At 45.0% G+C, this 124,783-nt stretch overlaps 2 protein-coding genes across 4 annotated transcripts; both read left to right on the top strand.

Annotated features, from left to right (window-relative positions):
- The first annotated feature begins 1,805 nt into the window (after nucleotides 1–1,805).
- On the top strand, nucleotides 1,806–21,478 carry LOC121567444 (tissue factor pathway inhibitor). Its single transcript, XM_041877491.2, has 9 exons — nucleotides 1,806–2,425; nucleotides 3,793–3,963; nucleotides 9,061–9,126; nucleotides 15,307–15,375; nucleotides 15,584–15,745; nucleotides 15,880–15,960; nucleotides 16,170–16,340; nucleotides 18,249–18,290; nucleotides 20,418–21,478. Exons 1-9 carry the CDS (start codon nucleotides 2,002–2,004, stop codon nucleotides 20,612–20,614), a joined length of 1,383 nt encoding a protein of 460 aa, XP_041733425.1. The 5' UTR covers nucleotides 1,806–2,001; the 3' UTR covers nucleotides 20,615–21,478.
- A 17,036-nt stretch (nucleotides 21,479–38,514) lies between these two features.
- Nucleotides 38,515–103,634, top strand: LOC121567442 (serine/arginine repetitive matrix protein 2-like). Of its 3 annotated transcripts, XM_045220839.1 has the most exons (20): nucleotides 38,515–38,997; nucleotides 54,725–54,802; nucleotides 66,902–67,293; nucleotides 71,888–71,988; nucleotides 78,324–78,390; nucleotides 80,729–80,775; nucleotides 88,246–88,396; nucleotides 89,952–90,083; nucleotides 90,394–90,576; nucleotides 90,807–90,899; nucleotides 91,006–91,092; nucleotides 91,287–91,320; nucleotides 91,459–91,536; nucleotides 91,808–91,906; nucleotides 92,346–92,378; nucleotides 92,540–92,550; nucleotides 92,752–93,000; nucleotides 93,217–94,882; nucleotides 95,171–96,329; nucleotides 100,653–103,634. In XM_045220839.1, the coding sequence occupies exons 2-20, from the start codon at nucleotides 54,754–54,756 to the stop codon at nucleotides 102,685–102,687; spliced, it is 6,666 nt and encodes a 2,221-aa protein (XP_045076774.1). In that variant the 5' UTR covers nucleotides 38,515–38,997; nucleotides 54,725–54,753; the 3' UTR covers nucleotides 102,688–103,634. The 3 variants fall into 3 exon arrangements, with proteins under 3 accessions (XP_045076774.1, XP_041733423.2, XP_041733422.2); XM_041877489.2 differs by lacking the exons at nucleotides 38,515–38,997; nucleotides 54,725–54,802 and adding an exon at nucleotides 63,312–63,427; XM_041877488.2 differs by lacking the exons at nucleotides 38,515–38,997; nucleotides 54,725–54,802 and adding an exon at nucleotides 63,312–63,729.
- The last annotated feature ends 21,149 nt before the right edge of the window (nucleotides 103,635–124,783 follow it).

Genomic DNA, 124,783 nt, shown 5'->3' with positions numbered 1-124,783 from the left:
TGTAAGTCGCTCTGGATAAGAGCGTCTGCTAAATGACGTAAATGTAAATCAGTCCCTGATTGGAGGGAATAATGAAAAAAAAGCGTAGATTTGAATTTGAGGGCATTGTGCTTCACCCTGGATTTACTTTATATTTTCATTGGTTATTTATATCCAGAAAGCATAAGTCATGAACACAGCAGAGGATCATAGTTGGTCATTTTAAGGTTATTCATAAAACATACAGAACTGTTATACTGTCATGTAATGACAATGATTTAGATGAATGTAACACACGGCCTAGAAGTTAATAGAGAGGTGGGCCAGCAACTAGAGCATGGGTCTCCAACCCTGTTCCTGGAGCGCTACCCTCCTGTAGGTTTTCGCTCCAACCACAGGTGTTAACCAGCTAATTATTTAAATCAGGTGCACTAGATTAGGTTGGAGCAAAAACCTACAGGACTGTAGCTCTCCAGGAACAGGGTTGGAGAACCCAGAGATTTTCAGATTCAAAACCAATGTCCGACAGGAAGAAATATGGTCGAGAGTGGACCAACAAAGGGAGGGTTACTGGCATCAGTGTCCTAAATGCCATCTCCTGCAGTTGTGCCCTTGAGCAAGGCACCTAAAACTGTGCAGGCACTCCACTGTGGCTGTCCTCTGCTCCAACCTTTGAGTGTGTCTGTCTTTCATTTCCGTAGACTAAGGCAAATGGATCAATAAAGTTGTTGTCTTCATCTTTTTCTTCTACTCCACCCCCCTGGTGTCAAAAGCCCTGCCTTCATTCTAAACACTGCTGCCTGTAGTAGATACAGTGGTTAAGTGCGTTGTGCAAGTAACCGAAAGGTCGCTGGTTCTAATCCCCGAGCCGACTAGGTGAAAAATCTGTCGATGTGCCCTTGAGCAAGGCACTTAACCCTAATTGCTCCTGTAAGTCGCTCTGGATAAGAGCGTCTGCTAAATTACTAAAATGTATTACTGATGCACTAAGCCATTTGGTTATAGGTTATACCCAGGGTTGCAGAACGCAATAAGTCCTGTTTGCAGCCTACTGACTTCTTTACACATGTCGGTTAGTTTGTCCTCGCTGTAAACACTAGACTTTGACTCATATCTGCACACTCCTAAACTGGATATATTTTTAACATAACTGTAATACGGCACTGAACCAACTAGATGATGCTTGGAGCTGGCATTGTCCGCTCACCTTTCCAATCACCAAACACTGGAAAGCATGAACAATGTTATTTCACATACTTCTGACAGCTGAAGCAAACACACACCGTTTTATAGTAGACTTGTGACATGCTTTTATTCTAAATAAGAATTCAAATCAACTTGCCCAAATCAACCGGTATTTCTCGTACTTTTCTTGCTCTTGCCTGCGTTCTAGTGGGGTGACTTACCATGTACCACTGGATATCAAGTTTATGGCAGAAGGGTAATGGTGCCATCTTGTGGTATCAAAATAAAATGGATTCACTATTCGGCGAATGTTATGTAGACTACCTGTACTCATGTACAACATCTGTGTTAGTCTACGACAACAACAAAATAACTAAATGAGTGATTAGATTGAACAAATCCGTAGGCCTAACAATCGCTAAGTAAATATCTAATACATCTGAATGTCATGCAAAAGAACACAGAAGAGGGAACTTTTGAAAAAAGTTGAACCTAACGTCACACGCTCATAAGGACGCTTGGGGCGCCTCAGCAGGACCGAACGGTTTGGAAAGTTCAGATAGAAATATGATATGTAGAACACGTTGGCTCTATTTACGACATTTCTATCTGCAACGTTCAAACACGTTTGGCAACTGAACATTGCCTCACATTATTCCGTGGTCGAGGAAAATAGCACACGGTGTATTCAAGACTACAAAAGGAGGTCGCTTCAACAAGAAAGGAGTTTCGCTTACAGCTTCTAATAGTCTAAGACGAATTGCTACCTCGATCAAGAACATATTATTTGGTAGACGATTATTTACTTTGACGAAGGCTTTCACGGAAAAAAAAACGATGAAACAGGTGTGGAGTGGTGGTGTATTGTTCCTACTGCTCGTGGTACTGGCCCGCGGTCAGTTGGACGAAGAGAAACAAGGATGCGCTTGGGATGTGGACACCGACCCCGACCAAGGTCTTGACCCAAAATCCCTTGAAGCTGGAGCCAGACATTTGGCTCACCTGCCGGAGATGGACTGCAAGGGGTGTCAGGATGCTTGCTGCGGCGACCAGGACTGCCAGCTCGCTTTGATTGGAACCCCAGCTGATGGAACTTCGGAGTGTTTTCTCGTCAGCTGCATGAAAGATGGAAAGGACGTCTGCGTTTTACAGTCCGATTCACAGTTCAAAGTCTACCGCAAAAAGACGCAGCCCAAGACTAAAAAAGTCGAAGTTGACTCTCTTAGTGAAGCTGGTGTCCCCAGGGAAGTCAACGTGACAGGTAGGCATATTGGTCTTTAGGACAATGACAATTCAGGTGCGTCATTGGCACTTATAGGGACTGCTTTAGCCAAGTAGGCTAGACTAGGCTATATCAGTACTTTGTCAATGAATATGCCAATTACCTAGTTTTTGGTGGGGTCAATATGGCTTACAAATTAGGGCAATGTGGCAGAGGACCATTCCCCAGCTCTGTCCTGGTTTTGCAATCCTTTTTATTGAGCTAAGGAATCATAGTGCAAGTTATGCACTCTAGAAATTCAATTTGACCTGGACTTTAGCCTTTCAGTCAGTTTAAAGTGTGAAAATGAATTATGGACCACCACTCAAGTTTATACAGTGTTGTCTCTTTTATTTGCTTCTTCCAATACACATTAACCCAGTGGCGACCAGTGCTCATTGTTCTGTATTTCATGGTGCTGCGTTTTAGTCTCACATACGCCATCCACTGCTTTGCATACCGTCATACATTCGTAGCCAGGTAAGGTGCGTTTTACAAAGTGGAACAATTAGGAAAGCGTGGTTTTTCTGTGCCAGGGGTATTGAATCCTATTGGAGTTCACAGGACGTTTTTTGTGTGGCAACTTCACCCATTTCTCTGGCACACACACTTACTTCCTGATAGGTGAACTTTCATGGGGAGAGATGGTGCTTTCAAGACAACTGCGAACTCGGAAAAAACCGAGGTCAAATTATGACGTCAGTGATCTTCAGGTTGGAAAGTCGGAGATCGAGAAAGAGGCCAGAGTTCCCAACTTGGAATTCCGAGTGAATGACCGTTAAACGTTTTTTTCTCCCATCGGAGCTCGTTTTTTTCCGAGTTCCCAGTTGTCTTGAACGCACTGAAGTCGGAAGTCGGAGATGTCTGAGTTCCCACTGCCCAATTGTTTTGAACACGGCAAGAGACTGGGCCAACCAGTCAGCCAGGTTTGCATGTGCAAGATAAGATTGATTTGTATAATAGGATGGAACGTCTTCTGAGGTGGAGTGGAGAGACTCAGGTCGGCGCTCCTTTGTCATGTTTTGTTTGTCCATTCCAGCTCCCATGGTTTCACTCAGTTTGTAAATCATAGGGAAATAAAGGCAGGAGAGAGCCACAGTAGGCCTACTAACTCTCCTCCTAGAAAAGTGCTTTTCTTTGACAACTAGGCCCTCATCATACATTTATTTATTACTTATATTATTTTGTTTTGGTGTTAATCATATTTTCATCTTGACTGATGTAGTTCCCGATTTGCTACTCTTTGACTATAGAACGTGCCCCTTTTTAAGCATGTAATCCGACAACGGATAGGTTTCCATGTGAATTGAGCTTTTTGTGACCCGCTTCAGTGTTAACCTCTCGTCTGCCCTTTCCTCTTCCCACAGATAAGTGCCGCATGCCCATGGTAGTGGGCTCCTGCCGCGCTGCCTTCCCCAAATACTACTATGACGTAACCAACCAGACCTGCAAGCTGTTCATCTATGGCGGCTGCGACGGCAACGGAAACAACTTTCACACTCAGGAGGAGTGTGAGGGGGCTTGTAGTGGGGTGACAGGTGAGATATCGTTCTACCGAGGTGATTTTCCATATTGGGGAAATATTTGTGGGTGTGTGGTTTCTCTGTTGGCCCAGCCATGGCGTCACTGCCGGGGCGTTGTCAGTGGAACGCAGCTGTGGTCTTAAGTCAACACATAGACAGTCTGAGGTGGTGGGAGCCAGCGGTAACAGAGGAGGAAGTGACCTTGTGGAAACTAAGTAACAGAGAGGGAAGTCTCACGTTACTAACAGCCTTCAGCAGGGACTGCTGGGGGGCAATTCCAATGTAATAGAATTAGGCAAAGACTCAGATTTTTTAACTTTAAAATGTATGCATTTTACAAAAGCACATTTACAGGAAGAACTGTGCAGATGCAAAGTTTGGTTACGGAAAAAAACAGAGTGAGATTTTACTGTAATTCTGTTACTAAACTTTGCATCTGCACAGTTTTTCCAGTAAATGTTAAGAAAATAATAATTGACTGTGTAATTTGTTCCAGGTGGTCATGGTGCATAGAGTTGTATGGTTTGTTTTAAAACTTTTATATAAATTGTTTTACATTTTTAAAGCGAAAAATCTGAGTCTCAGCATAATTCTGTTACTGTGGAAATGCCACGGGTTAAAAGACATGCCATGTTGGGGTTAAGTCTTTGTTTTCTCGGTAATTAGGCCTACCTATTTTTTTTTTCCTCGACGTCTTACATTTCCCCCTGCCCCGGCTTGTGTATGGTTGATCATTATTTAATGTGCATTTTATTCATCTCCCAAAGTCATAATTCTAAACTGGATTGGGCAGTGAGCGTTTTGTTTCAACTCAAATTGCCAAAACACAGAATGATTGTGTCAACACCTTTTCAGCAGGTTTAACTAACTCCCTTGTGTGTCTTAGTCCACACCCCAATGTTATTTAGGGTTTTCACAGCAATCAGTACTGGTTCTTTTGTTGTTGCTTTGCTGTAGGGCAGGGATGGGCAACTTTGATGTGGGGTGGGGGCCACAAAAAATCGGAACTCATCATGGGCTAATTGAGTGACTGACATAATGATAGAAAAACTGATGCACAACCAAATTTCGAAATTGCAACTTGTGTATTCTACACTGAACAAAAATATAAACGCAACATGTAAATTGTTGGTCCCATGTTTCATGAGCTCAAATAAAAGATCCCCGAAAATTTTTCCATACGCACAAAAAACACATTTCTCAAATTTTGTGCACAAATTTGTTTACATCCCTGTTAGTGAGCATTTCTCATTTGCCAAGATAATCCATCCACCGGACAGGTGTGGCATATCAAGAAGCTGATCATTACACAGGTGCACTTTGTGCTGTGGACAATAAAAAGCCACTTTAAAATGTGCAGTTTTGTCACACAACACAATGCCACAGATGTCTCAAGTTTTAAGGGAGTGTGCAATTGGCATGCTGACTGCAGGAATGTCCACCAGTCTTGTTGCCAGAGAATTGAATGTTGATTTCTCTACCATAAGCCGCCTCAATGTCGTTTTAGAGAATTTGGCAGTACGTCCAACCGGCCTCACAACCGCAAACCATGTGTAACCACACCAGCCCAGGACCGCCACATCCGGCTTCTTCACCAGAAGGATCATTTGAGACCAACCACGCGGACAGCAGATTAAACTGTGGGTTTGCACAACCGAAGGATTTCTGCACAAACTGTCAGAAACCGTCTCAGGGAAGCTTATCTGCGGGCTCGTCGTCCTCACCAGGGTCTTGACCTGACAGCAGTTCGGGTCGTAAACGACCTCAGTGGGCAAATTGCTCACCTTCGATGGCCACTTGCACGCTGTAGAAGTGTGCTCTTCAAGGATAAATCCCGGTTTCAACTGTACTGGGCAGATGGCAGACGTGTGGGCGAGTGGTTTGCTAATGTCAATGCTGTGAACTGAGTGCTCCGTGGTGGTGGGGTTATGGTATGGGCAGGCATAAGCTACAGACAATGAACACAATTGCATTTTAACTATGGCAATTTTGATTGCGCAGAGATACCTTGACGAGATACTGAGGCACTTTGTCGTGCCATTCATCCACCGCCATCACCTCATGTTTCAGCATGATAATGCACGGCCCCATGTCACAAGGATCTGTACACAAACTGAAAATGTCCCAGTTCTTCCATGACCTGCGTACTCATCAGACATGTCACCCGTTGAGCATGTTTGGGATGCTCTGGATTGACGTGTAAGACCGTGTGTTCCAGTTCCCGCCAATATCCAGCAACTTCACACAGCCATTGAAGAGGAGTGGGACAACATTCCACAGGCCACAATCAACAGCCTGATCAACTCTATGCGAGGTGTCGCACTGCATGAGGCAAATGGTGGTCACACCAGATACTGACTGGTTTTCTGATCCATGCCCCTACCTTTTTATTTAAGGTATCTGTGACCAACAGATGCATATCTGTATTCTCAGTCAGGTGAAATCCATAGATAAGGGCCTAATGAATTTATTTAAATTGACTGATTTCCTTATGTGAACTGTAACTCAGTGAAATCTTTGAAATTGTTGCATTTTGTGTTTATTTTTGTTGAGTATATTATTCTAACTCTCAACAGTAAGTTGAGACCCTGACTGAGTTCCCCCCCAAAATAAGTATTTATATATTTGTTTAATTGAGCCACAGGTGTGCCACCAGTTGCCCATCCCTGCTGTAGGGTAATTCCATGGTAACAGAATTATGCTGAGACTCTGATTTTTCACTTTAAAATGTATGCCAAGCAAAAAACATTGATTTCATAGTGTTTCATTCATTTCAAGTTCTAGCATGCATCACTATGGTAGTTTACTGCACATACTATTGTCCTTTTAGAAATAGTCAAAATAGCATCTCCTCCTTGTGGTCACTCCACTAGGGTCCTGGCAGCATCCTTAAGTCCTTCACATCAGTCCAGCAGGCTACTAGTCCAACTCCTGTCTCGGTTTCCTACTTTGAGTAAGCTACAGAAAATTGAATTATACCTATAGAAAGTAAATTAACTAAAATAGGTCATTTTTAAAGGCTTAGTTGGAACAATAAAACAGGACCAGGACCATTCATGTGAGTCTCAACTACTAAGCTAGTTAGTGTTACGTCATCCCTTTGAGGTGTAGAGTGTTTGTCATGGGTGTGTGTCGTGTGCATAGATGGTGTTATGCTTGTTTCAGCTTACCCAATGCCAAACCGGTTAAGCGACCTCTGTACGATGAGATGAACTGCATTTTTCACAAGGGTTGGCCTGAGCCGTGCACTACAGTCTCAACCATTCCGTAATAATAAACTCTTCATAGTCAGGCTCTTGCAGTTGGAGCTAATGTACAGTGCTGTGAAAAAGTATTTGCCCCCTTTCTAATTTTCTCTACTTTTGCATATTTGTGATACTGAATGTTATCAGATCTTCAACCAAAACCTAATATTAGATAAAGGGAACATAAGTGAACAAAGAACACAACAATTACATATTTATTTCATAAACAAAGTTATGCAACACCCAATTCCCCTGTGTGAAAAAGTAATTGCCCCCTTACACTCAATAACTGGTTGTGCCACCTTTAGCTGCAATGACTCCAACCAAATGCTTCCTGTAGTTGTTGATCAGTCTCATGTCGCTGTGGAGGAATTTTGGCCCACTCTTCCATGCAGAACTGCTTTAACTCAGTGACGTGTGGGTTTTCAAGCATGAACTGCTCGTTTCAAGTCCTACCACAACATCTCAATTGGGATTAAGTCTGGACATTGACTAGGCCTTCCCAAAACATCCAATTTGTTGCTTTTTAGCCATTTTCATGTAGACTTGATTGTGTGTTTTGGATCATTGTCTTGCTGCATGACCCACCTGCGCTTCAGCTTCAGCTCACAGACGGATGGTCTGACATTCTCCTGTAGAATTCTCTGATACAGAGCAGAATTCATGGTTCCTTCTATTAAGGCAAGTCGTCCAGGTCCTGAGCCAGCAAAGCATCCCCAAACCATCACACCACCACCACCATGCTTGACCTTTGGTATGATGTTCTTACTGTGGAATGCAGTGTTTGGTTTTCGCCAGGCATAATGGGACCCATCTCATCCAAAAAGTTGACTCAAGTTTGCCAAAAAGCACTTGGATGATCATCAAGACTCTTGGAAGAACGTTCTATGGACAGATGATTCAAAAGTATAGCTTTTTGGACAACATGGTTCCAGTAATGCCTGGCGAAAACCAAACACTGCATTCCACAGTAAGAACATCATACCAAAGGTCAAGCATGGTGGTGGTGTGATGGTTTGGGGATGCTTTGCTGCATGGGGTGTCTCCTTTTTGGTTATTGAACTATAGTAAGTAAATTGGATTTACACCCGGTAATGAAATGTCATCATGGGTCCCTGAAATGTACTACATAGAAATGCATAATTATGGATATGAATATAAGACATGTCTATGTCCTGGTAAGTTTGCTGTTACTTACAGCAGTCATGCTAATCACATTAGCGCACGTGAGCTCAACCATCCCATATACGGGACACCGATCCCGCAGAGGTTAAACAATCTCTCTCTTTAATTTCCCAACTTTTTCGAGCATTCAATAAAGCTCAGTATTTGAATTATTTATTTTATACAGTCATTTATGCTCATCTTTATCAATGGTGTCAATTTCAGACCCCACGGTATATGCCTTAATAAAAAATGTTTTAGACTCTTAGCTTTCATTTGACAGTTGGTTCTCATGGGTCCGTTTTACATGGATGTTGCCCAACAAAGTCCACATTCTACCATGTGAAGAGTCAGTACATCTGAATTATTGCTGGCCGCTTGTTTAGACAGGAAATAGCTGTAATTCGGGATTTGTTTTTTTTTAAAGCATACAAATTGCACTCTAGTCCACTATCGTTTTTTTTTTTTTAATGGGTTGTAATCCGTTTCATGAATAGCTGTTTGTGTTGCTAATATTAACAAGAAGAAGCCATATCTGTTGAAAGGAAATGCTTGCTTTTTCAATGTATTATTTTCAAAGAGAAGCTTCCCTTTTAATCACTTCATTATAAATCGATACACTGTTTTTACAGTAAGGCTAAACCGTGAGTCAATGTGCTTTTGTTCCCTTAATGGGTTTCATGGACCATCACTTTCTCAACAGGTACTGTGCTGTTGTCCAAGGCTTCCCCCATGCAGAGAAGAATGGCTATGACTGCCGACGATCAAGGTAACATATACGTAGCACTATTTACACCACCTATTTTAAACACTTTCTTTAGAAGTAGTAAAACTGGAAATATCATACTGCATCTCTTGGATTGTGTGTCTCCGATTTTAAAAGGCAAAATGTCATGATCCTCAACATTAAAACACAACTTGACTGATGTGTAAAATGGCAGCTACTTATGTGTGAGACCTGAGGCGGTTCTAGATAAATCAGTCAACAGTTCCACATTCCTCAGTCCTTCCATAATGTGTACAGCGCCGCTTATCTGTGTTTGTCCAACACACTTCAAATCATAGGTCATGTTATGGTGCCTCATATACAGTGCATTCGGAAAGTATTCAGACCCTTGACTTTTTCCACATTTTGTTACGTTACAGCCTTATTCTAAAATTGATTAAATAAAAACGCTTCCTCATCAATCTACACACAATACCCCATAATGACAAACCGAAAAAAGGTTTTTAGACATTTCTGCAAGTTTATTAAAAATAAAAAACAGAAATTCCTTATTTACATTAGTATTTGCTATGAGACTCGAAATGGAGCTCCGGTGCATCCTGTTTCCACTGATCATCCTTGATGTTTCTACAACTTGAGTGGAGTCCACCTGTGTCAACGGGTCTGAATACTTTCCGAAGGCACTGTGTGTATATACTGAACAAAAATATAAACACAACAATTTCTAAGATTTTACTGAGTTACAGTTCATATGAGGAAATTGGTCAATTGAAATAAATTCATTAGGCCCTAATCTATGGATTTCACATGAGTGGGCAGGGGTGCAGCCATGGGTGGGCGCATAGGCCCACCCACTGGGGAGCCAGGCCCACCCACTGGGGAGCCAGGCCCAACCAATCAAAATGAGTTTATCCCCACAAAAAGGCTTTATTACAGACCGAAATACTCCTTAGCGTGGGCCTCCTGAGAGGCGCAGCGGTCTAAGGCACTGCATCGCAGTGCTTTAAGCGTCACTACAGACCCATAGGGCGGCGCACAATTGGCCCAGCGTCGTCCGGATTAGGTGAGGGTTTGGCTGGGGGGGCTTTACTTGGCTTATCGCGCTCTAGCGACTCCTTGTGGCGGGCTGGGCGCCTGCAGGCTGACTTCGGTCGTCAGTTGAATGGTGTTTCCTCCGACACATTGGTGCGGCTGGCTTCCGGGTTAAGTGGGCGGGTGTTAAGAAACGCAGTTTGGCGGGTCATGTTTTGGAGGACGCATGACTCAACCTTCGCATCTCCCGAGCCCGTTGGAGAGTTGCAGCGATGAGACAAGATCGCAATTGGATATCACGAAATTGGGGAGAAAAGGTGATTCCTGCAGTCAGTATGCAAATTGCACGCTCCCTCAACTTGCGACATCTGTGGCATTGTGTTGTGACAAAACTACACATTTTAAAGTAGCCTTTTATTGTCCCCAGCACAAGGTGCACCTGTGTAATGATCATGCTGTTTAATCAGCTTCTTTATATGTCACACCTGTCAGGTGGATGGATTATCTTGGCAAATGAGAAATGCTCACTAACAGGGATGCTTCTGTTTGCCACAGTAAGTGTTGTGCAGTAGGCTTGATTCCGGACCCAGTCAGTTCTATTGGTGCCTTGATCTCTGAGTATTTTTTTATATGTTTTATTTATTTCACCTTTATTTAACCAGGTAAGCCAGTTGAGAACAAGTTCTCATTTACAACTGCGACCTGGCCAAGATAAAGCAAAGCACCACCTATTGAGGTCAAAGGGGGGTGAAATGTAACTGAGGTCGTTCGATGAACTACGCTCTTTTGATGCGTAACTTTGCTGGAGACTTGAAGACTTTTGTTAGCTTCCTGAACTCATCCCTATGGGCTTTAGCTAAGTGGGATATCAGTCTTGTGACATGCAGGAGACCTGGTTCGAACCCAGTCAGTCACAAGAGCAAGATTAATAGGTGGAAAAAGGTGAAAGGCTATCCTTAGAAGGGCTATGACAGGGCTATTCAACTGTGTTCTTATGGGGGTCAAATTGTTTTTTCTCCCTTCTATCACGGCCTGTGATCATCATAGAGGGCACATCCATTTTCCAGAGAGCCTTTCAGGAATGGATCATAATAGTTTATAGATGAAATGGTTTGAACTCTATAGGGCCTCCTGTAGCTCAGTTGGTAGAGCATGGCGGCGCTTGCAACGCAAGGGTTGTGGGTTCGATTCCCACGGGGGCCAGTATGAAAAATGTATGCACTCACTAACTGTAAGTCGCTCTGGATAAGAGCGTCTGCTAAATGATTAAAATGTATAGGGAGAAAATAAATTCTACATGCCACATTGGCTTCAGAAGCCGCCAGAAGCTTCTGTTAACCACAGTTGGCGTTTTAAATTCTATCTGTTCTCCTCTACTTTTCGTGGCTTGCAAAGTACCAGAATGTTGTCTCTGGTTTTGAATCTGAATTTAGAGAACTGAATCTGAATGCATCTGAGAGGTTGAATATATGAAACTTTGATAAACTTGAAATTATAGTTTGTAAACTTGATACACAGACAATGAATGCAATATCTACCATATTGAAACTATATATATATATATATATACTGCTCAAAAAAATAAAGGGAACACTAAAATAACACATCCTAGTTCTGAATGAATGAAATAATCTTATTAAATACTTTTTTCTTTACATAGTTGAATGTGCTGACAACAAAATCACAAAAAAAATATCAATGAGGTCTAGCATTGTCTTGCATTAGGAGGAACCCAGGGCCAACCGCACCAGCATATGGTCTCACAAGGGGTCTGAGGATCTCATCTCGGTACCTAATGGCAGTCAGGCTACCACTGGCGAGCACATGGAGGGCTGTGCGGCCCCCCAAAGAAATGCCACCCCACACCATGACTGACCCACCGCCAAACCGGTCATGCTGGATGATGTTGCAGGCAGCAGAACGTTCTCCACGGCGTCTCCAGACTCTGTCACGTCTGTCACGTGCTCAGTGTGAACCTGCTTTCATCTGTGAAGAGCACAGGGCGCCAGTGGCGAATTTGCCAATCTTGGTGTTCTTTGGCAAATGCCAAACGTCCTGCACGGTGTTGGGCTGTAAGCACAACCCCCACCTGTGGACGTCGGGCCCTCATACCACCCTCATGGAGTCTGTTTCTGACCGTTTGAGCAGACACATGCACATTTGTGGCCTGCTGGAGGTCATTTTGCAGGGCTCTGGCAGTGTTCCTCCTTGCACAAATGCGGAGGTAGCAGTCCTTCTGCTGGGTTGTTGCCCTCCTACGGCCTCCTCCATGTCTCCTGATGTACTGGCCTGTCTCCTGGTAGCACCTCCATGCTCTGGACACTACGCTGACAGACACAGCAAACCTTCTTGCCACAGCTCGCATTGATGTGCCATCCTGGATGAGCTGCACTACCTGAGCCACTTGTGTGGGTTGTAGACTCCGTCTCATGCTACCACTAGAGTGAAAGCACCACCAGCATTCAAAAGTGACCAAAACATCAGCCAGGAAGCATAGGAACTGAGAAGTGGTCTGTGGTCACCACCTGCAAAACCAGTCCTTTATTGGCGGTGTCTTGCTAATTGCCTATAATTTCCACCTGTTGTCTATTCCATTTGCACAACAGCATGTGAAATGTATTGTCAATCAGTGTTGCTTCCTAAGTGGACAGTTTGATTTCACAGAAGTGTGATTGACTTGGAGTTACATTGTGTTTAAGTGTTCCCTTTATTTTTTTTAGCTGTGTGTGTGTGTGTGTGTGTGTGTGTGTGTGTGTGTGTGTGTGTGTGTGTGTGTGTGTGTGTGTGTGTGTGTGTGTGTGTGTGTATATACATACATACATACATACATACATACATACATACATACATATCGTGAGGGGGAAAAAAGTATTTGATCCCCTGCTGATTTTGTACGTTTGCCCACTGACAAAGACATGATCAGTCTATAATTTTAATGGTAGGTTTATTTGAACAGTGAGAGACAGAATAACAACAAAAAAATCCAGAGAAACGCATGTCAAAAATGTTATGTATTGATTTGCATTTTAATGAGGGAAATAAGTATTTGACCCCTCTGCAAAACATGACTTAGTACTTGGTGGCAAAACCCTTGTTGGCAATCAGAGAGGTCAGACATTTCTTGTAGTTGGCCACCAGGTTTGCACACATCTCAAGAGGGATTTTGTCCCACTCCTCTTTGCAGATCTTCTCCAAGTCATTAAGGTTTCGAGGCTGACGTTTGGCAACTCAAACCTTCAGCTCCCTCCACAGATTTTCTATGGGATTAAGGTCTGGAGACTGGCTAGGCCACTCCAGGACCTTAATGTGCTTCTTCTTGAGCCACTCCTTTGTTGCCTTGGCCGTGTGTTTTGGGTCATTGTCATGCTGGAATACCCATCCACGACCCATTTTCAATGCCCTGGCTGAGGGAAGGAGGTTCTCACCCAAGATTTGACGGTACATGGCCCCGTCCATTGTCCCTTTGATGCGGTGAAGTTGTCCTGTCCCCTTAGCCGAAACCCCCCAAAGCATAATGTTTCCACCTCCATGTTTGACGGTGGGGATGGTGTTCTTGGGGTCATAGGCAGCATTCCTCCTCCTCCAAACACGGCGAGTTGAGTTGATGCCAAAGAGCTTGATTTTGGTCTCATCTGACCACAACACTTTCACCCAGTTCTCCTCTGAATCATTCAGATGTTCATTGGCAAACTTAAGACGGGCCTGTATATGTGCTTTCTTGAGCAGGGGGACCTTGCGGGCGCTGCAGGATTTCAGTCCTTCACGGCGTAGTGTGTTACCAATTGTTTTCTTGGTGACTATGGTCCCAGCTGACATCATTGACAAGATCCTCCCGTGTAGTTCTGGGCTGATTCCTCACCGTTCTCATGATCATTGCAACTCCACGAGGTGAGATCTTGCATGGAGCCCCAGGCCGAGGGAGATTGACAGGTCTTTTGTGTTTCTTCCATTTGCAAATAATCGCACCAACTGTTGTTACCTTCTCACCAAGCTGCTTGGCGATGGTCTTGTAGCCCATTCCAGCCTTGTGTAGGTCTACAATATTGTCCCTGACATCCTTGGAGAGCTCTTTGGTCTTGGCCATGGTGGAGAGTTTGGAATCTGATTGATTGCTTCTGTGGACAGGTGTCTTTTATACAGGTAACAAGCTGAGATTAGGAGCACTCCCTTTACGAGTGTGCTCCTAATCTCAGCTCGTTACCTGTATAAAAGACACCTGGGAGCCAGAAATCTTTCTGATTGAGAGGGGGTCAAATACTTATTTCCCTCATTTAAAATGCAAATCAATTTATAACATTTTTGACATGTGTTTTTCTGGATTTTTTTGTTGTTATTCTGTCTCTCACTGTTCAAATAAACCTACCATTTAAAATTATAGACTGATCATTTCTTTGTCAGTGGGCAAACGTACAAAATCAGCAGGGGATCAAATACTTTTTTCCCTCACTGTGTGTGTGTGTATATGTATGTATATATATGTATGTATGTATGTGTATATATATATATATATGAGAGATAATTTTAATCTATTAGATTGAAATGTAATTACAGAAATTACAGTAACATTTCTCAATGCGTTTAGGCGTCCATATGACTTTTTTTTCTTTTTCTGTTGGACCAAATGAAAATAGCAAGTTGAAACCGCTTGTCAAAGAGGAAGAATGTCGTCTACCTTCCCGCCTTTGGGACAATGACTCCCATTGTTAGGGCGGAGACATGAGCATCTTGTCATTATATACAGATCTCTGGTGTAAATGGGAGGTGGACAGAAGGAGTGAAGGCAACATGAGAACAAGTGGATATAAACTAAAAGTAAAAAGAAACTGGATTCTTGTGGCATTTTGGAATATTGTGCAAAAACAAACATTCAAATTAATTTGATATTGTTCAGCCCTAACTCCAAGGCATGCTTTGAATACTGAATATGTACATTTTGTTACTATGACGATTAGCTAAATAAATGTGTCTTGACACATCGCATTATTGGTTAATAACAGGGAAGCTGATCTCTGATTTGCTGAGATAATTTTCCTATGCCAAAAGTAGCGGTGCGGGCCTGTTCAAGTACACTGGCTGGGAAGCATGTGATTTTTACAGCACAAAGGTCAACATACTGTACCCATGGTGACAGTGTATTGTGTGATCACTGTAATTCCAACAATTTTGACTGACTTTAAAATGGGTCACTAGCTGCCAGTCCTGAGGATCCTGCCAGTTCTAACGATCTCCTTCCCAAGATGACATCAGATGACTTTATCGGCAAGTTGTCTATTTCTCTCACTCCTCTTTGTTTCTTTCTATTCCTGTTGTCTTCCCTTCCCTGTAAATTCAATTGATAACACTCCTCTTCCTGTCCTAACTGTGTTTAGTGAATTATATGCTCTCTCCTCTTCCTATTCTCTCTTAATTGCTGTCATTTCCTGTTTGAGTGGTGCTGACCTCTGACCCTTTTCTCCTGTCCAATTAGAGATGTGCCAGGCCAGTCCAGAAACAGGGCCATGCCGCGCCTCCCATCGCCACTACTACTTCGACAGCTCCACCGGCACCTGCCTGCCCTTCATCTACGGAGGCTGCCTTGGCAACAAGAACAACTACGATACTGCCGAGAGGTGCCTCGCCACCTGCACAGGTGCTCTTCACCCTCCCCCTCTATCACCTCCTCCCATTATTACCTGACACTTCTCACCTCCCACCAACCCCAACAGGCCTCCCCACCCAGCAACCCCTCTCTCTCTTACATTGACTTATTTTATATCTCTCCAGTGACCGTCATCCCTGGCTCTAAGGGAAGGAAAGGATCTGATATAGACAAACCTACAGATGACAAGAGCATTGAACATAAAGGTAACTGGATAGAGGACATATTTCTGCAGTATGGCTTTTGGCTAGCTCCTTTAGGTTGATGTTCAGTGTAAACCATTCCCCCTGCATGGTGTAGTTACCTGTTCAGGGATCAGTCTCAAACATGTCCTTCCTGATGTGATAGCCTTTTTCACAGGTCTGCAGGTTTGAGATCAGTTCTGATTGTCCCCTGGTCCTCCTTTCCTCCACAGATGCTTGCATGGTGCCCTCAGACGCAGGCCCTTGCCGCGCTGCCTTCAGTATGTACTACTTTGACCGTAGCACTAGCTCCTGCAAGTCTTTCATCTACGGTGGCTGCCAGGGAAATGATAACCGCTACGGCACACTGGACGAATGCATGGCCCGGTGCACTGGAGTGGACGGTAAGGATGGACTGCATTTCAGTGATCTGACAAATAGGATGAGATTATAAATTGTCTGGTTATGGGAGTGATTAAGTTAGCCTCAGGCTTCTCATGGAGTTCAAAAGCCTGGGGGAAGTTAAATATAGTGGGTATCGGAAGTATTCACCCACATTGGATTTAAAAAATGTTTTTGTTGCGTTACAAAGTGGGATTGAAATGGATTTAGTTATTGATCTACACAAAATGCTCCAGAATGTCAAAGTGAAAAGAACAAATGAATACAAATAAAATAACTAAAATATAGTTGTTTGCGGCCTCCCGAATGGCGCAGCGGTCTAAGGCACTGCACCGCAGTGCTAGAGGTGTCATGACAGATCCGGGTTCGATCCCAGGCTGTTTCGCAGCCGTCCGCGACCGGAAGACCCATGAGGTGGCACACAATTGGCCCAGCGTCGTCCGGGTTAGGGGAGGGTTGGGCCGGCTGGGATGTCCTTGTCCCATCGCGCACTAGCGACTCTTTGTGGCGGCCGGGCGCATTCATGCTGACTTCGGCCACCAGGCTTCCGGGTTAAGCATGCAGTGTGTCAAGAAGCAGTGTGACTTGGCAGGGTCGTATTTTGGAGGACGCATGGCTCTCGACCTTCGCCTCTCCCGAGTCCGTACGGGAGTTCCAGTGATGGGACAAGACTGTAACTACCAATTTGATATCACGAAATTGGGGACAAAAAGGGGTAAAAAATTGTATAAAATATTCACCCCTTTTGTTTAGGCAAGCCTAAGTTAGTTAAGGAGTGCAATTTGGCTTAACAAATCACATAGTAAGTTATATTGACTCACTCTGTGTGAAATAATAGGGGTTGACATGATTTTTTAATGACTACCCCTTCCTCTGTCTGCCATACATACATCTGTAAGGTCCCTCAGTCAAGTATTGATTTTCAAGCACAGATTCAACTACAAAAACCATGGAGCTTTTCGATAGCTTCATAAAGAAGGGCAGTGATTTGTTAGTTGGGTAACAATAAGAAATCAGACATCGAATAGCTATTTTAAGCATGGTCAAGTTAATCATTATGGTGTGGATTATGTATTAAATCACCCAGACACAACAAAGATGGTCGTACTTCTTAACTGAGCTGCCAGACAGGAAGGAAATGTCACCATGAGGCCAATTTTAAAACCGCTACAGAGTTCAATGGCTGTGAAGGGAGAACTGACAACATTGTTGTTACGCCACAATAATGACAGAATGAAAAGAAGAATACAAATTATTCCAAGATAAGGCACTACAATAATACTGCAAAACAATGTTGCTAAGGAATACACTTTTTGGCCTAAATGCAAAGCCTTCTGTTTGGATCAAATCCAACACATCACAAAGTAACTGCCGCCTTATTTTGAAGCATGGTGGTGGCTGCATCATGGTAAGGGTATCCTTGACGTCGGCAAAGACTGGGGAGTTTTTCAGGATGAAAAGAAACGGGATAGAGCTAAGCACATGCAAAATCCTAGAGGAAACCTGCTTCAGTCTGCTTTACACCAGACACTGGGAGAGGAATTCACCTTTCAGCAGAACAATAACCTACAACACAAGACCAAATTTACACAAGTTATTTACCAAGAAGACCGTGAATGTTGCTGAGTGGCGAAGTTAGTTTTTGATTTAACTCTGCTTAAAAATCTATGGCAAGACTTAAAAATTGCTGTCTAGCGATGATCCCCAACACCTTGACAGAGCTTGAAGAATTTTGAAAATAATAATGGGCAAATATTCAACAATACAGATGTGCAAAGCTCTTTATGAGACTTGCCCAAGAAGACTCACAGCTGTAATCGTTGCTGCCAAAGGTGTTTCTAACATGTATTGACTTTCTTTTGAAGTGGATATAGTGATATGTTTATTTTCTGATTCCATTATTTTCACAGGCGAACAAGGGCAACACAATGGCCATAACCGCATGACACCAGGTAAGCTAACCTTCCTTAGGTTCTAGGCTGGCTGAGAGGTTTAAAGGGTCATGTTCCAGTGGGTGTGATATGGCAACACTTAACAGTTCTGAATACAGCTTCAGGAGAGTCTATAGGTTTTTATTTAAAGTTTGTTTTGGGTAGTATATGAACTTGGCTTGTGCGAGCCGGAATGGCTCATAGGAACAGGAGCCTATCTCCTGTTTCTGCAGTGTGAGGCATCTTGAGGTACAAGTACACCCCCTGGACAATGCGTTATTTATTTATTTATTTATTTATATATATATATATTTATATATATATCGAACCCACAACCCTGGCATTGCAATCGCCATGCTCTACCAACTGAGCTACACGGAACTAGATTGGCGGTCAAGCCCTCCGATCTCCTTAATCCTGAGTGCCAAGCAGAGACTCATCAGGTCCCATTTTTACAGTCTTTGGTATGTCTCGGCCGGGCATCGAACACCTAACCTTCCAATCTCAGGGCGGACACTAATCACAAGCCACTGAGTTGGTCTCATTGATAAATGAGACTGTTAGAAATAACACCATGTGATGTGAACCAAAGAGTGATCATGAACAACTGAAAGATTCACTGAGAATATACACAGTGTACAAAACATTAGGAACACCAACGCCTTCCTAATTGAGTTGCACCCCCCTTTGCCCTCAGAACAGCCTCAATTCGTCAGGGCATGCACCCTACAAGGTGTCGAAAGCGTTCCACAGGGATGCTGGCCAATGTTGACTCCAATGCTTCCCACAGTTGTGTCAAGTTGGCTGGATGTCATTTGGGTCGTGGACCATTCTTGATACACACGAGAAACTGTTGCGTGTGAAAAACCCAGCAGCGTTGCAGTTCTTGACACAAACTGGTGCGCCTTGCACCTACTACCATACCCTGTTGAATGCCACTTAAATATTTTGTCTTGCCCATTCAGTCTCTGAATGACACACACACAATCCATGACTCAATTGTCTCAAGGCTTAAAAATCCTTCTTTAACCTGTCTCCTCCCCTACATCTACACTGATTGAAGTGGATTTTACATCCATAAGGGATCATAGCTTTCACCTGGATTCACCTGGTCAGTCAGTCATGGGAAGAGCAGGTGTTCTTAATGTTGTGTACACTCCTTTACTCCTTTATTTGGACAGTGAAGCTGCAACTTTTAATTTGGCTCTGTACTCCAGCATTATGGATTTGAGAGAAAATGTTTCAGTGACAGTACAGACAGAATGTCACCTTTTCATGAGGCTATTTTCATATCTGTTTTACCGTTTAGAAATGAAAGCACTATGTATCTTGTATCATTTGAAGGTGTCATAAGTATTTGGACAAATCTGTATTAAAGTAGTCAAAAGTTTGGTATTTGGTCCCATATCAATGACTACATCAAGTTTGTGACTCATTTGGGCAATTCCATGGTAACAGAGTGATTCAGAGACTCCTATTTTTCACTTTAAGATGTATGTAAAAAAACAAACAATGATTGCAAAGTTAAACAAACCACACAACTCTGCACAAGGACTAGTTTTAACAATTTCCACTGAAAATGTTACAAAAACAAATTTACTTGAACAGTGCCGATGCAAAGTTTGGTAACAAAATGGCCGCACAAACTGTCATTCTCAGCAAAAAGCTGTATACAAGCAACCTATTTCAGACCGGTCTGCACATTTTTTAAAAGTTTGAATGGTGTTTCTAGCTTAAACGGTGGAAGACTAGTTATGACCAGAATTTCTTACCATTAAATTCTATTGGGCACAACGTAATCTGCAACACAACCAAAACAAACTGCAAATGCATCCAATACGTTTGTAGAGTCACAAATTTGATCTAGTCATTGCGTTCTAAGAATATGGGACCAAATACTACACTTTTGACTACTTTAATACACACAGTTCAATTTGTCCAAATACTTATAGCGCCTTAATGATTTCATTTCTAAACGGTGAAACATATTTATGAAAATACCCTCAAATAAAAGTAATGTGCTATTGCCTCATATGAAACATTTTGATCTCAAATCCAAAATGCTAAAGTATAGAGCCAAATTAAGTTTTAGTTTCACTGTCCAAATAAATAAGTATGGGAGTAAATGCCTCCCTCCTTCCCCTCCAGGGTTCTTCCTGGTGGCTTCGCTGGTTGTGATTTCAGCCCTGATCCTGGTGGGTCTGATCCTCTTCACCTTCCGGTGCTCCAGGCTGCAGCGTGGCCACCGCCGCCTCAGTGACAAGGAAGACCTGCTGCCCTACGAGGAGCTGTTTGAGGAGCAGCTGCCCGAGGAAGCGCTCCCCAAAGTGGGCACCGCACCATAAGGAGGGAGCCCCCCCTGCTCCTGTGTAGCTCCATGGAGCCACAGTCACCTTACGTCACTTTCCATTCCAAATATCACTGACACGGAATGCCTGCATCTGCTGGTTGTCAAGGGATGTATTCATATACGATGGGAAGTTGTTCATTTGTTAATTGTGTTTTTTTGTCCAAATAGCCACTATACTAATTACGTAGATTAAAATGATAGGTAAATTGCTAATACATGCACACCTGAGAGGTGTTTAGGCCAGGTTTTGGTGAGTGATTTAGACTGTGCTTGACTTTTTCAGATCATAGGGAATTTCTGCTGCTGTCATTACTTTTGTTTATTTAAAAGGCTGAAACTTTGACGGGCAGTCTCCCAGACACAGATTAAGCCTAATCTTGGAGAAAAACTCAAAGGAGAATCTCCATTAAAATGTTTTTTAGTCCAGGATTAGGCACATCAATGTGTCCGGGAAACCTCCCCTGAATGGGGTTTTAAAACACTTTTGTAAACTTCGCTTTAGTTAATGAACGAACTACTATACTATGTGCACTGTTAACTGTGAGATGTTATTTTGTACACCTATATTCAGTGGCAGGATTGCCTTTTAAAACAAAATATAATGAAGTCAATTTAATGAATGAATAAAATATTTAATGTAACATTTTACTTACAATTTAAGAGGGGAGCACATCATTTAAATCTTAAACATGATAAACATGACATGGATGACACAACTGTTATTTTCATGATTACACTAATACCAAACACTATCCTGTTCTACCTGTAACTCAGCAGTGAGATGGATGACGTCAACACTGCATCCTCTTTATTAACTACTGAATGTGTTTAATAAATAAAATATACTGGTACTTTTTGATTGCTGAATCTCTATTTATATAGCACATTTTTTTACAGTGCAAAGTGCTTCACATACATAAAGAAATTAGAGAATAAAACATACATTTATAAATAAGTAGTAAATAGATACATTTAAGATGGTAAAACAACAGTGGACAACTAAAAGCGCCCTAGGTAAAAGGTATGTTATTTTTCTTAATGTCAACGGTTTGTCAACTCACTCCCAGCTGCATTTGTATTGCTTGAGATTGGAGAGGACAAGGCTGGAGTGTTTTTTTTCTTACCTCTAGAGGGCAGAAGTGACCATGATACATACTCAGTATCTTAGTGAAGAAACTAGACTGATCTTTGTGGGCACTCCTTAAACTGATCCTATGAGTACATTTTATGCATAGGACTCAAATGTTTTCTTCAACACTAGTTATGGAATTTCAGTGAGTGAAGTTTTTTTCTAAATCAAAACATCCTATTCAAAATGATCATAGTAATGTAGGTTCTCAACTGCCATTTGTATTTCACTGTCAATGTATCACTTTGCACATTTCATCGCCATGCAAAAAGGCTCGAGATAAACTAAGAGGTTATCTTGACGGGGTGGGTCGTTTTTGTAATGAAACACAGGAATCGGCTGAACATTTTCATTCCGCACGATTCTAAAATGACCTAGCTAATTGAGCAAACTTAATTCGGAATGAATTGGTTCCAGGCCTGGGAAATGGTTAGTGATAAAGTAGGTAGCCAGCCACATACAGAGGCTGTGGAGTGGGTGTGGTCATGCAGGGTTTGGTGTTGTGTTGCTGGCTCTTTTTCAATTCATTTTTCTCGATTCCTTGCACCCTATCTCCTCGCCTCGTCAAAATCCATTGGAGAAGGTGGTACAAGGGGAGGGAGGGACTTTGGATCTTCTCCTCAAATACGGTTGAAAAGGAGGCGGCGGCGATAGGATGCGAGGAACCACAGAAAGACAAATTGAGATAGAGCCCCAGTGTAATGTTCACCTTCCTCTCCCGTTCCTTTCTGCTGAAGAGGCTGAATATGAAGCAGCTGGCCTCCTTGACGTTGTGTCCTTGGGTACTAAAGTGCTCTGCTTTCGCTGAGCTCTAAAATGAGGCCCTAAAGACCAAATGATTAGCTCATTTCCCAACCATGTAAATCCACCCTCTCCTCCCACGCACGCATATACACACACACACACACACACACACACACACTCATTATTAGTCAATGAGATTCAAATTCATTTCCATAAACAGTCAAACAGAATGATCATTTCAGTTGTGACCTGGCTCTGACACAAAACGTTGAGATAACTGTTGGTCAAAGAGGATGGTGGGAGGAAAGGGGGATAGATAGAGAAACCACAGAGAAAGTAGAGGGGAGTGTTAGCGATAAGGATGTTGGGTCTTCAAGAGCAGAACTCCAACAGCGCAGCATGGGGGATAATGTTTATAGAGCGCCTATAACCCTCACTGTCTGAAAGCAGATACACTGGACACTGTCCACCCCTATAACTCTCACTGACTGTCCAAGGTAAATCCATAGGACACTGTCAGCCCTGCTTCTACAGTCTAATCCTTCTCTTCTCTCCACAGCGTGCTCCCAGGCCCATAACCTATAACTCTCCTCCTGCAGTTCCAGTGGTGTGCACAATGCAGGGCTTTGTTTGGCCCGATGTGTACCCTGGCCTTGGTAACCTCTCTTGGTGATGTTGTCAGTGCCTGTGGTCATCTGTTTTCCATCCAGTGTTGGTGTAATTGTGCTTATTTAGCATGACACCACCTCTCCTCCTCTTCACCCCCCAACCCCCCACCCCCTGTACACCTCCACCCCTCAACAGCTGCCTCACAGATTTGAGGGATGCTCTGCATTCCTGGGGCATGAGTGGGAGTGTGATTCCCCCATTTACCCCTTCTCCAACACACATTCAGACTTGTGTGTGTGTGTTGGAGTTTGTGTGTCAGGAAGTCATAGATGGTGTGTTTGAATGCGTGAAGGAGGGGGTTTGTCTGTTTGGTATTATGGCAAGTAAAAGTGAGTGAGTTTGTGTGCGTGTATGTGTGTTTGTAAGCTCTTCATGCCGAGGGACACCTCAGTCTGTCCTCACACTCCTCCTGGTAGAGCCCCTTTTCGGGAAGGGGGGAGTGGCATACCCTCTCCCCCACTCCAGCAGGGTAGGACCTCCAACCGTGGGCCAGTTCATCTCCCTAAGGAGGTGTCCCTCAACTCGGGTACTCCCCATCCCCTCCAGCCCTCTCCCACCCATCACCATGTCTTTAGCAGGATAATGACAGAGCCCTAAAACGCCACAGAGCCACCCAAAGGAACTGACCCCAAATCAGCCATGCCAGAGACGAGGAACAGAGGAGAGAAAGCGAGAGGGAAGGATTTATCAAAGGAACGAGTGAGTAAGAGAGAGAGGTTCTGGTGTGATATAAATGAGTGAGACAAAAAGGGAGGGAAGACAAAGGGAGGGGAAAAGCGAGAGAAAGAAAGTAGTGAGGTGAAATAGGAAAGAATCCTTCTCCACTAAGTATGATGTCATGACTTTGACTCTCAAGAGCATGGAGAGGAGGTCCTAAAGGGGGGGATGATATCTTGGCAGAAAAGGGGACTGAAATCCGAGTGACCCCGACTAAAATTGAAAGCAGTTGTGAATCCTCTGGAGGGCCGAAGTTTTTGCGATCCAGACTCTGTTCCCAGTTCCCACGACACCAACCGACCTCCACTTCTCTTTTTTTCTGCACTTCCCCCTATTTTCTCGTTCTTTCTCTCATTCTTTCGTTGGCCCCTGTGCCTATAAATGGGAAGTCTGGTGGTATTTTGGACCGTCGGCCATGACCAGTCGCACTTAAAAAGGCAAAACGGAGAGGGGGATGGGTTGGAGTGGAAGATGCTTATAAAAAGCGGCCTTGAGAATGATAAAATGGCCATGAAATGAAAAATACTTTTGTCAGATGATTTAGGAGATGGTGAGATGGCTAGACTACACCATGTCCTTTGACCCCTATTTTCCTCCAAACACTTCCTGGTATGTGGCTCTATTTCACTGATGATTCTTATTTGTGAATGTGTGATGGAAAACTGAGAGCAGGATGATGCTAGAAGGAACGTGTGGAGGAGGGAAAGAAATATGTTGGGGAAAGAAATATGTTGGGCAAAGAAATATGTTGATCCATCCCCCCCAAAAAATAAAAAATAAGAAAAAAGAAATTAAAAAAAGAAATATGTTGTGGAAAGAAATATGTTTGGCAAAGAAATATGTTGGGCAAAGAAATATGTTGGGCAAAGAAATATGTTGGGCAAAGCGTTGATGGGTTTATACATGTTTATAAGTATTTTATCCGTCGTTCATCCCTCTGAGGCCATGAGAACCTCTCAAGCATAAAACAAGATTGACAAGATATAAGATATGTTAGGTAATGTTAATAAAATAATAACAATATATGCCATTTAGCAGATGCTTTAATTCAAAGCGACTTAGTCATGCATGCATACATTTTATGTATGGGCACCGGGAATCGAACCCACAATCCTGGCATGGCAAGTGCCATTCTCTTCCAACTGAGTCGATGATGGTAAAGTGTTGTGTACGGGTATTAAGTCTATTTAACAGTATCCAAGTTAAATATGAGGCTACGCCTGTATGAAAAGGTACAGTACATACTATGTACTGTATGATCTCCCAACCTCTTCATTTGGCACTTCCATTCTATGATAGAGTGCCATAACAAATAATGCACACTGTATGCTAAATGGTCTCCGTGTTACGTCAGGGATAAGTTTATAACCTATTGTTACCTTGAGATGAAGACCAAATGGCCCTTGATGGCTGTTCATCTCTAAACCTCCCTTGCCAGGACAACAGACCAATCAGGGCATACTGCGAGTTAAAGCCAGGTGAAATCTGTGTGGTATTCCTCGTGGCAGCCAAGTCGATGTGTGTGGTAAACTTTACAGGCAATTAACTGTATTTATGACATTAGGGGAATGGGAGAGAGGTGTTCTCAAGCGAGCAGCTATTCACCTCCGGGGTAGGACTCTTCAGTTTGATGTCAAACCTGAGGGAAGTTAAGCTGTTTAAGGTCATTTCAGTTGTGCTGAAACTAAACAACTTGGACTTTTGGCAAAAATACCCTATTGTGTTATTGCGAGATACAATCATCAGTGTTTAGGAATGTTTTGGTGCCGATTCAAATATGTAATTAACCGTTAGGCAAACAACGATGTGCGTACCGACAGAGAAAAAAGTTGAAGACATGCACATTTTTACTACAGTCAGTATTTCATTCTTATGGGTATACCGGTAATGTGGAAACTGTGGTAATACTTTCATGTAAGGTGAAATTAGGCCTATGAAACGCTGGCACCCTCTACTCTTAAAGCTTCTCCTCCTCCTCCTCCTCTCTTGACGTCTTCTCCCAGACACATGTCAGTCACACCACTCAGACACAAACTGGGAAATACTCTGGATCGAGACATGAGTGGTGTAGACACTTTGTAATTTGCCAGCGATGATTACAAACCACGTCGAACTATTGAGCTATTTCATTTGAGCCAATGAAAACAGAGATACCTGGGAGTTTACCTGGGGGTCGTGAGAAGCAACTGTACTCTCTCATTACCATCAGAGACATTCCCATGGTGAGCCTGCCTCAGGGAACAGATGCGTAATAGATAATGGAGCAGACATAATGGATGATTCATTGCAGGCAAGATGGCATGTTGACACTGTGGCACAGTCATGAGGTCAAATGCGGCTACATACATTGCGCAACTCGAAGATGATTTTGAATCAGCCTTATATGAATAATCAATGTTTACTGTTCAAAGGTAGTACCGCTGGTTTGAACGTGACTAGCTCTCTATATGGATATGACCATGTTAGGTAACTGAAGTCATCTAAGGGCTGGCTTTTATTTCCCTTCACCTGGAGGGATGGAGCTTCGTCTGACAATTTCTTTTGGCTGAATCATTTTGTGGTTTGCGCTGTAAGGGCCCACTGAAACCAGACGAGTCTACCCAGGCCAGAGGCTCAGAGTTGGTCGTTCACCACGGCTGTGGAGGTATAGAGAAGATCCACCGCAGGGAGAAAGACAAGAGGACTTTAAAGGTGTGCTGACAAAGGTCTTATGAACAGGGAGACAATGAGTCAGTGTATTGTAACAAACTCTTCTCTGTCTTTGTCTGTCTCTCTCTCTCTCTCTCTCTCTCTCTCTCTCTCGCTCTCGCTCTCTCTCTCTCTCAGACACTCATGAAGTACACACATTCCAGACTAAACAACACATCCTAGTAGGCTACAGAGATATTTACATAAATAGCTTCCCAGACACATCATCATATACAGTATTATAAACAGTCGCTCAGACACACACACATCCTAACCAACTCAAAACCAACTCATACCCTACTATTTCCACAGTGAGAACAGGAACCGTGCTTATGCAGCAAATACCACTTGACTTGCTCCAGACACACACACACACACACACACACACACACACACACACACACACACACACACACACACAGACAGAGACATAGCAGCGGGAAGTAGGGGTGCTGCAGCACTCCCTGAGAAATCAGAATAACATTTGAGATGATTATTTTTTTACAAAAGTAGTGCACTGGGCCTTTAATAGTCCCTTATTAGCGGACTGATATAGCCGTCTGCAGCGTGGACAAAATGTTTTTCCAGCCCACCCCCAGAGAGAAACACACACACAGACACACATAGTATATGGCCAGTGCCAGGAAAGAGGGTGACAAACAGTTAGGGAATGTCTGCCACTTAGTGGGGCTTAAATGGAGGGCCCGCCTCCCGTTAGTGGAGCCTGCTGTATTCAATTAGTGTGTATTCACCACATCATGAAAATAAATGTCCCTTTTCCTGATCTCCTCTGGGTCTTTTAGCCCTTTCTCTATCATGATGTAGGCAGTCACACATCCCTGTGGTAGAGCATGTCGCTTGCAATGCCACGATCGTGGGTTTGATTCCCGCTGTGGGCCACCTAAACAAATAATGTTTGTACGCATGACTATTAGTCGCTTTGGATATAAGTGTCTGCTACATGGTATATTTAAGCAATAAGGCACTCGGGGGTTTGTGGTATATGGCAAATATACCACGGCTAAGGGCTGTTCTTAAGCACGACGCAACGCGGAGTGCCTTATTGCTATTATAAACTGGTTACCAACGTAATTAGGGCAGTGAAAATAAATGCTTTAACAAACCCGTGGTATACGGCTGTCAGCCAATCAGCATTCAGAGCTCGAACCACCCAGTTTATAATATATAATAATACATGACTTCTCCTTTAGGGGCTCTCCTATTGTCTGATGGGTTATTGCTGTCTCAGCGATTAGCAACCACGACTGCAGACCGTCTTGATCTCCCAGACTCCAACATCTGTCATGAGTTTCTATCTCTCTGTCGGTATCCCTTTCTCTCTCTCTGTTTCTTCATCCCAATGTTCCCATATCTGGTGAGATGGAGCCAGGATCCCTGCATAGTGAGAGTAGTAATCAGAGCATTGGGTTCTTATTCGTCCTTGTATGACATCAGAGGGTGATGTCATCTGCCGAATTAGAGACACAGTTAGAATGTTCTACCACAGCCCTCTCTTTTCCCCAAAGAGACCCTATAAAGGACACAGCTTAATGTTCATTCTAAGCATACGGTGTGCCATTGGCAGGAAGGTGTGTGTGTGTGTGAGTCAGAAGTATCACTAATGATTCAGTACTTCTGATGTACTTTCCCATTGAGTTCCTGTACATTGGAACTGAGAGACAAAGGAAAGAGATGATGTGCAAAATAGTTTGGAGACACAGTTAAGCCATGTTGATAAGCTCAGCCTTCACTAATCTGTCTGTCACTATCTTTCTGTCTCTCTGTCTTTCGCTTAGTCTCTAGATCTTTCTTCTACACTCTCAAATCTGTTCTCTCCTTCTCAATCGCTCTCACCCAATTCCTTCCCCTCCTCCCTCTCTTCCTCTCTCTTCTCTTCCATCTCTCCCATCCTCTCTCCAGTCTCACGCTAGAGGATGTGACAGTGTGTGTGGGGTCTCCCCCCAGTTGCTAATGTGTAGATTTATCCTCCTTGAGGTTTGGATCCCATGTGGGATGATCCCCCAATGGCGCCCTCAACTCCTACATTTTCAGACACCATTTAAAAATCTGAGGGTCTTGAGGTAGAGGAGAGAGGGGGTTTTGAGGACAGGGGTGCAAACATTGTAACTGCCACCAGCTGTGGCAATAGAACACAATTGGCAAAGCACTTCCTATACCCCTGTTGTCATAGCAACGGGTGAAAGGGAGAGCAAAGGGGTGATTTTGCTGACCTTGGGGGTCCTTGGCAACACACTGCTGGACGGTGAGCGTCATCTTCTAGTCACAAGATGCACGGGGCAGGATGTTGGGGGACTGTTTTCTAGGCCAAAAGGCTACGACCATTTCCTGTTGTTGGTCTGGTCACTGCATGCTCAGGCCTGGAGTCGATGGGCCCTGTGTCAGTTACCCTGCTCACTGTCAAAATATAGTGTCACCGCTACAGTATGAGCCGCACAAAAGCTGAAACTGTCTGGGAAAGCCTGTGTGTGCATTACACTCTTAGAAATAAAGATGCAAGTGGAACCAAATAAGATTCTTGAGAGCGATGCCATAGGGAACCATTTTAGGGTCTCTGAAGAACCATAAATGTGATGGTTCTTTGAAGAACTCTACAAAAATCCATAACGAGAAATGTTTTGGCTCTTCAGGACCGGAATTGAAAAGCCCTGCTGAAGAGTTTTAAACCATATTGGAATATTTCCCAGGTTGCATTTCGAGTGAATTTTAGAGTTAACAGTACCACCTATGACTGTGACAGAGACATGGTTGTTGCATTCATTCATTTTCAGTTCTGTGGCTTTCACCAAGTGAGATCCTAAGTGAATGTAATTCTTTAAGACAATACAATACATATTTTATGAGGCCTTCTTTTGAGGGCCTGGTTTTAGCCTAACACAGTGGCCTGAAACTCATAGTTTACAGGCCACATCAGGCCTGCATGTCACATTATGCTGGCTCGCAAAGTGATGTGTAATTCCTATTCAGACAAAGTGGGGATATCCATCATTTGGAATTTTTTTATCCCTCGCAACCTGCATTCAGAATGACTGCCAGGGTTGGGAAGACTAAGATGTGAGACTGCCTTAAACATCTCAACTGGAACAACCATTTCAGTAACGGGTGCACTAAGTCCAAGTAACAGATTGTTTAGATACATTTATAAGATTAATTAGTCCATCAATGTACACGCAGAAACATATACAGTGGGGATAACAAGTATTTGATACACTGCCGATTTTGCAGGTTTTCCTACTTACAAAGCATGTAGAGGTCTGTAATTTTTATCCAGAAAATCACATTGTATGATTTTTAAGTAATTCATTTTCATTTTATTGCATGACATAAGTATTTGATACATCAGAAAAGCAGAACTTAATATTTGGTACAGAAACCTTTGTTTGCAATTACAGAGATCATACGTTTCCTGTAGGTCTTGACCAGTTTTGCACACACTGCAGCAGGGATTTTGGCCCACTCCTCCATACAGACCTTCTCCAGATCCTTCAGGTTTCGGGGCTGTCGCTGGGCAATACGGACTTTCAGCTCCCTCCAAAGATTTTCTATTGGGTTCAGGTCTGGAGACTGGCTAGGCCACTCCAGGACCTTGAGATGCTTCTTACGGAGCCACTCCTTAGTTGCCCTGGCTGTGTGTTTCGGGTCGTTGTCATGCTGGAAGACCCAGCCACGACCCATCTTCAATGCTCTTACTGAGGGAAGGAGGTTGTTGGCCAAGATCTCGCGATACATGGCCCCATCCATCCTCCCCTCAATACGGTGCAGTCGTCCTGTCCCCTTTGCAGAAAAGCATCCCCAAAGAATGATGTTTCCACCTCCATGCTTCACGGTTGGGATGGTGTTCTTGGGGTTGTACTCATCCTTCTTCTTCCTGCAAACACGGCGAGTGGAGTTTAGACCAAAAAGCTCTATTTTTGTCTCATCAGACCACATTACCTTCTCCCATTCCTCCTCTGGATCATCCAGATGGTCATTGGCAAACTTCAGATGGGCCTGGACATGCGCTGGCTTGAGCAGGGGGACCTTGCGTGCGCTGCAGGATTTTAATCCATGACGGCGTAGTGTGTTACTAATGGTTTTCTTTGAGACTGTGGTCCCAGCTCTCTTCAGGTCATTGACCAGGTCCTGCCGTGTAGTTCTGGGCTGATCCCTCACCTTCCTCATGATCATTGATGCCCCACGAGGTGAGATCTTGCATGGAGCCCCAGACCCAGGGTGATTGACCGTCATCTTGAACTTCTTCCATTTTCTAATAATTGCGCCAACAGTTGTTGCCTTCTCACCAAGCTGCTTGCCTATTGTCCTGTAGCCCATCCCAGCCTTGTGCAGGTCTACAATTTTATCCCTGATGTCCTTACACAGCTCTCTGGTCTTGGCCATTGTGGAGAGGTTGGAGTCGGTTTGATTGAGTGTGTGGACAGGTGTCTTTTATACAGGTAACGAGTTCAAACAGGTGCAGTTAATACAGGTAATGAGTGGAGAACAGGAGGGCTTCTTAAAGAAAAAACGAACAGGTCTGTGAGAGCCGGAATTCTTACTGGTTGGTAGGTGATCAAATACTTATGTCATGCAATAAAATGCAAATTAATTACTTAAAAATCATACAATGTGATTTTCTGGATTTTTGTTTTAGATTCCGTCTCTCACAGTTGAAGTGTACCTATGATAAAAATTACAGACCTCTACATGCTTTGTAAGTAGGAAAACCTGCAAAATCGGCAGTGTATCAAATACTTGTTCTCCCCACTGTATATTGAAACATACAATTCTAAAAATCAACCTGCAATAGAGCATGCTGGGAAATATGATAATGATGGGCTAGGTTTTGGTTCAACTCTGGTTATTAATACCAACACTGACCTTCTTTTACACCACTGCATTTTGAATCATCATGATGATGTGGCCGTTGACAATTTGCTTCTTGAAAGTCCAATATCTTGAAAACTTGACTGCTGACATGCAAAACATTTTGGGACTGTATCAACAGTCAACTAATGAAAAAAAATACCAACATATTGTTTTTGAGTGGAGTTTTCCTTATCAGGTAAGAGTTCTCCAAGGAACCTTAAGAGCTGAGGAAGAACCATTTAAGAACCTTTATTTTTTTCAGTGTAGGGACAGGGGAGGGGTTACTTAAAAAAACCCACATGGTAAAGTTTTTTCCAAGACCCAGAGTTCTCTCTGAATAAAATCATTACCGCTTGTTCTTATCTGCTCTCGAGATTCTAATGTAAAACACGACACTCATTATTTTACATGCTTGGAAAGCTAGTTGTTGAAGGAACATGTTCTCCTAGATAGGTTTTTTCATTATCTTCTGATGCAATGAATGCTATCAGCTTTTCAACTTCCATCTTGAGGAAAAAGTTGTTCATAGGGAAAGGAGTTTGGACACCAGTGATGTTAAGTAACAAGAACAGCCACAGCTGGAGTGTTGCGTCACTTGTTCTTGAAATGACAAACAGCAGAGGACCAAATTACATGGCCGCTTCTACTGACACTGTTCCCCCATACTTCTCAAAATATCTGCCTAACTACAGCCTCTGTCGGAGGCCTGTAATTTCCTCCGCTGAAACAGACCTAGAGCTAGTGACTGGCAGCTGCGTGTGTTCCCTAGCACGTGCTCTGACTCATCCAGGTGACCTACGCAATCCTGTTCCCTCTTCAGGGATGTTCAGCTGCCATTTAAAAATCCCCAAACCCTTCCAGCAGCTCCCTCACTCACCTTATTACTCCAGCCAAACTGTCCCACCTCGGCTGTTGCTACAAGTCTGGGGTGACGACTGGTTGCCCACGGCAGGTGTCTGACAGGGTGATTAGTCAAAGGGCCAATCCCTGGCTTCCCAGGGTGAGAGGTGACCTGTGCTGGGAAGCGGGTGTGTCTGTGTAAACCACTGGGTACAGTAGTCACCTGAGGGCTGCCACTCAGTCACTCATCATAGTGGAGATGGAGCTCTGGGCAGTTAAACAGCTGCGGGTCAATGTCAATGTCCAGGCAAGGGTAATTAAGAGTAACATGAGCCTGCGCTCCTTGTCCATTTGCGGTTTCCTCTCCTCCGGGCCGGACAGTGCTAGCTGCTAGCGGTAAAAAGGCTCACAGGGCCAGGCAGGGGCCGGAAACCACCGTAGCTTGTATGTAGGTCATCGGGATGCGTGTGGCTTTGGCTGGGACCCGGCCTAATCTAAGGGCTTGCTCCAGTCAACCACTTTCAGCTGTGGTGGAGATGGAGCGTGTGTTTTTTCCCCTCCACTCTGCGGCTGGTAGTTTAGGTTTAGCAAAGCTGGCTGCAGAGAGGCTGGCTATAGTCCTGTGATATTTCAACCTAGAGGAATTAATGATATTCTAACTCCGGGGGCCAGAGATTCTTCTCTTTAATCACCATTCCTGCTGTTCCTTTAGATCTCGTTCTGTACTTTGAGGTGCATATTAAAAAGGTATATCTAAGACCATATGGACCTGTTAGAGTAGTAGTGTTGCATGATGAAATATGTAGCCTTTCCTCTCCTTCAATGCCTGTCCTGTACAATTCTCCTACCCACTTTCCTCCTTGATAAACTATTCAGCAGCTTCAGAGCGAGCAGGCCAGTCGTTCAAACAATGAAAAACGATCTTACGACTTCTGTTTGGCTTCTCTCCCCTGGCCTAGAATGGGATGCAGGATTCTCTGGAAAGTTTGACTATTGAGTTTGAAGGCCTCTACATGGCTAAAACGCCAGTCACCCATTAGACATCTGCAGACCCCCTCTGGCCCAGCTTCCTGCTAGCTTCCTGTTTCTGCCAAAGATGCACTGGAGTGGAGCATCATAGGATGGCATAATGTTCAGCTGTATCTGAACTCCAGAATGTTCTGTAGAATCACTTAGAGTTTTTCGCTGTCTGCTGCAAATTCCATCTGGTCCTCAGAGTCAGACTGGGTTGGATGCGTCAATGTGACCTGCTGGGTCTTCAACAGTAATGATATGGGAAATGGTTCCAATTGGCTGAAGTGTGTGATTATTATCAATGAAAAAGTATACGATGCTTGATATTGCAATAGTAAATCAAAGACGGTATTTGATGACATAACAGATCAAGGAGCATAGAATATGGTCATCATTTGGAACTACAGTAGTTTGAGCTGTACTAATTTTATTGACAAGGTACTGTGATCATTTGACATTCCGTGACCCCTATCATGGGTATCCACTCCACTGTGTTGCTGGCTCCTCATTTGAACGGATTGTTAGCAGAGAAAATGGGACTCAAGAATTTCTCACTGTGGCACAAAAGACTGACATGAATGGTGCAAACATGACATTTCTGTTTATCTTCCCAAAATAAACCTTGTGCCCATGCAGACTGATAAACTCCTGGTCAGTCTGCTCCTTTTGAAAGCAGGGATGGTGTTTGTTTGTGTTAGGGTCAGATGTGCCTTTGGAATGTCTCACGCTCCCCCTCCTCTACACTTTCTCCCCACACTCTCGTTATGTGCTTAGTAGGTCTCTGGGCATTGCATGTGTTTGTGTTCAGTTGTGCATGACTGAATGTGCATGTCGGGCTTGAGTGTCTAAGCACATACAGTGTACAGTGCGACAGAGTGCGCACTTTTGTTTGACAACAGCCCATTAAAGTGAAAATATGGACCTCTAAAAATGTGGGTCTTTTGTATCACAATGTTTCATTGGAGAGCTGTAAAGAATTCCAATGAGCGTGTAATTCTGTGCATGTGCATTCACAACAACAGTGACTTGGCTCTGTATACCAAACCAACTTATGTCTCAGAATGCATGGTTTCTGTACCCTTGAGTAAGATCCTTCACCAGCACTGCTAGAGCAGACCCCAGGTGTGGGAATGAATATTTGTAATACAATAAAAATGTGGGTTGTGCTGCAAAACTGCACTCTATTGATTGGGAAATTTAGGGATATGAGGCAATTTAGGCAATGGGGGAATTTCAGATGTGTTAAAATTCTCATGTAGAATGAAAAGCTCATATGATAAACAATTTATTTTCATCAGAATTGGTATTTACACAACTGTTTATTGGTCACTACTCTATTATATAGGAGTAAAGAAAAGTATAGTAAAAATACAAAGTAAGTACTGTAAATACAAAACAGTGACTGCTGTTACGACTCTGTAAGTACGGGTAGGCTGTAACGGCAAGTTAATGTTAAGTGCTCCTATAACAACCATAGTCAAATGAATTCAAAGGAATGAACTATACTGTTTCTATAGGCCAAGCCCACTATATTTTATTGTATCCATATCATGTTTACTAGGTGAACCCCCAAATGGTTTCCTGACGTGTCCAAGACAACCTTCTGTGTTGTTGGTAATTAAATACCTGTCCAGATGTCGGAGTACATCAGTTGACGATGGGAACTCCAGGCTATGAGTGAGGACTCACATCGTTTCACCTCGTTTATGTTGCTATGTCTGAACCGTGACTGACTCACACCATATTAGGGCAATTTCGCAACTATAGGCTTTTTTTGTGTTTCAGGGGTAGATAAAAAAAAATATATATATATGATATTGGGATTTTTTTATTTTACATATATTAAGTAGACACTAAAATAACCTTATACATTATTTTTCAGCTTTCAATTTCAATTTTGTGTTTATTTTCTAAAGCATTTAATGTCTGGATTTCACTGTTTTGAACTGTTTTTGCCTTGTCTCACACTCAGACTTTTGATATTCTGCTATGTATTACAAAGATTTTATGAACCTGTTTAGAAAAAGAGTCAAATAACGATATAAATATTTGATGTGCATAAGCCATTTGTTACTTTTTTTAAACAAAATACTGTCGTCTCACAGTATTGCGTCATAACCTTCACTCTGAACAAAATGATTAATTATAGCGTTTTTCTACATTTTACACATGAAGTCACACACGAACTGGGAAGTGACTGTGGAGAACAAGGATATCACATGTATGAGTGTATGAAATTATATTTCCACCTTTAAGAAAAGTCACTTTGAATATGTCAAGATAAGATAATATTTTAATTCTGCATCATTACCGCAATGGCTATAACTCATCTAGATTGTCTTCTATTTGAAAGAATACGTTTCATTATGTTGTGGTTGTCATTACCAACACTCATTACTAAAACAAACTGTGTCTGTAATGATGATTACCAGGTTATTTCCATCAGAAAGTAGCGACTTTTTGTGTAACTTTTGTAAAAAATGGGCATACCCCTGCTCAAAACTGCTTATCAAATGACACAGTATTTTACTGTCTTATAGCGATCAATGATATTGTAGATATGCATTTCCACCCACTAATGCAATTTAACATTACCCTGTTATTACCGCCACACAGTCATTACCACCCAGGGCCAGTTCCAGGCATAAGCAACATAAGCGGTTGCTTAGGGCCCCCGGTCGCCAGGGGTCCCCCGACCCCAAAAAGAAAAGAAAATATACTGTACCTTAAAAAAAATTGGCCTCACAATGGCCGTCAGGATCTCGTCATGGTATTTCTGTGCATTCAAATTGCCATTGATAAAATGCAATTGTGTTCGTTGTCCGTAGCTTATGCATGCCCATACCATAACCCCACCGCCACCATGGGGCAGTCTGTTCACAACGTTGACATCAGTAAACCGCTTGCCCACCCAATACGGTTGTGAGGCCGGGTTGGACGTTGGAGGTGGCTTACAGTGCATTCGCGAAGTATTCAGACCCCTCGACTTTTTCCACATTTTATTATGTTCCAGCCTTATTCTAAAATGTATTCAATAGTTTTTTTCCCCTCATCAATCTACACACAATACCCCATAATGACAAAGCACATTTTTATAAAAAACTGAAATGTCACATTTACATAAGTATTCAAACCCTTTACTCAGTACTTTGTTGAAGCACCTTTGGCAGCGATTACAGCCTCGAGTCTTCTTGGGTATGATGCTACAAGCTTGGCACACCTGTCTTTGGGGAGTTTCTCCCATTCTTCTCTGCAGATCCTCTCAAGCTCTTTCAGGTTGGATGGGGAGTGTCGCTGCACAGCTATTTTCAGGACTCTCCAGAGATGTTCGATCGGGTTCAAGTCCGTGCTCTGGCTGGGCCTCTCAAGGACATTCAGAGACTTGTCCCGAAGCCACTCCTGCATTGTCTTGGCTGTGTGCTTAGGCTCGTTGTCCTGTTGGAAGGTGAACATTTACACTACCAGTCAAAGGTTTGGACACACCTACTCATTCAAGGGTTCTTCTTTATTTTTGTTTTTTTTTACATTGTAGAATAATAGTGAAGACATCAACACTATGAAATAACACACATGGAATCATGTAGTAACCAAAAAAGTGTTAAACAAATCAAAATATATTTTATATTGGAGATTCTTCAAATAGCCACACTTTGCATTGATGACAGCTTTGCACACTCTTGGCATTCTCTCAACCAGCTTCATGAGGTAGTCACCTGGAATGCATTTCAATTAACAGGTGTGCCTTCTTAATGCGTTTGAGCCAATTAGTTGTGTTGTGACAAGGTATAGGGGGTATACAGAAGATAGCCCTATTTGGTAAAAGATAAAGTCCATATTATGGCAAGAACAGCTCAAATAAGCAAAGAGAAACAACAGTCCATCATTATTTTAAGACATGAAGGTCAGTCAATACGGAAAATGTAAAGTACTTTGAAAGTTTCTTCAAGTTTTGTCGGAAAAACCATTGAGCGCTATGATGAAACTGGCTCTCATGAGGACCGCCACAGGAATGGAAGACCCAGAGTTACCTCTGCTGCATAGGATAAGTTCATTAGAGTTACCAGCCTTAGAAATTGCATCCCAAATAAATGCTTTACAGAGTTCAAGTAACAGACACATCTCAACATCAACTGTTCAGAGGAGACTGTGTGAATTAGGCCTTCATGGTCGAATTGCTGCAAAGAAACCACTACTAAAGGAGACCAATAATAAGAAGAGACTTGCTTGGTCCAAGAAACACGAGCAATGGACATTAGACCGGTGGAAATGTGTCCTTTGGTCTGGAGTCCAGATGTGAGAATTTTGGTTCCAACCACTGTGTCTTTGTGAGACGCTGTGTGGGTGAACGGATGATCTCCGCATGTGTATTTCCCACCGTAAAGCATGGAGGAGGGAGTGTTATGGTGTGGGGGTGCTTTGCTGGTGACACTGTCTGTGATTTATTTAGAATTCAAGGCACACTTAACCAGCATGGCTACCACAGCATTCTGCAGCGATATGCCATCCCATCTTTGGGCTTAGTGGGACTATCATTTGTTTTTCAACAGGACAATGACCCAACACACCTCCAGGCTGTGTAAGGGCTATTTTACCAAGAAGGAGAGTGATGGAGTGCTGCATCAGATGACCTGTCCTCTGCAATCCCCCGACCTCAACCAAATTGAGATGGTTTGGGATGAGTCGGACCGCAGAGTGAAGGAAAAGCACCCAACAAGTGCTCCTTCAATACTGTTGGAAAAGCATTCCAGGTGAAGTTTGTTGAGCGAATGCCAAGAGTGTGCAAAGCTGTCATCAAGGCAAAGGGTGGCTATTTGAAGAATCTCAAAAATAAAATATATTTTGATTTGTTTAACACTTTTTTGGTTACTACATTATTCCATATGTGTTATTTCATCGTTTCGATGTCTTCACTATTATTCTACAATGTAGAAAATAGTAAAAATAAAGAAAAACCCTTGAATGAGTAGGTGTGTCCAAACTTTTGACTGGTACTGTATATATATATTTATATTAATTATTTTTGTATTGTGATTTATCAGGTGTGCAGCATCCCTACTTCCCGCCGCTATGCACACACGCCTACTATTAGACACTTCCTATAATACTATTAGTGTATGTGTAATGTAGTACGGGCAATCAGAGATGTTCGCGACGCCTTTCAAGGAGGAAAGAAAGGAAAACCATATATGAGTTTTCAGAGGCGGTGGGAAATCGGACTTTTCCTCCGACACCGGGCACTTTTATCATACCCCTTCACTTTCACTCTAGTGCTGGGTGATATATGTTGAGGAGACCTAGAGCTGTATTGACGTGTCTTATTTTCCCGGGATTGTCAAACAAGTACAAACGCTCGCGTGATGTAAAACCGTTACTTTGTGAGGATGATCCATCAGGTGAAGCAGTGATTCAAGCCAAAGGGGATGGTTCCTGGCATTAAGCGGCGAGCGAGGCTTGTGCCAAGAAGGGGGAAGACCAAGAATTGAAAGCGGAGTTTAATTTCTCGTTTTTTGGAGCTCTTGTGTGCGGAAGACACCGAAATAAAACTATCTACCCCAAAGCGTCCAGACTGTGTGATAAATCAACAACATAATAGAGTGACAAAGTACAGGTTAAGTCAAAGGAGTTTATCGGAGTGCGGTGGGAAGAGGAACACTGATCAAGACAGCAGCACAGCAGCATAGGTTTTCATGTCTCCTCTCCACATACCTGTAAAGGTAAGTTTATGCTCTCTATATTAATGTATTATTAGATGCTAATGCCAAGTGATTTATTTAGTTTCACCTCACTGAATGACATCGTCGCATGTTTAACACCCCTGGACAAACCTATGATAAAAATATGTTTATGTTTTTTGTTTCTCTGTTTTATATACATGTTATCAATAGCTACGTGCATACTCTATCCCTCCATACATTAGGCTATGTAGGACTATTGTTTCATATTGATAATGGCACGTATTTGTCTGCCACAAAGTGAATGAGGATAACTTTGTATATCAGATAAGACACAGACAGTACAGTATAGGGTGTTACTGATCATATAAAGGATTTACTGGTGTAATAATAACAAACTTTCTGAGCTTGTCAAACATAACTAATTAATGTGACTGAACACTGGGCAGCCTCATTGAGTCATTGGTAGCATATTCTAATTATTGCGCAGAGACGTGATCAAAAACCCACAGCTGAATAAAAAATTATTTATTTGGCCACAGTAACATTTCTGTAGTTATTCCCCATAATCTTTACCAGAATTTCAAGTGTTTAATTGAGTCTTTCTTTTCCCGGTTTTGATTGCCTGTGCCCCGCCCTCTTTCCAAAACCGGCTAGAGTACTGCAGGTAGGAGAATGTCCAAGATCTCACTCAGAAATGCTGAAAGAATGATCTCATTCCGGACCTTTTGGTATGGTTTCCTGGACAAAGAGTAAGCCTATAGTCCTGGACTAAAAATCACTTTCAATGGAAATTCTCCTTAAAGTTGCTCAGGAGGGCCATTCTTGCTCAACCAACATGAAGTTCTCCAGCAAATCAACTGCAATGTCATCTATCCAGAGTGGACAAATAAAACATCTCAGTATCCCCTATGATCTTAATTAAAGCCATTAAGATCCTATTAAATTACTGGAGAGACTATGTCATAATCCTTAAAAATGCCATAATGGCAGCCATCTTGGTCAGGGAGAAATCCAAAACCAGTCTAATTGCAAATTAATGGCAGTAGAGGAAAATAAAAGTAAGTCATGTGATGTATCAGAAATTGTGTAATGGAATTATAGTCAACCTAAAATATTGTCATATAATTATAAATACAGTTTATACAAGTTTTATACCAATTTTCTGTATAAATAGCCTCTAAAATATATTTATACCATGGCATTGTTGGATACTTGTTTCTGATTGGCTTGAAGGGCATGCTAGAGCGTGCATTATTTCCCTATAACCCACAGTATATTAGCACATTAGAATTCAATGGCTATAGTTCATTCCTACCTGTTCTATGTTTGAGCTGCTTTTTAAAGTAAAAGTTGAATTTAAAACATTATTGGCGTTGTTGAATTCGATTTTCATAATGGTGAGCTAGGACTGATAGTTTGGTTAGCTAAACAAGCAAGTCTGTTTGTTTGGTTACCAAGGCAACTACTGTAGCTATCTAGTAAACTTGCTATCTACTTCAGTGGATGTTGAACACGTTTCTACCGGCAAAAGAACACATTTCTAGCGGCAAATGTGCTATGGTATGAAAGGGATAATCAACTTGGCACTCAATGCGTTCTCTGAACACACCTTCCAAGGTCATTCATTATTTTCCATAGAGCGAATAGCCCCTCGTTGATTATCCCTTATGTAAACAGACCATAAATGTCTCAGATTTTGTTTTCTTGGAAAGCTGTGAGTGCTATTATATTATACAATATCACTACTTGTTACATTTACAACTTGTCTAAGTCCTATTGTCAACTGAATTGAGACAGTGTATGGCTGTGGAGATTGACTGCATTGTTTGAATAGAATGTTGGCATATTGGCAGTTAATTTAAATAATTTATGGAATCATTCCTCTAAACTGGCAGGCTAGCTAGCTAACACACATACATACAGTGCAGACATTTTTTTCACATTCATTGTTTTACACAATATCTTATCACAGCACTGGCAAACCAACTCCCTGACCAACATGGCTGACCTTTGGACCATCGTAAGAAGGTTCATGTCCATTCTAGTATTCTAATTCCTAATTCTATGATTGAACACCCCTCCCCATTCCCTCTCTTGGCCCTTAACAGCATATTAGTCATCGGAGAGATCCCTATCATGGCAGGAAAAGAGAGTGAGGATTGTATAAGTGTAGTAATAGTTTAATCTGAAACAACCACAGTCATCCCTGGGTATATTTAAAGTCAAACTGGATGAATTAATCTCAGCCAGGTCTTTAGCAGGGATCAACTGGTTGGAGCTATTTTCAGAGAACATCCCTCCTTCAAAGTCACTCAATGCCAATAACAACGGGCAAGATTTCCCCTGCAAACATGTTGTGTGCATATGCACCTATTCAATAGCAAACACAGATTATTCACTTGCATTGGACTGAACTGAATTAGAATTCCTTGTCTTCTTTGACAAGCCTTCTGAAGATCTTTGTTGGAGGATTTCAAAAAGTGTAATTCATAATTATTTTCTCTTCAAACATGATCCGGACAACTATTTGAGTCTTGGCAAACACTTGACAAGCAAGGCCTTTGGTGTGGCAATCTTACTAATACCTCTCTCATAGCAAAACATCCAGGAAAACACACAGTGAATCCCTCCAACACAAACATTTTTCACAACTGTGTCTCTTACCTACAGTGCATTCGGAAAGTATTCAGACCCCTTGACTTTTTCCACTCTTTGTTAAGTTACAGCCTTATTCTAAAATGGATTAAATAAATAAAAATCCTCATCCATCTACACACAATACCCCCCCACGCGTTGTCTTGGCTGTGTTCCTAGGGTCGTTGTCCTGTTGGAAGGTGAACCTTCGCCCCAGTCTGAGGTCCTGAGCACTCTGGAGCAGGTTTTCATCAAGGATCTTTCTGTACTTTGCTCTGTTCATCTTTCCCTCGATCCTGACTAGTCTCCCAGTCCCTGCCACTGAAATACATCCCCACAGCATGATGCTGCCACCACCATGCTTCACCGTACCGTAGTGCCAGGTTTCTTCCAGACGTGACGCTTGGCATTCAGGCCAAAGAGTTCAATCTTGGTTTCATCAGACCAGAGAATCTTGTTTCTCATGGTCTGAGAGTCCTTTAGGTGCCTTTTGGCTAATTCCAAGCGGGCTGTCATGTGCCTTTTACTGAGGAGTGGCTTCCGTCTGGCCATTCTACAATAAAGGCCTGATTGGTGGAGTGCTGCAGAGATGGTTGTCCTTCTGGAAGGTTCTCCCATCTCCACAGAGGAACTCTGGAGGTCTGTTATAGTGACCATCAGGTTCTTGGTCACCTCCCTGACCAAGGCCCTTCTCCCCCGATTGCTCAGTTTGGCCGGGCGGCCAGCTCTAGGAAGAGTCTTGGTGGTTCCAAACTTCTTCCATTTAAGAATGATGGTGGCCAATGTGTTCTTGGGGACCTTCAATGCTGCAGAAATGTTTTGGTACCCTTCCCCAGATCTGTGCTTCGACACAATCCTGTCTCGGAGCTCTACGGACAATTCCTTCAACCTCATGGCTTGGTTTTTGCTCTGGCATGCACTGTCAACAGTGGGACCTTATGTGTGTGCCTTTCCAAATCATGTCCAATCAGTTGAATTTACCACAGGTGGAGTCCAATCAAGTTGTAGAAACATCTCAAGGATGATCAATGGAAACAGGATGCACCTGAGGTCAATTTCAAGTCTCATAGCAAATGGTCAGAATACTTATGTAAATAAGGTATTTTTTTTATTATTTTTTTATACATTTGCAAAAAATTCTAAAAACCTATTTTCGCTTTGTCATTATGGGGTATTGTGTGTAGATTGATGAGGATGTTTATTTATTTAATCAATTTTAGAATAAGGCTCTAACGTAACAAAATGTGGAAAAAGTCAAGGGGTCTGAATACTTTCCGAATGCATTGTATTTTGAAAATGGCCGTGTAGCGTGATCTTATACATAACCTTGGGAGCTGGGCTGAAGCGGGAGTCTTGCGGGAGAAAGGGTATTGTTTGGCTATTTGGACCATATCAAAGGGAAGAATGGGAATAGGAATTGGTCATGGAATCTGAACGGAGCAACAGGAAGCGTCCCAAACCCTCCCTCTCTGCCCTGAGTGTTCAGGCCCCTGCAGTCTGGAGCTTAAATGCAGATAAGTCCTGTTAGCTTTGAAAGCCGGCATTGCGTTCCTTCCTCAGCCCAGTTCCATCCTTTTTGTAATAGAAACAGCCCCATCTCTTTCAGCAACTTGTCCTCTCTTCGTTCCCCCTAACTCCCTAACTTCAGGAGTGTGAGCCCCCTTCCCCCAAATGCTCAGAGGGAATAGGCTTAATCCCCATTTCCTCCTGGAGCACGGCTCTCCAGCTCCAGGAATTTGGATGTGTTTGCACTGATGAGCTTCCCAGCTCTGTGCAACTGGGTCCCCCGGCAGAATCCAAGAGAGAGCCAGCCAATACCAGCAGGGCACATCTGAATATACAGCACAGTCAAAAACCTGCACACAACAATGTACTCTTGGCTTTGGTCTCTAGATTTTTATAAGCTCAGTGATGTATGGAGACAGAAGTACTGTATGTGTATGTGTCTGATTGGTCTATGTCGGTCTACCTGCATATGATGCAAGTATGTGTCTTTGAATGGCAAGATATGGTGATCTGTATTTTGTGACTGACACTCATTTGTTTTGTCCATTGGAGCAGACACACACAGCTCTGATTTTGACGGTCACTTTTTAGGACTCTCTAAATCCTAAATACACAATAATAGTAGGATATTTGGTTGGGACAGAGAAAGAACTACCATATTCCTCTGAGCAGAGCAGCCTCTACGCTGCTCAGAATTAGCTTTAGCGGTGACAGTGAGAGAACGGGATACCACAATATTACAGACCTCACAGCACACTTAGTGGCCTGTGGAGGAGCAAGACCCTTGAAGCTTTTCAAAGGGCTTTCAGATTTGAAGATGTCACGAGAAAAAGAGACAGAGAGAGAGGGAAAGAGAGAGGGGGGGGGTAATAATGTGTTCACTGTGATTTGATGTTGGGGAGCCCTTTTTTTCTTTCTTTGAGGCAACTGTTGGTGTGTGTGGTTATGTGATTTTATTCCCATGTGCAGGTGTGTATATTGTTGGTGTGTGTAGCTGTGAATATGTTCCTCTGTCTGTCAGGTGACTCAGGACAAGACTGTCTCATGGAAGTGTTTTCCTTGAGTCATCAATCCCAACTCTCCCTCTCACGCACACACATAAATGTGTCTCCTCCCACCGGTCCATGGCCCTGTGTGGTTATGTGATTTTATTCCCATGTGCAGGTGTGTATATTGTTGGTGTGTGTGGCTGTGAATATGTTCCTCTGTCTGTCAGGTGACTCAGGACCAGACTGTCTCATGGAAGTGTTTTCCTTGAGTCATCAATCCCAACTCTCCCTCTCACGCACACACATAAATGTGTCTCCTCCCACGGGTCCATGGCCCCCACTCTTTCCTTGTGACCTCTTCATTGTAAATACCCCGTCTCCCCGTCCTCAGTCCTCCAACTTTCAGCCTCATCTCCCTCCCAATACTGTCCCTCCCTCCCTGACTCCATGCACTGTGTATGACACCTCTCCACCTTTCCTGGCACCTCTGTGCCCATTAACCCCCCACCCTTCTGTCAACACACTGTGTTGTCACCTCCTACAGTACACTACAATACCACACAGACAGACAGACAGACAGACAGACAGACAGACAGACAGACAGACAGACAGACAGACAGACAGACAGACAGACAGACAGACAGACAGACAGACAGACTGACTGACTGACTGACTGACTGACTGACTGACTGACTGACTGACTGACTGACTGACTGACTGACTGACTGACAGACAGACAGACAGACAGACAGACAGACAGACAGACAGACAGACAGACAGACAGACAGACAGACAGACAGACAGACAGACAGACAGACAGACAGACAGACAGACAGACAGACAGACAGACAGGTATTCTCTTCTACAGTACATCTCAGCATCTATAATTAGTCCCGTGCATGGGACTGGAATTTCCCTCCTGGCACGTTGTTTGACTGCCTCTTGGATCCCAGCGCCTCCCCCATTGTCTTTCTTTATGGCCCCATTCTTTACTACAGCCGATGACACTTTTATAGAGCTCCAGGAACTTTGGATGTTGCAGCTTTCCCGGGCCAATTTTCTGGATTTTCTTCCCCCCTTATGGAAGCTCTCTAGGGGATTGATGGCCTTTGTTGGAATCATGACACATCCCAGAAAGGAACAGAACATGGGATAATTTTAGTCTCTTGTCTCTGATTGCTGACATCAAGGTCGATGTCAACTACCCCATCCATGCCGGGCAGTGTCCCTGTTACATCAACTTTTCCCTGGTGACATCGCCACATTGTTTACTTGGTAATTGCTCACATGTAGCATATTACTGAAGAACACAGCTGTTATTTTGTTGGAGCGGCTGTTTGACGTAGTTAACCAGAAGTGCAATTTCTCCGTTTTGGACAGAGGAGCCCCTGAGAGTTGTGGTTGGTCATGAAATAAATAAACAGCATCATTTCATAAAGCAGGCCTACATAGGCCAGCGGATGTTGGCTCTAATTCAACCCGGCTCAAAATAAAAAGCCTGTCCATCACACCCAATTTAAAATCTTATCAAATCACATTTAGTGTTCGTCGTTGACCACAGCAGCACGACTGTGTCCGTCTGCTTCAAATAACTTCAGATGACCAGTCCAGATCATAGATAAAGTGTCTGCTAAGAAATGGCACATATTACATCTATATATTTAGATAACCTTTAAACCAATGAGCTTTTAACCCTTAATCCTCAGAGCCACTGGGTCTACTGTAATTCACCATGACTCAACCAAAATGTATTATCCACTCCTGGTCAGCTGCTAGACAGAGATTATTGTCTCTGACTAGAATCCTGAGGGTCATACTGATTTAGCGGTTGAGACATCTGAGTGTTCAGCTCATTAATTGAGCGCCAAGATAACAAAAGATCAACTGTTGCAAGGCAGGACCATGTACAACAGAGACCACATACCATGTTCCCTACATTCAGTAGCCTAAACACCACCACTGGACCGGATCTCTTTAGACTTTTACCCTTACGTCTCTTAACCAAACACTTTCAGTTTATTGTATGTGCCTGTAGGAGTTTGTGTATGTGTGTTAATGTGTGTTCCACATGCGCGTGCCGCCTCCCTACCCAGCGTTTTCCATTATGATCAGGGTCTTGTCCAGCCCTCCCTCCCCACTCCCTCCCTGACACAAAAGAAGCCCTTTGTTGTCTGAGAGAATAAGGAGGTGGCAGGAGAGAAGAGTCTGGGCTGTGGCCCACTGTATGGGCTGCTGGGCCTCTCTGACCCAGGGGAAACATGCTGGTCCTCTAACAATTGCCGCTGCACGCTCTGCCTCTGGATGGACAATGGAGCAGCCTCCCTGTCGCTGACGCACCCCCCTGTTGTTGTGGTCCCCAGCGGTCATCGTCCCTCCCTCTCTCTGTGTATTTATTTGGTATTATTAAGGTTATTATTATTAATGTTTTGTCCCCCCCATCCACCCTTCCTCCAAAACTGACCCCCTCTGTGACGGTATCAACTGTTGAACATCCCAAGGTTGCCCCCCTCTCCCTCCTTCCCCACACGCATACTTGTATGTTCAAGAGTACAGTGTGTGTGTGTGTGTGTGTGTGTGTCTGTGTGTGTGTGTCTGTGTGCGTTCAATTGTTCAGTAGGTTGACCGTTTCTCTCTTCACATCTTTGACACAGATTCCAGGGAAGTTTGATGAGGTCATAAACACTAATCCAAAAACGCATACGGAATATGGAAGCGCTGTGAATTTGCATATATAAAACAACAATCTCAGGAATCCAAGGTTACGAAATGATTTTCCCAGGATCACTCTGTATGTTTTTGGGAGATTTTGGGATTGTGACATCATTAATCTCAAGTTAGTAGAGCTATAAACTGTCAGCTCAGATCGTGGAGCTGAGGAACCTATGGCAGTGGATGACCCGCAGACGGTTCAGAATGTCCAAATATCTTTTATAGTAAAACCAGCTTATCAGTTACATTTTTGTATTATTGTGTCTCCTCACTGTTAGCTAGTAAAGTTAGCTAGCTAGCTTGCTGGATAGCCAATAATTGTTATTTACATCTGTTTGGAATCCTATCTTGCGTCATGCCTATAATTCTGAGATGGGACCAGTCGGCCGGCCAGATGGGACCAGTCGGCTGGCCAGTCGGCTGGCTGTATGGAATTGTTATTAGGAATCATGCAAATGTTAATAATCATGCAATTGTTAAAAGGAAGCATGTGGTTGTTAATAATCATGCAATTGTTAATAGGAATCAACAATGTCAAGTCATGGCTCGACTGACGTCTGCATGGTTCTGTGGATTGGATCAATGAGTTCAACAGCATAACAGACACTTGATCAATGAGTTCAACAGCCTAAAGACACTTGCATTAGATAATGAAGTGCATAGCATGATAGTTAAGCTGACTTCAGAAAATTCACTTTAGAATGGATGTCAGGAATTAGAACACAAAGTGATTGTTATTGAATTTTACGTAAATGATTAGACTCATGGTGGTTTTGATTAGAGTCATATAACTTTTTGTTTTAACTAGGAATGGAGCTTTATCTATACTTATCCCTTAATCCATTTTATTATGGCCTTAATGAGCCACATTAAGGTTTGTTTTTTAGTAACTGTTTTATGGAAAAGGAACACATCCGTTGCTAAAACTGTACATTCCTATAGAAAAGTACAGGCTGAGCCTGAACTAAGTAATAAATATACAACTCAAGCCTAAAGTCAGTGAAAAATGCACATCTAGTGCAATTTTATAGGCATACACCAACACAATCACACACAGACACACAGAACACACACAGAGCACACACGCACATGCACATACACACACACTCTGAAGCAGCTGTCCAGCTGTTCTCTCCCGTATTTGGGTTCTGTCAGCGCAAAGTTTGATTTCCATCCGTCGGCTGTGTCAGATAGCATAGCTGAGCTGAAAGAGCTCTTGGATGCACCTGGATCAGCAGCATGAGCGATGCGACCAAAATGTGCCAAATTACAGGGCCTGAAGAGGCCTCTCACAGCCTATCCTTCATAATGATAAAGTTACATGTACCATGTACCAGGAACATGGTGGAGTGCTCAGAGAACAGTAAAGTACACACTGTTGTACAAGGGGGCTTGGGGGTGGCTGCTATGCTTCAGCAGTCTCTCTAACCTCACTGTAACCTCAGAGTTAACCAGATGTTGGCCCATTTCCTCCCCTCTCTTTCAAACAACCCAACAACTTGCACCCCCCTCCCTCCCCCACACACACTACCCCACCCCAACAGACAAACACTATTAGAAACTACACTTAAGAGGTTTTGTGGGGGAAGCAAAGTTCATTCTTACCACAATCCTGTTTCTGGAATTCAGGAATTTCACAGCAAACAAGCGGTGGAGCCAAGAAAGTATATATGGGGTAGACAAGCAGGGCCGAGTGGTGTTCTGAAGTCTTTATCGTAGCGCTTACAGGAAGAGGCTTTTAATTAGGTAATACAGTACTGGAAACAGGCTCTGGAAATAAAATGGGGGAGTTGTGGTGAGATATGGCTTGCTCCAAGGCAATTTCTACATTTCTTATGGCTGCAAAAAGTCCAGAACAGATCATTAAACTTGGCTAATGAAGTAACGTTTGACTTCCATCACCGACATTAAGCATTATGATAGATGGAGAGAGGTCTCTGTGGCCTGCGTCATGCCAACACAAACACAAAGACACAGTTCTTTGTTCCCAATATTGAGGCTTTCAATTTGAACTACTACACAACCCACAGAAAGGTCTTCAGTTGGAGGACAATGACAGATTAGAGGGATTGCTTAATTCCCAGTATATGAAGCAATTTCCTTGCTCTGTCATGCTGTGGAATTCTTGGCAAAACAAGAAAGTTAGAAGATTTCTAACAGAAATGTCAAATTTTGGTGTCAAGAACATTTCCCTCCGATACTGGACTTGGAGTACCCTAATCGATCCCACTCGCCGTACTTCCTTGATTATGTTTTGGCTGTGGAGGTTTTTTAGGAGAGTCTTTATGATGTAGGACAACCCTGCTGTCTGCAGCTGTCTCGCGAGGGTCCATGGCCCCCACTCCTTGTCCCAGTCTGAACCTCTCCTTGTCCCAGTCTGTAATCCCCACATGTTTTAGGATGACTTCCATCATTCCTGTTCCCAAGAACTCTAAGGCTTCAAGCCATAACAACTAATGCCCTGCACTCACATCTGCAATCATGAAGTGCTTTGAAAAGCTTGTTATGGCACACATCAACTCTAGACCCACCATTTGCATACCGTCCCAATAGATTCATAGACGACACAATCTCAATTGCACTCCACACTGCCCTCAGCCACCTAGATACAGTAAGAGGAATACCTACAGTATGTGAGAATGCTGTTCATTGACTACAGCTCAGCGTTCAACACCATTGTCCCCTCCAAGCTCGTCACCAAGCTTAGGACCCTGACACTGAACACCTCCCTCCGCAACTGGATTCTGGCCTTCCTGACGGGCCGACCCCAGGTAGTGAGGGTAGGCAACATCACCTTCGCCACGCTGACCCTCAACACGGGGGCCCCACAGGGGTGTGTGCTTAGTCCCCTCCTGTACTCTCTGTTCACGACTCCAACACCATCATCAAGTTTGCTGACAACACGATGGTGGTAGGCCTGATCACCGGTGATGATGAGACAGCCTACAGGGAGGAGGTCAGTGACCTGGCAATGTGGTGCCGGGACAAACTCTCCCTTAACGTCAGTAAGACAAAGGACCTGATCGTGGACTACAGGAAACTGGGGGGCGAGCACGCCGCCATCCACATTGACGGGGCCTTTGTCTTACTGACGTTAAGGGAGAGTTTGTCCCGGCACCACATTGCCAGGTCACTGACCTCCTCCCTGTAGGCTGTCTCATCATTTTTTTTTTTTTGCTCTGTCTCTAATCTATCTGAGTTGCAATGGTGCCGGAGAAGATGGCTGCCGTTTTACAGCCCTCTAACCAATTGTACTATTATGTGTGCTTTTTCGCGTTATTTGTAATTTATTCTGTACATAATGTTTCTGCCACCGTCTCTTATGACCAAAAAGAGCTTCTGGATGTCAGGACAACGATTACTCACCTCGTATTGGACGAAGATTTTTTTCTTCAATGAGTCGGATGCGAAGGATATTCTACAGACACCCGACTAGGCCCAAATCCCCATCATTCGCATGAGAAAGAGACGGAGATATCGTGGACGTAAGTCGGGGTGCCTTGTAAGGATCCGACGGCGAGCGAGTAAACTGCCTCTTCCATCGATCCTATTAGCCAATGTTCAATCATTTGAGAACAAATTGGATGACCTAAGACTAAGGTTATCCTACCAACGGGACATTAAAAACTGTAATATCTTATGTTTCACGAGTCGTGGCTGAACGACGACATGGATAACATACAGCTAGCGGGCTATACGCTACATCGGCAGGATAGAACGGCTGACTCCGGTAAGACAAGGGGTGGCGGTCTGTGTATATTTGTAAACAACAGCTGGTGCATAAAATCTAATACTAAGGAAGTTTCGAGGTTTTGCTCACCTGAGGTAGAGTATCTCATGATAAGCTGTAGACCACACTATTTAATAATAATAATAATAATAATAAAATGCCATTTAGCAGACGCTTTTATCCAAAGCGACTTACAGTCATGCGTGCATACATTCTTTTTTTTGTGTATGGGTGGTCCCGGGGATCAAACCCACTACCTTGGCGTTACAAGCGCCGTGCTCTACCAGCTGAGCTACAGAGGACCACAAGAGTTTCCAAGAGAGTTTTCATCTATATATTTTTGTAGCTGTCTACCTACCCCCACAAACTGATGCTGGCACTAAGATTGCACTCAATGAGCTGTATAAGGCCATAAGCAGACAGGAAAACGCTCATCCAGAGGCAGCGCTCCTAGTGGCCAGGGACTTTAATGCAGGGAAACTTAAATCCGTTCTGCCTAATTTCTATCAGCATGTTAAATGTGCAACCAGAGGGAAAAAAATTCTAGACCACCTTTACTCCACACACAGAGACGCATACAAAGCTCTCCCTCGCCCTCCATTTGGCAAATCTGACCATAACTCTATCCTCCTGATTCCTGCGTATAAGCAAAATCTAATGCAGGAAGCACCAGTGACTCGGTTAATAAAAAAGTGGTCAGATGACGCAGATGCTAAGCTACAGGACTGTTTTGCTAGCACAGACTGGAATATGTTCCGGGATTCTTCAGATAGCATTGAGGAGTACACCACATCAGTCACCAGCTTCATCAATAAGTGCATCGATGACGTCGTCCCCACAGTGACCGTACGTACATACCCCAACCAGAAGCCATGGATTACAGGCAACATCCGCAATGAGCTAAAGGGTAGAGATGCCGCTTTCAAGGAGCGGGACTCTAACCTGGAAGCTTATAAGAAATCCCGCTATGTTTTCCGATGAACCATCAAACAGGCAAAGAGTCAATACAGGACTAAGATTGAATCGTACTACACCGGCTCTGATGCTCGTCAGATGTGGCAGGGCCTGAAAACTATTACAGACTACAAAGGGAAGCACAGCCGCAAACTGCCCAGTGACACAAGCCTACCAGACGAGCTAAATCACTTCTATGCTCGCTTCGAGGCAAGCAACACTGAAGTATGCATGAGAGCATCAGCTGTTCCGGATGACTATGTGATCACGCTCTCGTAGCCGATGTGAGTAAGACTTTTAAGCAGGTCAACATTCACAAGGCCGCAGGGCCAGACGGATTACCAGGACATGTACCCCGAGCATGTGCTGACCAACTGGCAACATGTCCCTGACTGAGTCTGTAATACCAACAAGTTTCAAGCAGACCACCATAGTCCCTGTGCCCAAGGACACTAAGATAACCTGCCTAAATGACTACCGACCCATAGCACTCACCTCTGTAGCCATGAAGTGGTTTGAAAGGCTGGTCATGGCTCACATCAACACCATTATCCCAGAAACCCTAGACCCACTCCAATTTGCATACCGCCCCAACAGATCCACAGATGATGCAATCTCTATTGCACTCCACACTGCCCTTTCCCACCTGGACAAGAGGAACACCTACGTGAGAATGCTATTCTTTGACTACAGCTCAGCGTTCAACACCATAGTGCCCTCAAAGCTCATCACTAAGCTAAGGATCCTGGGAATAAACACCTCCCTCTGCAACTGGATCCCGGACTTCCTGACGGGCCGCCCCCAGGTGGTAAGGGTAGGTAACAACACGTCTGCCACGCTGATCCTCAACACGGGGGCCCCTCAGGGGTGCGTGCTCAGTCCCCTCCTGTACTCCCTGTTCACCCATGACTGCATGGCCAGGCACGACTCCAACACCATCATTAAGTTTGCCGACGACACAACAATGGTAGGACTGATCACCGACAACGATGAGACCATGTGGTGCCAGGACAACAACCTCTCCCTCAACGTGATCAAGACAAAGGAGATGATTGTGGACTACAGGAAAAAAAAGAGGACTGAGCACGGCCCAATTCTCATCGACGGGGCTGTAGTGGAACAGGTTGAGAGCTTCAAGTTCCTTGGTGTCCACATCACCAACAAACTATCATGGTCGAAACACACCAAGACAGTCGTGAAGAGGGCACAACAAAACCTATTCCCCCTCAGGAGACTGAAAAGATTTGGCATGGGTCCTCAGATCCTCAAAAAGTTATACAGCTGCACCATCGAGAGCATCCTGACTGGTTGCATCACCGCCTGTTATGGCAACTGCTTGGCCTCCGACCGCAAGGCACTACGTGCGTACGGCCCAGTACATCACTGGGGTCAAGCTTCCTGCCATCCAGGACCTCTATACCAGGCAGTGTCAGAGGAAGGCCCTAAAAATTGTCAAAGACTCAAGCCACCCTAGTCATAGACTGTTCTCTCTGCTACCGCACGGCAAGCGGTACCGGAGCGCCAAGTCTAGGTCCAAAAGGCATCTCAACAGCTTCTATCCCCAAGCCATAAGACTCCTGAACAGCTAATAATGCCTATCCGGACTATTTGCACTGCCCCCCCACCCCATCCCCCTCTTTTACGCTGCTGCTACTCTGTTTACTATTTATGCATAGTCACTTTAACTCTACCCACATGTACATATTACCTCAATTACCTCAACTAGCCGGTTCCCCCCGCACATTGACTCTGTACCGGTACCCCCCTGTATATAGCCTCCCTACTGCTATTTTATTTTACTGCTGCTCTATTTATTAATTTTTCTTAAAAAACTGCATTGTTTGTTAAGGGCTTGTAAGTAAGCATTTCACTGTAAAGTCCACACCTGTTGTATTCGGCGCATGTGGCAAATACAATTTGATTTGGTTTGATTTGATTTGATTTGAAGCGCACTCACAGGACTCTACACACTCACGCACACTGACACTCCTACACACACACATAACATGCACACACATTTATACTGACTCTACACACACGCACACAGACTCACATACAATCTTCATTTACGGTGCTGCTACTCTGTTTATCATACATCCTGATGCCTAGTCACCTTACCCCTATACATATCTACCTCTATCACTCCAGTAACGCTGAACATTGTAAATATGGTATTGGAACTGACCCTGTATCATAGCTTCTTATTTTCATGTGTTCATCTTATTAGTTAGTTTTATTTCTTGTGTTTTTGTTCTACCTTATGTTATTTTTAGTACTACATTGTTATTGATTACTGCGTTGTTGCGTTTAGAGCGTGCAAGAAAGGCATTTCACTGTACTTGTGCATGTGACATTAAAACTTGAAACTTGAACGTTGCTCCTAAAGACTTCCTGTCCGCCAGTGCCACAACCCCCTGCCTCCACAGCACATACTCAACACACTGCTATAGAACCAGAGAAGAGCACATTCTTGTCTCACAGCCAAACATTACACATGTTCTGTATTCTCATCTTTTTCTGTGTGTGGAGAAAGAGAAAATAATTATTCCATGCGGCTGTGTATGCCCTCCTCCTCCCCTCCTATTTCCCAAACAGCATCTCTCGTGTTTCAGCCTTTTAATTGCTTGGGCTCCAAGTTCTGCTGAACATTTTTTCCTTCTCCCTTTCTACGCTTTCCTCTTTGAGTTAAAGGAGCGGAAGGCACTTCGGCGATGATAAAGTTTGCTTTTGGCTTCGCTCTGTCTAAACCAAAGGGACTGGGCTTCACTGGACTGGAATCGTAGCCTGAGAAAGGCCTTTTTGAATTAGAAGCTCTTGCAACTCTGGTACTTTCTCAGGTATTATTTCTGTGTCTTTGTTTAAGAGGCCTCAGCAGTGACACCCAACCAGTAGAGAGAATATATCCATGGAACATCCACTGTGTCTGGTGTACAAGTGGTTTAAAACAGCCACCTGAAAGCGGTGAATGGTGAAAGAACCTAAAATCTTTGAAAAGATAGAAATTGCCTGATGTCATGCCCTAATTCTCTGCTAGAGCACATTGCAGAGTTATATTCCCATCAAAATGAGAGTACACTGTAAATGGGGGTCCAGTTCAGATTTTAAAAAAAGTATTTTTGCAGAAATAATCATACTTTCATTGCAGTGCTGTCTGTCCTACAGTATGTCCTATGTTGCACAATAACAACTGTATTTTGCTCATTTCTTTCAGTGTTGTGATGTTTCGGTTGATTGTCCTTTGCAGGTTTCCACTTCGTGTGACACCATCACACCATGCCTGAGGGGGCGGGCCGAGGCAGCCAGAGAAAGCCCAGCAACCAAGGTCAGAGGTCAACACTGATACTGTCACACCTGTGACACTATTGTTGAGTATTCTATTCAACTTCAGATGTTTTAATATACTCTATGTCAATGTGAAAATGAATGTACCTACTGTAAATTCATATTTTCAATGCGTTTATCTTGTTTTGTTACCTCTGCTGCGGAGGATAAGTTCATTAGAGTTACCAGCCTCAGAAATTGCAGCCCAAATAAATGCTTCACAGAGTTCAAGTAACAGACACATCTCAACATCAACTGTTCAGAGGAGACTGTGTGAATCAGGCCTTCATGGTCGAATTGCTGCAAAGAAACCACTACTAAAGGACACCAATAAGAAGAAGAGACTTACTTGGTCCAAGAAACACGAGCAATGGACATTAGACCGGTGGAAATGTGTCCTTTGATCTGGAGATTTTGGGTTCCAACCGCCGTGTCTTTGTGAGACGCGGTGTGGGTGAACGGATGATCTCCGCATGTGTATTTCCAACTGTAAAGCATGGAGGAGGGGGTGTTATGGTGTGGGGGTGCTTTGCTGGTGATACTGTCATTGATTTATTTAGAATTCAAGGCACACTTAACCATCATGACTACCACAGCATTCTGCAGCGATACGCCATCCCATCTGGTTTGGGCTTAGTGGGACAATCATTTGTTTTTCAACAGGACAATGACCCAACACACCTCCAGGCTGTGAAAGGGCTATTTTACCAAGAAGGAGAGTGATGGAGTGCTGCATCAGATGACCTGGCCTCCACAATTCCCCGATCTCAACCAAATTGAGATGGTTTGGGATGAGTCGAACCGCAGAGTGAAGGAAAAGCAGCCAACAAGTGCTCAGCATATGTGGGAACTCCTTCAAGACTGTTGGAAAAGCATTCCAGGTGAAGCTAGTTGAGAGAATGCCAAGAGTGTGCAAAGCTGTCATCAAGGCAAATGGTGGCTATTTGAAGAATCTCAAATATAAAATATATTTTGATTGTTTAACACTTTTTTGGTTACTACATGATTCCATATGTGTTATTTCATAGTTGATGTCTTCACTATTATTCTACAATGTAGAAAATAGTAAAAATAAAGAAAAACCCTTGAATGAGTAGGTGTTCTAAAACTTTTGACCGGTAGTGTAGTTAAAGATGCACTCCGGGATCATAAGCACAGTAAATTTGTAACATATTGCACTAATTGGATTCATATCATATCACACAAAATGGATGACGTAGTACACAATTGGATGACATGGTACACAAAAAATGTGGACCCTACTGGCTGAAATCAAAACTACTGGCTGAAATTTATACAAAAGTTTGAGAGTGCATCTTTAATGATAGAGACTGAAATAACTGAGTAATGAGCTAGCATTATGAAGAGACACCAAGGTTGATTTTTGGTGTAACATTGGAGTTCTTGTTAAGGGTATAGAATTAGAGTGAATGTTCTGTATACTGAATGTTTTGTGGCTGCTCGCAAAGTATAATGTTGAACAATGTTTAGGGGTAAAAAGAAATCTGCACATATATGATTAGACATAAAAAATAGGCTACAGAGCACGCCCAAGATAAGGGTGTCCGGTTAGCATAGAAATGACATGTCCAAATTGTCAAATTGACTAGGGGGAAGTGGTGAGACTATGGGAGGGCACTGAGCGTGACTATATTTAGGACTTAGTTTGTCCCCCTCCCACCCCCCAGTTTTTCCCAACAAAGAGAGTGCTTATATTAACGGAGTCAATCATGACAGAAAATGTTGTGGAACTGCACAGACAATTTGGATTGTTTAAGGGTGTTCACTTCTTATTGGAAAGGCCTCTGTAAACATAGTGTCACGAGTTGCTAAGCCAGAACCCAGAAGCAGACCAGGACAAGGTAAGTTGAAACGAAGGTGAGTGTTTATTACAAATTCAAGAGTGATGCTGAATAATCCAGGGAACAGAGCGGGCGGCGTTGATTAGTTGTTGGGGGTGCAGTGGTTGATCCCATCCCTGGGTCGGCAGCCGCCCGACCACCAGGCAGAGGTTGGATGAAGGTTCCGGACGGGTGACTGCAGATGGAACAAAACGGGGGTAAGTAAGCAACAAACCAACACGGTGCAAAAACAACAAAACTAACGCTAGGCTCTAAGACTGATACTCTGGTAAACCTACTGTTCATGGCTAACGATCCGGCAGGGACTGGATGTTAGGCCAGAGCCTAAGAAGGGTGATGATCAGGACCAGGTGTGCAGATTGCTGATGGGATGCAGGTGCGGAAATCAAGAGAGCTCCCCGGAGCGTTCCCGAACCCTCGGGAAACTGGAGATCACGAACAGAAAAACTAGTCACCAGACAGGACCCGACTCAGACTGCCGGGATCGTTACAGTACCCCCCTCCGACCAGACGCCACCGGGCGGACTCCCCGGAGCGCCAGGATGGAGGCGGTAGAAGTCACTGATGAGGTCAGCATCTAGGACCTGTCGCCGCGGAATCCAACTCCTCTCTTCAGGACCATACCCCTCCCAGTCCACGAGATACTGGAAACCCCGGCCCCCGCCGTCTGGAATCCATGATGCGACGCACCGTGTAGGCAGGACCACCTCCGATCATCCGAGGAGGAGGAGGAGGAGGCGGAGGAGGCAACAGAGGACTGAGGAAGACAGGCTTGAGGCAGGAGACATGAAAGGTGGGATGGACTCTGAGCGTCCCTCGGTAGTTTGAGTCGAACTGCCACTGGATTGATCACCTTCTCCACCACAAACGGACCAATGAACTTCGGTAACAACTTCCTAGACTCAGTCCGTAACGGAAGATCCCGTGTGGCCAACCAAACCCCTATCTCCGATGGTATAGGTGGGAGCGGGGATCCGGCGACGATTCGCCTGGAGCTGATACCGGTCCGAAACTCTAAGGAGTGCCTTTCTGGCCCGATGCCAGGTCCGGTGGCAACGACGAATATGGGCCTGAACAGAAGGCACTGAGAGCTCCTTCTCCTGAGAAGGGAACAGGGGAGGTTGGTAGCCATACAGGCACTGGAAGGGAGACATCCCAGTGGCAGATGTAGGGAGAGTATTGTGGGCATACTCAACCCAAGGCAACTGAGAGACCCAGGAGGTGGGGTTGGAAGAGACCAGACAGCGTAGCGTGGATTCCATCTTCTGGTTGGCTCTCTCCGCCTGACCATTGGATTGGGGGTGAAAACCAGATGTGAGACTGACTGTAGCTCCAATGGCCAAACAGAAGGACTTCCAGACAGCAGAGGTAAACTGAGGGCCACGGTCGGAAACGATATCACTGGGCAAACCGTGGACCCTGAAAACCTCCCTAACCAGGATCTCGGACGTCTCCGAGGCAGAGGGAAGCTTGGCAATTGGCACAAAGTGGGCGAACTTGCTGAATCTGTCCACGATAGTCAGAACGACCGTGTTCCCCTCAGAAGCGGGCAACCCAGTGACGAAGTCCAGGGCCAGATGCGACCATGGTCGCCGGGAATAGGAAGGGGGTGAAGTAGTCCAGAGCTGGGCCGATTGGTACTCTTATTCTGCGCACACACTGGACAGGCAGCAACAAAACCCCCGAGTATCCTCGGCCATGGCAGGCCACCAAAAAGCGTCTGCGAAGAAACGCCATTGTCCGAGCCACGCCAGGGTGACAAGCCATCTTGCTGGCGTGGGACCATTTGAGGACAGCAGGACGAACCGACTCAGGCACAAACAACCGACCGGGTGGACCGTTACCGGGACCGGGCTGAGTCCGAAGGGCCGCCAGCACCTCCTCCTCAATCTTCCACATAACTGCTCCCCACGACGCAGTTCCGGGGGAGAATTGTCTCGGTCTTGGACCCACTCTCCTCCGTCTTGGAGAACATCCGGGACAAGGCGTCCGCCTTGCCGTTCTTAGATCCAGGTCGGAACGTCAGGAAAACTTGAATCGTCCGAAAAACAACGCCCACCTGGCCTGACGGGAGTTGAGACGTTTAGCCGATTGCACGTAAGCAAGATTCTTGTGGTCAGTCCAGACAATAAACGGTTGCTCCGCCCCCTCCAACCAGTGGCGCCACTCCTCCAAGGCAAGTTTCACCGCGAGAAGCTCCCGGTTACCCACATCGTAATTCCTCTCCGCAGGCGAAAGGCGACGAGAGTAGTAGGCGCAGGGATGGAGTTTACTGTCCGTGGAGCATCGCTGCGACAGGATGGCGCCAACTCCCACATCAGACGCGTCCACTTCAACGACGAACTGACGGGCCGTGTCCGGTTGAGAGAGAATCGGTGCGTTGGTGAATCGCCTCTTCAAATCCAGAAACGCTCGATCCGCCTCCGGATTCCACTTGAAGGTCCTGATACTGGAAGTCAAGGCAGTTAACGGAGCGGCCACACGGCTGTAATCCCGGATGAATCTGCGGTAGAAATTCGCAAACCCCAAAAATCTCTGGAGCTGCAATCTCGTACCGGGCTGGGCCCATTCCAGAACCGCTCTAACCTTCTCCTGGTCCATCCTAATCTCTCCCCTGGAGATGATGTACCCGAGAAAGGATGTCGTGTGGGCGTGAAACTCGCACTTCTCGGCCTTCACGAACAGGCGATTCTCCAACAATCGCTGCAGAACCTGCCGGACATGCTGGACGTGGTCGGAAGGTTCCTTCGAGAAGATCAGAATGTCATCCAGGTAAACAAACACAAAGAGACCGATCATATCTCTCAGGACGTCGTTCACCATACTCTGGAATACCGCTGGAGCATTGGTCAGTCCAAACGGCATCACCTGATACTCGGTGACCCATCGGTGTATTGAAACCCGTCAACCACTCGTCCCCCTCTCTGATCCGGACCATGTGATACGCATTGCGTAGGTCTAGCTTGGTGAACACCGTAGCACCCTGTAAGGAGTCGAAGGCAGAACTCATCAAGGGCAGGGGATACTTGTTCTTGACCGTGATGTCATTCAACCCCCGATAATCAATACACGGTCGAAGAGAGCCATCCTTCTTACCCACAAAGAAGAATCCTGCCCCCAGGGGTGATGACGAGGGACTAACGAGACCAGCAGCTAGGGACTCCTTGATGTAGGTCTCCAAAGCCTCACGTTCAGGTCGGGAGATACTGTATAACCTTCCCTTGGGGTAGACAGCTCCAGGGAACAGGTTGATGGCACAATCATATGGTCGGTGGGGAGGGAGTGACAGAGCCTTCTGCTTACTGAAAACTTCCCCCAAATCGTGATATGTCTCGGGAACCAGGGACAAATCTGGGGGTTTAGCCTCAATCACCTGACTGGGAACCGAATGGGGGCAGGCAGTCTTGAGACAGTTAGCATGACAATCAAGGCTCCAACTCGTTACCTTGCCCGTCACCCAATCGAACGTGGGATTGTGTTCCTTCAGCCAGGGGTATCCAAGGACCAGAGGAACATGGGAAGACGGCAGAATGAAGAATGAAATCATCTCAGAATGATTCCCGACAACCGCATCTTAACCGGTTCAGTCCTCATCGTGATACGTGCCAGACTACTGCCGTTCAGAGTGGTCGCTTCAATGGCTTCCGGCAATTGCTCCTTGGAAAGCCCCAGCTGTTCCACCAACTCGGCATCAAGAAAGCTTCCATCGGCACCTGAATCGATAAAGCGTTAATCGCTAAGCTCTGATTCCTGTTCACAAGGGTAGCCGGAAACGGGGTCTGACAGAGGTACTGAGAGGTTGAAACTGGCTCGCTAAAAGTCCTCCCAACTTTAGCGAGCCGGGCAGTTTGACGACCGCCGGGAACAAGTGGAGATGTAATGTCCCGAGCTACCACAGTAGAGGCAGCAGTTGGTCTTACGTCTATGTTGACGCTCCTCCTTGGTTAACCCGTGCCGCCCCACTTGCATGGGTTCAGAATCGGGAGAGAGGACCTCTCCACTAATCCTTTGTGGTGGAGAATGATCGACGTGTTCTGGTCCACCACCCGACCCGACTGGGAACTGAGAAGCTGATCGATTGGACGGACCCCATTGCTTCTCCCTCCTTCGCTCTCGAACTCGATTATCCACCCGAATAGACAAGGCTACCAAGCTGTCCAGGTCACTAGGCTCCGGATAGGAGATCAACTCATCCTTGAGCTGCTCCGACAGACCCTGGTAAAAGGCCGCTTGCAGAGACTCCTCGTTCCACCCACTCTCCACAGCCAACGTCTTGAACTCGATCACGAAGTCGGCCACGCTACGAGTTCCTTGGTGAAGCGAAAACAGGCGCCTAGCTGCGTCCCTCCCTCGGACGGAATGGTCGAAGAGCTTCCTCATCTCGGCCGTGAACCCCTGGTATGAAGCCATGCAGGGGTCTTGTCGTTCCCAAACGGCTGAAGCCCACTCCAGCGCTCGACCACGCAGCAACGCAATCACAAAGGCTATCCTAGCCTTGTCTGTGGCATAAGAGTAGGGCTGTAGATCGAACACTAATCCACACTGCATAAGGAAGGAACGGCATCTTCCCAGCTCCCCCTCATATCTATCCGGCGTCGGAACCTTGGGCTCACGGAAGGACACAGCTCCAGAAGCGGCAGGCGAGATGGGTGAAACCGGTAGTGGATCCTCCACCGGAAACTTGCGTTGGTTCTGGACCTCCGTCAGACCCGGTAGAAAGGTTCGAACTGACAACGCGATCTCCTGTAGTACCGTGCTATGATGGCCCAACATCTTCTCCTGATGGGTAATGGCATGGCGAACAGAGTCCAGGTCCGCTGGGTTCATTACTGGCCGGATCGTTCTGTCACGCAGTTGCTAAGCCAGAACCCAGAAGCAGACCAGGACAAGGTAAGTTGAAACGAAGGTGAGTGTTTATTACAAATTCAAGAGTGATGCTGAATAATCCAGGGAACAGAGCGGGCGGCGTTGATTAGTTGTTGGGGGGTGCAGTGGTTGATCCCATCCTGGGTCGGCAGCCGCCGACCACCAGGCAGAGGTTGGATGAAGGTTCCGGACGGGTGACTGCAGATGGAACAAAACGGGGTAAGTAAGCAACAAACCAACACGGTGCAAAAACAACAAAACTAACGCTAGGCTCTAAGACTGATACTCTGGTAAACCTACTGTTCATGGCTAACGATCCGGCAGGGACTGGATGTTAGGCCAGAGCCTAAGAAGGGTGATGATCAGGACCAGGTGTGCAGATTGCTGATGGGATGCAGGTGCGGAAATCAAGAGAGCTCCCCGGAGCGTTCCCGAACCCTCGGGAAACTGGAGATCACGAACAGAAAAACTAGTCACCAGACAGGACCCGACTCAGACTGCCGGGATCGTTACACATAGGGAAGTTGGAAGGCCTTAGAGTGGCCTAGCTTTGGCTCAGCATTGTGAAGGGTCACAAGATCAAATGTATGGGATTTATTCTACTGTATTACAGGATCATTTATTCCAACTTAGAAAATAAAGTTTCACATAATGCAAAGTATATTGTACTGCTTTTATAGGTATTTTTATGTATTCGTTTTTTCCTTCAATATTTAACCAGGAAAGCCTTTTAGTCGTTAAGGGGTCCACTATAGTTTCACTCACTTCAGGGGCTCTCCTTATATGATGTTTTCTTTCAGGTTACTGTTACATTCTCCTAACTAATTTGTCCCGTCTAAAGCATTATCTTTCACTGACTGCCTGTCCCTCAGGTGTATTTAGCTCAAGTGAGAATGTTTGTTTTGTAGAATGCCCAGTGAGTTTCATCTAGATTAACACACAGAAACACAGCATGCTTGTTCGTCTTACTCACGGGGCCCAGTGGAGGCCCACCAGGCAGGCCTCTGTACTTCAGGTCAACCACATCTCACAGAGACTCAGCCAGAGGACAGGAGAGCTACTGTGTTGCCCTGTGAGCACTGGGTCAGTGTGACTTGGCCAGTTTGTGGTTAGTCAGCGAGGCAGGGACCAGGGTAACTCCCTACTAGTTTGTTGTTGCTGATGTTATGGAATCTGCTAATGACCCTTCAAAGTTAACACGTCTCTCACTGAGCTCATTTGCACTTCCCCCCTGTCACCCCTGGCAACTGCACCAAAGTCAAGCGTGCTCTCAGCTAAAAACAATGTGTTTTTGGTCCCAACCACATCCTCTGGTGGGTTATCAGGTGCAGGCTTCGTTCTACACACACAGGCTTTACTGTTATGTCAGTGAGCAGAGGACCATCTTCCCCCTAAACTATGTCATCTGTTTACTTTCTCTTTATCAAAGCCCGTCTTTGACACACACACACATCTGACTTGAAACTCCCCCAAATAATCAGTATTCCAAAACACCAAATAAGGCGAATGCAACATGAAAGGCCAGCATGTCCTTGTGGTTTTCTCTGCAGGGTTCAGAGCTTTTTTTCTGTTTCAGAAAGAGCAGAAAATAGCAACTGTGCTAAGCTCTCGCCTCCTCTCTGCCCTTGCTTCATCAGTGGCTTGCACCCTGAGGTGTACTAAAACAGGAAATCTGACGACTAAAAAATACACTCTCTCTCTCTCTCTCTCGCTCTCTCTCGCTCTCTCTCGCCCTCTCTCTCCCCCTCTCTCTCTCTCTCACTTTCTCTCTCACAGTTCCTGTCTCTGTAGTCTCTGTAGTCTGTACAGAGTCAGACTCACAAAGTGCTCTAGACAGGCCATTGCCAGATGAACGAGATGAGATGGAGGTGTGCTGTCGGGGGGAAAAACAATCAATTGTAATAACTGTTAGTTGAATTGGAGTGTGGTTGACGTAACTGAGTTTGGTTGAACGGCGGGCGGGCGGTGGATCCAGGCCAGAGGGTTCAGTGTGGGGTGTGGAGTTGGCTGGTCAGTGGTCTGAGAACTCTGCCTGTATGGGACTGTCTGGGAGCCGAGCCCAAGTGTGGCAGTAGCAGCAGCAGTGTGGTGAATTAGTCGTTGACAGGGACATGGCCGTGGTTTTGGATACGGTAGTTTAAACAGGCTGACCTCATGCATTCTGGAGGCCAGGGGAGAGACTGAGCTCACTGTTTAGCAGGTAGGTGACTGTTGCTGTTTGCTGGAGTAGGTCTCTAATGGATTCTAACCATCAGTAGATGAAGGCATGCCCCTGTTTGGCACTGCGGGAGACTGTTAGCACTGGTGATTGAGTTAGTGGAGCTGTCCTTAGCTCTCATTGGACCATTACTGGATAAATGGAAATAGTAGATTGTTCAAGGCCTGCACTGACCAGTGTGGTTATGCTTTATTTTACAGTAATATTTACCTGATTTTACTTTCTGGTTACATGGTCAATTGTAATTACATAATTATGACCTAATAACTAATTGTTGTTTTTATGGGATTCATTACAACAAGCACCAATGTGTACTAGTTTATAGCAGGTAGTTAACAATACTGTGTTTAATTCTTATATGCCAGAAAGTACCCATTGCTGCAACATAATGTCTTAGCAAATACTAGGGAAATGGCAGCTGAAACAAATAAACCACTGTATATATTACTATGGCTATTAGGTAGGTTAGTGTGCACAGGAATTGTCAACGCAGATATGGCTTTGGCCATATATCCTGTGTTAGTACATTATGTTAACATGTTTAACCCCGATTGTGGCAGGATTGTTCAGAGTGTGACATGTATCCACTCCAGACCTTTGGTCTCTCTCTCTCAGACCTTCTCTCTGATCTCATCTCAGCCCACATGTCTGTGTTTTGATGGGCTGTCTTAAACATTTTGACGCCAGGGAAAATACTGCAATTGTATATACCTACATTGGAGCAGCTTTGGTCATACGTCAGTGTAGAAAAATCTTTCGGAGTGTTCCACTTGAGCCCACATGGGTCTCTTGAGTTGAATCCATTCTACTCTCATGGTTCAATTGCCAGTTTTCCCCAAAAACATTTTATTACAGTGACATTACTGTATAAAAGATGATTAGTTGAATCAACAAAATCCTACTCAGCTATGCTAGTAGCCCAGCTTGGCCACACTCTTAGAGAAAAGGGTTCCAAAATGGGTCTTTGGCTGTCCCCATAGGAGAACCCTTTTTGGTTCCAGGTGGAACTCTTTTTGGTTGCAGGTAGAACCCTCCCAAAAGGGTTCTACCTGGAACCAAAAGGGTTCTACCTGGAATGAAAAAGGTTCTTCAAAAGGTTATTCGACAGGGATAGCCACATAACTCTTTTAGGTTGTAGATAGCACCTTTTTTTAATTTGTCTGAATGGGAGTGTTGGAAAACAACTGCTACCCCCCAGGCTCCAGGCTGAGGATAAAGACGATGGGTCAGGTATCAGCTTTGACTAGAGCAATATAGCACTGCATAATACAGTGATTTGAGTTATGACCATGGAAACTCTATCCATATCCGCAAACTGCAAGTTTATAGTCTGTGTTAGCCTCGAATAAGGTAATTCCCAATTGGGCAGCCATGAAGTTGAAAATTAAACCTTTGGACACTCTCCATGGAAAACCACTAAGATTGATTGTATAAAATGTCTGCAATTAGAAAGTATAGTAAGAGTTTGGAGCAATTATACTGATTATATCATTTTTCTATATAATTATTGGTAACAATGCATCTGCCCTTTTACAGTCAAGTGTCTTAACATAAATATCCAATGTGTTTATAGAATAAGGGCTATTTGACCTCCTTTTAACCCATTGTAAAAACAAAACAATAGAAAACAGTAATTGAATCCTTGTTTTTAATAGCATAGCTTATCATAATTGACCTTTTTGTTTCCTGAAGTGATACGAGTCTCACCCTGCATCTTACTACATGGCGATTACCACCAGTCAAGCATCTATGTTTAGCTGGAGGGCATATTTTTCTCTTTCTCTTTTTTCTGTACTGAAGCCAAGTCATTTTCCATCCATATAAGACTGGAGTCATTCTACTGTTTTTCTTGGAATCAGGCCAATGTAGATAAACACTGCCCTTCTAGCAGCTTATGAGTTTGCTTAAATCAAATTCAGACAATTAATTCTGCTAAAATGCTTTAGAATCTTGTGTGAATGCCCTCGAGCAACGAAACCATAGTGAATGTCTGCAACAGCTAATGGTTAAAAGAAGCTTCTGATAGATGGGGGTACATACATCAAGGTCACAGACAAACAATTGCACAATCATGGTTCATTGCGATTCATAGTGATTCCTGATTACATAGTGGAATTTGGGAAACACTTGATAACAAGAAAACAGTGGATGACATACAGCAGCTAAATAAGGAGTTGTTGTATTCGTTGTCGTCATGTAAGGGTTAGTGAGCGAGCGAGGCATGTAACAGTTGTTTAAACTGAACCATTATGCCACAGGAAGTGATGGATTGTTCCTCTCGGTTGGCCCTCCCGTTCTAAAGTGGGCAGCCATTGTAGCACCACCAGTTCTACATTTTACTCTCAACACAATGAAAGTATTTTTTCGCAGCCTGGGCTTATTTCATTCTCATTTACCATGACAACCAGTCTATATTCTCTCAAATTGTTTGATTACAGACAGAACCTTTCTGTGTCTAGTGTTCTGTTCCCTGTGTTCAATTGGCCTTGACTGACAACGCTGAGATGGTCTTAATAAAGGGGGTCACTGGGACCTCAGCGAATTTAGTCCACCGACCGGCAGATCAAGCTGGGGGGAGGAAATTGGGCTCTCTGTTTCCTGCCAGCCCTGAATTGGCTTTGTGTGTTTTTGCACATAAGTGCAGGAGGTTGCCAGAACAAGAAGATTGACAGCGAGATTGTAGCAACCAAACTGTGAAAAAAATGAAGATTTTCTCGTAATTACACCTTTTTTTTGACACCCCTTGTTTCCTGCATGGCAGCTTTGTGGTCATGTTCAGAGGAACATAAAGTAAGCTGTTCAGTCAGCCAGCTCTGGCTTACAGAAACCAACCTGCACATTAGTCTTGTAGTACTGTAAGTCTTTTGTCTTATTGTTCCCCAAGAGAAGAAGGCCAGGTGTTCTGGCACCTGTGTCCTTAACCTATTTCCCAACTGCTGCTGGCAGCCCAACCTGGTAATTTGAACTGATTTCTTTTAATACACTTAAGCGAAGTGTGAAAGTGAACCAAGAAAAGCCTGTAGGGTTAAAACAGGCCTGCGTTCGCCGTTGGTTGGTTGGAATAGTTTATATTGGTTTATGTTGACATGACATTGACTGTCTCCTTCTTTCCTCTCCTCCTTTTCTCCATCTTCTCCCTTCTTCCCTCACTCAGCTGCCAAGCGCCCCTCCTCCGTGTCCTCCCTGAGCAGCATTGTGGGTAGGATGGCCTCGTCGGAACGTGTCTCCCGCGGGAGCTGCACCTCGGTCAACACGATGTGCTCGGACAGCGACCGCACGGCCAGCCTCAGCTCCTCTGCCTCATCTGCCTCCTCTGCCTCCCTGCAGGACGGACACTCTTCCTCCTCCTCCTCCTCGCTGCCCTACGGGGCCGTCCCTGCCTACCCCTCCTCGCCGCAGCGCAACGGCTCCGACATCAGCCTGGACCTCACCCCCCTCTCCCAGCTCCCCGCGTCCCCGCCCAAGCTGTCTCACTTGGAGAGGGTGGCGCTGGAGATAGTGGAGACGGAGCAGGCGTACGTCAGGGACCTAAAGAGCATCGTAGAGGTAAGAAAGAAGCCCTCCCCTCCCATCCACTCACCTTTCCTCTCCTCCTGTCCTCAGCACAGTCAGTGTGTCTCCTCTCTGTGCTCTGGCCTGCTGCTGGAAAAGGCCTGAGGGCAGCTACACCTGCCCAGTAAATCTAGCTACAGCCATTACCTCCCCATTCCTGGTACATGGTACCATATTGGCATGGAAAGAATAGGCTTTAACATGATCATCATATGGTTTACATATTGGCATGTATACAGTTTACAGTATACATAGTGAGTTGATTATTTCTGAGTTGGAATTACCACAATGCCTAATGTCTATAGTAAAACTTGAACTCATGGATACTGGAGGTTGTGTCAGCAGTTTTTCAACCCCTTTCTACAAAGGAACTCCTCGACTCTCCCACTAGCTTCCTATAAATACAATGTGAACAATGCTTTCATCTTCTCCTCGTTCGGTGGCCATCTTGGAGTCCTGTCTGGCCTCCCTGTGTGCCTCTGTGGCTCCATCCTTCAGTGGCCCAGGTGGAACGCGAGGCGGGCGAGAGGAGGTCATGGCACAGGATGAAAGCAGCAGTAAATCCAAGTCATTACTTCAAAAGGATGTTTCACACTCCTATCCGACAGGGTCAGCTGGCCTGCGACAATGAGGAGTCTGTGACTGATCACACACACACACATACATACATACACACACACACACACACACACACACACTCACTGATGTAACACATGTGCGCACACATATACATGCATGCACACACACAGAGGGAGGATTAGTTTGAGAAGGAACAGAGTGTGGTTGTTGAGTCAGGGGCCCTCTGAGTGGACGGCCGTCAACACGTTTATCATATTGCCCTTGGAAGCGGATGGAGCTGGAGGATTTAGCTGTGACCTTTAAGGTAGGTCAGGAGTCAGGAGTCAGGAGTCAGGAGTCAGGAGTCAGGAGTCAGGAGTCTCTCTACGGGACTGAGGAGGAAAAGAGAGGAAAGACAGTCTTAAAGGAATAGAGGTGACATAACTTTGATGCCTCCTTTTTTTGGGACCAGCGCTCCCTTGAAAAAGTAATTTGCATCTCTTTTCCTGGTTTAGGGTTAGGTTTAGGTTTACATATAGGGTTGCGGTTAGGGTAAAAGCCCATTTATGCTTGATCGGAATATTTGGTCGGAGGCTCCGTATGGAGGGTGTGATGCAATTGCGGAGCTGCCGGAGGCATGCAGAGGCCAAATCAAGCTCCGTACCGCATCGCTTTGCACCTCTCAAATTTTGTAACAATGTGGAGAGCTCTGTACAGCTCCGCATTGACATGACTGGTTGACGGTAGGTGAGGGCGGGAGGTCCTGTATAAACGCAAACTCACTTCCTTGACAACTTCCTTCACAACAGCTCTGCTCCGCTAAGCACAAGAAGTATGAAATCCCTGACGTCTGTGGAGGCTGCATCGCAGTAAATGCTGCACGGCCACTTCAGATGTCGGATTGACCATGCAGAGCCTTTAAGGGTTATGGTACAGTAAGGGTTAAGGTTAGGTGCATGGCTAGGGAAAGGTTAATGGATAGTTCATTGAACAGTTTGTTGATATCTACTTGAACATCTATTAACTACCTATTAACTACCTGAGGTGCAAGACAGTGTGGTTCATGCAGGTCAGGTCTGTGCTGGAGGGAAGGGAGTGATCTGGTTAAGGGGTTCTGCCTCTGCTTTGATGTGGAGAGAGAGGGGGAATGTTGCCAATGCCGCCCATTAGCAGGTGGAGATCAGCAGGTGGTGCAATCTGCGCTCTGGGAGAACGGTGCTGAGAGTGGAGGGGTAAATGTACGTCTGTGTGTGCGTGGTTGAGAGAGAGAGAGAGAGAGAGAGAGAGAGAGAGAGGGTGGGTGGGTGGGTGGGTGGGAGAAAAGAGAGAGGGAGAGAACGTTTCTTCAGGAGATGTCATGATAGGTGTGTGGGGTGTGCGTTAGAGGTTAGAGAATGCCTGAAATGTAACCCTTGTTCCTTGTGCTTGACAGGTCTTTTGAAGTTCAGTCTTTAAGAGCCAGTAAAAAGAGGCAGGCATTTGACAGAGCTGGGCTGTGCAGGGATGCCTTACAGATCAAATGTCCAGACATTTGTTTTTGCGGGACAGGGATTTGGGACAGAGTGCTGACTGTGTGAGTTGCACATGTGATGTCTATCGGCTCGAGCGTGCATTAGGCTCATCCTTTACCAGTTATGGAAATCTGGTTTTGATCCAGGAATGATGTCAAAGTTGCTGGTAATAAGAACCAAGTATAACAATTGGAGTCAATGTGTGTGTGTGTGTGTGTGTGTCTTTGTGTGTGTGTGAACAGTTTATGAGCTTGCCTTCTCGTGTTTGTGCATGTGTGAGCTCCCATATGTATTTGCTCATATAGGTCTTGAATGTGCAGTATACAGTATGTTGGAAGACACAGGAGGAGAAAGGGGGAGAGAACATGGGGGGAGCCGGGGAGAGCCAGGGAGAGCCATGGAGAGCCGGGGAGAGTGAAGCCCCCTTTCGTTCGCACTGTACTCCTCCCAAATAGGACAGGAAATTGGGGGTGGGGGTTTGGGGGAACGGAGCGTTTTTTTGCCTCTCCTTGGCTGTAACCCCCAGTTTGGGGCATATGCAGAGGGGATGGAGGGGCCCTCGCAGGCAGCACAGAGGGACAAACTCCTTTCTCCAAACTCTGACCTAGTTTCTCAGACAAAGAGACCAAAACCTGCCGGCTGCTCCGGCCTCTCTTTTTCTCTCTTGCTTTCCTTCTATTTCACCTTTCCTTTCATAGTGAAACTTTTATCTCTTTCTGTTTCTTCTGCCTTTCTGTTCTTGTGCTCTCTTGCGTTTAACCCTCTTATGTCTCAATTTCCTCCTCATTCTTCCTGTCTTCTCCTCACTTCTTCTGTCAATTTCTCCCTCATCAGTCTGTCTCTCTCTCTCTTCCTCTCTTCTCGCTATGGGTCCCCTTTGCCCTCCCTAAGGAGTGTGTGTGTGTGTGTGTGTGCTTGTGTGCCTGCGTGCCTATGTATGTATGTCTGTCTGTCTGTCTGTCTGTCTGTCTGTCTGTCTGTCTGTCTGTCTGTCTGTCTGTCTGTCTGTCTGTGTGTGTGTGCATGTGTGTGGAAGTGTGTGTGCGAGGGGGAATTCTTGTTCACCCATGACTGCCTGTAAGTCGACAGTAATTACAGTGCCAGTGTTCCCGTGCCTTTAAAAGGTGATGAACGTGGCGGAGCCTCTCTTATGTTTCTGCTCACTTTGCCCCACCTCGGCCTGTTTGCTTTTCCCAGAACCCCCAGTGGCTCTGGAAACAAACATAACTAGAGACAAAGAAGAAGAAAAAACATTTTACCCTCCAGGAATGTACCCGAGGAGCACTCCACTCTGCTCTTCTCCGTCAGGGTTGGGGGACATTGAAGCCCCCTTCCCGGTCATAACGCCCTTCCATCCCCACCTCTCACCCCCTCCCACCCCCCTGTACTCTCACCCATGCTTTGTCTGTTTGTTTATTTACACCCGTTTATTTTTGCAATCAAGTTGGCTTCATCTTATTTTAGTGCCTCTTTGTTTTTCTCTTGTTGGCTCGTTCTCGCTGGCCAGAATGGTAACTGGGTCTCTGGGTAGGCCGCAGCCGCCCTCATGGTTACTCAGATCTCTCTGTTAAACTCAGACCAACAGAATGAACAGCAACCATGGATATGATCCTCTGTGGTTTCTCCATTGGGTTGGCATCTGGCAAGAGAGTTGTCTGTAGGATGTGGATTTATCAGATGGGCTTGTTGGCCACTTAAAAAGCCTGTTGATTATGGGACTATTGGGCCCTGGAGGGCTCTGATAAAGCGCTGACAGCTAGCCTAGATAAGGCCTTTTAGCCTAACTACTGAACACTACATTGGAGGTGGTAGACTTGGAGAGTATTGTGCTCTGGGCCTGTGGATTGGCCAGACATATTTTGAAGCCCCCTTATTTCCTAAGGCCCTTAGCCCAGTTCGGAGTGCTCTCTCCCAGGCTTCGCGGCGCAATGTGCCCTGAGGGTGGTGGTATTTGGGGATGTTAGTCTGTGTTTTTAGGGGGGACATATCATTTTTCTCATGAGACTAGAGCATGGCTTAATTTCCCATGTCAGAGCGAGGAGCACGAAAGGCAAATACAAATATTGTAACAGTGAGGCCTTTACCACTGTATTAATTGCTAGGTTTGCTTTCTTGGGCTTCTCAGTGTGTTTACAATAAGGATTGATGTAGGGCTCAAGTATATGTTTTTCTCACGAAAAAAGCCTTCATGATAATTAAATTACAAATGACGGTAAGACAGCTATCAAAGAATAATCTGGATGAACTAAAGCGACCACGCTGGGGAGGTACGAAGAAGGGACTTTTGTCCATTTGAGTGTTATGAAGTCAGAAACAAACGAACATGAAGTATGAATGATGAGATTATGATGAAGATTGTATTTTGTTTGTTTTGTCAATAAACATACTGACATACATTTACAGAATCACATTCACAGAAGCTCTCTCTCTCTCTCTCTCTCTCTCTCTCTCTCTCTCTCTCTCTCTCTCTCTCTCTCTCTCTCTCTCTCTCTCTCTCTCTCTCTCTCTCTCTCTCTAAGGACTACCTGGGATGCATCATTGACTGTGGGGACCTGCCACTCAAGCCGGATGAAGTCAGCACTCTGTTCTGCAACATTGAGGACATCTATGAGTTTAACAGGTGGGTTAGCGTGTGTTTGCTCTATCTCTGTCTGCTTACATGTTAGGCCTACTTCATCCTCACTGGTCACCAGAGCTGTTAGACTGTATCAGCCCTGAAATGGGGTTGATGAGATGTGTCCTCATGCTTTTGTGTAGATCTTAGCTTCTGTCCATGAAAATGTTGAAGGTAGGCTACGTCTTTCATCCCAGTGCAATGTCTAAATGGTGATCAATGCTACCACCTACCATTTTACTCGGCTCAATTTCACCCAGCTCTGATCCATGTAAAATCCTACAACTATGGTGGTGAAATCTCTCCTGCAGCTGCTTTTAAACCCTACCCTCCTTTCTCCTCTGTTTCTCTGCTTGTCTCTGTCCTCTCACTCTTCTGCTCGATGCTCTCTCTCTCTCTCTTTCTCTCTCTCTCTCTCTCTGCCGAGGCAGCTTGTGTACAGGCTGAAGCCTGGGTGGCAGTGATGTCCGTTTAATGTGTTGCAGACACAATGGCTGGCCCAGACCCCAGGCCTCCACCAGACAGACAATGTGCAGACACAGAGAGAGAGAGAGAGTAATGGAGAGAGAGAGAGAGATGGAGAGAGAGCGGGGTGGGAGAGAGAGAGATGGAGAGAGAGAGAGATAGAGAGAGAGGGGTGGGAGAGAGATAGAGAGAGGGGTGGGAGAGAGAGAGATGGAAGGAGAGAGAGATGGAGAGAGAGAGAGAGAGAGAGAGAGAGAGGGGGGTGGGAGAGAGACAGAGAGATAGAGAGAGGGGTGGTAGAGAGAGGGAGACAGAGAGAGGGGTGGCAGAGAGAGAGAGAGAGAGAGAGAGAGAGAGAGAGAGAGAGAGAGAGAGAGAGAGAGAGAGAGAGAGAGAGAGAGAGAGAAAGATGCAGACAAAAAAAGACATTGAGAGAGACTTGGAATAAGTGATACTATCCAGCGAGCCCAGTTACGGTCACAGCAGCTCTCAAGGTTAAGGTATACGTCTTAAGTCACGTTTCACCAGATTTTACATTCCACAACCAGAGAGGAGGCTTGAGATTGATTATATGTGTGAGATTATGTTCCGTACACAGTGGCACGGCAGCGTATCTGAGCTGCTCTCCAGCTAGATGTTTTCAGATTGCTGTTTACACTGAAAGTAGAGATCCATTTATATGTTTCCTGGAAACGTTTACAGGAGAGTAGGGAGACAACCATTTGGCTCGCTATAGTTGCTCAATCAATTTGACTTTGTTTAACTGTAGCCTGATTTTCATACCTTTCCCAGTTTCAGGAGTGATGCATTGCTACAGTATTTCTGTTTATTTGCCTGGTATAGTGAATTTGTCAATGAAAAGCATCAATCATTCCCATGTCAGTAGTTCAATTCAGTGATGGGAACATTGTGGAGGGAGAAATGGCAGGGATGAGTTTGGACCCGGCGGCTTCCAGTGAAGTCCTGGGAAGAGTACCGCTCATATTTTTCATATTTCCTCAATGGTCCTCGTCCTGCCCCCCTGCTGACACTTTTGTTTTCACACTTCAGTCTCAGGGCCCATGCCAAGTCGGCTCTTTTCATGAAATACCCCCCCCCACATGAGTAAGTGCTCACACCCTGCCCCCCGTCCCCCCCGTCCCCCCGTCCCACCACCGTCCCCCGCCCCCTTCCCCAAATCCAATATGGCATCCTGCCCCCGGTTCTCATGGGAAATGGCCTCACTGTTGCAGAAAGAAACAGAAAGAGAGAGAGAGTGAGGGATTTCTCCCGTCTGCTCCAGGCTCTGTGCAGTGTCTCATTGCAGTACAGTAGAGTCTGTGCGTTAGTGCCAGGGGTTTATCCCCATCTCTCGTTGCAGTGGGGCGAGCTAGGCCATAAATGACATTTGTTTGTGATGAGCAGCAGGAGAATAGTCAGTTCCTTAACAGGCTCCCAGGGAGAAAAAAAACAAATTGTTTGCTAACTCTCTATTTCTTTTTATCATCACTCAAAGTAGCGCACTGTTCATCTGAGAAAAAAAAAGGATTGACTTCACTTTTATCCTCTCCTTGCTCCAATAAGTAGAGAAAAAATCTACCTTTTCCTCCCTCGTCCTTTTTCTTGTTCTGCCTTTTCTGAATCTCATCTCCTCATCGCTGTGGTATGCAGCCCCTGTATCCACACTGGTGTTGTTTTGTCTACATTCTTGGCCTGTTCTCCAGGCAGCATACGGATGTCGTTTGCCGTGGCCCGCCGCGGTGGACAAAGCCTGGGGTAGAGTTCTGGACCCTGCTGTGAGCAGACTGCACCACAGTGAGAGATAGGGCACAGCCTGGTGAACAGTACAGCCAGGACAGACAAACAGACATGCTCTGGACTATTCTAGTAGTTAGTCGAAGACCAGTAGTGCAGTCAATCTTGTCCATCTTTGTTAGATTCACGCTGAGTAGAAACTGTGGCTGAACAGGCCACTAGGACAGTCAGAGAAATGCTGTAATTGTCTGTCATGGAAAAAGGATCCTGCATCACTTATTACATTTACATTTATGTCATTTAGCAGACGCTCTTATCCAGAGCGACTTACAAATTGGTGCATTCACCTTATAGCCAGTGTGATAACCACTTTACATGTTTTTTTCTTAATTTTTTTCTTTGGGGTGGGGTAAGGGGGGGTAGAAGGATTACTTTATCCCATCCCAGGTATTCCTTATAGATTTATCTCTATGGATACGTGACTATACATGGAATCGTGACCTCTAACTTTTTCTAACCCAACCCATGATGAGCGACCAAGAGACAGACACAGAGACAAAGAGATTAGTCAGGCCTGAGCTTATCAAGATGGCTTAACAGTCGCTTGCTGAGAATCTCTGCCCATCCTCTCTTTTATCTCTCTGTGCCAAATCCCTCATTTGGAAAGTTTTCCAGAGACGTTGAATCCTCAGTAGGCTAATACAGTGCATATGAGAAACACAGAAACAAAGAGAGAGACTTTACTACTGCACATGAAGATGTTTAATTGCATTGTTTGAGTTCCATGATTTATCGCTTGTGTCTGTCTAAGGCCTGGTGCGAAGCCAGCCACGACTCACACAAAAGTCAATTTCAGCTAGAAACATAGACGTTTCAAAATTAACTATTGTTTTTGCGTGCAGCTGCTGTACATGTTCTGTATAATTTGATGAGTTTCAAAGCTGACTATGGACAGCGTACATTGATAGTGCATGATGTTACAGTATAAACAGATCAGTTACCTCCAGTGACTGTGGCTAATGGTTTTGTTACCCATTTGGTGTACCACTACTATTTCCTATACTGCTGGTATTTAAGTTGTGCCATAGAGTTGAAGTCAATTGGAATGTGTACGCGTGGAACCATAGAAATATAGAAGTATAATTATTGCCATGGTCTGAGGGACTTTTCCCCATTCTAGTAATTATATTTCTATGTGTGGCTATGTGTGTCTAATTCATTCAATTTATCATGGAATAGACACATTGCTTGTGGAACGTACAGTATGGGGGCTGGGCTCCAGGGCCCATCGCTCATATCCCGGTGGCGGCCCTTGTGTGATGACGTTTAGTCAAGCCTGGTTAGATTCCTCCACTACGTGTGATTTAGACCTCACTGTGACCCCTGATTGCTTGCCTGGGGTCACGCTCCCATGAAGTCCCACACGAAAGACATAACCCCTCATCCTCTCACTCCTGACCAGACTGCGTCAGTCTGAGTGCTCAGGCCCCCCACCCCTTCACAGTCATCCCTGTGACCCGGAGGTCTGCCTGGGAGGGAGACTTCCCTCTTACCCTGGCTGGGATCCAGGAAGGCCCAGTCCCCCAAACACCCCTGGATCCGTGCTGTCTGCTTTTATCTACCGTGGCTCATGTGGGAGTGGGTGGTGTTGCTGAGGATGCAGTGTCACATGAAAGAAGTTCTCACTTTGAGAGAGGCGGTGAAGTCGGCATGTGAAGATACTCAGGGATGGGATTGGGAACATTAGGCCAGCAAGGTTCAAGTGCATATAAATATTCTCTGATTAAGGGATGTAGATAGGTCTATGTTGCTTTTGTCTGGCACTTACTGTGTAGTTACTGAAGAGGAAACAGATATGCAAGTGCTTTAATCTAATGCAGAGATCGCACTCCATGAGAGAGGGATGATTATTGAAGGAGAAAGGAGGGAAGTGAGGAGTACAGGAGGAGGAAAAGAGAAGGGGGGAACAGGCAGTATGGAAGGTATTACTTTATAAACTAGGGCTCCCCACAAACACAATGAAAAGAGAGGTTCAGAAGTATGTAAACAGAAAGAATGAAACCAAGAGAATGGAGGGAGCGTGAGTTCATTGATGTAGTGCGCCTCGCAGGTGACTCCCCTGTTTGACTGTAACTCTTTGTGAAATATATGGCGGTAGGGGGATCATCTGGAGGATGCTCCTCTTTCCTCTCACAGTTCACCCTCTATCTAGAGGATCAAATGCACATACTTAAAATACCAGATTGTCATGTGTCATATTTCACAGGAAGAACAATACACATACAGTGAGGAGATAAAATCAGTAGGCTTGATTTAAAACACTAGTTATTCTCAGACCTCAAATATGGAGCATCTCTGTTAAAAGTCTATGGATGGAGTGTTTCAGAAATGAAAAGCTGGGAAAGTAATTAGTAGGGTTGTTACAAGCACAACTCAAGTCCAAGGACTGAAAGCCAAATACTTTCCAGGGCTTTTGTCTTAAAGTACCAGGCCCTGTTAGTAAGTGCCAAGCCTTAATTAAATACAAGTTTGCAAACATGCTGCAGCACTGCAGATGTAGTCTTGTTGAAAGCCCTTTGCTGTTGCAGATGGAGGAAATGTCTCCATGGTAACATGTTCTTTGTCCCCTTTTTCTCTTTGTCTTCGTCTGTCAACAACAGGATTCAGACATCAGTCAGGGCCAGTGGCACCCAGAGACACCCTGCTCTGTGGCCATTTGATAAAAACCACCCATAACTCCCCCCTGCTTCCCCCGAAAACCTAATATCGCCCTCTCCCCACGGAAGGGCAGCCGCGAAACAAGCCTCGTCTCCGAGGGAGGAGAGAGCGACGCAAAATAATGGAGGGCTGCGGTTTTGCTCTGAACTTCCCACCCCAGCCAAATGAAGGCGCCTCTCTGTTTTCCTTCGGAAGAGAGGGGATCCCGGGAGACTGGCCAGTCCAGCGGCTAACGAACCGAGTGCGGCTGGACTGCTCATCATGCTGTGTAACCTCAGATACGGGCTGATGGGGCCGCGGCGAACGACACCCTCAGTTTCAGCTTGCTGTCCAGGAATGTGGGGCTAGTTGTCCCTGTTGAGATGTCCCAGTAACCACCAACAAGCTGTTACAGCCATTAGAGCCATTAGCCACACCTCCATCCTCTCCTAATCGAACTGCATCACTATCCCCTCTTAAGTCCCCCAACTCTCCCCTCCTCACTACTATTCCTTACCTTTTCCACCATCTCCCGCCAAGAAGATCCTGCACCGATAGTTTTGATTCATTCAGATACTGAAAGGAGAGACCCTCCACTCTCTTCCCCCACTGACATCCATGAAGTAAGATGTTAATCAAAAGTTACAGGCTCCTGGAGAGAGCTTGCGTATGTGTTTCATAAGAGGTCTGTCCATGGTGATGAGGAGGCTAGGGTGAGCTCATGGCACGGGACCAAATGTGAAACGGGTGCACATGGTTATTTGACCCTTGAAAGCAAACGCCCACCCCCTCTCCCCTGTTAAAAGTAGTCTGATCCAGGTCTGTGTTTGTAAGGTGTGTGTGTTGGAGAGTGGGGTTGGGGAGGCGGGTAGTGGGACAGCTGGAAGGGAAAGGGGTTCTGGTTGAGGTTGGCTGATGTGGAGCCAAGGCTAGATGTGTCCCATCTGCATGCATTTAGGAGATAGTTTGGAAGGATCGGAAGGGGAGACATAAATTAATCCGTTGTGGAAATGGAGTTGGGATTTGGGATCCATCCCTGCCAGGATCGTCTTCGACACCAGCTCCAAGAGCCTCGGTGGAGACGGAATAACAGTCTCCAAACAAAGAGGGGTGCTCAGTTCTCATGAACTGTCCTAGACCTTGACAAACTCACATGCACTCATAAGCACTGCACAGTGTCTACCAAGCAATGTCTATGCTGTCCATTTTATATAACAGTTGATGTGCTCATCATTATGTGTTATGAGTTGTTGTTACATGGATGTTACAGTATTTGACAGTGATATGTTTTATCATGACTGAGAGCTGTTGTACTGATTTGTAGTCCCAGGGATGTAGACGAGGTGATGTTTCCATGACCTCTGTGTTGCAGTGATAAGTTTACATTGCTGTACTGGTGTTCTCATGGCCCATAACTGACCTCTGGCTGTCTGTCTCTCCCACAGCGAGCTTCTGGAGGACCTGGAGAGGAGTCCTCATGCGGCAGCCATCGCAGAGTGCTTCGTTGAGAGGGTGAGTCACCACATTGCCATGATAAATCACAAACAACTAGTACATTCACATTACACATTTTTTGTGGGTGTTCCGATGACCTAAACCAATGTTTCCCGAATGGTTGGTCACAGCCAGCCCCTGTTGGGTCATGGCTTAAGACTGGCTAGCTGCGTAGGCTAATAAAGGCTATGACAATATAGTGCTTGTATACAGTAACTATTTTGTTCTCTGGATGCAGAGCACTGTTAAAATGTCAAGCAAGCAGATTGTGTGAAACAAACTTTTGTTTGGGCCAAATAGAGAACCACAGCTGTTTGAAGTGGGCCGCTGACATTGGGTAGTGGGTCAGAGGAAATGTTTGCTATGTGAGTGTGTGTAGAGGCGTCGTGATTGGTTCTGGTTCTGAAGCGGTGGTGGCGGTAACCCTTTAACCCATGCGCTCACTAAATTTGAGTGGGTCTGCACACCTTCATGGTGCCATACTGTAGTCGCCTGAGTAATGACACTGAACCACCACTGATAAAACAGGAACAGTGAAGGGTCCAACCGACCAGGGAAACAGGCTCTCCTTTGTGTCGGCTGGGAAAATGGCCAGCGTCTGTGTCCCTGACTCCCAGAGGATGCCTCCATATGTGGGGCTGCAGACTGACACGCCTGTCCCTGCCAAAGCTGAAGCAAGACCCAAGAACCAGAATCCCATTTGTGGTCCAGGATCCAAGGATGCCAATTCTTAGCCCAATCTCCAGCCTGTACTTTCCTCTTTGGTGCCCAGACCCCCTTATCCAGCAGGTCCCTATAGTTCTCTGCTATTGATTGAGCTACTGTTGTGGCCAATTATAGATGGCTGCGGAAATGCAGAGTACATTCGATTAAGCCATTACCGGCAAGGTTATTCTGGGTTTTGCGATGCTGCTCTGAGCTAGACTAACCTCTCTAAACAGGGTGAGGACAACGGCTCCTCGCTACTGCAGACTATGTGGAGGCGGCGATATAGGAAATAATCAGGGCCGGAGTGGAATGTGGGAAATGCAGCTGTAGCCTGTAACAATTCACCATCTGCTAAGCTATGAATCTCCAACCCTATACCTGCTGACCATATGTACGACTGAGTGGTAAAGACAAGTATACATACATACACAAGTGTTTGGAATGTAACATTCAGTTGACCTCACAGAACCATTATCTAAACCTACCTAAATATAAAATGCTATTCTTTTCTCATTCCTTTGCTTTCTTAGATGAGATGTTTCTTGGATGAGAATACATGTTTACATACAGTGAGGGAAAAAGGTATTTGATCCCCTGCTGATTTTGTACGTTTGCCCACTGACAAAGACATGATCAGTCTATAATTTTAATGGCAGGTTTATTTGAACAGTGAGAGACAGATTAACAACAAATAAATCCAGAAAAACGCATGTCAAAAATGTTATAAATTGATTTGCATTTTAATGAGGGAAATAAGTATTTGACCCCTCTGCAAAACATGACTTAGTACTTGGTGGCAAAACCCTTGTTGGCCACCAGGTTTGCACACATCTCAGGAGGGATTTTGTTCCACTCCTCTTTGCAGATCTTCTCCAAGTCATTAAGGTTTCGAGGCTGACGTTTGGCAACTCGAACCTTCAGCTCCTTCGGACCAACTGTTGTCACCTTCTCACCAAGCTGGTTGGCGATGGTCTTGTAGCCCATTCCAGCCTTGTGTAGGTCTACAATCATGTCCCTGACATCCTTGGAGAGCTCTTTGGTCTTGGCCTTGGTGGAGAGTTTGGAATCTGATTGATTGATTGCTTCTGTGGACAGGTGTCTTTTATACAGGTAACAAGCTGAGATTAGGAGCACTCCCTTTAAGAGTGTGCTCCTAATCTCAGCTCGTTACCTGTATAAAAGACACCTGGGAGCCAGAAATCTTTCTGATTGAGAGGGGGTCAAATACTTATTTCCCTCATTAAAATGCAAATCAATTTATTACATTTTTGACATGCGTTTTTCTGGATTTTGTTGTTGTTATTCTGTCTCTCACTGTTCAAATAAACCTACCATTAAAATTATAGACTGATAATTTCTTTGTCAGTGGGCAAACGTACAAATCAGCAGGGGATCAAAAACGTTTTTCCCTCACTGTAAGTCAGGGAACAAGGTTATGAGATAAAAACAAAGTATTATTTCTGAGTGAGACGTGGAGAATGACCCTTGCATGAGGAGAAGTGTCACACGATCATAGGGGGTCTCTCAGATGACAGTGATTTGTAGCAGAGTGAACATGAATTTCAAAGCTCAGCGTCTCTGGTCTTTCTCACACATCTCTCTTCTCCCCACTAATGTCATCGGTTTATTTTCTCTCCCTCTTGTTTAGAGTGAAGCCTTCGACATATATACCCTCTACTGTATGAACTACCCCAAGTAAGTCACACACACACACGCACACACACACGCACACACACACGCACACGTAGGGCTGTTACGGTGACCGTATTACCGCCACACCAACGGTCACGAGTCATGACGGCAGTCAAATTCCACATGACTGTTTAGTCACGGTAATTAGGCTTCTCCAAGCTCTGAAGCTGCTTATGGCCATCTACCAAACTTGATAACTGCCTGGTACTCCGCACTCTATTGTCCCTCTAATCACTCTGACATCAATGCAAATGTTATCGAAATTCTAATCAAACACTTCATGAGAGCCCATGAGCTCATGTTGCGCAACATTTCTTTAGGCTATGCAATTGCGTGAGAAAACAGAGTGATGGCCTCTATTAAAAAGAGGAGGATCCCATCAGCTTTCTATAGGCTAGGCCTACTATATTTATTTCTCAACTTTCCTAATATTAAGCACATTGCTTCTCTTTAAAACAGGAGTATGGCCTGGCTGGCATGAAAATGAACCACAGGAAAATAATCTTCCATTCACTATTTAAGTGCATAGATGACATGTATTTTATATTGAACTATATATTATCACTTGTGAATGATGCCCATCTTAAGGCAAACAGCGCATGCCTTTTTTTTGCTGCTTTTTGAAATCATAGTCGCACACATCATGTAGCCTAGCCCATAGGCCTATATGTTTTGATAAGGTTTGAATCACAATTAAAGTGGTCAAATAGCTTCTTAAAATGAAGCACATGAATCCGCTTTACAATGGCTGTAGAGCCTAACTGGCATACATATGCAGCGTATGAGTTTCAAGGCCTTTATAATAAAAGCATTATATGCATAATCGCATATATCCTAATAGTTTATCAACATTTTAAGCTAAACAACATCTGTTGTGTCAGGCTCATTGTTTAAACAGGTTTTTTGATGCTAGTGGTTGTATTAATTTGGGATCTGTCGCATCCCACAACTGTCCCGGACTATGTTTGGAATATTTATTTCACGCACAGAATAGAATAGGTCAACTTTTGTACTATGGGGAATAGTATATTGACATAGGCTAGTGCTTTTGCTGTTCGTTAGGCCTACTCATCTTGTTGGCTGACGAAAAGTAAATGTGGACAGTTCTTCCAATATCTTCAATATGCGCGCAGTTGCGTCCCCGATGTGTTTGTCTTCACTTGTAGCCTGTGAGAAAGACCCGATCAGGTGACTGAGAGCCATCTGAGTGAGAGGTGCTTCGGCATGCAGCGGGAGAAGGGAATTATAATTATTATATTCAGCCCAAGGGCACAACGGCCACTGGCCGCAAAAGGCATGGATTGTTTTAGGGGGCATTGCGGCCACACAAAGTCAAGTGTTTGTCAAATTGTGAATGAGAGACTGATGAAGTGTGTACAGCCTGCGTAAAAAGCAAAGCAGAGCTCATGCCTTTCATGCGTCTTTTTTCAAATCATCATTAGAGTCGCATCATGCAGCCTTAGAATGTATTACAAATCTAAACATATAGCCCAACATTTGGATCACAACTAAAGTTACAGAAATAACTCTAAATTAAGCATATAGGAGTACCTGTTTCTTTATTAAACTCAACACAGAATAGCCGCACGTGCGCACTCCCTCAAATCGTTGGGAGAAAATATCCTTTCTATTTTATTCAGCAATGTTCAATTGTATTCTTCATACTATACAATAATATAAAACATATAATGTATTTTTAGACCTGTTTAAAATAAATAATGGATTTATTGTGATGGTGTAGGCTATAATACATGGATTTAGTAGACTTTTTTAAATGTAGATGTTCCAAAGGTCTGCATCAGTGGCTTGTAGGCTATGCATGGAAGCCAGGAGATGCTAAATATGTTTATGTTAATTAACGGTCAATTCCCGTGAGACCGGCAGTTATTTGCTGACAAAATGTCATGACCTCCACAGCCCTATGCACACGCACACACACACACACACACACACACTCCGCTATACTGGTGTGCCCTTGGGGAAGTCATTTGAACTGGATCATTTAATGATAGCTATAGTGAAGTGACCTGTAGTGAGAAAGGAATGATTTCAATACGGTGGACAAATGAAGTTCAAAATACACATTTTCAATTATTACAGTGGTACAAGTATACAATTGTATATGATGGTGGGGGGAAAGAGTACAGTTGTAATCACCATCCTTTGTAGACAGACATGAGTGAAAGGAAAATTACTTCTAATGGTCATTCAGTATGTTTACATTGTGACGTCACGAGAGGCTACACAGCTTTCAGCGGGATTGCTCAAGTAGTGCAAGGAGACAAGGTTCAAACAAAACAAGGATTTTATTATAGGTCTTGGGAAATTAACGAAAATATAACAAAATTCTGTTCTCTTGTGGCTCTTTAAGGGTTAACAGTTCAGGGATGTCTCTTCCACATCCAAAATCATAATTCTCACTCGCTCAGATAACTTTTCCCCAGCCTTACTGTAGTCCACGTTGCAGCTAGTGGCCAACCCAGCAAAAAGTCCTTCCAAATGTCTCTCACGTATTTCCACAGGTGCATATATCCAAAGGTGAGTATTTCCCAAAGGTAAGTATCTCCAAATCCTTATATTCCTCATGGAAGTGGACGTGCAGCACTCTTGTCCTCCAGAGAGCCCAGGTTGGAGACTGTGTTTCTTCACCACCCACACACACCCTCTCAGTGTGTCTCTTCCCTTCAAAAAGCCTTCAGCTCATCAGCTCCTGATTTGTTTCAGCTGCGTGGGAAGATTGGCCATAGAGGGGTGGAGTTCCCGACCATACCAGCAGATGGAGCCATAGCTGTCTGGGTTTGCAGCCATCTCAGGGGGATGTAACGTCCCTCCAGGACACAGCCTCTCGTGACATCACACATCCCCCTCCTCGGGACCGACGTCCTCGTCGGGGTAAAGGCAGCGAAGAAGGCATCACGCCGGGAGAGGGCGTCCGCATTGCCGTGGTGCTTGCCAGCCTGCTCTCTCTTCAACTCCTCCACCTCTAGGACCAGGGACTCAGCCTCCTGTTGTCTCTCCTTGAGTTTCTTACTGAACGCATCAGCCTTGGTTTTAGCAGAGTTTAGCTTCTGTTGAGCAGCTTTCAGTTCCTTCTCTCTCTCTGCCTCCGCATTCTTCATCTTGTTCTCCAACACCTTGTACTTCTCCTCTGCCTTCTTCTGGACCTCCTTACTACTGCGCAGGGTCTCCTCACACTCCTCGATGGTCCTGCGCAGCCTCTCCAGCTCCTCCTGTTGCTTAGGGAAGGAGCTCTGTTGGAGTTTAGCCTGGAGGATATCTAACTCTTCTGTCTTCATGTCTAACTGTTGCTTTAACAAACGATACCTCTCAGCGGTCCCCTTCAGACCAGACAGTTCTTTGTCCAGATTCTGTAGCTCCGTCTCTGTGTCGGTCTGGGCACCTGCCATCCCTATCAGAGCCCGGGCGGGAGTGAGTAACTCGGAGGATTGCACCGGAGCCTTCCCAGGATGAGTCTTGCCTCTCCGTTTCCGAGGTACTCGGGTTATCCTCTCCTGAGACTCTCTCCAGAGTGGGTAAAAGGCTGGGCAGTCTCGTCCAATTAGGACAGGGACGGGGAGGGAATCAACCACCCCCGCCGTCGTGTGTATGGTTCCCCGTGTGCTGGTCATTGTAAGTTCAGTAATGGGGTATTCTCTGGTGTCCCCATGGACACAGGAAACTGGGAGGACTTTCCCCGGGGTCAGACACGTTGGGCCCACCAAATCCTTACGCACCAGGGTGGCCCGGCTACCAGAATCCAGTAAGGCCTCCACATCATGGTGATTCACAGTTACCGGGCAGGTGGGGGGGTCGATCTGGGCCGCCATCTACGACTCCCAAGAGCGAGGCAAAACGGTGTGTGGGTGCTGAGCTGGAGGACTCCGCAGTGGGCATAGGTTCATCGGCTGGTTTCCCACACTGCCAGGAGATATGTCCCATCTCCCCACACCGGTAACACTGTCGAAGTTTCCCCCTCCTGGTGTACTCTTCTTGGACCCGCCTGGTTTCTGGCTCCCCCTGGAGCCGGGATAAGTCCTGACGTGGCTGGGTTCGAGACCTTGGGGTCCTTTGGACGGGTTCTTCCCATTTGTGGTGGGGCCGCACTCCTGGGGTCTTTTCGGGAAGCATTCAGCATCTCCGCTGTGGCCTGGTACTTTTCCACAGCTTCCACGGTCAGATCAGCCGTGGTCAAGGCCTGTTGACTGATGAACCGTTTTGCCTCATAAGGCAGGGGCGCGTAGGTAACGATCCACCACAACGGCCTCCACCACCGCCGCTGCTGTATTCCTCTGCGGATCCAGCCATTTCCTTGCGATTCGGACAAGTTCATGCATCTGCGCCCGAGGAGGTTGGTCTGGTTGGAAGGTCCAGCCGTGAAAGCGCTGGGCCATACCAAACTTTGTGAGTCCATATCTGCTGAGGATCTCAGACTTCAGGGCATCATAGTCAGTAACCTGGTCAGGGCCCAGGTCCCGGACAGCATTCAGCGATTCCCCGGTTAGAAAGGGGGGCTAACAGACCAACCCACTGTTGCTTGGGCCAGGCTTCCCTAGTGGCCGTGGCCTCAAATGCATGCAGGTATGCCTCAATGTCATCGGTAGCTCCCATCTTAGATATAAAGTCACTTGCCTTTATTGGGCGGGTATTTTGGACACCCCTCTGTCTCTGCAACTGCAATTCCTCTGCCTTCAGAAGGTTGGCTTTCTTTTGCTCCTCCAAGAGAGCCACGTTTGCTTGCATCTGGGCTTGCTGGCCAGCAACAAGGGCTTTCAATATGTCCTCCATTTCAGTCGGGCGGGGAGCCTACGGCCAACTTGGAAAACTGGGTGATCAAACCTTCGGTATCCTCCTCTGACATGCACTATTAACGCTTGAGCGTGCCTGTATTCTCCACCATCTGTGACGTCACGAGAGGCTACACAGCTTTCAGCGGGATTGCTCAAGTAGTGCAAGGAGACAAGGTTCAAACAAAACAAGGATTTTATTATAGGTCTTGGGAAATTAACGAAAATATAACAAAATTCTGTTCTCTTGTGGCTCTTTAAGGGTTAACAGTTCAGGGATGTCTCTTCCACATCCAAAATCATAATTCTCACTCGCTCAGATAACTTTTCCCCAGCCTTACTGTAGTCCACGTTGCAGCTAGTGGCCAACCCAGCAAAAAGTCCTTCCAAATGTCTCTCACGTATTTCCACAGGTGCATATATCCAAAGGTGAGTATTTCCCAAAGGTAAGTATCTCCAAATCCTTATATTCCTCATGGAAGTGGACGTGCAGCACTCTTGTCCTCCAGAGAGCCCAGGTTGGAGACTGTGTTTCTTCACCACCCACACACACCCTCTCAGTGTGTCTCTTCCCTTCAAAAAGCCTTCAGCTCATCAGCTCCTGATTTGTTTCAGCTGCGTGGGAAGATTGGCCATAGAGGGGTGGAGTTCCCGACCATACCAGCAGATGGAGCCATAGCTGTCTGGGTTTGCAGCCATCTCAGGGGGATGTAACGTCCCTCCAGGACACAGCCTCTCGTGACATCACAACATGCACACTAATAATTTGATATTAAACTGATTATGGCAGAAGGCCAAGTATGGCATTATTCATGTAAACACCTCACTCTGCTTATCATAATCGGCATAAGGTCAAAATCGAAGTAAGCATACGCCGATTAAAACACCTGGTTTTCTGAATAATCGTTCAAATTATTAGGACATGTAAACACCTTAATCTTCATTCTAGCTGTGTATTTGATCTGCACATGTGCTAGCACCGGGTAGCGCAAGCCTCCCTCTTATTCGCGAATGAAGTGAGTTCAAAAAAACTGAAAGTATGCATCTTGTAAATAGTTTTCACATACAAATGTCCGAACTCAGAATCAAAAAGTATTCTAAAAAAGAACATGGTGTCACGAGTGTCAGTGTAATGCGGTGGGTCGAAGTCAGACGCAGGACACAGAACTCAATGAAAACGTACTTTACTAACAAGTAAAGAAACAAATACAAAGTACCTCCACACAGGGAGGAGCAAACCCGCTCACCAAACGACACACGAAACGAAATAACAAACATGCACAAAACTGGGAGGTACTACAAAAATGGGAGCCACCGGGTTAAATAGGGAAGGAGTAATTACACGATGGGTAACAGGTGTGTGACAATCAGACAACAACAGGTAGAACATAGAAACATAGAACATAGATCGGCAGCAGCTAGTATTCCGGTGACGACGAACGCCGAAGCCTGCCCGAGCAAGGAGGAGGGGCAGCCTCGGCAGAATCCGTGACAGGCTAACTTACACTATATATACAAAAGTATCTGGACACCCCTTCAAATTAGTGGATTCGTTGCTGACAGGTGAATAAAATCGAGCACACAGCCATGCAATCTCCATAGACAAACATTGGCAGTAGAATGGTCTTACTGAAGAGCTCAGTGACTTTCAAACTGCCTCTGGAAGCAACGTCAGCACAAGACTGTTTGTTGGGAGCTTCATGAAATGGGTTTCCATGGTCGAGCAGCCTAAGATCACTAATCACCCAACATCAGTGCCCGACCTCACTAATGCTCTTGTGGCTGAATGGAAGCAAGTCCCCGCAGCAATGTTCCAACATCTAGTGGAAAGCCTTGCCAGAAGAGTGGATGCTGTTATAGCAGCAAAGCGGGGACCAACTCCATATTAATGCCCATGATTTTGGAATGAGATGTTCCGACGAGCAGCAAGTCCCCGCAGCAATGTTCCAACATCTAGTGGAAAGCCTTGCCAGAAGAATGGAGGCTGTTATAGCAGCAAAGCGGGGACCAACTCCATATTAATGCCCATGATTTTGGAATGAGATGTTCCGACGAGCAGGTGTCCACATACTTGTAGTGTATATTGTGCGTGTAAAATACAAACACATCACAAGCATTTTAGAGGCAGCATATTTCACAGTCCATCAATTCTAATCCCATGGGCCACTACTATTTGACTGGCAGATGTTTGAGTAGGACTGGATCGCTGCCCATCACCATGAAGATGCGGTGTTCTGCATGCGCTCCGTGTAAACAGCCTTTCATGTGTCTGTCACAGAGAATAGAAACAGAATTATAGTTGTTATGAGACATTGACGGTGCCCTGACCCTGTACATGAGCTATGTGCATTCATCCAGTGATGTCTTAAAAAGACAGCGTCATAGCTCATACTGAGAGATGCTGTTAACAGATATCAGAGCTTTTGTCTGAGAAATACATCACAGTCGGACAGCGAGGGGACTGCAGCAGAATGTTTTAGTATATGTAAATAGTTGCGTTCAGCCAAAAAGAGGCCCCTCTGAAGGGGGGACCGGAGGCATACGCTGAACACATTACTGTACGCTTCATGATAAGATTAAGTGCTGTCTAACATAGCGATGAGCCAACTGATGAGTCTTACTGTGGACCCCCCTTTTCCACACCCAACATCCAACTCCAACCCCTCTCCTCCTGGATCTCTTTCCCCAGCTCGGTGGCTGTTCTGAGGGACTGCATGAAGAACAAGAGCTTGGTGGGCTTCTTCCAGGAGAGGCAGACCACCCTATGCCACTCACTGCCCCTGGAGACATACCTGCTGAAGCCAGTGCAGAGGATCCTCAAGTACCACCTCTTGTTGCAGGTCAGTATGGGCCATGGACTGGGTCAGAGAGACAATGTGATGATACTGATCCAATACTATCAATGTCAAACTTATTCAGAGTATACCTATATGTATAACCCCTTTATTTTACACAGAAGAAAGGTACAGGGCCCATTGTAGACTGAGTTTCCCTTCAATCCAAATCATCCTGTTCCTTACTCTGCACTCCTTGCCTTTATTGGTGTGTGATACTCAGTAGACCAGGGGTGCAGCTAGCGAGTAAATGAAGCATAGAGGTGCTGTGAAATGAAATAAGGACCCTATCATTTAACGAAAACCCCCAAGTCATGCAGACTCACAACACATGCATTTAACTAGCTGCGTTTGAACACTGATCAACGACCTAGGGTTCTCTCTCCAAGCCCATCTCTGTGGTGGTTATTCTCAAGCATGTGTAGCTGCAGCCCAATACGGCGACCAGAATATGGGCAAGTGGGTGTGTCGAAAAGAGTGGGTGTATGGAAAGTGAATTAGCTCATTTCAAAGTCAATAAGCCAGTGCGAATGAGGGAGTTCTATTAACCTGAGCCACGGTGCGCTGGTCTATGGCTACATTAGCCAGTGACATGAACAGGCAAAATTGAACAATAAGCTGTGCTGCTCTGTCATGTTATCAACAAGGCAGCATGGTGCATCGTCTAGAAACATACAACGCCTCTTTTCCATAAAATATATGTTTGAATTTTCAAATTAGTTTTCATTGGAAAGGCAGATAAAGCATTTTTATCAAAAGGAATCACTTTTGCATGTGAAAACACAAAATCCTAATCATTATCCACATGCTTAATCTAGCCTAGGCTACGGTACTTTTGTTTTGAGACAACTTTGCCGTGGGCTTTGAACCGGGTATCTGAATCACACCCGGGAGGCAGCCCGGTTCCAAAATGAATGAAATCCCTTTTCACCCGGTGTGATTCAGATACTCCTCCCACCGGGTTAGCACCGGGGTAACCCGGGACAGATAATCGAATCCCCTCATTGACTAGTGCACCGGTGTTGTGTGGAGCTGCTTGTCGACCTGAGGTGCTTCCCACTGGGCAGCTGTATCCGATGTCGCCGGTGGTAGCTAAAATGGTGACCAGCGCACCAGTGTTGTATCAATGTCTCTGCCGACCTGAGGTGCTTCCCACTGGGGAGCTGTATCACAGTGTCGCAGGCGGTAGCTAACGTGGCCATTTTTGACCCTCCCGTGATTTTATTTCAAGTAGGATTGCAGCCTACACAATAAATAACTAATATTGAAAACCATCTAGATGTCACCTTGATACATACATACAGTCGGCAACAACACCGGGTCACAATGTCCTTCGATCTCGCTTGCCAAGCACTACTGTCCCTCAACAGTGTGTGAAGTAGCTACCTAGTAGCCAATATTAGGGTGACAGTCACTGTAAGGACACACGTACAATCCATACATCATCAGTACTTTTAATAAAAAATAAACAATCGTCAGTTTTATAACTGAAAATGTACAATTATTGGTGTAAAACTAACTAATAGAAGCCTCACCTCACTATCACCCTCCTGTGTGGCAGGAGCTGGCCAAACACTTTGATAAAAGTGACCCAGGGTACGAGGTGGTGGAGGATGCCATCATCACCATGACAGCCGTGGCCTGGTACATCAATGACATGAAGAGGAAGCAGGAGCACGCCGTCAGGCTGCAGGTATGGACCACCAGTCAGGCTCTGCCCAGTCACTCACCACAGCAGTAACAAAGAAGTTAGCTTTTGTTGCTTATCATAACATGGGTGGGTGTCAAATTCATGCACAGACTCTTCAGAGTCTTTAAGGACGCACAGGTTGATATCAGGTTAAAAGTAAAAAGAGGTTAGAGGTCGCAGAGGACTTTGGACACTTCAGTCTCCACTACATCTGGAGGTCTTTGGACACCTCAGTCTCCACTACATCTGTTTTTGAAGGTTAGAGGTCAACCTTGGTCCAACATAAACACTGTTTTTCTTTTGGCTCTGGCAGGAGATTGAAAGCTTGTTGACAAACTGGACGGGTCCAGACCTGAGTGGCTTTGGGGAGCTGGTGTTGGAGGGCTCCTTCAGGGTCCAACGGGTCAAGAAGGAGAGGGCATTCTTCCTCTTCGACAAGATGCTGCTTATCGCTAAAAAGAGGCTGGAGCATTTCATCTACAGCACCCACATATTTGTGAGTGACGTGCGGACACTGGAATGAATTGATCAGATTATTGTGTTTCTGTAAATGCTATGGGCATGTATCATTAGAGATGAGACCTACACCAATCAAAAAAGTGAAATGTTTTTGTTTGTTGCTTGATTCTTTATCATGTACTGATACCCTTATTCCCCCTCCACTGTCGTTCCTCTCATCTCTCACTCTCCCCTTTCCCTCATCTCTCCACCCTTCTCTCCCTGCAGTGCTGTAATCTACTTCTAGTAGAAACCATGAAGGACCCCCTGTGTTTTAAGGTGTCCGATCAGACCATCCCCAAACAGCAGCACATTGTACAGGTACGAGTAAACCACTATCAAATTACAAGTAAACCACTGTCAAAGAACAGGACATTGTATTGTGTCAGACCAGTGTACCTAAACGACCCTCCTACCCATGTTACAGACCAAGAACCAGGAGGAGAAACGCCTTTGGCTGCACTACCTCAAGAGACTGATAGTGGAGAACCATCTTGCCTCTCTACCCCAGAAGGTGAGGCTTACTATATATTACTGTAAATGCTGCCGATATGAATGGCAATACTTTTCAGCCAAATATTAAACTGAAACAGAGAATATTGTAATCACTCTGAAAGGGTGTGCTGCCACCTCATGGCTGTTTATAGTTACTGCAAACACTGTCGTAAATTGAGCAATCGTTGAAATACCATACCATGTATTTTTCAGGCAAGGCAGGTACTCGGTGACAACTTCTGTCAATGTGAGTTTTGCGTAATTTCAAACCATTATACTTTCAGACACCTTCACTTTTCACTTTCAATGTACACTGTATATGACACCAATCGTGCACAGTTTACAATCATGCACAACTCAGTAACTCGCAATTTCTATTTCACAGCTCCTCAGTTTGATCAGGATCATTTAAAAAAGTCATCTCCAAGATGCGATGAATACCATCGAAGAAGACGCCAATCAGGTCAGGACAAGCCATTCTTACCTGTAGTGCACCGAGTATCTCATTTGTGTGTGAACCACTTTTATTTCTGTTGGATATCTTTACGTGTTTTAAGCACATTCAAACCCCAAAGTCGGATGAGGGTGATGGCTTCTTCTTTGTCATAAATCTAACAAATAACAAAGGCCTTTTTCCATATGCCTGTCTGGTCTGCGTTTGCTGAGTTAACTGAATTTTGTGTGTGTGTGTGTGTGTGTGTGTGTGTGTGTGTGGTGTGTGTGTGTATGTCCAGAGCCCCCAGAGTTCATCTACACCCCAGAGAAGGCCAAGAAGAGCCTTCCACTGCTGCTGGAGGGGAACCTGTCCTACCGGCGCGGGAGGAGGCAGTCTGGTGAGACTTCATGCATATAGACCAGGACCCGTCTCCACAAAGAGTCTCAGAGTAGGAATGCTTATCTAGGATCAGTTTAGCCTTTTAGATCATAATGAATAAGATTATATGGACATATCCTAGATCAGCATTCCTACTCTGAGGCACTTTGTGGCTATAGGCCCAGGGCCCACATACATAAAGAGTCTCAAAGCAGAAATGCTGATCAAGGATCAGTTTTGCCTTTTAGATCATATTTTTAAAAGATTACATGGACAAGGAGGACCTGATCCTAGATCAGCACTCCTACTTTGAGAAGCTTTATGAACGAGGGCCCAGAGAGGAATCACCCACTGCACAGGACTTGGACTAAACATACAGTTAGCTGGAAAATATGAATGCATAAATGTAATAATTGGAAATTACTAATTCTTGAATGCTTATGGCTGTTTCTTTCCAGCTCCAACTAAAGACTTCGAAACAGCATTTCATGGTGAGAGTGGTGAGAATGTTTCTTAAATAATTGTTGTTTATCTTGTTTCCTGGTAGTGCCTCAGTCTTTCAGGGCTGAATGATTTAGTATGTTTTTAATGGAAAGTAAACACACCCTTGTTTGTTTCCTCCCAACCATTCCTATCTTCTCATGGAATCCAGCCTCTTCAAAGGTAAGCTTGATTCAAACTTGTTCTGACACGATCCACCCACACAACTGTCATACATATCAGATGATATCTCTTTGGCAAGAATTACTTGGCAAGAATTACAATGAGCAATGCCTTGTTGACGTTAGAAATACTATTGAGTAGTACACCTTCCCTTCCTGACATTCTCCGTCTCATTGTTGATGCACATGTCCATCTCCACAGGCTGGCAGCGAGGGGGAGCTGTGTCCTGGGGCAGATAGCCTCGGGTCCTCAGGCAGCACCAACACCCTGGCCTCCTCTGTGATCGAGGTGGAGGCAGAGCGGCTGGACCCCTGCCTGGGCCTGGAAGAAGAGGATCTATCCCCCCTGAGCCCCCCGCCCACCCTCTCTATCACCGAGGAGATCATGCAGTTCATCAACCAGAGCCGCGTGCGAGAGGGCATGGCCGAGCTCAAGCATGACATAGTATGGGTGGGCTATACTGTCTTTCACAATTCACACACTATTAAACAGTTGCCATGGATTTGAAGCAACCTGTGCCACTTGTCTAGTCACTAGACATTAGTGTCTAGTTTTATGAGCTATCAATTCCTTCCTGAGTTAGTGCTGCATTACTTTCCCATGTACGTATAGTGGGAGCTGCAGGGATGACTGACTTTATTTGTGTCTGTTTCTGCCTCTCCACAGGATTCACCCCTGGATGAGTCTCTGGAGGACCAAACAACTGAGCCACAGCCATGTCCAGTTGCTCAGCAAGGAAATGACCAGCCACTTGCTTCCCCTACGGAGGAGACTTACGAGTTGCAAGACCCCCATCCAAATAGTCCAGAGGAGATAACAGTGCAACTGGAGGGGAGCAGAACCAAAATGGAAGACCAAATTCTTCCACCCCGTCTGTCCAGTGAGTCCTCAGAGGTGGGTGGTCGTGAAGGGGGAGAGTCAACACCTTTGCCAGCTGATGTCATAGAGGAGATGCCTCAGGAGGAGAGCACATCAGCCAAAGAAACCGAGACAGTTGGGGAAAGAACTGCATCAGAGGTGGAGGACGAGCAAACAATCAAAACCGCGACACCGCTCTCTCCTATAAGCCTCCCTGACAAAAGGGAGAGGGAGAAGGAACTCTGCTTTGACCTCCCCAACAAGGACAAGCCCTCAGAAGCTCCTCTCTCTCATCTCTCTGGCCCAGAGCACACTGTACAGAGCCCTCTGGCGCCCAAGAAAGAGACCCAGCTCACCAAGTCCGACAGGCAGATCATCGAGAAGATCCGCAGCTACTACGAAGCGGCTGAGGCCGAGGCAGGAGAAGCAGGAGAAGGTGACGGCAGCCCCACCCCCAGGAGAAACAGCTTATCCCTCATTATCCCCACCGGCCTGGTCAAAGACTCTGTGTCCCGCTTTGCTGTCTTTGGCCACCAGGACAGCCTGTGTGACTCGGAGAGCGGGCGCTCCGATGTGGGGGCAGAACCAGAGCCCGAGTCAGAGCTGCCTTCCCCCCTTCCGTCAGTGCCTGACCAGGGAGAGGGCATCCTCAGCCTAGACTGTTCCTCCACTTCTGCTGCTGGTTCCCAGGAAGAGTACAACAAGGCACCAGGTCAGGGTAAGCCTTCTGTGGAGGAATATAGCAGGTTTGAGACAGGGAGTGAGCTCCTGCCCTGCACAAAGCTGATGAAGGAGTGGAAAGAGAAGGAGAAAGAGAAAGTAGGCGCCGCTGTTAGCACAGAGAGGGAAATCATTCCAAACCTGTCAACAGACATCACCAAAGAGCCCTCATGCAGTGACGAAGCAGCAAAAGTTATTACAAAAGACCAGCAAATAATCAACGGGCACGGACCAAGTCCAAGTGATCCAGACGCAGAACCTAAAGACGCAGAGAAAGACTCCACTGTCCCTCCACCTACAGGCCTCCATGACAGTAAGACTGCCCCAGTGTCCCAGGCCGGGTGGGGTAGAATCAGAGACAGGAGCTCCCCCACTGGTAACCTAGAGGGCCTACCCAGCCAGATCAAGGTGGGCCGCTGGTCCCGCCACTCTAAGATGGTGTCCTCCAGCCGGACCCTGTACGAGGGGGCAGCGGTCGCAGACGTGGCGGGGATAGGCCTGTTCGAGGCCAGCCCCGGTGATCCATGTCTGGTGGAGAACTCGGAGAGGATCCTCAGTAAGGTTCAAATGCTGGCTCGCATGTACAGCGCCAAGGCCAGCAGCATGAAGGTGCCACTTCACCACAAGAGGGTGTGTGTGGGCCGTGCACCGTGGACCACCACCACCAGGCACAGTGTCTCTCCTCAGGCCCAGCTGCCACAGCAGCATCAGGAGGAGAAGATTACAGTAAAGAGAGCTCAGAGCCATTCCACTGGTCAGTACCTTTAACATCCTGTAGAAATGGCTATGATTTGATTTAATAGTGTAGTAGTGATGAGATCTGAAGGCTTGTTGGTGTCTTATTGTTGAATTTTTTCTGAATTGATTTAGTAAACACTACTAAATAATGGAATAACACATATAAACTGTGATTTAACATGTTGGATAGTGAAAGTAAAGCCTTCATATGGTTGGTCAGGAAACACAACAAATAAAACATGACATGTAAAGCCTCCATATTGTTTATCAGTGAATGACAGTGTTTGGGCTGTTTTTTTTACAGGTTGCCAGGAGATTACTTCTGTTTCCTCAGAACCCCAGCTCTTTGGCCACGTCCTTGTCAGCGAACAGCTGTCCCCCACTTACCGCCAGCAGGAGAACAGCTGCATCCTAGCCGGACCCAGGGAAAGTGTTTCCAACCTGGGATCCACGTCCATTGCCTCTCCCCCCTCCTCCCCTCTGAACACCCCACCAAAAACCACTCAGGTTGGGCCTGAGGAGTTAGAGACGACTGCTGTGGAGGGGAAGCTTATGGATAACCAGTCTGAGGAAGTAATCTCAGAAGCTGAGATGCGGAGGCCTCACCCGAAGAGGGGCTCCCCAGTCCAGGAAGGCCCCCTCCAAGGGGTAGGGATGGAGATTCCAGCTGATGGTTATCCAGGGATCCCAGAGAGGTCTGTGAATCTCAGCAGGACTCGGGCAGAGCAGAAAGGACATCATCTGTACTCCATTAGGGAAGATCCTGCTCTGGGGGCAGCAGCAGCAGCCTCTTTTGCAGGCCCATGTGGGAACAGAGACAGGTCTCCAGGGGTTGGAGCTGCAGAGGGGCTGCTGAAGACCATTCAACAGAAGGCTCCAACTGAACCAGAGACAAGCCAGGTGGTGAAGCCAGACAAAGACAGTTTAAACACCAAGATAATGTTGCCTTATGTGGCCAGTGGGGCTGAGAAGGGGAGCTCACCCCAGATGGCCCCTGGTCATCAAAGCAAAGCTGAATCCACCAAAGAGAAGTCACGAGATGGCACTCTAGATGATCGGGATGTTTCACCTGTAGCGCCAAAGATTTCCACTCATATCTCTGATATACCCACACAACAGAGGTCCATCTCTGGGCTAACTGAGGGGTCAAACCCCTTAGTGTGGCGTCCCACTCAGTCACCTATGACTGAACCCATGCAAGCAACAAATATATCTGGTCAGAGAGTCAAGGAGTGTCAAGTGCCAGAGGATTCCAAAGGAAAAGAGGGGGGCATGGTTCCCCGTCCGTGGTCATCGCTGCAAAGCCCGACGCCTACACCTCCGCCAGGGGTGCAGTCCTCCGACTGTCTGCCTAAGTTCACCAGCCAAAGACCACCCAACCTGCACCTGCCCACTACCATGGGCAGAAGGAGCCTTCCTCTGAATTGGAACGGATCAAACAACGCCGCACTCCCCAGCCAAAGGTACAGTATTTAATAAGACTTAATACAGTAGTAAAACAATTTCACCGGTCCATTGCTTAATTCTTCCACTAAGAGTTCTTGTAGATAATAGGCCGATTTGTGAAGGTGCTGGAGGCAAAATGCTAAACTGGAGAAACATTAAAGACATTTGCATCGGACTGAAAGTGTGCAGAGATTTTTTCCTGTTTCTCCACTAAGAGTTCTGAAAGAAATTCCATGTATCAGATAATACAGTGTTATTCACAGAGTACATGGAAAGAAAGCATTTTAGTGAAATGCTCTTTGCACTATGATTTACAGTGCCTTCATAAAGTATTCATACCTCTTGACTTATTCCACATTTTGTTGTGTTACAGCCTGAATTCAAAATTGATTAAATTCATTTTTTTTCTCACCCATCTACACACAATACCCCATAATGACATGACAATGTTTTTTAGAAAGTTTAGCAAATGTATAAAAAATGAAATACAGAAATAATCAATTTACATAAGTGTTCACACCCCTGAGTCAACACCTGTTAGAATCCCCTTTGGCAGCGATAACAGCTGTGAGTCTTTCTGGGTACGTCTCTAAGAGCCTTGCACAACTGGATTGAAGAATATTTGCTAATTATTCTTTATAAAATTATTCAAGATCTGTCAAGTTGGTTGTTGATCATTTCTATACAGCCATTTTCATGTCTTGCCATAGATTATCAAGCCGATTTACACTACCAGTCAAAAGTTTGGACACACCTGCTCATTCAAGGGTTTTTCTTTATTTGTACTATTTTTACATTGTAGAATAATAGTGAAGACATCAAAACTATGAAATAACACATATGGAATCATGTAGTAACCAAAAAAGTGTTAAATAAATCAAAATATATGTTATATTTGAGATTCTTCAAATAAGCCACCCTTTGCTTTGATGACACCTTTGCACACTCTTGGCATTCTCTCAACCAGCTTCATGAGGTAATCACCAGTAATACATTTCAATTAACAGGTGTGCCTTGTTAAAAGTTAATTTGTGGAATTACTTTCCTTCTTAATGCTTTTGAGCCAATCAGTTGTGTTGTGAAGAAGATAGCCCTATTTGGTAGTCCATATTATGGCAAGAACAGCTCAAAGAAGCAAAGAGAAACAACAGTCCATCATTACTTTAAGACATGAAGGTCCGTCAGTACGGAAAATGTCAAGAACTTTGAAAGTTTCTTCAAGTGCAGCCGCAAAAACCATCAAGCGCTATGATGAAACTGGCCCTCATGAGGATCGCCACAGGAATGGAAGACCCAGAGTTACCTCTGCTGCAGAGGATAAGTTCATTAAAGTTACCAGCTTCAGAAATTGCAGACCAAATAAATGCTTCACAGAGTTCAACTCACAAATACATCTCAACATCAACTGTTCAGAGGGGACTGTGTGAATCAGGCCTTCATGGTAGAATTGCTGCAAAGAAACCACTACTAAAGTACACCAATAAGAAGAAGAGACCTGCTTGGGCTAAGAAACATGAGCAATGGACATTAGACCGGTGGAAATGTGTCCTTTGGTCTGGAGTCCAAATTTGAGATTTTTGGTTCCAACCGCTGTGTCTTTGTGAGACGCTGTGTGGGTGAACGGATGATCTCCGCATGTGTATTTCCCACCGTAAAGCATGGAGGAGGGGGTGTGATGGTGTGGGGGTGCTTTGCTGGTAACACACTTAACCAGCATGGGTACCACAGCATTTTGCAGTGATACGCCATCCCATCTGGTTTGGGTTTAGTGGAACTATCATTTGTTTTTCAACAGGACAATGACCCAACACACCTCCAGGCTGTGTAAGGGCTATTTTACCAAGAAGCAGAGTGATGGAGTGCTGCATCAGATGACCTGGCCTCCACAATCCCCCTACCTCAACCCAATTGAGATGGTTTGGGATGAGTCGGACGGCAGAGTGAAGGAAAAGCAGCCAACAAGTGCTCAGCATATGTGGGAACTCCTTCAAGACTGTTGAAAAAGCATTCCATGTGAAGCTGGTTGAGACAATGGCTATCATCAAGGCAAAGGCTGGCTATTTGAAGAATCTAAAATATAAAATATATTTTGATTTGTTTAACACTTTTTTGGCTACTACATGATTCCATATGTGTTATTTCATAGTTCTGATGTCTTCACTATTATTCTACAATGTAGAAAATAGTAAAAATAAAGAAAAATCCTTGAATGAGTAGGTGTGTCCAAACTTTTGACTTTTGACACTCTTTTGAATGTTGTCTTGGTAAGCAACACCAGTGTATATTTGGCCTTGTGTTTTAGGTTATTGTCCTGCTGAAAGGTGAATTTGTCTTCCAGTGTCTTTTGGAAATAAGACTGAACTAGGTTTTCCTCTAGGGTTTTGCCTGTGCTTAGCTCTATTCCGTTTATTTTTATCGCAAAAAAAAACTCCCTAGTGCTTGCCGATGAGAAGCCTACCCTAAACATGATGCAGCCACCACCATGCTTGAAAATATGAAGACTGGTACTCAGTGATGTGTTGTGTTGGATTTGCCCCAAACATAATGCTTTGTATTCAGGACATCTTTGCCACATTTATTGCGGTATGACTTTAGTGCCTTATTGCAAACAGGATACATGTTTTGGAAGATTTTTTATTCTGTACAGGCTTCCGTCTTTTCACTCTGTGATTTAGGTTAGTATTGTGGAGGAACTACAATGTTGTTGATCCATCCTCAGTTTTCTCCTATCACAGCCATTAAACTCTGTAACTGGTTTCTTTCCTCTCCGGCAACTGAGTTAGGAATGACGCCTGTATCTTTGTATTGATACACCATTCAAAGTGTAATTAATAACTTCACCATGCTCAAAGGGATATTCAATGTCTGCTTTTTTAAAATCCATCTACCAATAGGTTCCCTTCTTTGCGAGGCATTGGAAAACCTGCCTGGTCTTTGTGGTTGAATCTGTGTTTAAATTCACTGCTCGACTGATGGACCTTACAGATAGTTCAACACTATTATTGCACACAGAGTCTATGCAACTTATGTGACTTGTTAAGCACGTTTTTACTTCTGAACTTATTTAGGCTTGCCATAACAAAGGGGTTGAATACTTATTAACTCAAGACATTTCAGCTTTTCATTAATTCATAAACTTTTTTTTGGGGGGGTACTTTTTACTCCTTTTTCGTGACATCCAATTGGTTGTTACAGTCTTGTCCCATCGCTGCAACTCCCGTACGGACTCGGGAGAGGAGAAGTTTGAGAGCCATGCGTCCTCCGAAACACAACCCTGCCAAGTCGCACTGCTTCTTGACACACTGCACACACTTAACCGTGAAGCCAGCCGCACCAATTTGTAGGAGGAAACATCATACAAATGGCGAACTAAGTCAGCGTGCACACGCCCCTGCTCACCACAAGGGGTCGCTAGATCGCGATGGGACAAGGACATCCCGGCTGGCCAATCCCTCCCCTAACCCGGACGACACTGGGCCAATTGTGCGCTGCCTCATGGGTCTCCCGGTCGTGGCTGGCTGCGCCACTCGGGAGGCCCATTTGTAAACATTTCTAAAAACATAATTCCACTTTGATATTATGGGGTATTGTGTGTAGGCCAGAGACACAAAATCTCAATTTAATCATTTTTAAATTCAGGCTGTAACACAACAAAATGTGAAAAAAGTAAAGCGGTGTGAATACTTTCTGAAGGCACTGTAGATGCAAAGTATGTGAGAAGGCCCCTGACACATAAATCACTGTGTTTTGACATGAATGTCCATCGCTTTAGAGGTTGTATCGAGTGGGGAAATGTTCCAGAGTTCGTATTTGGCTGTATAATAAAAATGTATTTTGTATACATCACAGCTAAGAGCTGAATTGCATATACAAAAGTACAAATGTACTGTCAAAATAGCTTATTTTCACAAGACAGAGCCATCGCTGCCTGCACTTCTCTCCTCTCAATTCTACTTCTCCTCAAGCCAGGCTTGTGGCAGTGGCATTAATCAGTCCCTCCAGGATTTCATAGGGATTTTTAGTGATATTTTGCATGACAATATGCGCTGATTTAGTCTAATTTGTAGCGAGAATGCACTGACGAGGAAAAAAAGTTTGTTGACGTGTGGCTTGATTGAACCATATTTTGCGGTGAATGTGCGGTGACTGGTTGAAATTCTGAGCCTTATTTTTGTACTGCGGTGATGGGTCAGTTGTATGCGATAATATTGCGATGATTTGGCTTTTCTATGCTGAAATAGTGCAGTGATTGGTCAAATTTGCATACCCTCGCATAGTATTTGTGACTGATTAATCAAGTCCATTAATTTCCTCTTCTCTATGCTTTCCTTTGGTTATAGACTACCACCTGCTCGACTGAGGTCCAGAGAGCCAGGCCAGGATCCATCACTCCCATCCATCCATGCCTCAGGGTTGTCCCCCGTCAGACGGCCATCCTCCCAGCCCTCACTGGAGAGATCAGCCACCATGCCTCCAGGCATTGGCCATCCCATGGATGCCAAGCCCCCCTCTGCTTTCAGCCCAAGTCTCTGCCATCGCTCTCCCTCCCCCATCAGGGGACTCCCCTGCTCCTCTCCCACCCCTTCTGCCTTGACCAAGTCCCTGGCTGCCTCCTGCATCAGCCAGTCCATCAGCCAGAGTCTGGCCAAGAAGAACGCTAACCTCCAGGGCCAGGCCACCCCTCCCCCAGACAGTCCAGCCCCTCTAGCTCCCGCTCCCACTGCATCCACACTCAGGATGAGGTCTCCCTCCCCCAAACTCACCTCTAACCCCTGCGGCCCCCCTCTGAATCCTGGCCAATTCAATGCTTCCTACTCCAGAGATGGCAGCCAGCCACCTAAGTGTCCCCCTTCCCCTCTCCGGTCTACTTCACTCCGCTCCAGCGCATGCACATCCCCATCCCCAGCCCTGTCCCCCCCACCGTACCGCAGCCAGCGCTCAGTCTCCCCAGCCCCCCCAGTCAGCCTGCATCACATCGCCTCTTCCTCTGCCTCTCCCCGGCCCAGGCCTGCAGCCATAGACCAGCCACGTCATATTGGTTTGAATGGAAACAGCAACAACAATAACAACAATAACACCACTAACGGAGGACGGGATAGGAATCACCGGAAGCCACCGTTAGCGAGTGCCAATAGTATACCCCATCCCCATGATCCTCTTTGGAGTGGTTCTACTCTCACTCTCAACAGGGTGGCAAGGCCCTTCTCTGCCTCGGAGCCCAGCTCACGAGTGCAGTCCCCGTCCCCGTCCCCCTCTCCCTCCCCATCTCCATTCAGCAGGATCTGCTCCCCTCCCCCAGTCCAGAATCATACAGGCCCCCTGATGAACAAGCCCCCCAACCCTAGAAGCACCCGGGCAGGAGGGGCTAGCCCCTTCAACCACCTGGGCCTCTCCCTGGAGCTCCCCAGGGCCTCCTCAGCCTGCTCCTCAGGCATCACCTCCCCTTGTATCATCTCCCCTCCGCCCATTGGGGTTCCTGCCAATGTGTGGGGAGTCGCCGCTCCTCAGCCGCGGAATGCCAAATTGGCATTCCCTTCCTCCTCCATAGCCTCACCCACATGGGGAGATGGCTTCTCCCCCTCCACCTCCATTCAGAGAAGCTCCAGCACCACCTCCCCTCCCCCATCTGGTTTCTCCCCATGCTCTCCAACCCCTTCTCAGAACCTGCGGAGGACCAAGGGGAGCAGCCTGCCCTTCCTCAGCCTGGCTGACCGACCACCCAGTCCAGTCAGGAATGGGCGGAGGTATTGGGGAGAGAGCGGAGGGCGCAGGTCTGTGGGTGTGGAGCAGGAGTCTGTGTTGATGAGTCCCCGAGGGGGATCCTACTCCTACAGCGGCTCCCCATCCTGCCTCAGCCCCGGGGCCTTGTCCCCTGTCAGACTGGCCCCTGGGAAGAGCATCCACGGCGGGCAACACTTCACCAGCATCGCCTGGCCCGACGTGCGAGAACTCCTGACCAGGTATGACAGTGGGGATAGCCCTGACCGGAGTGATCCGACCTCCCCAGTCTGGCCTCAGGATGAGTGGGGTGACCCAGATCTTGGGGAGGACAGTTGCCGGAGCCACCTGATCTGTGCCTATGTGCCTCGGGCCTCTCCAGCCCCAGATATGGGCGCACCTATCCAGTACCCTCACAGGAGTGAGCCAAAGCCAGAGGACACCTCCTCAACGCAGGCAGCCAAAAGGACTCTAAAGACTAGCTATGCTACCACTGTGAACCTGCAGATTGCTGGCAGTGGACGTATCACTTCCTTCAGCAACACCCAGGTGTGCCTGAGCCAGACCTTAGCCCCTGTGGTAGACAGCCAGGGCAGACGGAGGGTCAGCATCAATGCCTGCAACCTTCCCCTTCCCCAGAACTGCAAGAGGCTGTGAGGGGCTGTGACTGGGGGACCTCCTCCAAGGTGCCTAATGCCTCAGTGAAAGTCTAAATAGGCACTTTACCCTGAAACAGTGGTGTTCATAGGTATCCTATGAGATATAACTCCAGGTCATATGGTAATTAATTACATTAGACTTAATTGGACAGTAGACTGAATCACCTGTTCTTCCAGATGACAATCTGACAATGTCAGGGATTCTGCAACCAACCCCACATACCACCGTCCGGCCACCTATATCACTGTCCAACAGGACACCGACTGAACCCACAGACAAATGAGTTTGTCAGTGTTGTTTTCATCAGTCTTTTTGTTGTTTTTTGTTCTTTCAAAATAAATTCTGTTTATTCTGTTAAACCAAAAAACAGTGTCTTGTTTACCAAACTCCTGTGTTTCTGCTTGTGGCTGGCATGGTGAAAACGGTCAATTATGTTTCTTTATTTATGAAGTAGTCTTATTTTGTCTGCATTTCTGGCACTTAATTTGATGTCTTTATTTTGCACAATGTCCTCAGCTGTGTGTGTAGTTAAGACATGTCTGTGAAGTTAGCTTTTATTTCAGACCAAATCATGATGTTGATGTTTTTATTTGTTCTTACCTATGTTTTTGTTGTAGTTTTATCAGTGGTTCATGTAAAAAAAGATATGATTTATTTGGTTACATAAGAGCTGAAAATAAGGGAAAATAAGGGCAACAAATGAATGGTGTGAATCAACCAACATGCATTTTTATTGCTGCACAACACAGTGTCTTCAGGCTACAATGGCCCATGTTGATAGCATAGGCCTAACTACTTTTTTTAAGTACAGGATTTAAGTATCAGATTTGAAATTGTGTGAGCTCCTGTGGTCAAAAGACTCAAAAAACAACCACTGTGTCTATTACTTATGTGCATTTCAGTTGTTTGTACTCCAATAATAATAAAACATATTAAAGACCCTTTGATGTTGTCTGTCTCCTTTATAAATCCTCCAATTATACCTTATGATATAGATTAGTCAATATCCTGGAAAACATAGCTATCAACACTGAATATTTCCATGCTTGCCTATTTTTCAGAAGGAAAATAGTTCCCTGGACCTGGTTGACGTGCTTGCACCAAGATCTATCAGAAGTGGGTGAATGATTATGAAGAATATTGATAGAAGTTCGGCTCTTTTTAATGACTCGGATCTTTTCGACTCGTTCAGTCAAAATAACGAATCTTTCGACTCATTTCGGTCAGTAATGCCCAGAGCACGCAGGAGCACCCATCTTTCACGAACTGTACCACCCCAAACGATTCGTTTTCGAGTTTGTTAATCAGGTTCTACAAAGCTGTGCCCCACCATAATATTCAATAATCAATTAATTGTTTTCATTCTTGCACCATGCGATCAATTATCAGTTCTAACACTGTCTTTTTCTTCTCTATGCATGACCTATTGTGCCTGCGTGCATACATGACATACAGTTGTTGGTCGGAGCACGTCTCCAGAGTCACCGGAGATGCCGTATTAATCCGGCTGTAGAGTCATTCAGAAAAATGAACCATGACTCTCGAGTCAGTAAAAAGACTTGTTCAAACAACCATGACTCTCGAGTCAGTAAAAAGAGTTGTTCAAACAGAACAAATCGTTCGCGAACTGCACTATTAAATAACTGTGGTTGGGGTGGGCTCACAAGGCTACACTCAGACGTGCTCTGAGCATGACTGAGCATGTGACATTTCAGGATTTTTTTGCGGCAGCAACACATATTATAGATTTTAGCTACACAAATTGAACTTCAACTCTGGATTTTTAAAAGTGTTCTAGGTCAAGTCTTCTGCTTCTTGACATAATGACTTTTGTTTTCACTTTGTAGCTACCTACGGTGCAAACTTCAGTAGTCTCTCAAGCTGATTTTCCATGCCACGGTAAGTTTTTGCTATATGTATGAACCAGTAAAAAAAAAAATTAGAATAATGTTTTATTTCTTGAAACTACCTATCCCAAATGCCACTGAACATTCTTCTATGCATAAATCGCTCTGTGACTAATTTCCTATATAGTAGAATTCATGAATCCTGTGGTGTTTAATTATCTGTTACCCATTGCGCACTGATTTCAGGTGAATGTTCAAAGTCTAAAAATGACAAATAATGGCACAGATGGCAAATACTTACATCTCAGAAAATCGATTTTCTAAAACTACTACAATTTAGGGCCGATTTTCTTGATTTTAGGCTCAAAAGAAGTGCGTCATCCTCGCACATGGTATTGTCCACTTTATATTCAGCTGTGTTTTGTATGTTTGTTTATTTTCCCTGTTTTTGTGTTTGGAATGGCATGGTTAGGGTACTGGGGGGTAACTAGCCCCCTCCTGTAATTAAAATTAAAACCACAAGATGTCACCAAATTATTTTCCTAACACTTTCCCTGGTGGCTCAACAACAAAAATTCCTCTGTGTCATCACAAATGTTGGAGATATTCCAACAAAATAATTTAGTGGTAACCTTTTGAAATTTTTTGAAATTCTGAAAAAGTTGTAGATATATTCCAATGATCTATAATTATTTTTTAAATATACAAGTAGGAAAGCCTTAAAATAAATAATCCAGTTGGTTAGAGAGAAAAATGTAGATAATATGTTGGATGAGTGTGTGTTGGGGGCAAAGTTCCTCATAGTGCAGATATTAATGGTGATTATTAATGGTGAAATAATCCAGTTGGTTAGAGAGAAAAATTTAGATAATATGTTGGATGAGTGTGTGTTGGGGGCAAAGTTCCTCATAGTGCAGATATTAATGGTGACATGTGCAATGAGGATGAGTGTGTGTTGGGGGCAAAGTTCCTCATAGTGCAGATATTAATGGTGATTATTAATGGTGAAATAATCCAGTTGGTTAGAGAGAAAAATGTAGATAATATGTTGGATGAGTGTGTGTTGGGGGCAAAGTTCCTCATAGTGCAGATATTAATGGTGACATGTGCAATGAGGATGAGTGTGTGTTGGGGGCAAAGTTCCTCATAGTGCAAATATTAATGGTGAAATAATCCAGTTGGTTAGAGAGAAAAATGTAGATAATATGTTGGATGAGTGTGTGTTGGGGGCAAAGTTCCTCATAGTGCAGATATTAATGGTGACATGTGCAACACCCCCCCCCCCCATATTTTATTAAAATAATTCAAATAAGACAACTAGACTAAACTAAAAATGTCTAAATAGAACTTATTAAATCAATCACCCCCGGGGGCGGTTTCCCTGAACGCCCCTTTTCTTAAAACAACATTTCATGAAATAACAAAAAAAAGTGTAAACTGTAGCCATTTATTTCCCTTTATAGTTTATTCGCCTAAGCATGAACTTCATCACATACCATTTTTTTTCTCCAAACATTGCTTTTTTGTGTCAGCAATTAGACATTGTTCTTAGGGGGGGCTAGTTACCCCCTAGTATCCTACTGTTGTATCATGTCAATTTCATTATACAGTGCATTAGGAAAGTATTCAGACACCTTAACTTTTTCCATATTTTGTTACGTTACTGCCTTATTCTAAAATGGATTAAATAAATAATAATGATCAATTAGCCTTTTAAAATGATGAACTTGGATTAGCAAACACAACATGCCTTTGGAACACAGGACTGATGGTTGCTGATAATGGGCCTCTGTACGCCTATGTAGATATTCCATAAAAAATCAGCCTTTTCCAGCAACAATAGCCATTTACAACATTAACAATGTATACACTGTATTTCTGATCAATTTGATGTTATTTTAATGGACAACAAAATTGCTTTTCTTTCGAAAACAAGGAAATTTCTAAGTGACCCCAAACTTTTGAACGGTAGTGTAAATGTAAACAAATGTCTGCATTCTTCCGCCAGGGACACACCAAAAATCGCTCCACATAGATAAATTACTGTAAAGTACTTGGCTTCCGGGGGAACATTGGTCAGCAGCGTTTGAGGGTTTGGAAATTCAGCAGGCCAGTCCTGTACTATGTAATTTACTGCCCTTAAATCATGGACTAGCCTCCACTTCTTCCCATCTGCTTTTAGAACCGGCAACAGAGGTGTGTTGCAGCAACTTTGTGTTTCTATCAGCACCCTTGCTTTTATTAATCCCTCGATTGTTAATACCTTCTTCTGCCTCAGGTTTCATATGGTATTGAGCCTTCCAAGGGGGCTTAGCGTCTGGTTTTATCTTGATGCATACAGGACTTGCTGATTTTACCAATCCAACATCTGTATCAGGTTGTGACCATACCCCATTACAGTCATTACTGTGGTAGTCAATATTTTAATGAAAGCTCTATCTTTTGAGTTATAAATCAACAGGTAGTCTGTTTTGTCCCATTGACTTGTTTTTGCTCGTTTCATCATAGGGCCCAGGTCTTTTGCCTCCATTCCCTTATTTACTAGTAAAGTAATGTGTGGGGCAGCACCGGAAACATTATACCATCTTGCCACAAAGTCTGAGCTGTCCCTGTCTGTTACCTCCATTGCCGCTCCCTGTTTTCCTATAATTATGTACTGGGACATAATTGGTACTGATTTTCCGATTAACAACCACAGCTGTTCCAAAAGATGATTACGATAGGGATCATATTGCATTGTGCAGTGGTATTCTAATTTTCTTCTATCTGCTTCTGGTATCTGAGCCTGAATAAACCTACCCCATTTCTTAATTGTCTTATATACTTCTGTCTCAATGCCCCCTAACCAAAATACATTTGCTGTGCCCCCTGTCATTACCATTTGCAAGTTTAACCCTGCTTTATCTATAATCACCCCTTCAGGGGAACACCAAATTTGTATGCCCATTTTGCATAGAGCATCTCTTCCTAATAAGTTGACAGGGGTGTGTTCTGATACTAGTATAGGGAGGGTTGCGGATTTGTCGTCAGCTGTTACGCGAACTGGAGCTGTCATTGGAATTAGCTGCGTTTGTCCCGTGAATCCTACAGTTTTGGCATGTTTGCCAGACATGGGGAGGTGAGAGGCATAATTTGGACTTACACAAGTGTAAGTGGCTCCAGTATCTATCATCATGGGTGTGCCTCTATTTTCTATTTGAACCTGCAGCATAGGTTCCTGATCAGCTCTCGTAGTTAGCACTGGAAACTGACCCTCCCCTGTAGGACTCTCTGGGTACCCCTAGTACCCCTGATTGGGTCCTGCCCATGGGTTCACAGGACCCTGGAATTGTCTTTGATTTTGTTGCCAGCCACCAGTTTGTTTCCAGTTACTTTGGTTTCTGTTCCCCTGTTGTTGCCAGGGGTTTGTGGGGCAGTTTCGCCTGGTATGTCCCGGCTGTTGGCATCCCCAGCAGATCCCTGGTGGCCCTTGCGGGCCCCAGTTTCCTCCTTTCTGATTGTTTTGCAGAGGTTTTTGTTGTCTATTCCATTGCTGGGGTTGTTGTGCATACACATTCACTACTGGTGGTGTGGGTTGCACTTGGGCCTGTGGCGCAGGAAGCAGTTGTGGCCCTCCGGGGGAGACTGCAGCCACCGTTCCTGTCTCAGGCACAGGTGCTGTTACTGGAGCCTGGATTTTCTTCTTCCCTTTGTTTGTCAGTTCTTCCAGCTGGAGTTGAGTCAACTTTCTCTGAATGTCTCTCCCCTGTTCCGTGAGTCTTTGTTCATCCTTCCTGTGTTTTTCTACTGCATGTATCACATGGTCACAGAAATCTTTGTGTGATTTTGAGGTTAGTCCTACCACTTCCTCCAGCCTGCTTTTCACTGGCTGGGGTATGGCCTCTATCATTGAGTTTCGGAACAGAGTTGTCATCAGTGGATCCCCCTCTGGGTCTCGTTCTGTTTCCAGTCTCCATCGTTTCAGCTGCCCGTGTAGATAGGCAGCTGGATTCTCTGTCTCCCCCAGTGATTCCCCTTTTAGTGATTTGGGATCAATTCTTGCCAGGTATTCCAGTCTCAGTGCTCGCCAGAATTCAGGGCGGTGTGAGTCAAGGTCCATCCCGTCTCCTAGTGAATCTCCCACTGCCCTCCTCAAGCCGCTAGCACACAGTATGTCCTCCATCTTTGCCACTCCTACCACCCTTTCCAACAGTGCCTTCAGATCCCCCACAGCCAGCAGTTTCCCCATGGTTTGTTCCTCAAAGGTCCTTATCCATTTTCCTGCCCCATCATGCAAATCTGGCAGGCGGGCAACCAATCCTTCCAGGTCCTGTGATCCCCACGGAACATTTACATTTTACATTTACATCATTTAGCAGATGCTCTTATCCAGAGTGACTTACAAATTGGTGCATTCACCTTATAGCCAGTGGGATAACCACTTTACACTGTTTTTTATTTATTTTTTATTGTTTTATATGCTGGATGGGGTAAGGGGGGGGTAGAAGGATTACTTTATCCTATCCCAGGTATTCCTTAAAGAGGTGGGGTTTCAAATGTCTCCGGAAGGTGGTGAGTGACTCCGCTGTCCTGGCGTCGTGAGGGAGCTTGTTCCACCATTGGGGTGCCAGAGCAGCGAACAGTTTTGACTGGGCTGAGCGGGAACTGTGCTTCGGCAGAGGTAGGGGAGCCAGCAGGCCAGAAGTGGATGAACGCAATGCCCTCGTTTGGGTGTAGGGACTGATCAGAGCTTGAAGGTACGGAGGTGCCGTTCCCCTCACAGCTCCGTAGGCAAGCACCATGGTCTTGTAGCAGATGCGAGCTTCAACTGGAAGCCAATGGAGTGTGCGGAGGAGCGGGGTGACGTGAGAGAATTTGGGAAGGTTGAACACAAGACGGGCTGCGGCATTCTGGATGAGTTGTAGGGGTTTAATGGCACAGGCAGGGAGCCCAGACAACAGCGAGTTGCAGTAATCCAGACGGGAGATGACAAGTGCCTGGATTAGGACATGTGCCGCTTCCTGTGTAAGGCAGGGTTGTACTCTCCGAATGTTGTAGAGCATGAACCTACAGGATCGGGTCACCGCCTTGATGTTAGCGGAGAATGACGGTGTTGTCCAGGGTCACGCCAAGGCTCTTCGCACTCTGGGAGGAGGACACAACGGAGTTGTCAACCGTGATGGCGAGATCATGGAACGGGCAGTCCTTCCCCGGGAGGAATAGCAGCTCCGTCTTGCCAAGGTTCAGCTTGAGGTGGTGATTCGTCATCCATACTGATATGTCTGCCAGACATGCAGAGATGCGATTCGCCACCTGGTTATCAGAAGGGGGAAAGGAGAAGATTAGTTGTGTGTCGTCTGCGTAGCAAAGATAGGAGAGGCCATGTGAGGATATGACAGAGCCAAGTGACTTGGTGTATAGCGAGAACAGGAGAGGAGATGGTCTGGAGAAGAGAGGAGGGGATAGGGTCAAGCGGGCAGGTTGTTGGGCGGCCGGCCGTCGCAAGATTTTATCTGGAGAGAGAGGGGAGAAAGAAGTCAAAGCATAGGGTAGGGCAGTGTGAGCAGGACCAGCAGTGTCATTTGACTTAACAAACGAGGATCGGATGTCGTCAACCTTCTTTTCAAAATGGTTGACGAAGTCATCCACAAAGAGGGAGGGAGGGAGGGGGGGATTCAGCAGGGAGGAGAAGGTGGCAAAGAGCTTCCTAGGGTTAGAAGCAGATGCTTGGAATTTAGTGGTAGAAAGTGGCAATAGCAGCAGAAACAGATGAAGAAAATGTAGAGAGGAGGGAGTGAAAAGATGCCAGGTCCGCAGGGAGTCTAGTTTTCCTCCATTTCCGCTCGGCTGCCCGGAGCCCTGTTCTGTGAGCTCGCAATGAGTCATCAAGCCACGGAGCTGGAGGGGAGGACCGAGCCGGCCGGGAGGATAGGGGACATAGAGAGTCAAAGGATGCAGAAAGGGAGGAGAGGAGGGTTGAGGAGGCAGAATCAGGAGATTGGAGGGTGAAGGATTGAGCAGAGGGAAGAGATGATAGGGTGGAAGAGGAGAGAGTAGCGGGAGAGAGAGAGCGAAGGTTGCGACGGCGCATTACCATCTGAGTAGGGGCAGAGTGAGTAGTGTTGGAGGAGAGCGAGAGAGAAAAGGATACAAAGTAGTGGTCGGAGACATGGAGGGGAGTTGCAGTGGGATTAGTAGAAGAACAGCATCTAGTAAAGATGAGGTCAAGCGTATTGCCTGCCTTGTGAGTAGGGGGGGACTGTGAGAGGGTGAGGTCAAAAGAGGAGAGGAGTGGAAAGAAGGAGGCAGAGAGAAATGAGTCAAAGGTAGACGTAGGGAGGTTGAAGTCCCCCAGAACTGTGAGGGGTGAGCCATCCTCAGGAAAGGAACTTATCAAGGCATAAAGCTCATTGATGAACTCTCCAAGGGAACCTGGAGGGCGATAAATGACAAGGATGTTAAGCTTAAATGGGCTAGTGACTGTGACAGCATGGAATTCAAATGAGGAGATAGACAGATGGGTCAGGGGAAAAATAGAGAATGTCCACTTGGGAGAGATGAGGATTCCTGTGCCACCACCCCGCTGACCAGATGCTCTCGGGGTATGCGAGAACACATGGTCAGACGAGGAGAGAGCAGTAGGAGTAGCAGTGTTTTTATTTGGTAATCCATGTTTCCGTCAGCGCCAAGAAGTCGAGGGACTGGAGGGTAGCATAGGCTGAGATGAACTCTGCCTTGTTGGCATCAGAACGGCAGTTCCAGAGGCTGCCTGAGCCCTGGAACTCCACGTGGGTGGTGCGTGCAGGGACCACCAGGTTAGAGAGGCAGCAGCCACGCGGTGTGAGGCGTTTGTATAGCCTGTGCGGAGAGGAGAGAACAGGGATAGACAGAGGCATAGTTGACAGGCTACAGAAAATGGCTACAATAATGCAAAGGAGATCGGAATGAAATGAACTAAACATCTGGGAAAGGAGAGAGCGGGGCCTCCCTCACCACAACACACAAATATAACTCTCCCAACTTCCACCTCAGAAACTATAATTGTTGTAAACTACAGCGCTTCAATGTTTTCTAGGAATAGACTAACTTAGTTTATTCAGCTAGCTAACTTGGTACAGTATTCTTCCGTGAAAATTGTCCAGGGCACCTAGTCATAAGACGCCACAGCCAGCTAGCATGCCGGACTCCAACAACACGGTTTAGCACCAATACTCGGCCACAACAAACCACCAGTGTGTCAACACGCCAAGCAGATCATTAGTGTCCGTGTCTAACGTTGTGGGTTAGTCCCGACAGCTTGAGCGAGTCCGTTGTCAACTTATTCAGCCAGTTAGTTAGCTAGAATAGTTAGCATACTAGCTAGCCATTGCTTTCAGACAAAGAAGAAACCCCTCCTTTCATGGCACGAACACACAGAGAGAGCCAAGCTAACGTTAACTAGTCACCCATGTCCCGAATTCCTTGAACGACTCTGGCTACCAATATGTAAAAACAAAACACAAATGTAGGTTATAACTTACCCCTAGCAGCTACTGTTAGCTAGCCAAGTGCAAAGCTAGCCACTGAATTGACTCAGCCAGTTCGCATCTGTTCGCTAGGTCGTTCCAGCTATTGTTTACTAGTAGCTATCCAGGTAGCAACAAGCTAGCTAAATTTCAAGCACAGTAGCCACTTACTATCTAACGTTAACGGTTCAGACAATGAGGTTAGAAAACAGCTGAATGGTAGGCATTATTGTATGTAATTATTGTAGGCAGCCAGCTGGCGTAATTACAGGCACTCTCAGGCGTGAAACAACTATACCGTTGCTAATAGTTGCCAGTAGCTACCCGCCAGCTAGTCCAGGTAGTGGGTTAGCTAGCTAGCTTCGTGCTTCACCGGGCTCAGCCGAATACAATACTAACCTACAATAATTACATACAACAACCCACGATATCTACCTACAATACCTAACTACAATCTAAATACATAGTTTAAGCTTTACTCGACAAAGCCCAAACTATGTATAAAGCCAAGCTTACCCGACGACCTCACCCGACAACCTCCTCTCCTTCCTAAACCATGTAGTAGTTTAACACAATGCCCCTGGGTACCTTTTATTAGGATTGGACATTGCGTCCTATATCTTTTCAGGTTTTTTCACTGCTCTCCTATTCCGAAATCTTCCCTCTATTCCTCATCGTCTTCCTTTGTTACCTTCATTTTCTCTAGGGCCTCCCTTAACCCTCCGTAGCAGTCAATTCTTCCTGGATTTATTTCTGCCCCTTGTTCGATTCCTTCTGTTTTACTCAGGTCCCTTTCTCTCCTTAGAGAAGGTGCAGAAGGAGTTTCCCTTTCTTTTTCCATTTATATTTCTCCCTTTATTGATACTACTCCGGACACCAGTGGATATTGTCCACCGGTGTACGACGGAGGTCCCATGGACCAGTCCACTTTCTTTCTGTTTGTTTTCTCATCGTCCTTTCTCAACATGTTTCTGGCTTCCCAAATGTTTTTCAGCAGTCCTTCTCCTTCTATTTTAAACATGTTCAGTACCTCTTTTTCCCTTTCTCTTTTGGCCTTTCTCTACTTTCCTGTGTCATTTGTTTTATCATTTTTAATTGGTGTTTCCATTTCCTCACACACCGAGACGGCAAACGCTCCTCCTTCTAGCCATTTGGTGCCCATCTTCCTGGTGTGTAGTTCCCATTTTGTAGATGTTTTTATTATTTATTCCTTGCATAGGGGATACCTAGCACTCAGGAATTCTACTGCCGTTTTGCTCATTTCTATAGCCTGTATTGTTGGACTCCCCACTGCCAGTCCCAAGTTCACCCCCCCTTTGGCTTCTTGTAATATCCGTACTATTCTTTGTCCCCTAGTTCCTTTTTACCTTGTTATTCACTTTTTCCTATTGGTAATTTGTCCACACTCTTGATTCTCCTAGCCAGAACTCAGTTATTGTAAATGTGTGTGTTCGTTTTTCTCGTAGTACGCTTACTTCTCCTGAGGTCCACCACCTCTTTGTAGCTAATCTCATAAATCGTCTCTTTACTCTTATTCTTCTTATTTCTAAACCGCTTGGCAGCGTGTATCTTTCCACTCTTAGTACTTCAATGGGCATTCGCGCACCGTTCACTCTTCCTCTCCCAGTGCGAGATTGGGTGCATCCTCTCTGCCGGGTTACACATAAGCAACGGTCCAGGAGAGGTGCGCAGCCCCCTCCCCACCAGGGACAAGAATTTCTTTCACACTTCTCACCTTCAGTATTTTAATCATACACTTATTTGCGCTCTTCCTTTCCAGTGCAGACTGGGTGCGTCCTCTCTGCCAGGTCACTTTTATGTGACGATCCAGGAGAGGTGCGCAACCCCTTCTTCACCAGAGACAGAAGCTTTCACACTTCTTACTTTCAGTACTTTAATCACACATGCATTCACGCTTTTCCTCTCTAGTGCAAACAGGGTGCGTCCTCTCTGCCAGATCACTTTTATGTGACGATCGAGGAGAGGTTGTAACCCCTTCTCCACCAGAGACAGAAGCTTTCACACTTTCTTTATGTTTTTCCCACAAACAACCTGCAAATTCAGCCATTTTCCTGATTCACTTCCTTAACACAGAAAAAACGTATTGTACAGGATTTCTGCTTGTCTAAGCAGCCCTTTATTGATTCAATTCCTCAACATAATAAAGCAGTATCTACAGGACTTTTGCCTACCTGTGCAGCGCCCTAGTGATACACTTCCTCAACACACTAGAGCTGTATCTGCAGGACCTTTTGCCTACCTATGCAGCCCTCCAGCGATATACTTCCTCAACACGCTAGAGCGGTATCCACAGGACGTTTTATTTATTTTCTGCTCACCCAAACAGATGGGCAGTCACTTGTACTGGAATTAATCGAACAGAATGATCAGCAGGGTGAACAGATGAATCAGACGAATTGAACAAATGCACCATGAAATAAGAAAAAAAAAAACTGAAAACTTGAGCGTGCATAACTATTCACCGCCCCCAAAGTCAATACTTTGTAGAGCCACCTTATGCAGCAATTACAGCTGCAAGTCTCTTGGGGTATGTCTCTATAAGCTTGGCACATCTAGCCATTGGGATTTCTGCCCATTCTTCAAGGCAAAACTGCTCCAGCTCCTTCAAGTTGGATGGGTTCTGCTGGTGTACAGCTATCTTTAAGTCATACCACAGATTCTCAATTGGATTGAGGTCTGGGCTTTGACAAGGCCATTCCAAGACAATGAAATGTTTCCCCTTAAACCACTCAAGTGTTGCTTTAGCAGTATGCTTAGGGTCATTGTCCTGCTGGAAGGTGAACCTCCGTCCCAGTCTCAAATCTCTGGAAGACTGAAACAGGTTTCCCTCAAGAATTTCCCTGTATTTAGCGCCATCCATCATTCCTTAAATTCTGACCAGTTTCCCAGTCCCTGCCGATGAAAAACATCCCCACAGCATGATGCTGCCACCACCATGCTTCACTGTGGGAATGGTGTTCTCGGGGTGATGAGAGGTGTTGGGTTTGCGCCAGACATAGCGTTTTCCTTGATGGCCAAAAAGCTCAATGTTAGTCTCATCTGACCAGAGTACCTTCTTCCATATATTTGTGGAGTCTCCCACATGCCTTTTGGCGAACACCAAACGTGTTTGCTTATTTTTTTCTTTAAGCAATGGCTTTTTTCTGGCCACTCTTCCGTAAAGCCCAGCTCTGTGGAGTGTACAGCTTAAAGTGGTCCTATGGACAGATACTCCAATCTCTGTTGTGGCGCTTTGCAGCTCCTTCAGGGTTATCTTTGGTCTCTTTGTTGCCTCTCTGATTGATGCCCTCCTTGCCTGGTCTGTGAGTTTTGGTGGGCAGCCCTCTCTTGGCAGGTTTGTTGTGGTGCCATATTCTTTAACCCAACCCTGATCTGTACTCCACAACTTTGTCCGTGACCTTTTTGGAGAGCTCCTTGGTCTTCATGGTGGTGCCCCTTGCTTAGTGGTGTTGCAGACTCTGGGGCCTTTCAGAACAGGTGTATACAGTGGGGGGGAAAAGTATTTGGTCAGCCACCAATTGTGCAAGTTCTCCCACTTAAAAAGATGAGAGAGGCCTGTAATTTTCATCATAGGTACACGTCAACTATGACAGAAAAATTGAGAGAAAAAAAATCCTGAAAATCACATTGTAGGATTTTTTATATATTTATTTGCAAATTATGGTGGGAAATAAGTATTTGGTCACCTACAAACAAGCTCTCACAGACCTTTAACTTCTTCTTTAAGAGGCTCCTCTGTCCTCCACTCGTTACCTGTATTAATGGCACCTGTTTGAACTTGTTATCAGTATAAAAGACACCTGTCCACAACCTCAAACAGTCACACTCCAAACTCCACTATGGCCAAGACCAAAGAGCTGTCAAAGGACACCAGAAACAAAATTGTAGACATGCACCAGGCTGGGAAAGACTGAATCTGCAATAGGTAAGCAGCTTGGTTTGAAGAAATCAACTGTGGGAGCAATCATTAGGAAATGGAAGACATACAAGACCACTGATAATCTCCCTCGAGTGCATTTGGATGATCCAGAAGAGGATTGGGAGAATGTCATATGGTCAGATGAAACCAAAATAGAACTTTTTGGTAAAAACTCAACTCGTCGTGTTTGGAGGACAAAGAATGCTGAGTTGCATCCAAAGAACACCATACCTACTGTGAAGCATGGGGGTGGAAACATCATGCTTTGGGGCTGTTTTTCTGCAAAGGGACCAGGACGACTGATCCGTGTAAAGGAAAGAATGAATGGGGCCATGTATCGTGAGATTTTGAGTGAAAACCTCCTTCCATCAGCAAGGGCATTGAAGATGAAACGTGGCTGGGTCTTTCAGCATGACATTGATCCCAAACTCACCGCCCGGGCAACGAAGGAGTGGCTTCGTAAGAAGCATTTCAAGGTCCTGGAGTGGCCTAGCCAGTCTCCAGATCTCAACCCCATAGAAAATCTTTGGAGGGAGTTGAAAGTCTGTGTTGCCCAGCGACAGCCCCAAAACATCACTGCTCTAGAGGAGATCTGCATGGAGGAATGGGCCAAAATACCAGCAACAGTGTGTGGAAACCTTGTGAAGACTTACAGAAAACGTTTGACCTCTGTCATTGCCAACAAAGGGTATATAACAAAGTATTGAGAAACTTTTGTTATTGACCAAATACTTATTTTCCACCATAATTTGCAAATAAATTCATTAAAAATACTATAATGTGATTTTCTGGATCTTTTTCTTTGTCCTCCAAACACGACGAGTTGAGTTTTTACCAAAAAGTTCTATTTTGGTTTCATCTGACCATATGACATTCTCCCAATCCTCTTCTGGATCATCCAAATGCACTCTAGCAAACTTCAGACGGGCCTGGACATGTACTGGCTTAAGCAGGGGGACACGTCTTGCACTGCAGGATTTGAGTCCCTGGCGGCGTAGTGTGCTACTGATGGTAGGCTTTGTTACTTTGGTCCCAGCTCTCTGCAGGTCATTCACTAGGTCCCCTCGTGTGGTTCTGGGATTTTTGCTCACCGTTCTTGTGATCATTTTGACCCCACGGGGTGAGATCTTGCGTGGAGCCCCAGATCGAGGGAGATTATCAGTGGTCTTGTATGTCTTCCATTTCCTAATAATTGCTCCCACAGTTGATTTCTTCAAACCAAGCTGCTTACCTATTGCAGATTCAGTCTTCCCAGCCTGGTGCAGGTCTACAATTTTGTTTCTGGTGTCCTTTGACAGCTCTTTGGTCTTGGCCATAGTGGAGTTTGGAGTGTGACTGTTTGAGGTTGTGGACAGGTGTCTTTTATACTGATAACAAGTTCAAACAGGTGCCATTAATACAGGTAACGAGTGGAGGGCAGAGGAGCCTCTTAAAGAAGAAGTTAAAGGTCTGTGAGAGCTTGTTTGTAGGTGACCAAATACTTATTTTCCACCATAATTTGCAAATAAATTCATTAAAAATCCTACAATGTGATTTTCAGGATTTCTTTTTCTCAATTTGTCTGTCATAGTTGACGTGTACCTATGATGAAAATTACAGGCCTCTCTCATCTTTTTAAGTGGGAGAACTTGCACAATTGGTGGCTGACTAAATACTTTTTCCCCCCACTGTATATACTGAGATCATGTGACAGATCATGTGACACTTAGATTGCACACAGGTGGACCCTGTAGCTCAGTTGGTAGAGCATGGCGCTTGCATGGCGCTTGCAACGCCATGGTTGTGGGTTCATTTCCCATGGGAGGCCAGTATGAAAATGTATGCACTCACTAACTGTAAGTCGCTCTAGATAAGAGCGTCTGCTAAATGACTAAAATGTTATGTAAAATTTGGACTTTATTTAACTAATTATGTGTCTTCTGAAGGTAATTGGTTGCACCAGATCTAATTTAGGGGCTTCATAGCAAAGGGGGTGAATACATATGCACGCACCACTTTTCCGTTATTTTTTTTATTTCACTTCATCAATTTTGACTATTTTGTGTATGTCTATTACATGAAATCCAAATAAATATCTATTTAAATTACAGGTTGTAATGCAACAAAATAGGAAAAACACCAAGGGGGATGAATACTTTTGCAAGGCACTGTATACCCTCCTATTAGGCGGAGACCACTCCTTGCACATCTAGACAGCCAATACATCTCTGTTGCTAGGCAGGAACTTAAGTGGCGTGTGTAATAAAACTGTACCTGACCTGACCTCGGCCCGAATTCCTCACTCCTCCCTAATCCACGGCTATCCAACCTTATCAGTAACAGCAATCAAGTGATTGGCTTTTTCCTCACTCAGTAACTTTCCATACCCCTAGTTCTTATCCACACTCCATTGACCCCACCATATGCACTCCTTATACATGTAATCATTAACTTCTAGTATAGCAAGTATTTCAAGCTAGAATCCAACACAACTTTGTGGCAACAGTTTGGGAAGGCCCTTGCCTGTTTCAGCATGACAATGCCCCCGTGCACAAAGCGAGGTCAATACAGAAATGATTTGTCGAGATAGGTGTGGAAGAATTTGACTGGAATGCACAGAGCCCAGACCTCAACCCCATCGAACACCTTTAGGATGAATTGGAACGCCAACTGCGAACATTTTACATTTACATTTTAGTCATTTAGCAGACGTCTTATCCAGAGCGACTTACAGTAGTGAGTGCATACATTTTATAATTTTTCTCTCCTTACTGGTCCGCCGTGGGAATCAAACCCACAACCCTGGCATTGCAAGCGCCATGCTCTACCAACTGAGTCACATGGGACCCCTCTTTACGTTATCACTGTGCATTCAAATTGCCATCAATAAAATACAATTGTGTTTGTAGCTTATGCCTGCTCATACCATAACCCCACCGCCACCATGGGGCACTCTGTTCACAATATTGACATCAGCAAACCGCTCGCCCACACGATGCCATACACGCTGTCAGTCATCTTCCCGGCACAGTTGAAATAGTGATTAATCCGTGAAGAAACTTCTCCATCGTGCCAGTGGCCATCGAAGGTGAAAATGTGCCTAATCGCCCAACATCAGTGCCCGACCTCACTAATGCTCTTGTGGCTGAATGGAAGCAAGTCCCCGCAGCAATGTTCCAACATCTAGTGCAGTCATACTGAAATGGCGGACCACGGTCCGTGTCCGGACCCAGCAAAGGGTCAGTACGGACCTAACAGCACCAAACGATATCAAAGTCAGTAAAATAATTTCAGACAGCTTTCAAACATGATCGATCGGGCACCATTTCCCAAGTGCAGCCTCTCTCTGTCTCTATTAGTGGTGAAGAAACACCAGCCTGGGGCCGTGTCCTATCCTATCGCATAAATATATGCACATTTCTTTGACAGTGAAAGACGGTGTTGGGACTGGGAGCAAGCAGCAGGCAGACACACATGGAAATACGTCCATCGATAGACATTGTGAATGTGAGGATGGCTTGTTCAACGAAAAGAAAAGTTTATAGCGAAAAACGCATTTTCAACGACGAGGAAAGACCAGTACGCGTTCATTCTCCCCGCAACAAGTTCAAAACCAATGTGCCTGATATGCTCAGAGTCTGTAGCGCTCGTGAAAAGTGCCAATGTGAAGCGCCACTTGTAATAATGAATAAAAATTTGCTAAGGTTAAGACGTTGTCAGCTATGAGATGGTTATTATTTGAACTGGCTAGCTAGCTAACAAGCTAGAAAAGAACCAAAACATTGTTTAGACAGTTGCTTTTAGTTGTCTGGTTTGATAGATTGACATATACTGTTAGGTTCTAAACGAACCAAGTAAAACTCACGGACGATTAGTAAAGCTCAACCAAGTTTATTTACCCACTGGGTCACACAGCTGCATAAGACAAAAAACATGTTCCTAACAGCACAGATATACAGTACTAGTCAAAAGTTTGGACACCTACTCATTCAAGGGTTTTTCTTTATTTTTAGTATTTTCTACATTCTCTCAATCAGCTTCATGAGGTAGTCACCTGAAATACATTTCAATGAACAGGTGTGCCTTCTTAAAAGTTAATCTGTGGAATTTATTTCCTTCTTAATGCGTTTGAGCCACTAAATTGTGTTGTGACAATGTAGGGGGGGTATACAGAAGATAGCCCTATTTGGTAAAAGACCAAGTCCATATTATGGCAAGAACAGCTCAAATAAGCAAAGAGAAACAACAGTCCATCATTACTTTAAGACATGAAGGTCAGTCAATACGGAAAAAGTAAAGAACTTTGAAAGAATCTTCAAGTGCAGTCGCAAAAACATCAAACGCTATGATGAAACTGGCTCTCATGAGGACCGCCACAGGAATGAAAGACCCAGAGTTACCTCTGCTGCAGAGCATAAGCATAAGAAATTGCAGCCCAAATAAATGCTTCACAGAGTTCAAGTAACAGACATATCTCAACTTCAACTGTTCAGAGGGTACTGTGTGAATCAGGCCTTCATGGTCGAATTGCTGCAAAGAAACCACTATCAAAGGACACCAATAAGAAGAAGAGACCTGCTTGGGCCAAGAAACATGAGCAATGGACATTAGACCGGTGGAAATGTTTCCTTTAGTTTGGAGTCCAAATGTGAGATTTTTGGTTCCAACCGCCGTGTCTTTGTGAGACGCGGTGTGGGTGAACGGATGATCTCTGCATATGTAGTTCCCACCGTAAAGCATGGTGGAGGAGGTGTTATGGTGTGGGGATGCTTTGCGGGTGACATTTTCTGTGATTTATTTAGAATTCAAGGCACACTTAACCAGCATGGCTACCACAGCATTCTGCAGCGATACTCAATCCCATCTGGTTTGGGCTTAGTGGGACTATCAATTCAAGCCCCTCAATTTAGCACACATCGTCACGGTTGGAATGTACATTTACAAACTATCACGTTTAAGGAGAAGACCCAGATGCAGACAGTGTCGAAGTAGCAAATGTTTATTACAAAAACAGGGGGCACGCAAACGACAGGTCAAGGGCAGGCAGAGGTCAGTAATCCAGATCAGAGTCCAAAAGGTACAGAACGGCAGGCAGTCTCAGGGTCAGGGCAGGCAGAGGTCAATAATCCATGGTGGTGTGACAAGGTACAGAACGGCAGGCAGGCTCAGGGTCAGGGCAGGCAGAACGGTCAAAACCGGGAAAACTAGAAAACAGGAACTTGAGAAAGACAGGAGCAAGGGGAAAAACGCTGGTAGGCTTGACGAAACAAAACCAACTGGCAACAGACAAACAGAGAACACAGGTATAAATACACTGGGTATAATGGGGAAGATGGGTGACACCTGGAGGGGGGTGGAGACAATCACAAAGACAGGTGAAACAGATCAGGGTGTGACACAAACGGGAAAATATATAAACAGTATGTACTATTTATATCACAGCTTTAACTTTTCCCATTACGGAAAAGTCCCTGTTAGTCCCTGTTTTACTGTCGCGAGTGGCATGTTAATGACAGATCGGTATCTCAATACATTCTTAACCTAGATTACCATACATTTCCCAGTGTGTAGACCTCTGAAATCAACCTGATACCCTGAATAAACAGTTTAGGTCAACCCTAAATCATTTTACAGGCACAGTTGACCACCCCCCCAGGCACTCATTTTCTGAGGTATCTTCATTTTCTTCTTCAGATAGCGTTATAGTTCATCTTCCCAATGGCACCTATGTAACTCATGCCTGTCACAGTTGATGGCCCTTGATAATGTCCCGATTTCAATATCTGGGGGGGAAAATAATAAATCGAAATGTCCCTAGCACACGAATCTCTCACCTGAGCCACCATTCTGTACAGTCCATTATGTCTGCTCCATTGTCCCACCAGTGCACCAGCAGCATGAGAGGAGTTTGAATGTGATCTCTCTCCAGGCTCACTCCACATGCACGGTATCAGGACTCGTACACAGGTTGCTGGCTCGGACTCAGGTCTCAGTAGTAGTGGTGCAGGACAGGGCCATATTGAACTCCTTTGTCGCTATTTCTTCAGCTGGTTAGTGGGGTTTGAGGTTCACACTGTTATTGGTCAGATTATCCCTACCATGCATCAAGACACCATCTGTGTTCACCTTTGCCCTAACTCGAGAGAAGACAGAGCAAAACACTATTTTAAGGCATTTATGATTCAGAAAATCCAAACAACTATTTATCGTATGACAAATTATGACCTTCCCAATTCCTTAATACAACATTCCTAAAACAAATGTCCAAGAGCATAACCACACACTGTTGAAACCATTTTACAAATTGGCTTATACTCCCTTATCATACTGTCTACCTCACCACAGCTACTGGGTCAGGGAGTTATAGCTCTAACCCTTTGGGATAAATCCCAACAATACAGCATCCCCAATCAAGTGAAACTTGTATCAAAACAAATACAGAAACGTGAACCAAAATAATAACACTGCCTTTTCAATAAAAAATAAACAACTTAGAGTATTAACATCCAATTAAAATTACAACCCCTGATAACTCCATGTGGAAAGAATTGTATCCCATAAGGTAATGGTAAAATAGACTATACTTAAAAATCCTATTGTCCATCATTTCTAGTGAGGTTGATCAGGCCTCACCAGAAAGTTGGGACAAAGGTCAATCAGGACCATTAAGAATTTCCTTTCCCTTTCTTTGCCTGTACTTCAGAAACCATTTAAAAACATTTATATCATTTCCATCATGCTACGTACCCAGTTTAAAACCAAATTGAAAAGACCCCACACAATAAATCAAACACGGTATTTACACCACAAACCCATATTCATAACCGGTTTTTGCGTGCTGGTGTGTGCGGTAAAACGTAGGGAAAAAACACACAAATGGCCAGTCCTTACTTATCGGGGAGCTCCCTTTACGGCCGGATCCGGATACCTTTATATTTATAAAACTGCAGAATTTCACTAACTACTCTCCCCAAGACCACAGTCTCAGGAAACATTTCAAAGAGAGAATAATGACAAACCCCCCCACCCCCACCCCCCTCGCCTGGAAGAGAAAGTGTACATTTCGATAATATTCACTATATCTTTATCAGCAACCCAAAAGTTTGAATTACAAACAAAACATGATAAATAAGTCCAGTGTCCTCCCTCCAATCATTAATCGTTTGTTTTAATCCACCCCATTGTTTATGTGCCCTTAATTTAGCATGCGCTACTCTTCATGTTCATGAACAAAAATGTGTAAACACAATTCTGTCACTTGACAGAATTGCTTCTTTATAACTCTACTAACAATTACTCACAGTATTAACTCCAATCTAATTCCTCATGACCCATCCACCCTTTCGTCCATCCTATATATCTATTTCATAATAAGACAACATAAAATGTAACTCTATTTCATAATAAGATGACATAAAATGTCTCAAAAAAAAAAGTTCACAAAGAGTGTTTGGCCTGGTAATTTAATTCGTTACCTTCTTAGAATCCATTCCCCTGGCATTTTGCATAGATTTTCCAACCCCAAATTCAGCTCCACTTCCTCCCATGTAAAATTATCTGGGTATTGTTACTTGTCCTATGTTTAAAGACAGGTAGTAATCGTATTGCTTTCGATGCTGCCCCTGTTACCTTGCTAAAAGTAACACTTTTCCCTGTGTCATGTCTCTCCCTGGGTGAGGATAAAAGGCCTCACATCAGCTTGGCAAATGGCCAACAACAATCAGACCCTCTTACCCACAGAGGGGGTAACAAGCGTAACAAGAGTAACAAAGGGTTCGATGACGACCAAAACGTAACCCAAAGCTCTCTAGAAACTCTGATAAGAGATGTACTGCAGCGGGGAAAAAAGATAAGTCACCATGACTAGGCGTGAAATTGCACCAAAATTACACCGAAATTAACACTATTTGCGAGGTCGGAAATGTTCACCTTAACCCCCCCCTCACTCAAATCCCAGTCCAGGGCCCGCTTGGTCTAGACACAAGCCCATGGGCTTTGTCTAGAGACCATAATATAGATGTTGCGACGCACAAGGTAAGCAGCATTGCAACAGCTGATTCCTCTCCCATTCCAATAGTGGACCCACTGGGTCACGAAGTACAGCAATCTGTCTTAAAAATCGACACAGATAACTCACCACTCCGTTCTGCCAACCCACTCCACTTTGTTGGTGATATGACAAGAAAAACCGACTCGAACAGGCCATACCTCAAAGCTGTCTTAGAGGACTGTTTGACCTGTGATGCACTGATAGATTCGAGTTCGACTATTTCCTTCACATCTCAAACTTTGCTGGATGAACTGAAAAGGGCAGTGGACCCAGCGAAACGTTGGTTAAAAACAGAACGATGCGACACTAAACTTTGAGGTTTCACTCAGGCTACCTCGCCTCTTACCAAGCATATCCTACTAAAACTGAACTTCGAAAGCGTGTCACTTGTCCACCCTTTGTATGTGACTAACATTGACACCGAGCAGATGCTGATTGGGATGGATTTAATAGACCGTTTGGTACCACTGATGAATTGGAAATCCAACCAAATCTGGTCACAAATCGCAATAACTCAGCTGACACCACCGCCTTCATCGAAGGCTACATGCAATACGTTATGCGACGACGACGGTTCGGCGTCATCCACTGAAATACCCCAGTGAACTTGGTAATGAGTCCGCCATTTGTGGCAGATGACAGGGTGACTAGTTCAACTCGGAAACTAACCAAACATTATGTTTTCCTATGTAGCTTGGGTGAATCACCAGCTGATACATACAGCCCTCCACTGATAGGTGCCGTGTGCCTAAATGGCACAATGGTTGAGGATGCCATACTGGCAACCTGGTCC

This window comes from Coregonus clupeaformis, chromosome 6 (assembly GCF_020615455.1).
Source record: "Coregonus clupeaformis isolate EN_2021a chromosome 6, ASM2061545v1, whole genome shotgun sequence".
In the NCBI taxonomy this organism is placed as follows: domain Eukaryota; kingdom Metazoa; phylum Chordata; class Actinopteri; order Salmoniformes; family Salmonidae; genus Coregonus; species Coregonus clupeaformis.
This window is presented reverse-complemented; position numbering and strand designations above follow the sequence as displayed.

Bases quoted from the DNA above. Each gene is read 5' to 3' on its own strand.
- LOC121567442 (XM_045220839.1), top strand. From the start codon at position 54,754: ATGCCTGAGGGGGCGGGCCGAGGCAGCCAGAGAAAGCCCAGCAACCAA. The intron at 71,989-78,323 runs GTGGGTTAGCGT...TCTCTCCCACAG, and splicing joins GACATCTATGAGTTTAACAG to CGAGCTTCTGGAGGACCTGG. The intron at 94,883-95,170 runs GTCAGTACCTTT...TTTTTTTTACAG, and splicing joins AGCTCAGAGCCATTCCACTG to GTTGCCAGGAGATTACTTCT.
- LOC121567444 (XM_041877491.2), top strand. From the start codon at position 2,002: ATGAAACAGGTGTGGAGTGGTGGTGTATTGTTCCTACTGCTCGTGGTA. The intron at 3,964-9,060 runs GTGAGATATCGT...CTTTCTCAACAG, and splicing joins GGCTTGTAGTGGGGTGACAG to GTACTGTGCTGTTGTCCAAG. The intron at 15,376-15,583 runs GCAAGTTGTCTA...CTGTCCAATTAG, and splicing joins GACATCAGATGACTTTATCG to AGATGTGCCAGGCCAGTCCA.